The 103,915-nt window shown below is 39.2% G+C and overlaps 2 protein-coding genes across 7 annotated transcripts; one reads left to right on the forward strand and one right to left on the reverse strand.

Moving 5' to 3' along the window:
* The first annotated feature begins 31,425 nt into the window (after positions 1–31,425).
* On the forward strand, positions 31,426–50,635 carry ELF5 (E74 like ETS transcription factor 5). 6 transcript variants are annotated; one of them, XM_026099981.2, is made up of 8 exons: positions 31,426–31,553; positions 35,595–35,721; positions 42,077–42,118; positions 42,220–42,310; positions 44,597–44,647; positions 46,378–46,457; positions 47,411–47,606; positions 48,196–50,635. In XM_026099981.2, exons 2-8 carry the CDS (start codon positions 35,598–35,600, stop codon positions 48,290–48,292), a joined length of 681 nt encoding a protein of 226 aa, XP_025955766.1. In that variant the 5' UTR covers positions 31,426–31,553; positions 35,595–35,597; the 3' UTR covers positions 48,293–50,635. The 6 variants fall into 6 exon arrangements, with proteins under 6 accessions (XP_025955766.1, XP_025955762.1, XP_025955765.1 ...); XM_064512801.1 differs by adding an exon at positions 33,345–33,505 and having other exon boundaries at positions 31,446–31,553; positions 42,077–42,310; positions 46,311–46,457; XM_026099977.2 differs by having other exon boundaries at positions 42,077–42,310; positions 46,311–46,457.
* A 14,838-nt stretch (positions 50,636–65,473) lies between these two features.
* Positions 65,474–82,626, reverse strand: CAT (catalase). The gene is made up of 13 exons (XM_026099954.2): positions 82,304–82,626; positions 79,614–79,785; positions 78,534–78,644; positions 77,132–77,262; positions 76,199–76,303; positions 75,004–75,129; positions 73,516–73,707; positions 72,499–72,651; positions 71,200–71,338; positions 69,818–69,948; positions 69,119–69,226; positions 68,368–68,454; positions 65,474–67,907 (listed from the first exon to the last, which is right to left on the reverse strand). Exons 1-13 carry the CDS (start codon positions 82,367–82,369, stop codon positions 67,845–67,847), a joined length of 1,584 nt encoding a protein of 527 aa, XP_025955739.1. The 5' UTR covers positions 82,370–82,626; the 3' UTR covers positions 65,474–67,844.
* Positions 82,627–103,915: the final 21,289 nt, after the last annotated feature.

Here is a 103,915-nt window from a genome sequence, read left to right on the forward strand (position 1 = left end):
ACTCAGAAAATGCATGAAAATATCTAAAAATATAACATGTAGGAAGGTTTTGAAGCTTATTTAATTTGTATGCATAAAATACAAGTGCTGAATAGTGTTATACAGTGACTACTCAGCAGTCTATGTCAACCAAATCTGCCATCTCTGTTACCTTTTGGCTCCACGGCTCATCATAACTTTTCCTCCCAACAGGCACTGACAAGCACCCTCGGTGCTAGACTTACCAAGCACAGGGAATGAATTGTCCTTCAACATCCAGAGATACTATTAATTATTAATCAAGGACCATTGTCAGTGTAGGGGAAACATTTCATACGTGTTATTTATGCTGAACTTGATTTCTAGACAAATAGTGGATCTCAGACTCAAGGAATGTCACCTTTGTACCTGTCATCTACACTAACACTGTTTATATTAAAATCTGAGTTGCTTTTGTTCCCATAGATAGGATATTTCTTAACTGAAGTGTTGTTTGGGAAGATCCCATAGTTTTTCATCCCAGTTATAGTTAAGTTCCATAGCTGATCACCCTAATTCTCTCCCACCAAAGAAAGTTGTCCTGGAGGAAGAAGGAAGACCTTAAATTTCCATCTTGGAGAGTAGTATCATCTTGGAGTTACAACACCAAGGGTTAAGGATGTCACTGAAAACAGCGAGGCAACTGCTTGGAGTTTTCACAAGTAGGTCAAGTATCTGCAAGATTTCTCTAAGCACTCACATCACCGAGTCTAAGTATTTGCATACCAGTTCATCTCTTGGGTGAGTATTTATACTAGAGCTTTCATCATCAAAATAATGTCTTATCATCATATCAGCATGACTGATCAGTCCAGAGCAGGACAACAGGAAAAAGCTAAGAAGCAAGCAAAGAATGAGAAAGCAATAAAGACAGCACTTCCCTTCCCTTCCCTGAAAGGACATCTTCAACAGTGAACCCACCTCTTAGGTCATTCCACTGAATTCAGCAGGGGAGATTAAAGAATCACACTGAAATTCATCTCATCCACATGCTGCAGAAGCACTAGGGGAGGCTGTTACCAGTGGATCTCAACATAGCTAGGGAAGTCAGACTTTTCCTACTTCTAGGAAGGATATCAGCAAAAGCGGCACATATTTGGTTCAAATATGGTACTTAGACTGGTGTGCCATGTTCTGTTTGTGTGCCTGCAAGCCTTTTGTCTCAGCTTCCAAGGGCAGAGACAGCTATGGCTGCTAAGACCCAGCATACTTCCAGACAGACAAAAAAGCGCATTGTACCAACAGGTCTGGGCAAGGTGAGGCTACCCTGGCCAGCATACCAGTATGCATTATTTAGTAGTGTGCTATTTTCAAAGGCAAGGTGCCACACAGGGTGGTGGCTCCTTACATTTTCTGCCCTGCCTGGCCAGCTATGCTGCCCCTATGTTCCCGATTATGCTTATTGACACTTACATGTGGTTCAGCACAGAGAGGATTTACAGGTGACTTTAGGAGACAGGCAGACCTTTGCCTCTCTGCATCCCTAGAGCCACAAAATTAACATGATTTTGGTCCCCACACAGTTCTAGGTGACAGAGGAAACATGAAAACCTCTGTAATTAGGAGCTAGGAGCCCATGTTCACAGTATGGTAGAAGTGTCAGTTCAGATTCCCAGAATTAATTTAATTATAACCATCAAGCATTGAGGAAATTATCTGAATCTGTCTAGATTCTTAAATTGGTGTCTGTTACTGTAATGTCTGACACCTGATGAAAACAGAGAACAAATGTATGGTAATTTCTACTTTTCCATTAATATTAATCTCTGTTTCATTTGTTAAATTCCAGTGGAATATCAAAAGGCAAGTGTAAGAAGTTGATATGTAGGTTAGACATACCAAGCAATCAGAGAACTCAGTGTATGATGTTTCTGCCATCATTCAGCTGCAGCAAAATCAGAAGTTTGCTGTAAAAGAATACACTTTCTATAAAAACATCAGTAGAGAAGCGACAAGGAGCAGGTCAGATTTTATTTCCAAGCCATGTTTGATGTTACAGGCAAGCATCACCTATTACTAAGTAGCCCATTACTTACGCTTGCAAGACCTTGCCATTATTTCTTTACAATTTGCGAAATTTTAGCCTGTAGCTGTTTGGCTATTTTGAAATTTTCCATGATGGGCATTTGCTTTGCAACAGCACTTTTGAGAATTTTCATCCATAATGGTTTACATTATTCCAAAAATTTAAAAAGACAGAGAAAATGATACTGTTCTTCGCAGTCATAGTAGAAAGAATTCCTACCTTTTCTTTGGAAAGTTTGGGAGCACTCATGTTTGAAGCTAGGACTTACAACAACTGGCCATTGAATTAAGAATGTGCTGTTTACCATTCCTGTAAAATCCATCCAGATTTAGCCAGCTTAAAACTCTTTGACAATCAGAGTCTACATCATGAGCTCCATGATGAAGAGCTGCGTTCCCTGACATTTCCTTGTGCACTGGGCATTCCCCACTTCCCAGCTTCCCAGGGCTTTCCTAGCAGCTAAGGAAGGCTAATCCTGCCTGGGTCCAGCCTCCTAAAAGGGTTAAATCTCCAGTGATACCCCCACTAGGTCCAGTTGTTACTCTCAATGCAACTGGCAGAGGTCTATACCGGGTATCTAAAGGTTTCATTCTCGGGCTTAACCCATAGCATGCCCAGGCTGAAACATCTGTCTTTGCAGTTCATTTTTTTAAAACCTAGAAACCATACACAAGAAACAGAATTAGAAAAACCTTATGAACATTAAGTCAAGATAGGAAGTACCATATTTAAAACACAGACAAGACGGTACTCATTCGAAGAAAAGCCAGCTAACATTATGCATACAGGGAGCAGCCCTAAGCTGTATTTGCTGCACATGAATCAAACTTGCTCTGAAAACTTGTATCCATTTCCTCATGAGTTTTCTTATAGTGTTCATCCCCATGGTATTTGAGGTATTATAGTAACAAATTTATTTATAATGCAAATAAACATTTAATATATATATATTAGAGTATTACATTATATTAATGCATTAACACTAATACTACAGTATTAGCACAAAAACATTTATTTATCTTTATGCTGCCCTGGTGAAGTGAGAAGGTAGTAATTTATTATCCCTATTTTACATGGGGAATCCTCAAAAGATCAAGGTAAAGGTGTTTAATAATCCTAGCTATCCATTCTGAGATGCCTAAGAACCATGTATTTAAAGTACTTAGTATTCAACAGTTATATAAAGTACTCAAAGCCCAGCTCCCATTCACTTCCATTCCAGGTCTTAGCGCTTGGCAGTTCTGTAAATCAGACCCCCTTTCTCCCAGAAAAGGAGGGAAAATTAGATTTTTTTTCAGTGTGAACAAGCAGTGACCTCAGTCTAGAAGACAGCTCAAACATTTTGTCTGAGTTTTTCCAAGCATATATAATCTAAAGCAGAAACCCAGCACAGCTCTGATGCTTACCATATAGCAAAATTATAAGTAAAGTTAGTAACGACAAGGAGCTGGGCAATGCTTACAACGGAGTATCAGCTTTGCATCTGATTCTATATTTTTATATAGGTTCGATTTCTAAATCTGTATAGCAAGGTATGTTAATATTTCTTCGGCTTCCTCATGTGCCCCCCAAGTTGTCAGCCAGACCCTACCCTGCTCTAAGGTGGAACCAGTGAACTGGAACTAGGCGCACTGTTGTCATTTACACCTCCTTAAAGTCCAGCCTTTTGTCCCATTTTGTATACTGTCTGATGAGCAGGAGCAGAAGTCCTGCAAACTGTTTTCTGCTACCAAATCCAGGTATGCCTGGACAGGAATACTGAACATCCTGACGAACAAAGGGTTAAAAAAGAGCCCCCTCAAATTCCTCCACCAGTAAAGCCAACAACTGTCCAGAAGTACCATCAAGGCACCGCTTTTCCTGTCCCTCAGTGTGGAGGAGCCCCAGTCTCAATCCTTTTGTGTTCTTTCCACACATCGCAGCTCGAGAGATGGACATTTGCTCAGAAACTACACAGCTGTTTCTCTTATCATTTGCAGTCCAAAGGTAAAGACACGGCAGCACCCAGCATGCATGTGTTATTTTAAGCAGTTGCAGAAGAAATATGCAAAAAGCTTTGCAAGGGTCACTGCAAAACTCTCTATGCTCTGAGCGAAAGATTACAGAGCAAAAACCATAAAAACTTGTAACTAGAAACAGAGTGGGGATAGGGTAAAAACCAAACAAAACTATAAACAACAAGCTAAGTTTTCCATGGAGAAGATAAGGGTAACAAAGAGCTAAAATGAACAAACAGAGCAAATATGAATAGCTTACACAAGCATTGAAGGAAAAATGCAAATCCTAGAGAGAATACAGGCTTATTATTAATTATGTGTTTGTTTCGATCTTCTCAGTGTGCAGGTCAAACCAACTCAACGTAACAGCGCAGTGGCATTCAGCCACTCCTTTGTGCGAGAGCTCCCATTGTTGCTCACCCTGGTGGGAGTGAACTGGTATGAGAAATGGGTAGAGAGACATTAAAATAACTAAATAAGGTCTGTGGCAAAGAAAAAGGTATATAGCACTGAGCAGACCATCAAGTACAGTGCTGTATCAGTTTTCCTTTGTGTCTCATTTGGGAGAAAAAACAGGACCAATTTGTAAAAAATTATTTGTAAGACCAAAGGGCCAAGTTTCCCACCCATATGAACTGATGCAGTTCCATGGACTTCTGTGGGGTTTTGACAATCCAACAGCATTTGTGAATATAGTTGCATATATTGCCTGTTCAGGAGTCAAAAAAGTCATCTTTCTCTACTTATTCGTATAAATAGTTTCCTTCTTTTCAGTGGTGTTTACTTTTCTAAGAAATATTGGAAATAGGTTTGGAAGGCTGTATCCATCAAAGGGGATGAGGAAGTGTTGAATGACTGCTCCATCATTAAAGCCCAAATAGTGTTTAATACGGGCTTTAATGATTATAGAATGATCTCTTAGAGAAAAAGCTTCATAACTTTATGCAGTACTAGATGGTAAGAAACAATCTTGGTTTGAATGAGCAGGGCAAAATGACCTAATGGGTCTTTTCTATCTGTTGTGGTTTGATTCTCCTACAAAATACTGTGATTCTGTCAGGAAAATTATTTTTGCAAATCAAAACCTTTGATTTTAAGAACAAAAAAAAACTATCACTGAATGCAAGCACGAAGCAATGCACAAGGATAAACAGAAGAGCACAAATAAGGCAAGATAAAGCTTTAGCAGGGCTCAAATACTTTTTTCGCATTCATAACCCAGGATATAGTAAAATCACAGGGGCCAGAAGGGGCACATCCATTGCTAGGAGTGTTGCACCTCTCTCTCCCCAGATCTGGTGAATATAGCAGGATGTCTGTGCTAGGACCATGAGCAAATACAAATCCTTGTTTAGTCCTCAGGTGCCACTGATTTCATAGAGATAGCATTCAGAGCACAACTCCAGGTGGTGCAACATGGGGACATGTTGTTATTGAGCTACAAAGATGTGAAAAGGTGGGGATATGCGCTGTTGGTTGGCTTGTCCAGGCACATGGACAAGCATTCAAATTGATTCCTGCATCTAGGTCCTCACCAATGACTCTGGATCGCAGTATTTCAGAATGGGATCTTATATATGGCAAACAATGTCTGTTAGGAAACCTAGTAATGGGTAAGTGCATCCTAGCTGCAGAATTCAGATTCTAACCGTGGTTCTTAACAAATGAAACTTTTCCTAATTTAAGGGTATTGGATTCCCTAGAAGCTTGCTGGGCTCTTTACAAATCTTAGGGAATCTAAACGGTTTGAACATTCTCAAAATTAAAGGATATTCAGAGAAGATTATATGATTTGAGATAATCTCTGACAAAGGCCTACAAGAAGCATATGTAGTTTCTTTTATACTCTGGAAAAGCAGGAAATTAAAAAGTAAAAACAACAGTCTACCCAAAGATCAGTTACATGTTAAAAGAACAGCTCAAAGGGCCTATAAAATGGGAATGAAAAAGGATAAAGGGGCAGTTATGTGAAAACATGAATTTTCACACTGTAATCTGCTACTTTTCAATGCAGTCACTCTTGTAATCCTTGTGAGCTGACGAAATAAAATAGATGAGGAGTAAAGGACATCCCTGGACATAAAACACCCATGTCCAGACTTAGAGCAAAAGCAGTTCAAGGACAGAATAGCCCAGCACAGGTTCCCACCGAGTCTATGTAGAGACTCAGCTGGAGGTGCAGGGTCTGACCATGAGTTACGGACTTGGTTAGTTATGAGAAATTTATGACACCAGCACTGCTCTCCTGAATTGTCCAGCTAGTAATATACCCAACAGAGACCCACGGAAGCCTGAATATGTGGGTGACCAAGTTCTTCAGTATGAACTTCTCACTCTTCTTGACATTGAAAAGTAGTAAGATTCTGTACGAGTGCACTTTCATGCACATCTGCATGCATGTGGGTGAGCATTTCATGACTGAATGACTGTGGAAGGGATAAAGTAAGAAACTCATTATGCATTTGTCTGTCTTCATGCATAAATGTGAGCTGACTGCATTCAAATGGGTACATTCATGTATTTGGGAAGGGCCATTAAAGAGGCCTCCAAGATTTTAAGCATTTAGAGCCAGGGAGTGGACGCATCTGCCGCAAGGCAAAGCTGGAATAGTTTCACGGAAGTGAATGAAGGGGTCTAAGAAGTGCATGGGTACAAAGGACACTAAAAACCCAATCCTTCATGTTCAAGTTGGCCTTAGGAATCCTGCCAGAACAGATCTTTTAGGCACATCCCAAAGCAAGCAGCTACCAGCAAGACAGCACGAAGTATGAACAGTTCATAGAATTATCCTCCATCTTTGTCAGTATGAGATGATTTCCTTTGCCGGCATCTGAGCAGGGGAGTGAGGGTTAACCCTTGAACACAGCTATAGCAGGCAAACCTTTCCAAACCAGTTTATCCCAACTCTAATATCTACACAATGCTCAGTGCCCGTGAGATGCAAATATCAGGTTTATGATTAACTGTGTTAAAATTCCATGGAACTGCGAGCACTTTTATTTGTTTGTATAATGAAATTGAAACAATGCACCCTTTCCTTACAACACTTCAACTTTACTAGAAGTTAAAAGGAATTGCTAAACTTTCAGTAGAGATATGTGCCATATTATTATATGCCCCAAGAATTTCCTTCACCTCCATTAGTGGGACATACCATTACATTATCTGCCAGGTTTTGTGCATGCTCAATGCATGCGTGACCAGGGCAAATATTGTTCTACTGGAGATGGAGGATAAACTAAGCAAATGTTTTACACTGACCTCAGAGAAACTCTGCTGGTTACTATCACAAATACAAAACTTGACTATTCTAAACTATGGGTTTCTGAGCAATACACACATGAGCCTGGAGAGGCAAGGGTTATTCTTCTGGGCTCTGCCACAGGCTTTGGGCAGTTTGTGTCTCTCAGTCTCAGTTTTCACCTGGTCATAGCATCTAGTCTATGCTGCTAATGGAATAACTCTTCTTGAAATGATGGAATGCTACAAAGATAAATGCATTTCTCCTTATGAGACATCAGTTTTCAAGGGACATGTCTTGCAATGAAGACTCTCAGTAAGTATGGCCCCAATAAATGAAGATCTTGCATATACCAGGCTAGTATCCTAGTGCTAACTGTGCTGATTAAATTTGAGGGACCAAAAAGTTTAGGCTTTGTCCTTATGGTTCTGTTGCATTCACCTTTGAGATGGGCTGCCCATGTCTCATAGCTATAATACTAGTCAAAAGCCTTTTTCTCTGCAAAGATTTCATTTCACCAATCCTTACATTTCTCGGGTCATTATGACACAAGCTGTGATCCCAGTTGAAAGTACAGGCACATCCTTTTTGTCAGCAGAAAGGGGCAGTTCTATTCAGGGATACAGCTTTTTGATCAGTGAGCACTGAAGAGCTGCATTTGCCTTTTACCAACCAGGTTGTTAAATCCTGGAAAGCAACCATGTGAACAGAATCCCAGCTACTGCGGTGAGGCACTGGCATGAAGCTGGCACTTCATCATCTCTGTACAGGGTTACTATGTAACATCACATTACCCAGAATTAATTACTTGATTTATTTAAAAAGAAAAACCTTCTCCCAGGTTTCTCCCATGCCCTTTCCGAAATGGCTCTTAGCAGCTGGCATGTTGAATCTGTGGGAGGAAAGAATGAGAAAAATTGGAGTGACTTTAATAGCACTTATTCTCATTCTGTGGCTTACAAACTAGACTCAGTGACCCACAGCAACACAGCCCTGAATTTCAAAGGAGTGAGTCTCTCCTCCAGCTGCTCTCTGTTCTTCTAATGAGCCAGCAAAAGCCTCATAGCTGCAGTTGTGATCTTCAGGAAACACCATTGCTGGTCTCATGCCCTGTGGCCAATCCTTCTACTTGCATGCAGTTTCCACAGAAGAATGCTACAAGCTTTTGTTCAGAAATAATTCTGTCTAAGTGCTAGGCCATATTAATAGGCAGCAATGCCTGCTGGAATCACCCTGTTGGCAGGAGTTGATCCCACCAAAAGAGTAAGGCAAGCCTGCTGATGAAGCAGGCAGGTGGCCCCACTATGCACCCACACACATTGCAGAAATGCCTCTCCAGAGCTCACCTGAAAGAAGCACCTAAGGAGCAGCCACATCCCGAGGAAAGGATACACCTGGTCTTTATGGCGATTTCTGTATTAGGCCATTGCACCGTTGCTACTAAAATGAATTGGCTATTCTGTTATTACTACCAATTACATCATTTCATTATTGGTCATGATGATCTAATCAAAATGGTGACTGGCACACATGCTCACCTCCAAGGACTCTGACACTGAGTATGGACAGAAAGTGCACAATAGGCAGAGTCTTGGAACACAAAACAGCTAGCACAGGAAATTGTATTAATATGCCAAGGACTTAAAAAACTATTTTTCTATGCATTAGAAAATAAAACAAAACAGTGAGTTTCTACTCATGGAATGTATAGGAATGGGTACAGTCACTTTCCATATTTCTTTTCTAACACCATAAATTTGGGTGCATCTGTTTCATAGGATAATTCAGGTTGAAAGTGACCTCAGGAGGTCTCCAGTCCAACCTCCTGCTCAAACCAAGGCCAGCTAAGAGGTCAGACTAGGTTGCTACAGGCTTTAGGGCTTTATTTGTCCACCTAAATCAGTTGCTTGCCCAATCAGGTGTACCTATTCCATGAATTGTAACTACCTTATCAAGACGAGTTTTAAGTGTTCCCACTTGCACCGCTTCCTTTGGAAGACTATTCAACTATGTATCACAATTTGGCAAGAAGCTTATCCCAGCCATCAAGTTCAGTTTTGCCCTCCTCATGTTCAGTCATATGCTCCAGTTTTAACCCGCTATTATCTTCCTCTTGCCATGCTCCTTGGGGCTACTTTCATCTTCCAAACTATACAACATCATATGTCCCATTCACATCTCCAGTAATGCTAGATGTAGAGACACTGAGGCACCTTGAAATTCACTGCCCACTAGGGTAAAAATTAAAGAGCACAGCCACCTGTTTCTGTACAATCTTGTATAGTGAAAAAATAACAGAAGTAAATTCCTCCGAAAACATGGTTAATGACATGTGAGTAGAATCGTTATTAAGTATCACCTTTAGCATTTTTCTCCATACAATATAGTTGTGTGGAGCCAGGACAGGTAAGTCGTGGCATTTTCATACACGGATTCAACAGTCACTGCAAGAAATGAGGGAAAAATAGACGATACTAGAACTTGCAGGCATGTCAGTAGTCTTACCATTCCAAGTAATCATCGTCTTAACACAGTAACATATGAGCTTAAAGGGGGTTTCTAACAATTGTGGATTTTCCAGACTAATTTTGAATGAAATTCTTCAAGAAACATGTTTTATTTACAGAAATAAGTAGTACAGGATATCTGGTTTGCAAGTTCTTAGTCAGGAGCTTAGTTTTTCTATTTACAATTACCTAGCTCACATTGAATTATTTATATTATTATGAAAACCATGAAAATGATGTAGACATAGACAGTAGCAATCATCTATTATGCATGATTTGATAATTATGAATCTTTTTTGAAATGCAAGGTGAAAACCATGATCTATGTATAAAGCAAATACGGACACAAATTTTTAAAACACCATCCAGGTCAGATTTTAGTCATTTAGAACTGCAAGATTCTATGACTATGCGCATATATATACATACACACATAATATGCATATGCATATTATATATATCATGTTGATAGCCATTACTATTCAGATAAATGTCAATTTGCAACATCTGGAAGTGAATTAAAGCTTGAAACCACACCATGCTCTTGTGTAGAGATTCCAGAGCTGACAGGAAGCTTTGGCCTGATATAAAGTTTTTCAGGAGGAAGATATTTGTTCTGCACTTCTGACAAGGTGCATTCTAATACTGAGACTAGCAGATCTGAAAATTCAACTTCATTGCTTTTTTTAATACTTATATTCACAGTCATGGATTTCATATCCTGATAGAGATTAGGACTTGAGGAAGAAGTCAGAAGAGTACAGTAATACCATGATGATATTCAGTTCAGCCCTGTGGTTGGCTGAACTTTAAGTGCTGCATTTTGCTATTTTAAACCAGCTCCTCCTAATTAATATCAAAAGGTGTCATTGCAAATAGCTACATCACCTAGTATTTTTCAAATTCTTTCAGCCAAAAATTTTATAGACAATGACCTCCTCGGACAGAACTGTGCAAATAACAAATCTCTTATAAGAAAGGACAGTAGATCATGACTGTGGTGACTCACTCACTGCATAGAGGACAGAAAATGAAAGGGTTAGTCCTTGAATAAGAACTGACTGAGATCTGAGTGAGACCAGTTACTGAGATAATTAGCCGATGGATGTGGGATGAAAGCCATAGTCTTTCCATTTACACATTAATGAACCAGAAGATCAAAGACCTTGGCTAGGCCTATAACCACAACTGCAACATTGGCTTGCTATGCAATAATGAACTCATTATTAGCTGCTTTCATAAATTACCTGTGGTAGATGATTTTATTTTTAATATTCTACATTAAGCATAAAAACAACTACAATGTTATTTTAGACTATTTTAATTGCTAAGCATGCACTTTTGCATAATGACAGTATTCATCCCTTCAGCTGATTGCTGCTGCTAACTCTGCCCTTCCCTTGGAAGTTTCTTGACAGGTGACAAACCTTCTTATAATTCATGGGAGAAAGGGGAAAGGAATGACCAAAAGACCAATGTGGAATGCAAGTGAGATGCATCAGCTAAGAAAAATCTGAAAAACTATCTCCAAGTGAAGAAAAACAGATCAACATGCTAGTATTTCACAAGCCCAGGAAAGTAAATATTCTGATACTTAACTTCATGCTATCATTTTGTGCCAGTATATTTCTGCCTTTTATCATATTAGGTAAAGATATGCTTGAAATGATGATTGCAGAGCTGACATTTAGCTTGGATGGTCACGAATTTAAGACCGTGGAATTGGTCTTGGGAAATCTGGACTGCATTTCTGTTTCTGCCATAGGTTTTTTGCAAGACCGTAGGCAAGTTATATGATGTCTATGTTTCTGGTCCAGATTTGCAAAAAAACACAGTATCAATTCATACAAATATTGGGAGAATAAGTCTATACATGTTTGTAACCTGTATTTGAAAAAAGTTTATAAATATACATCTGATTGAAACTTTCAGATAAAATCCAGGCAGTCCATGAAGGAAGTTATGAATCAACAGTAAGACATGGTATGGAGGAAAGCTCTGTCACAAATGGGCATGTTAGTTTGTGGGCATGCTAGTATATGCCCTCTTTTAAACGGCATAGAAAAAGAAGGTATTTTATCTGTTGGCAAGATTTCTGATGCAAAGGAGATAAAAATCAAATTTGTTTATGACCTGCTCTGAAGATCTAACATTGCTAGTGAGAAGTTTAAACTTAGGAAATTGATCCACCAGTTGCTACAGCAACACAAAGCAATTATTCACCACTCTGGGACATAGGGTAAGCCTGACATATTGATTTCCTCCCCCCCTCTAAATTTTTTGCTCAATGATTTACCTTTGAGAGGATGACCCTATGATTCATAGCTCAGATGAAAGTATGGGTGAGTGGACTCTCCACATCGAACAGTTTATTCAGGGAGGCTTGCCTCTTTTTGCTTGGAAATTATCCACAAACTAACATTTTTCCAGGTGCTTCCTTATTTTGAACTACTCTGCAAAGTTCTGTCAACCCCCACATTTCTCACCAAGTATTCAAAGCTTTTGTTTCCAGCATGGCTATTCATAATGTCTTATTCATCCTGTGACCTCAGTAACATGTTACTGTTGTTTTTCTCCCTAACTGAATGACTTGACAACCCACAAAGATCTCCCAAGAGGGCTGCACGAACACTTCCACTGAAAGTACTCCTGCATGTCAGAGCACGTCACTGCAGAGGTGCAGCTGGATGGATGTTTATGGCTTGTCTCTATTTCACAGACTATAGCAAACAACATGTCAAGCCAAATGCAAAGACCAGCAAGTACAGTCCAGGGGTGTTATTAAAACTTATATTCCCCAAGCTCTTTGAATCACTCTTCCAGGTTCCCTCGAGAAAGACACACAGAGAAAAACTCATCATTGCTTTGCTAATATTCAGTACCTATGCAGTAGAGTTTTGTTGGCTCTTCTTATGCCCTAGAGAGAAAAAAGGGATGAGACAGAACTTCAACTAGATGTGTTTCCCCAGGAAATGCTCACAGGCCTCTGGAAAGGGTGCATCAGCCACAGCAGCTACAACAGCTCAGTGGGTCCCGAGGGGCAGCGTCATTGCCAGCCCTGGTGCTGCAAAGTGCCTCCAACTCCCCACTCCACCCTTGAAAATCTTTCCGGAGGACTTTAGCGACAGCAGAGAACTTGGCCTAGATGTAATGTCCTTTTTTGTAATTAAACAGAGCATTTACCATAATGTCTATGGTAAGAAAAGAGCCTGCTAACACCCAGTCCTAGTGATCTAAATGCAAAGGGCAAAGTCAGCAGACATTAGCCCAGCAATCAATACCATTCTGAATAGGCACTGCCCCTGGCATGAAGCCATCTGAGCTGCTGTAGCTGGAGGCTATCTGCAGACTACATTCTTGTTTTGTCATCTTCATTCTATTATGAAAGTCTAAGAATCAGCAAAAGCAGTTTCTCTTGGTAACTTCTGGCCCATCAACTATCACTAGTGCTATTGCTAAAACTCAAAGGTCCAAACAGGCTGCTCCAGGCACAGCAAAGGAGCTGCCCTTCCTCTCCCTCTGGCTGGCCAGCAGGATGAAGCAGGATCTCAAGCAGGATCCCAGACCCGATCGTCACTTTTGCTTTTGCCTGCCAACAGCTGACATCAGTAACAGGAAAGCTATTCATTCCTTTGGTCTCAATAGAAAGGATTAGAACAGCTTGCTATCATGTTGAGTGCAAGCTTATCTGCACGCACCTGGAATTGAAATGTCTAAGGAAGGGCAGCACAGTACCAAACTGTTTGCCTCTCTTGATGAGACAAAAGCACTGTTTGCAGGATTAATTGTCCTGAGCTCATACTGCACAAGCAGTTTATATTTTTCATATCATGAGCAAGCATTTCTTGCAGCCCTGCCTTCCCATCCTCACCAGAATTATGATTGTTTCCAAATTATTTTTCACATTCTAAGGTAGTGTTCGGTCACCTCCCAAAAATCATTTCCAGCGAGGGGTGAACCGCGCAGCTCTGAATGGGAAAGAAGGAATTCATTTAGCCCAAGTATTCTGAAGGCTTTTCTCTTAGCTAGTGGACCGGATGAGAGCTTAAACACTTCTAAGAATTTTCCTTCTCCTAGATACACATCCTAAATTTAAGGGAGGTGGAGAGTCCACTCCTACAGCTTGGTTCTAAAACAACGGCAAAAGGTAGGAAAAGACTGAACTGAACTTGACCTCTGAACTTATTTGCTCTATGCCTGTGCCTAGTCTCCAGACAAGTGACAAACTCAGCTATATGTACATATAGATATATAGGTATGGTTATGTATTCATCATTCACTATAGTTATTTTTAGGTTTTGATGGCTCAAGTCCTTCTAATCCATACTAACAAGCAGATCTTGACCCGTCTGTCATTAACTCTTGAAGTATTTGGCGCAAACATGTCCAATGGCTTTAGCACTATAAACATGGCAGTAGGAGTATATTTTTGCTCCTTTTTTCTTCAGCTATTTGCCCATAAAGACTATAGTGTTTAGGCATTTGAATAATCAAGAAGCCCAGACTTCAAAACTGATAATGTGATCTGATGCATCACTAAGTAAAACTTCAGAGGTTATTAAACTCAGGATAGCTCCTGAGATCCATGCAGTTGGTCACCATTCCTGCACATGGACAATCTGTGAAAGAGCTTTTTATGGGACTCAACTGCTTGTCAGTGAGAAAAGTAAACAGCAAGAAGAGCTATAACTAAATTAAATATCCATAATGGCACATAAGTGAATATAAACATGAAAAATAAGTCTGAAAAATCAAAGATTGAAATTAAAATTAAAACTAATTAAAGTTAAAATCTGAAAATTCAAAACAGGTGGAAAGAAAAGGAAGAAGTAAAATAGAGTTTTAACTCAACCTTACAGTAAAACGCCTAACTGCTTTCAGATGGTGCTTGAAACATAGATGAAGGGAATTACATGAATTGGCAGTCCCCAAAAGGAGGGGATAGAACTCAATAGTTAGGAGCCTTAAAATCATTACAGTCATTTGGTCTTGCAGAGATTTTCATTCAGCCTTTTTTCCCCTTTTAAAATCTCCTTTTGTTACAAACCCCCAAAAAACCTCACTGTGCAATTGCAAGCTAAAGCCCAGGCATACCTATTCAACATTGCCACTGACTCACTGCGCGCCTTGGGCAAGTGTCTACCTTATTTTATGAAGAGGTGAAAGGGGGAGTGATAATTCCCAGTCTCATAAAACACGATGAAAATACCTAGCTCTGTAGCTACAACCACTCACCTCCTTGCCAGCCTTGCCATACCAGCAGCACAAAGCCCATAAGCCCTGTAAAAAAGCATCATTCTTCCCCCACCATCTCTTTATATCAGATGTTTGAACGCACCGACTGGGATAATCACGGAGCCATTTGGCAGGTGCATCTGCTTAACACCACCAGTAACATAACACTACAGGGGGTGGAAGGCAGGGCAAGGCTAAATATGGGGAAGGAAGAAAGAGGAAGAAACTTATCGTAAAATATACGCTTAGCTATTTCATGTTTTTTTTAAAAAAGCCAGATCTCTGGAATAGGACTGGGTGAGGGCTCCAGCGAGGTGAGAGCAGGCTGCGGGTGCTCACAGCCCCGTGGCCAGGGTGAGGGCTCCAGCAAGGTGAGAGCAGGCTGCGGGCGCTCACAGCCCCGTGGCCAGCTGAAGGAGGCGGCTGCAGATGGCTCCCCAGCCTCATTGAGCCGGCAGCGTCTCTGGTGCACCGGGAGCTTGTCAGCTCCCTGGGACATCCCTTGCAGATCAGCACCTTTACAGGCATTAGCAGTGTCACTCCATACACCTAAAATGACTGAGAGAGACCATGTCACAGAGGTCATGGGACAATGTGTTACATTTTTATCTTGTAGCGATAGCAATGCCTTTCTCGCTTCCTTCCCCGTCTGTCTTTTTGGCACTAGATAGCAGTGGGAGTTACTGCAGCAGCAGTGGTGAGCCGCTCTGGATGAGCCAAAGCGCCCTGGCTCTGGCCGAGGCAAGGTCAAAGCCTGCCCTCGGCAGGAGCGGACAATGCAGGTAGCCCAGCAGCAAGGAGAACGTGAGAGGCGCTCCAGAAATCACAGGAAGCAGGCAATGTAAAATCAGACGCACTTCCTGTTTGACTCAGCTGTTGCTTTGAATTTGGCACACCATCCACTTGTTTACAGTGATACCGACCCAGTCTGGAGAAATCAATATGCAATTTCCAAAGAGTTAATGCATTCCATCACAGGTCATAGTCCCGTGATTATGCATTATGACCTCTAACAGTCGTGCTCCGTTTGGTGTGTGGAAATGCTCGGAGGATATCTTGTTTCTTGGTTCACTTGTCTCAGACGGTGCCGTAATGGTGAATATGTACAGTGATAACAAAGCACTGGGATGTATTGACACATTCAGTTGCAATATCGCAGTTTCGCAATGAAGCATAAGGTTTTGAAGAACTTCCAAACATCCTGTAGGCCAGTCATACATGATTGCAGGTCGGACCCAGGAAAGCAAGGCTAGCCAAGAGCAGTCATCTAGTGCAATGCATCCCCACTGACTGCGGTGTGGGAAGAAATAAATAAAGAGGCAGAGAGGGACAATAGATCTGGCTAGGTATTAATGGATTGGAATTAAACAACAGCTTCAGGATAAGGGAAGGAGCACCATCTGGTGGAGGAGAAGCCAAAATTCAAAGCAATGATTCTGATCTTTTTTCCAGCTGCTGTCTTACAAAGAATGAAAACAGAGTCACTGAAGTCTCTCGCTCCCATCACACACTCAGCAGACCCCTGACATCTGCATACTCTTCACAGAAGAACAGATCTGGCTACTGTGGCATACTTCATCTGTATCGTACAAATGAAAAAATGGTTCAGGACTCCGGGAAAGCTTGGAGTTTAAGGATGATTTTGATTTAAATACCCAGGCATAATCAGGCCCAGGTATGCCTTAAAAAAAATCAGGGTTTTATTTTAATTCCAAACATCCAAATGATCTGGACTCAACCTGTTGCAATTCTATACCAGCTTGTACACATTCGGTGTTTCCTCTCAGAAACATAACCTCGAGAATCTATCTTCACATGGTTTTTAGTATTTTCCCTCTTCCCAGTCAGAGGAGGAGTCCCCTATCTTCATTTGATAAAGCACTGAATTTCAGCTGCTTGCTGATTGAGCATTCACTTGACATTCTTCTGTCAAATTAAGTTAAAATTGTCCAAAAGGTTCAAAAGATACAAGGAGGCAGACAGGAAAGACACGCATGCACTTACACATGCACAGGCCTTCTTAGGAAACCAGGCTGAAAAGATAAGAAGCCAAATGTGTGTTAGCTCATCTGACTGTTTTGCAACAAATGGATCTCGAGCCTAGCATTTGTACAGTATTTATGCAGCAACAACAACAGAACCAAAGAAAAATGCCAAGGATCTGAGCCTACTTGGCATACAATTAATTTTTCAGAATTAGGAAGAATTAAGTGCAACATTCAGCAGAATTAAGTACACCAGCTGATGAGTTATGATTCAGGTCCAAAGTCAATCCCAGTGATTCTACCATTAGGAAATGAGAAAACATCTAGCAATATACTGGTTTGGTATTGGGTCAACAAGTATCATTTCATGCTTCTACAGTAGGAAAGGTCCAGGGGACACCTGAACACAAAGAGACTCCAAAATCAGCAGCTTTGGAATTATATTAGAGGCAGACTGTGCTGAATCTTTAAGTTGTTTCCTCAAGGAGGGTCACAGGTTCTTTTCCTCACACTGATTTTAATAGCATTCAGTTGTCTTGCACTAATGGAGCATCTAAGAAGTTAGTACGATGTTAGGTACTTTAGTGGGAGATGACTGTCAAGTTTGTGTAAAGTAGTTTCTTCCAAGCTATGTTATTTTTCTTCACTTTGCTAAAGAAATAAGTGCAAGGTATCAGGGAGAAAATAGATAAGAGCATTGGATCATACAGCCCTTCCATAGCACTTGCAGGGAGAGGATTAATGCTCTTTCAGGAATAGTGGAATGTCACATAGACAATATATAGGCAAATACAGAGTTTATGATGCTTGTCTTTGATAGAATGACTACTGCTGCTATTCACTATTGGATTTGCTGTTAAATATTAAGGATATCCAACACTGGATATAAAAAATCACATCTATTTGTAAGTACAGTCACCAAAAGTGCATCAACAACCATGAGACACATAAATACCTGTTTGTCCAAGCTATCTACCTCACTGTCTCGCCTGCGCTGTTTACCATGCTGGGAACCACTTACACAATACTAGCAATTGCACAAGGAAACAAACATCAATTTTGCTTGTGCGCATGCACATGTGTCTGAGTGTGTTCACAGTTCTGAAAACAGACATCTGCATTCTTTTAAAACCTGCCCTCTGATTCATTCTAGGAATGCTTCTTTTACACTTGTATATACTTTCATTATAAACTCAAGACCTCTGCCTGTTTTTAACTGGTTGAACATGCAAATCACAGTCCAATAGATGGAGCAGTCTCTTAAATCAGGTGTCAGTCCAGGTGAGGACTTCCTTTGCTGTGAGAAACTGTGTATCCATCCTGCTATTGTAAAGTAGCTTTGAGCTTCACCCACACAAGTCAAGGAGAGTTCCTCACTGTCTGAGTTGACCAAGAATGCCATTTCCAGTAATATTTCGTCAAAGTCAATATATTCCCACAAAATATTTCAATTTTTGACAAGAGGGAATTTTCTGGTGGAAAAAATGCTGCACCAGCAGATTCCTCACCAGCCTTGCATGCGAGTTCTTATCAGAAAACACAATGACTAGTATCTAAAAAAAAATCTCCTAACCTCCGCCTAGCGACTTCGATCTTGCCTCTCAACAAGGAGCTATAAAGAGGTGATTTAGCCCATGAGCTACATTCCACACTAACAGCTGCTGCCTGCTTGGGAAGGTAGCATAAAGGGCCCCTAAAACTGTCTGCGTAGCCTCCGCTGTGTCCACCAAGCAGTAACTGCATATTCTATGTGCATTTCCAGGAGGACTGTTGATCTCAGGCCTGGACCCACCACTAACAGCAATAAGAATTCGACTTGCTCTGGATGAATCTGTTCTATCTAAGCACCAACTGCAAGTGGACCAATTAGTTTCCTTGGCACAAAAAACCAAGCATACGAGAGAAGATATTTCACTGTAAAATCCATACCTGATAGAAATTATGGACACAAAGCAGCCCATACCATTTGCCCAGGGACCAGGGAAGGGACAAAAAAAAACAGTACAGGCATCTGAGGGTCTCAGAGACTGTCTTTGCAGGGCTGCTGCTTCCCGCAGGCAGGAGGGGAGCTCAGCTGGTGAAAGATGCTCTGGCATCCATTCCACAAGAGAAGCAGCAACTGTTACCTGATGCTAAAATGACCAAGAGCTACATTTATGTACTTGTCTTGCTCTTTGACACATCGTTGTGCGTTCCAGACATGCACGTGTTCTTCCAGAGTCTTTTTTTCTTGTAATTTGGTTGGTTGTTTTCATGGAAACAGAACTTAAACAAGCAACCACCTTTTTCCACCCTAAAGTCATATGAAAAGGCTTCAGAAGTTAGAGATCAACTAGGTTTCAGTTTAAAACTAAAAAAACTGTGAGATTTGTATGTAACCATCTTATGGTCTAGAAGAGTGCTGACTACTTTTTGGCTGCATGCTTTATCCTCTGCCTGAAGTGAGTTTGAGACATATAATTCCTTCCTTGATCATGCTGTTATTCTTCTATTTTGTTTTGCCTTGTTTTTTTTCCAAGTGAGCTAATAAGAGTGATGATTGCAAAACCAACCTATGTATGCAACCTATTGCATGCAGCTGATTTATGCCAGTTGTAACTGATTGATACTGATGTGTACTTACGAGCCAATATACACATTGCAGGTAGAGATTTAATGAAGCATATTCAAACTTTGAAAAACATCCAGCAGCTGCTAGAGCTCTATAACACACAGCAACAGCTTGAATGAGCAGAAAGTTTTGTCATTGGTAAGTCTCCTCCACGTTTTATCCTTGTCCTATAGGTGACCCTAAACTGCATTTATTTAACCCACGTGAGCAAATTGTGTTCTCCAGGCCTGATTTCTGCTGAGGCTTTTCAACATATTCTCCTCTAAAAATTGCAGCATATGGATGGCTATTGTATTCACTTCAGAAACAACATTGCAATGATAGATGAATCATTTATATGCTACCCACCCTCTATACTTAATCATGCATGTATCTTAAGGGATTTGATTTATCTTAAAGGAAATCACACTCTAAAATTTACTTCATCAGGTGCCTACGTGAACAAGGACTGCAGTCAGCTTAAGCACAGAAGAGTTCTTCCAAACAAAAAGCATGCATACAAATAAAAAGACTGTTCCTGTCTGAAAACCAAATGGCCTACTAAAATAATATGCTGGAGATTCCCCCCAAAAGATAAAGTTTACATGAAAAAAGAAATAGCACAAAGAATAATATGAACTATTATGGATGGACCTACTATGGATGAGTGGTCCTTGTGGCTATAAAGCTTACATTCTCAGTCATTGCAAAAGCACTGCTTGATAACTACCATATCCTTATCCCACAAGCTGTGTTTAACTTATAGAAAGGCTAATGTTGTTCTAATGCAGACTCTGAGATGTCCCAAAAGAAAAACTGAAGCTTTGAAAAGGACATAGTAAACCCCAGCAGGAAAGGTGAGCACAGACGAGGTATTTAGCACACTTGAAGAAGAGCAGTTCCCTATTCCTCCCTACGCCTGTCCTCCCAGAGAACCTCACTTGCCGCTCCTCCCTCACAGAAATGTACAGAGACAGATTACAAGCAAGTGTTCTCAACGCGTGACAACTGATTGCTATCTGACTTGGCCTTGGTACAGCCTGAGCATGTTAAGACCCAACAGTATTTCAATGCTGCAAATGGGACTTGGATGCGAAGCAAGGACATGCCTTCTAAGCTTCTGTGCTAAAAGTTGGCCTGGGAGAGCTCTTTAAACAGGCATAATGGAAAACTAGTAAGAGTGGTAATAGGAGGTGTATACCATGTTATATTCCCAGCTGAGGTCCACCTAAGAAGAATAACACAGCAATGGTTACAGAAGCTCACATGAGATTTGTTAGCTCCCAGTTCAGCTCCCTGGCTCGCCAGCTGACCTTTGACTGCCATTTATCTATCCAGGAAAGTTGAGGTGAATCAGCTAAGTGTGTGAAGTTAATGTGCATATGCTAAAGCATGTTAAACCTCCAACTCAGTGCTCTCATGCAGGAGAAATGTAGCCTTAAATTGCTGTAGCTTAATCCTTGGGAGTGATTAAGATGATGGTATCTAACTTTCCTCTTAGCAAGGACAATCCATCCTATCCTAGCTTTTAATCTGTCTTCCATTATATTTTTGGAGAGCTGTAGTCACACAGTCTTGCACTGTGATCCGTTCAGATCTCTTAAGCAAGGCCAGGTCAAATTTGATGACTAATTGGATACGAGACCGCCAAAAGTGTGATTGCTGTTGGCAGGCATTGACCCAGCCAGTGGAACAGCCTTGTCCCAGTGCCAGGGCATGACAGCAGAGGATGTTGTGCCGCTCTCATTTTTTATGTGAATGAAAAATGTATATCATTTGTAATAGTTAAAGTTTGAGCAACACTTTTTACAAGAGTGATGGTGTTCCTGGTATTCTGGCCACTTTCCAGTCTAAATCCATGCTGTCTGAAATAGTATGGCTATGGACTATATAAGGAAGCTGAGGGACCCTCTCCACTGGCAGTTTTAAGAACAGCTTGGATAAAAAATTGTCAGGCACTAAGTAGATATTGATTCTGCCTCAGGGCAGAATGGATTGGATCAGTGATTCCTAGTATTTTTAGGCGAGTCTTGCTATGTCTCCTATCACTTCTTCCTCTGTCTCCTCATTTCTAAGCTCTTATGCTTCTACACCTGTCCTTCTTCACAGACCCTGCTCCCTTGCCTGTCTTCCTCTTCCCCTTGACCAGAAACACCGCCCTCAGGCTCCATCTTAATGTTCATATGCCTTTTTAGTGAGGAATGCTTCACCAGTTGGGAACTACTGGGCTAAATGGATTTGCTGAGATCCTCCTCTGTACTAAAACACTGTGATCACCAGTCTTCACTTCTCATCCTAATCCTGTGTACAGTTATGTGTGCTAGAAAATATTTGCTATATTTCACAGAGCACCTAGATATGTCTAAAGAAAGCAATGCCTTAAATATATCACTTTAAAGCTGCAAGATATTTTGACAGGGAAGAAACTACAGAAAGAGAAAAAAGGTGTTGATCAATTATTAAACAATAAAAACTTATTTGAAACAGTTTTACAAGGAAAAAATGGTAGAATACGTTCCTGTTGTATTGCTGTAGGATAAAGAACAAATGAACGAGCATGGCTGAGCCTCCAGTGAGCACAGGACAAATTATGAAAAAGATATCTAATGATTTTTTCAAAGAACAACAGAAAAATCTTAATGAAACAGAAAGGTCATTTTTTAAAACACGTATAAAGTCAAAATACACTGCCTAACTCCTGAGCTGAGGCAAGAACTAGCTCCATTGCTGCTTTTGCAAAATCCTGAGCAGCACCTTTCAAGCAGGCTTCCCTGTTTGCAGTGGTCTGGCCATAAAGCCGCTTTCCCACCATCCCGTTGTGAATCAGAGCATGTAAAAGCAGCACATGTTAACGCTCCCTCTGACCCATTTCCTATCACACACACAAAACTTTGCAACATGCCCACTCCTGCAGTCCTTCCTCCATCACTCATATGCCCTAACATTTACGTTTTTTCCACCAAGATCCCTGAGATCCTAAACTCAAAGGTAAATATGGACCTGTAATGAAGAAAGAAAAACTCAAATGGCCTCCCCCACCCCCCCGCCTACCAGTGCCACTTCACTGTCCAGGTCATGCACTTACACATTTATTCTTTTGTGATGTGTGAAGGGTTAAAGATTGTTCTTCATGCACAACAATGTGCCATTTATTTGCTAATCCTTCATTCTTAATTCCTGAACTGCCAAAAGCATTGTTTGAGCCAACAGCGCTGGCAGCATTAAGCTTTCTTTTCTGCGCAAAGTGCCTGAGAAACAGCAGACACAGAAGTTTCCATTTTTTTCTGGAACCCACCTCATTAAGGGTTGGTTTCATTTGGCTGCCGGGCTGACAGCTTGCAAGGTCATTTAAAGGAGGAATACAACATACTAAAACACTAAAACAGATGTAAGTGATCCTTCCAAATACTGATGGACACACACTGCACTTCTGTACAGTGGGACATACCACTACTCCTATTTTCAGGTGACTAAACAGAAGCAAAAAGGTTAAATGGCTTTATTTCTCTAACAACATACACGGAAAGGCAAAAAGTCAAGCATAGATGGTCTTGTTCCCAGGCACTTTCTTTGGTCCCTGTCTGCACTTTGAGCTTTCTGCAGCCTGAAGGAACTCAGGGTACCATTACTCTTTTCCTGACCATATGCTCCGGAAAAATTTCAATCAGGATTACTGAACAATTTGCTCTCTTATTTTGCATCACTGAAGGTGGCAATAATTTTGTAGATACTCCTCTGGTTACTTGATTAGTTCCATTCATATCTATGTCTCCAAGACAGCACAGGGTTTTGCATGATATAACCATTCTCTTAATCAGGTTTTCCAACTAAGGATGTCACATGTATTTCCTTTCTCTGATTCTTGTGCCTCTGGTCATACACATCTCAAGAGTTAGATTAGCATCCAGAGAAAAGCATAACAGAGACAAGGCAATTTGTGCTTCTTATACATTGACACAGAGGAAAGAAAGATATTTAGCCAGCTGGAACTGTGCACAGCTCTGTGGTCAAGAGGTGCCCACCTTTCCAGTAACTAAAATATGTGTGCTATCTTTGCACGCAGTGGCAAAGGCATGCACAGGTGTGCTGCAATACAGAGGTTACTTTCCTGTGCCTCTGAATTTCAAGGATTAAGAAACAAGCTCAAACACTTTTCGAAGTTTCATCTTTCACTGAATCCCTTAATCCCTCCAAGTTTGGCACCATTTCTCACCAATTTGTTTATATATTAATCTAAAGTTTCTCACTTGAGAACTGTATTGACCTTCTGTTTAAACTCAAGGCTGAGTGAGTGATGGTGCAGCTGGGAGTTTTGTTACAACTTTTCCAGCTGCTTCTCACGGTTTGGGGGGGAGCAGGGAGGACGTTTAGAAGCACTGTGTGCAGTCGGTCACATCCATGCCGGCTGATTTAGCTCTTGTAGGTTGCGACATGGGTCTGAACGCTCGTGAGCTAACAGACGAAGCAGTCACAGACAGTGAGGGAATCTAACTCCGGTGCAAATGCCTGAACAAATGTCATAGATCCCTTTGGATTAGATGACCCTTGCATTTTGAATAGATGCTAGTTAGGACTGTTAATATAAGCAAGCATTTGTACAGTGCTAGCTAAGGGCCAGATCTCATGTTTTACCTGTTTCAGCAAAAGCTTGGATTTTTGCTTCACTACAGGCACAACACAGAAAGCTGACTTCCTCAAATAGCACGGCGGTGCGAGGAGGAGGCAGAGCTCAAACCACACCAGTGAGCAACAAGCAGCTGTGTCCCTGGCCCTCTCTTAGTACCCCTCAAGCTGCACAGGGGAGTTGGTGGCTGGCTACACACACCGTCACGCATTTGCCCGGTTTGACAGAAAGGCTGGTGCCCTCCTCACCAGCTGCTCTGACCTGCAGCCCCACACCCCAACATCATGCCTGGCGCGCACCTCACTCTGGCAGTCCTCCGCTGGGACGCGAGCCCACTGCCATGCGCTGTGCCCTCAGCAAGGCTATGCCAGCCTGCCCTTAGGCCTGGCCCTGGACAGGTCATCAGGAAGTAGTGAAAGATGGGAAAACCAGCTGCCTCCATGTCCCATGTGCCCACGATGTTGTGTGGAACCCACCAAGCAGGGACTACAGCCTGCTTTGCCTGACTTTCGAATACAGCAGTGGATGTGACTCTCCCATGTACTGTTTCCTTCCCTTTACCTGGCTCCTGATGTTGCAGCCAGAAGATCTAACTTCTTTTTGTCTTGCTTTTTCCTCCTTCATGTTTCCTCTCTCCCTGTGTTATTGGTCCTCAGGATGGAGGGATCTTCCTCAACAGGGAAGAAAGGCTCTGTTTTGGACCGCTGTGCTTGGGGGCAATAACAGCAAGTTAGGACTTGAGCCCTGCGAGCAGGCCCTGTTTCTTCAGTGATGAGTCATGCAAAACTAGATTGAAAACCTATAGAGGAAAGAAAGGTCCAGCTTCCTTGATGCTATGTTGTAGGATATTAAGTGTTTGAAGACGTATATTCAGAATATGTATTCATCCCTAAAAGAAAATGTGTCTTTACAGCAGGGCTGGCTGTAGGATTTGCTGCTATAGGTTATCACCAAGGCAAATGAGGCAGCTGGATTTCAACAACCACAGCTGCATGAGTAACCACCACACTGCAAAGAAAGACAGCAGTAAGGGTATTTGGACCTCATGGCATCAGTTGTGACTGACTCCAAAGCTATAACTTGGGAGAGTCAAGAGAAGGATTTTTTTCCCAACTCTCAGAATTGCCTGGGTGCTTTTTGCAGGGTTTCCCCTTCCCAGGATATATTTACTGACCTTCCTTCTGCTCTGTTCTGGCTTGCTAGATTCTGGATAAGAGATGCCAATCTGCACTGGGCTGTGCTTTGTATCAAGGTAGATCGTGTACAGCCTGTACTTGCCTGTAAAGACTAAAAAAAACAATTGTCATCATATAGCACTTTGCACCAAGAAATTTCACAGAGTGACTACCATAAAAACACATAGTAGCCATGCTGCCATACCAGCAGCCTATGCCAAAAATAAGAGAACTCAGACTCACAGATTTTTCTCAAAAGATGCCAAAAATCTTCATTTTTGCTGGTTTTATTTTCCAACAACCCAAATGCCAAGTTCCGAGCACACTCCTTAGCCTCACCAGGACCCAAAGAGTCGCCCTTCCTCACCCATGGCACTGGAGGCACCCAAATCCATTGATGCCTTCAGAACTTGTCTACCAGAGTGGGCTGCAGCCAAGCCTCCCTTTCAATCCTGTAGTGCCAGGACTAGAGCACTCATTCAGGATGCAGGATTTGTCATTCAAATTCTTCCTCTGCCTAAGTACCCCACATCTGTTATTGCTTAAGAGATGGCCATGCCGTAGCGCCCTACAGTCCTGTTCTTTTAATCAGTCTAATTGAGGGGATTTCACTCTGCATGGACTAATTCATTAAGCTGTAACAACTTTCTGAGCCAGAGGGTGATGGAAGATTGTTTTATAGCCCTACCATTAGGGCACTAACCTTAAATAAAGGGGAGACCTGAAGCTTACAAGCTACAGATTCTACAAGGCATTAGGAGAGTTATAACTTTATTCAGACTTATCTAAGGCACCATTTTCATGAATGAAGCCCTTCCAGGCTCCTAGGGGTAGGAAAGTAAAATTGGCTCCATCTTAAAAATGTTTAAATGTGTTGTCCAAGGACACAGACAAATTTGTTAAATGGAGAAACGTAGTAGCTGAGGACTGTGCATATCCTCAAAACAACCTTCCTTATATTCCCCCAGTTTTCAGATTGGGAGATGAAAAAATTATCAAGGGGGACGGATTGAGAAAGAGTACCAAATGCATACAGGTGATGGCTCCCAGGTCAGAATAAATTTGAGGTCCTCAGGTGGTATTACTTTCAGACAAGTTTAGATTCCAGTTTAGTCTACTGTGTAGACTTCTACACGTAAGTTGACCATCTAAACTTCTGAGAGAAACAGGCACTTTCATTTTGCCTTGTAGACATTTTATGGGCCTTGCTAATTAACAGATGAATGGTATTTTAAAAGGGCAATCATTTTTATAGCACCTAATTGATCTCTGCTACTGTTTTCTAACCCCTACACTGTCTCAGATTGATCCGCACAATTGTTTCCTAATCCCTCAGCGCTGAAGACTGTAGGGGAATTCCCATCATATTTTGAAGGTCCAAGACACACCCTGGATTCTTCTTCTCTTCAAAAAAAAAAAAAAAAGAAGACTCTGTAAGCATTTCGTCCCTCATTTCTGTGGACCCGAAAAAAAATGACTTACTCTATCTGACATTGCTTAGCAGGGATATGGTTACATTTCGTTGTTCACTGGAGCAGCTGCTCACTCAAAGCATCTGAAACTGGCAGGTGGCTAGTTAGAAAAAGAATAGAGACGAAAAGTAGAACAGTCTGACCATCTTTGATTGCAGCCTGAAAGACCCATGGGAAGTTCATGGCCTGCCTCCATTCTCTCAAGCAAGAGAGGCCAACAGGCAAGAGAGAAAGTAAACGGTTCACCCTTAATATGACAAACCCCATTGCTTGAGTTAAAAAGTGCACAAAGCTTTTTTTGCACCCAACAAAGTGAATCCAACAAAGCAGCCCTTACTGTAGGTAAGTCTAAGACAAGTAGCTGGACTGGCTTGAGAGCTGATGTTTCAGTTCTGATCTGGCTCCAGCTATAAATGCAAGCAGCTATTGCCAGATCCAAGCGCTGCCTCATCTTCATTAAGGCTCCAGTCAGACTTTGTTTTTCTCAATATTTTTTCCTGCCATCTGTTTTGATTCTAATGTTGAAAACATTTTTCAATGACTTCTCATGAAAGTCTTTCAGAGCAAAAATGTGCAGCACGGGAATCTTTAATATATGATGATCATCCCAGATAATGCCAGGGAGATCATTTGTGCTTCCGTCATTCTCCGACCCCACCCTGTTTGGTAGAAAGGATCTCTAGGATACAAGGGAATGACATGTCAGAAGAGATGCTGGGAACCTGTGGTATGCTGCAGCCTTGTTTAAACATGTTATTAATTGTATTATCAGTAAAGGGCTTGCCTGTGTTTAGTCAGTAGCACTGTCTCTATTTGGGATTAAACAGAAAAGAATATGCAAATCAGTAGCTTTTCAGGAAATCTGAAAACTTGTAGGAGCTCAGCAGATGCCAGAAAGCCCACCAAGAAGCCTGGATAACTATTTATGTTGTTGGTCAATGCTGAGCACCATGCTTGCTATCAGAAGTGAGATAGTCCACTTGGGCATGTCTGCATATGCTCTGATCACGTTTTGGCTGCAGTGCTGCAGAAGGTAGACACACTGAACTACTGTCAGGTTCACTAACCAGCAGATCACTGCAGGAAGATATTGAGGCTTGCAGTGGGTTTAGAAATGCAGGAATATGAGAAACAGCTTTTAAATTCTGGTTTCTCTGTTGGTCAGATATACAAGGTCTGGCACCTGAGAACTGAGAACTAGCTCCTGAGGGGAACCTGTGCTTTCTTTTGCACAGGACAGCTTCACTGGTGGTCACAGGGTTTGTGCCATCCCAGCACCAGCTCCCACTCGCTGCGGAAGAGCCTCCGGGAGGCCCTGGCTGTCACTCTGAATTTTCCTCCCCACCAGCTGCCATGGATCAATTTCACACAGAGTCTTCTCAAGCGTCAAGCTCTGTGCCAGCCCAGGTGCTCAAGAAATCCAAAACAGAACCACATCACAGTAATATCTCAGTCTACTTAAACACCTTGATTTTTGGAGAATTTATATTTACCCTTACTACAAACTGCAGGGTGAAACTCCTGATGGAGGCCCACGAGGGTGGATGCACACTCAAAAAGGCAGTGATGGAATATTTATTTAATGTATTCCACGCATGTCACCACACTTCCAGATTTCTCTTTTTCATACAATTCTTCATAAGCATGACAGGATTTGAGGGAAATTTCTGTGAAAGAGAGAAAGGTTTAATTAATACGGTCCAGCATTTGGTTAGGATGTCCTTTTCCATTAAATATATTCCAAATAGACTTCCCAGAAACTTCCACATATTCTGGAGAAGGTGTCATGATTCTCGTTTGGAGGATCTGTATGTGCAGAGATGAAGATGTGATACAGTGCATGCATCACATCCTCCGTTATGACAGCGCAGCTGACCCTGAGTTGCTCGATTTTGGTCAGTTCAGAGTGGAGGAAATTGAGTTAATCAGGTTTTCTGCTGCTGTGGCTGAAAGAAAAAAAACTGGACATATTTACAGTGCATATTATCACCCTTGTTTCACCATCACACTTTCCAGCCCATATAATATAAGTCAAAGTCTCTTTGGAGTCACTCAGATGATTGCCAGAGATAAAAAATAATAATGGGCCATAAACTGAGGGAATATCAGATGAACACAGTTTAATAGACTGTGAACAAAGTTCATTTTCACTAGTCAAAATAAGAGATGCATTTGAATCAGAAACATCTCGCAGTGGAAATCTTCAGTGTCCACTTGCACTCGTCAGCAACACTTCTCTGATCAGTCTGCAAAGCTCTGTGAGTGGCACTTACGTTAAAAACTGTGAAAGGAAGACGGTGTCATGGGCTAATCCAAAAACAGCTTCTTCCTACTTCTCTCAAGAGTGCAGTGAGTCTCATTTAAACCTGCAAAATCTTCATTCACGCACAGAGCACCAAGGCTCAGGCAGCTCAGTGCAAGACAAGGTACCTGGCGTGCACTGGTGCTGCCTCGTGAATTCTGAGCTGCAGGAACATGTCCACAATGCTCTATCAAAAGAGAAGTCTCTTTCTATCTCCTTGAGAATTGAGAATTTTTAAAATATTGGGTTCAGTAGGAGACAAAGGGGAGGGAAATAGAACAACCTCTTTTGTGACTCATTTCTTACGGCTGTACCAATCACACTGTGTTTACATAGCCTTTCAGATCCATTCTGTTATTTGCTACAGTGACTTGCGTTCCTTATTTACAGTTATTGACATTTACAAGGGTACCAACAACCTCCTGTCAGGATGAGCTCTCTCTCCAAGTCTTTATTCTGCCTTATCAATGCAAAATTCACATTACAGGAAACCAGACTGTTGCTCTGGGTGAAGTGACTAGCTATTGCACAAACGTATTTGTAGGCTGCTTGTTTGGCTCTTTCCTATAAGCGTTTGGCCTGACACACCTGGCTGACTGGCTTTCCAAAGAGGTCTTGCAATAGCGCTGTCACAGCTTGTATGTGTTCTCCCTACTGGAAGAAGCACACTGTAGCACGCTGCCATTCTGAGTTCAGAAGAGAGAGGGGAGAGAAAAAGACAGAAGGAAGACAAGCAGAGAAGGAAATGAAAAAGAAATAAGGGGGAAAGAGAGAGAATATAGTCAGTAGAAGAATGGTGGGAAGAGAAAATAATGAAAACAGAAAGAGGGAAAGAATAGAGAAGGGAAAGGTGGGAAAGAGAAGCTGACCAGGAGGACAGAGGGGTGACCTAGGGCTAAGGCTCTGCCACATGGCAGCCCTCAGACCAAGCCTCAGCCCTGTTTGTCAGACACCTTGTGCAACCGAAGGCAAGTCTCCTGGTGCAAGGCGCTGCTCTGAAATGGCTAGCCAGGACACTGCACCTGGGTGGCCCACTGCCTCTTTGGCAGTATGTCTTGGCATGGCCCGCACTGGGCTGGGAGATATAATGTGATACTCCTTCTGAGTCACTTCGCCCTGTATTCACACCATGCAACAGCACTCCTTGACCTCACAGTAAGACACACACGCTGAAGAGAAGCACAACAAAGCTCGTGAGACATTCTGACACCATGGTAATGGGCCAAAGAAATGCCTTCACTGGAAGCAGAGAGAGGAAAAGCATTAAAAGAAAAGCAAAAGACTAAACCAAAGGGACCCTGCAAGCTTTTGCCTCTGTATTTGCCTCATTTAATGTCCTCCCCCCCACACCCCCCGAATGACAATTCCAATTGGGGAACTTCTGAAGACCAGAAAATCTTAATACAAAGCACATCTAAAACTTATAAAAGCTATGGTATTTTCAGTATTAGAAACAGTATCTCCCAAGACAACCTTATGTGCCTACATCTTTAACTCTTGCTATTTGTACAGACATCGTCAAGAGCGTACTAATTAAAGTGGAGCTCTGCAGCACAAAAATATTTTGATCCAGGTTGGTCAAAGTTCTTCCTGATTTATATTAAGAACAACTGTCCTTGCTTTTGCCAGTTCATTCTCTCCACTGTCAGTGTCTCTGTGTTGCTTCTAATAGCACCAAGCATCCTCCTCATGAAAATTCAAATCACTTTACAGTCATTCAAGTCCTAAAGGCAGCAACATCTAGGCTAGAGCCCAGCAGGTATTTTGGGGGATCTCAGAGGCACCACATCCTGCTGGACAGAGATGTAGCTTGACACCAGACGAGCACCGTCCTTTCTCTAACGCTGTCAGTGGTTTGCTGGTGACTTTAAGCAAGTCACCTTTCTGCATCCTGGTCTTTGCCAGAGGTGAACGGTGAGAATGCCACTTTCCTGGGCTTGAGAGCCCTGAACAAAATGTGATAGCCCTTCTTACACACCAAGGTCATGAAGGAAAAAGAGTCTCCATAGTTCAAGTGCTTAAAGATACCGCGTTTGTTTAATGTGGCCCAACAGACACGCTTACATAAATGAACACTTTTTAGAGGAGGAGAAAAAAATAATAAGGGATAAAGGTAAACTTTCTGCACTTGAGAATGTTTCTCCCCCATTCCCTGGGCTATGTTATTCTATATATTATCACTGTCATCAAAAGGGGTGTGTATAAGAACTTGAAAAACCAAACGGACCTGTCTGTAAGCTGTTCCCTATATCGCAGTCCTGCAGGTGGCTTCATTTCCAAAGTGCCGGGCTGCGCTGCTGTTAAAGCCTCCTGCTTCCCCTTGCTCCCACGACCTACTTCTGGACTTCACTGCTGCAACAAGAGTAAGCGCCTACCAGCACGTAAGCTCCATTTCTTTATTGAAGTCCCTATTTTTAAAAGAGCTGTAGGCTGCCAAAGTGGTTTTGCTGTGAAGATTTATCAGGCACCCAACTGATGTACTGCCTGCCATTCTCATTTGTGCATCACCAGTTTTCTCAGTTTTAAACAATTGACTTTGGTTTAATGAATTAGTGGAGGAGACATGCACAAACCTCAACAAATACATTTTAATAGGAGAATGTTTGTAATGTGACAGCTAATTAATTGCTTCTTCCAGCACGGCAGCAGCTCAGGTAAAGCCAATACTGTAAAGCTCTCCTGTTGTTTAAACAAGTGCCTGCCTCTTCCCCTTTCTTTCTCCCCAAAGTGTATTTAAGCAGATATGCATGTGTGTACATAAGCAGCACTAGCTAATAGTGAAAAAATATTTGAGGTGACCCAAACCAATATGCTGTTTGTATAGAATATTTGAAAAGAGACTACTTCTGCTAATGATATTAAAAATTAACATGATTTTCTGGAACATACATAGCTCTATGTGGGAGGAACAATATAAACTGTATACAGATAAACAGGATTTTTCCTTCCCAAACGGCTTTTATTGCCTGCCACAGTATGTAGCTCAACCCTTTAACGGGAAGGCTGGCAGCCCTGCCCCATGCCTGAGAGCAGGTATAGCAGGAGCTGAGGCTGCCTTTCCACTACACAAAATTAGTTTCCCAGCTTAGAAAAATAAGTTTTGCTCACAGTAAACTACAAGATCAAATATGTGCCTAGTCTCAAACCTTTCCCAGATCTGATGGGTTTGGCTCTGTTTCCGACCCTGCACTGCTTGTAGCAGAGTTCATACATCTTTTATATATCTTCCCGGGTGTCATTTCACCTTGAGCAAATCTATTTTCAGCCTTGGAAAAATCATTATGAAAATTCACAAACAAGGCACTAAATCTAGCAATCTGTCATTACCGTTCTACTAGCAATGATGCAAATACTACTAGCTTTGTAATTTTCTAGCTTAATCTTACCCAGATGGAGACATAATTATAATCTTTCAAGGTAGTATATTCTTTTATCTAAGCAGTAACTATTTCCAAATGATTTTTTCACTACCCTAAAAAAAGTCAACTGAGAAATGATTTGTACTGCAAAGAGAACGTGTTGCACTCATCTTCCTCTCTGTTTTTCGTTTGAATTTCTAGCAAAAATTACCTCTTAAAACTTGTGAAACTGTCAGATAGGAATTATTTTCTGCTGCCAGACAGTAGAAGTAAACAGTGGAATTCTGTTTCCTCTGTCTCCTCTGATGGGAAATTCTTACTGACCTGAGTAGGACTAGGATTTCATCCCAGATATTTCTCTGTGTTAAATTTTATATATGGAGAGGCAGGTACAGAGAGGTCCCAGATTTCTTCATTTTTAAGCATGAAAGATGCTCAGAACAGTTCTTTTTTAGCAATCAGTCTTAAAACCGTGCACTGCCATTATCTTGGGAGTGATTCTACTCATTTCTTCAAATGGCAATTGGCTTTTGGGGGTTATTTCTGTCTACTGAGCTGGTACCAGCGTACACTCACCATGGGCGGCGGCTCACTGCAGTGCTGCAGGAGCAGGGGGGTACACTGGCTGCAGAGGGTACTGCTGGGAAGATCATTGCCACCGCACACATGCTGCAGGCCTCTGCCTTTTTCAGAGGTGCTAAAGTGGGATCATCTGCTCCACAGAGGCAGTGTCCTGTCGTTATAGAAGTGGGTTGTCAGAGGCTCCTATTTCCCCCTGACTTCTTCACTGCTCTTTTGTGAGTTTCTACTCAGGTCTTCTGCGTGTCTCTGTCCTGCCACCCTCTGGTGATTAATGAGTGGTGAAATTCTTCTGTTGAAGTTCATGAAAAAATTCTCAGAGATTTCAAGAGAGCCAAAACTGCATCCAGATGTTTTTCCTTTGTGGGAAACAATTATTTTCTTTTGCATAGGTGGTAAGCATGAATAGTTCTCAATTTCCTTATTTCTCTGAGAGACTTGGGACAATACACTTACGTTGTGGTAGAGAATGTTTGACTTATTTCTACCTGACACAGTGAATTTCAGAACTTCTGTATACAGTAAGCCAGCAACATCTCATTTAAGTACTGGAATTATGTATCAAAGCAATTAGAGAAAAAAATAAATAAGCATTTTGGACTTATTTACATTTGTATTACATTCTGCAGCAACTCAAAACTGATAAAAATGCCAATGTTTTTGACTTTCTAAATTGTTTGTGAATAGACATGACATTAGGTACCTTTTTCTGTGTGGGCCACTAAGCTGAAGGAATAAAAATATCCTATTGAGATCAACACAGATTCTAATATTAAATTCTGTAATCCTCCTATATCTGAGACAGGATTTGGTAGATTAATACGGATCACTTCATACGAATTTTTTGAAATTCTGAATCACTCACAGAAGGTTTGGTGCTCATCCAAAAGCACAATTATACCTATATACATGCATACAGTATTTCACACTAAATCCTTCAGGAGCAATGCAGAAAGAATAGACTCTTTGAATACCTTGGCTAAATGATGAATGGTTTATGTTCTCATTTGTTGCATTCATAATGATATGATTGAGTGGAAATATGATGCTTTCGAAATACTTACCTTGCCCTACACGTGACTTCCAGTATGTCACAGGATTTCAGGAACAACCCAAGTGTTTCCACATCCCCCACATCATCATTGCCTCATCTAGACCAAGATCGGAGTTTTCTTTCAAATCTGTAGTTTATCCATGAAAACTTTTGAATCCTTCACATTGTTTTAGTATATGCAGGTATTTGGGCAATTTTTCACCTTAAAATACTTAATATTGGACTAAACATACCTCTTATAGATCTTAAGACCATATTATCCTATTAGCTAGCTCAAGTTTCTTTCTGCTAGAAATTGCCCAAGCTGCAATTGGTTATGAAAAGCAGAAGTAGCTTAGGTCTGAAGACGAGCCAAAACCGGCTTTAGCAGTTTTGTCTGAAGTCTGAAAGGCAAGAGCCAAAGTCAGGTCCATTGAGTTTGTATTTACGCATTCACAGCAGTTAGTCCAAGAAATGATTCCTGTCTCTCCCAAACAGGAAAGCAGAAGTGAACTAGAACCCAAAGAACTCTGGGTTTTAAATTCCACTTAATTTTTTCCTTCAAGTCTGCTAAACCATTGTCATTTCTACTAAACTGCATATGGGAGGTTGAGGGTAGGGCATTGTGAGTCTTAGCTAAATAGACCTCTGAAGTGCTTGTGTGTGCAGATGTGTGTGCAAGCATGTGATACATGCATAGAGCTAATGGACTGATAATTCTCTTTTTCTGTACCGACTTTAGTTTATCTCAAATACCATGTTTTCTTCTACCTCTCTTCTCCTTTACTGTAGTATCACCTCTTCTCAAGTACTTTCTTCTTCAGTCATCTCACTTTTGGTGAAATAGTTTCCCAGTTTTTCTCATGAATTCTCAGTTTCTAATCTCTTTTGCAAATGCATTTTTCACTCAGACTTTGTCCAGTTCCCTCCACTCTGGACTGGCTGATGTCTGTGGCCAGTGTCTTATGGATATGGTGAGCACCCTTATGGTGAGGATGATGTTTTCTCATATGTTTGTTTGGGGACTTGATCAAAAAATTTTACCAGTGATCTCATTAAACCATAATGTTAACTCCAACCACATGTTTCTAAGCAGTTCATGAATGAGTTTATGCCCAATATCATGCCTGTTCACAAACAATTTAGAAAGTCAAAACAGTGGCAGTCGCTGCAGAATGTAATAAAAAATCCTCACTTATTTTTATATGAATAAATTGCATTATCAAATCCCTATGAACATGTCATTCCAACCATTTTTACTTCATGTCTATGTATGGATCTTGATCAGATGCATTCTTGCTGAATTTGTTAGTCCCTTCACTGCAGTTTTCAGGATCATCATTAACTTCAGCTGAAGTTTAAGTGACTGTAGGCAGTAGTACATCACAGATCTATAACTTAGGTTCTCAATATTATCCTCTCATCTTCAAATAATGTGTTAATATTTTAAGGCAATGCTGGATTCAGCAACCCACAGCACATTTCTATCAAACACAATGGTCTGTGATCCCCTGATGTCTTGGACAGAGTTATTTGGGACAACTGAAGATGATTATTCCAGCTTTGATCATCAGACAGGTATGTAGATAGACTGAAAAGAACGTGCAATGTCAAAATCTCAAGGCTGATCTGAATTTAATTTAGTTATAGACTAATCACATAGCAAAAAGCCTATAGATTCAGAGCCTGCAGCTGACTTCACTGATATAGTCATCTTTTATTCTAGTCTTACTGACATTTTCAAACATATAACCAGACATGCAAGATAAAGGTGCACAGGTAGAGCAGTATCAACTAGTGGATTTAGCTGTTTGCATTTAGGTCATAATTTCCCCTCATTTGGCAAGGTGATACACATAATTCAAGTAGGAACTCCCAGATGACAGTGTGGTTCAGTAAGAGGGGCAGGACAACTAGGGCCTCAGGCTCTCAACTCCTTTTGTTTATCCCATCATTTGTCACTTAAATCACTCCCACCTTATGGAACTGTAGATATACAATGGAAAAGTAATTTAATTCAGTAGGTATAGAGTTCCTTAAATGCCTCCTTTGTAACGAACGTCAATGACCAGACAAATACACAGTTAGCTGGAGAGAATTAGGATTCTGAAAGCCACCAGAGAACTCTGTGGCTGTAGGGGTGCATCAGTTCCGCACACAGCAGCAGTTCCCCGGCGGAGAATATACCGACATTAAGTGTGCAATTCTCTAACTGTACATGTGGAAACCCCAAACTTCACAGGGCCTGTTGCCAGGCCAGGTCCCTGTTCAGGAATTTCAGTAAGCATTTCTCATTAGAAATCTTTTCCCTTCAAAACAGTTGGCTTGAATTCCTAAGCAGTCCAGGTATTCTTCTTCTCTGCACTCAGACTGAACCATTCAGCAGGCTCTAAAAAGAAATGTAGCATAATCCACTGATACCATCGAGCCAGACTTGCAGTGAGAACTGGGCAAAATTTACATTTTCATGCAACATTTTTCTCCTACAAAGCTATTTTTGTTCCTTCAAATGAGAACACTGTTGGTCTTATGGAAAAGACCTCTCCTGCCAACACACAGTTTGAGTAATAAGGAACAGAACTTTCCACACGGCTTCTACTGTGCTAATCCACGACCATCAAGGACTTAGTGTTTTGTTTCTATCTTGCTAAGTTTGTTCATTCAATGTTTTCTGTGACATAAGAGGCAGAATATAAAGCTGTTTTTTCAGCTAAATGGCTGTCATTAAAACCCTGCAGGAATTGAATTTTCATTTCAAAAAATTCTATTGCTTTAGTATCAGTTTTCATTCCATCTTAGAATGAAATTCTAAATTTCATTCAAAATTACAGAAATCATAGAAAGTATTCTGTTTCAAATTTTAAAAGCGTATTTTCAAATATCTATTGTGATTCAATTTAAAGTTAATTTTGGATCAGTCAGAATAATTCTTCCAATTATGCCTTGACTTTTATTATAGATTTCCTTGTTACTTAACCTTCCTTCACCTTTTTAAATAATTGAAATAATCTCAAGGGGAGTTCTGATATCAGCAGAGCAGCATTTGCCAAAGGCAAAGCAGTCCATCCCAGGCATTTTGACAATTCCTAGCATTCTTACAGTCTGTTTGTTGTTAACAGTATACGGTCTGTGACTCAACAGTTGTGCAGCTCTGAATTCATCCAGCACAACAGCAGTGCAGCATGTATACCCTGGCAATTACCTCAACTCAAACTCCACTTGTAACTGAGTGCAAAGCTTCACGAGCTCTCCTTCCACAGCAGTGCAGGAATACATTTAACACGTTTAGAACACATAAATAAAATTATTACTGCAGTGCCATCAGCATTGCTTAAGTAGTCCTAGAAGTAACTAATTTACTCTGAAGCCAGGGAAAAATGTAGGTCAGTAAAATAACATTCAACCTATGCTTTCTTCGGGTCAGTATAATAAGCTTAAAGATAGTGATTCCTATGTTTTTTGAAAGCCTGTTCTGTACTTGCTAGAAATGAAGTATAAGCTTAAGTTTAAACTTACTACCTCTTCAGATGAAAAAGGAATGACAAGGCTGTCTAGAACAAGACAGAAAAAGGTCACTGATATCCAGGCTACTGCAGGACTCAGCTCCTGCCAGCCTGCCAGAACTGTGCTAGGAAGGGCCCTAGTATTTTTATGTAAAAGCCTGAGGCGAGTTTCTAAAGCATTTTCTCTAAAAATGAGAAATTGTTCCTTTAAACTCAATCAGAGGCAGAACACTGGCTTAGAAGGACCTTTGGTCTGGGACAGTACAGTCATTCTCAAGTTCCGATGAGAAGAACAACAGGGTTAGTCTGCCTTTATGGTTTCCATGTAAAATGGGAATAATTTCCATAATTCTCCATTTCCAAAATGAAAAATGTCTTATGGTCATGTTGCTGTTTTTATTTTCTGGCAATCAGAATGTATCAGGCTTTATATTTTTGGAGCATCTTTGTTTTCTCATACAAATTGGAAGAAGTAAAAAAAAAGTGACACTAGAACTATTGTGTCATTTTCATTTCCCATCTTCATTTTCCAGCGCTGGATGAAAAAGAGAAAAACACTAAAAAAATACAGAAAATGTATGGAAATCCTGGCTCCAAGAATTAAAACACTATGCTTAAATGAAATATAGCCTTTTCGACTGACAAAAATGTGGGCCACAATATGTAGGAATGATCTGTCTGCCCTATACTAGAACTGGGTTATATATAAGCAGACTCTGAGGTGTCCATACAGTTTTGTTACGGCTGATAGCAGTATTTGTTAGCACATATACTACATCAGCTTGCCTGCATATGCCATGCAGAAATCAGTGCATCCTGGGAAAATCCAGACAGCTACCTTTTACTTGGCCTGTGTTCCTGAACCTGCTTGACACTTAGTGACTGCCACAGCTTTCCTTGTCACCACTGCTGCATCCACTGCTAGTCAGCAGTCTCATTTTAGCAATGCAACCTTAGCTATGGGACATAAATCAAGCCTATGGATTGAAACAATCTGCACAGCCTGGAAAACGAAGTCAACAAATGGCATTCCCTGAGGGCTGGACACTGGCCAGCATATGAGGGTTAAAATACTCAGGCTTAAGAAGAGGTGTGATGGGATAGTCAATGCAACTGAAAAGAAGGTGGAAATCACCTTAAAGTAGTGCAAAGGGCAATGAAATAGTTTGAATTCTGTGCTCTCCTCTCCACCCAGAGCTGCCCACCATCCTCCTTCCAGGTGACCTCCTTGTCTGCCCTCAAGCTGTAGTTTCAGGCACACTTCTGGCATGTTCCTGCCACTGAGGGATTTATCTGCTGCCACTTTACCTTACAGGGTAGCTTTTCCTCTTATGTTTTTTGTACAGTGGTACAAAATTCTACCTGGACCTTTCTTTTTCCCTGAAACAAAACCTGAAAATCTTTCACAGAGCCTCTGTCTTACAGACGATCTTTTCTTCCAGCAGAATATCCCAAGTGGCATAATATTTTGGTCATATTCATCACCTGGGAGATGGGAAAGCTCTCCTGAAAGCTGAACTCTGGTATAAGAAATGAAAGGCAAGAGCCTACGCATATGCCAGGCCTTGGTGTCTGCACCTTTTGAATACTCATTATATATACATCAGCACTTTATGGGGCCCTGGAATACTCCAAAAAATTATGATCCTTTCCAAAGCCAAAGCAAACAGGGAAACTAGTCCAGAAGAGAGCAGTTGCATGAAAGAAACTTGCTGTGGCATTTATATTGCCAGCCAGCTGATATTTATCACAGTCAAGTCAAAGTTTCAGGACCAATGGCCAAAGTATTTCAAAGTTATTCATTGTACCTGTGGAATGGCAGAATAAATAGCTCTGCTGGTCTCTCATGTTGCCTTAAGATAGAGAAAAACAGCAATGAAACACTCTTCCAGAGAGAATAATAAAGTTGTGACCTTGTCACTCAGCGGCATAGTGCACACGAATGCAGCAAAAGGGTCTGGGCTCGCTCAGTGCAGCAGCACGGGAGACACAGGGCTGGATTCATGCCTGCCCCAGTAGGAAGGCCCCTCTGCCCGTAAATCTGTCCAGCTGAGGATGTGGGTGATGCTCCAGTTTTCCTAAGAGGGTTGGAGGCTGCTGGCACAGGCTGAAAAAATAAGTATGTCTGGTCCAGAAAGAGATCGATTCAGCCTTCCGCTTTTCTTGAGCAGTCTCTAAAGTTGGGATTCCTGTAGAGCTCATGCCTAGTTTTAGAGCTCTTTTTTTCCTGGCAGAAGCCCTGTGAGCCTGGTGCTTCCAGCACTCCCATTCTCCCGCAAGGAAGCCTGCAGACTCTGACACAGCCAGGTGTGTGCAGTTCGCACGGCTCAAGAAGCCGATCCAAAGTCAAGCTCATCCGATTTCCCTTTTAAATAAGGAGTTGAATAAAATCTCAGATTCAAATATCCTCAAGCTATGGGACCCAAAAGCCAGACCCAGATCTTCTGCCCACCTCTTTAGTTTTCTAGGATGTCACAGTAGCTTCTCAGGGTTTAAAACACAGCATTCAGTATTACATTAATTCTGTATGTGCATACAGATCAAGACATTTATAGCACGGGAATGATTCATGAAAGCAACCACAAATTTCCCTGTAAACTTTTAGAACTTATAATTAGAAGTATTAATTATTTTGAGAAGCCCATGCAAGATGCAGGATGCAAGATGCAGGATGCAAGATCCATATTTCAGTTATTCTGTCACAATTTGAAACCTTTGAATTAATTTTACTGTGGAAACTCATCCAGCCTATTTGCATCATTTTGTACACTGAACTGGCTGTCTAGACAAATGACAGGTACAATTCACTTTGCTTGCAGTGCCATCATAACCTATTTTGAATTACAATTTCATATCAACAGTGCCTAAAATCAAATGTCCAAGATTCATTTGAAAATGAAATAATAAATAATGCATGACTAGACTAAGAAATTGTGAAATATAAGTCAAATATTATGCTGTGAGATGCAAAAATAAACTATTTCTGGTTTCTTTATGCTAGCCTCATTCACATGGTATTTGATTGCCTTTCCATTGCTATTTACTGTTCTGTAACTGGGGCCACTCCAGGGATATAATGAGTAATACAGGCAAAATATTCAAAAATCAATCTAGAATCCCTAAAGTTATTAAAGCAATAATCATTCAAGGCTAGGATTTCTGTAGCTGCTTAAGAGTCTCATCTGAGAGAAATTACCAGCCTTCCTTAAGAACTTTAAAGTAAAAGAAGCAAATTGTGTAATGAATTATGAAACTAATGAGTACAAGAGGCAGACTTGCGTTCTGTTTTCTCCAAGCTTGATCTGGATGGATACAGAAATGTCTTGGCATTGGCTATAATTCTTCCAATCACCCAAAAAATGTAAGCTGCACAACACAAAGACATCTGACAGGAGATGACTGCAAGATTGGACCTTTGCATGTATGTAATAGTCTAGTTTACAGAGAGAAAAAACAGATTTTTACAGAGCGTGCCCATCACTATATGCCCAACTAGCTTCAATAGTACAGTCTTTTGATTCTAAAGAAAAAAGTCTTTGAATCACAGACTATGTTTATTAGCTGCAGCATATAGATTTATCATTCCACGCATAGATTTTACAGCAGAAATAGTTAAAATATATTTTTCTAGAAAACTTTTAAAAATGTATATTACAATTATATACACATTTCTGCACATTTTCCTCATAACTGCATTGCTGAGGAGAGAAGCCTGTTAAAAAAATTGGTGTTTAATGGTGAAACAGTTTTAGGTTATAATTTCCTGACAGTTTTACTCAGAAACCTTTTTACTTTTCCTCTTATCTATCAGAAATGTTTCCCGAATGATAAGAGTGTTAGGAGTAATATATTTTTCAGTTTCTAACCTAATAAAAAATATCCCCCATTACAACATTAACAATATTACTTTAGATGAGAAAGGCGAAAGAATCTGCTGGAATTATAATAAAAATAAATTTAAAAATGAATAGCATTTACCCATGCGCTACAGAGTGTTGCTAGGTGTCACTGAATGACCCCTGTATAGCACTTTAACACATAACTCTCAGGGTTATTTCAGTTTAGGAACCCATGACTCATTGTTATCAGTGTTCTAAGTTCTCACAAACTGTGTACTCTGCCCTTTTTTCTTCTTCCTGGATTATCAGTTTGAGGTGTGCATTGTCTTTTCCTGTATGTGCAAGCAGTTTTGCTTGATACGATGTCTGACGCAGTAATTACTAACGGTATTTGGAATATAAAACGCTGTGACTATAGTAGACAGCAAAATGCAAGAAGCAGGGCTTGATGTCTTCTAAAGGAATAAGGAAGGAAGCTGGCAATCAGCATAAGGAAGAGGGATTAATTTTGCTTGAAACATGCTTATTCAACTGAAGCGTACAATGAATTTTGCATGGCAATGTTCCTCTTTCTTGTCAAATATACTGCAGATTCTGATCCTTTCTGGACATCCATTCACCCAGAATACTGGAGTAAGCACAATGTCTGTGAATGGTTACAGTTTTGCTGTGACCAATACAAACTAGATGCCAACTGCATTTCCTTTTCCCACTTTAATATCAACGGCTTACAGCTGTGCAACATGACGCAAGAGGAGTTCCTAGATGCTGCAGGCACTTGTGGCCAATACCTGTATTTCATCTTACAGAATATCAGGATGCACGGTTAGTGTTCCAGAAATCAAATGCAAAACAAAAAGCATTGCATTTTTGTGTGAATTTCATGCTAGCGGAAAAATGTGGGATTTGCAGCTGCAAGCACTGAAGGCAGGCAAAATACAGAGAGCGCCTAGATACTGCACTGAGGAGCACACAGGAATGCGGCAGGCAAAGACAGGGTCAAGGAGGCTTTGGGCCTCCCAGCCACAGGCAGGCCAGGCTCAGCTCTGTGAGCCACACAACCCACCAGGACTACTCTTTCTTTGGCCTTTCTACTCAAACCTGTCAACTTGCACAATCCAGGGGAGGCTTATATCCAGACTCTTACATAGTTATTTTTTAACTCAAAAAACCTGAAGTTTGCTCTGCTTCTCAGAAAGCGAGCAAGAAGTTTTGTACAATGGGGTTATTATCAGTGCAGCACAATGATACTCCTGAATGCAAACAACTTTACTATTTTCAACCTTGTCTGGGAAGATTTATTACTATTTAAAGGAATTTAGGTTCAAAAAACTTCTAAGCTATTGATGGTTTTGTCTAAATGAAACAGAAGTAATATTTCTGCTACAGATAGCCTTTTTCTATGTTCATTACTTGCCACAGCTTAATAGCATATATGCCAAACTAGGGTAATTCCCCTGGGGTCCGTTGTGATGATATGAAAAAGAGAGTTTCCATTAAGCAGGGAAATTCAGGTCATTTCCCCATACCCTAACAGATGAAAAATTGAGGAGCATTTTAGCTGCTTGAAGCCCTCAATGACTGAAGCCTGCTCTAGTTTGGAGGAGTATTTGAACAAACTGGAGTTGCCATAGGGTTGCTGGAAAAGGAGGAATGGCGTAAGCATGCCGGTGCTCCCTCACTGCTCACGCAGATCCTGGAGAACCACAGGCAGCTGGCACTGCCAACAGCTCCTGATCGCCAGCAGCCACTGGGTCACCACACGCAAGAGCTCCACTGTCCCTTGCCTCCACCTACCTCCAGACTGCCCTGTGGTGAGCGGAAGACATTCACACACGGGATGGGGGGTGAGGGGCAGAGACAAGCAAGGGAGAAAGTAGCAGCAGAGGGTGACACAGGGACACAACAGATGTGGGGGGAGAAAACTGGAAACAGGGCAGTGCAGAAGGAAATCCTGGACAGTTCTTATCAAAGTGAATTAGGGTTGTGCAGTGATGTCTCTAGGACAGGCAAAACTGGGAGAGGTGAGCAAGATTAGAGACAGCCAAAAGAACAAAATGACCCTGCATTTTACGTTGGCAACCACTGTCCTTTAGGACTGACAGCCATCTCCATCTTCCACCCACCGTTCATGCATCATGTCAGACAAGTCATCCAGAAGAAGATTATTAGATGCAGGAGATAAAGACATTATTAAAGGAATTAAAGAATACAGAGCCAGGGGGAAATGGCCCATTAAAAAAATTAACCTTTTGTTTTCAGTGCAGAGATTGGGCAGTTGGCAGTAAATGAAATATGATAGACATACCAGTCCACCCTATGCATTGCATAAGGCAATGGTCCTCTGAGAAGGGCAATATGTGGTCCATTAATGCAAGACTGTACCATAACGTACTTAAGCAAAGGGCCAAATTATGGCTGCACATGCAGGTTTAATTCCATCATTTTTCCAATTGTGTGTGCTGGACTCTGCAACATGAATTAAGGTCCTTGAATGTAGATTTGTTTGTGCAATGCATTTAATTGCACGCTGTGAATGTAATGACCCCTCTACAAAGGTGACACTGTCCTACCGATGCAGACAAATTCCAGCCCTGTGAACATCTGATATCCAGCAAGAGGGATAATCTTTAGTTGGGGGAAGGAGGCAGGGACGACTGCAGGAATAGTTTTAGAGGAGATAAGGGACTGAATGAGGAAGGACTAATCTAAGTAGAAGGAAGTGGAGAAAATGCAATAGACATGACAGCAAAAACAAAATGCAAAGGGACCAGAGGGAAAGGAAACTTGGTACACATGAAACAAGTAAGCTTGGGAGATGTGAGCAGAGAACACAGGCTTGAATGAGGAGTGAGAAAAAAATATAAAAATAAAAATAAATAGATGCAGTCAGAGCAGTGGAAGGGATAAATCATTTTAGTAACAGATAAATTGAAAACTGGTTTCATGGTTCTATATTCTGTATTCCATAACTTTTGTTTTGAGCTGTATTCACAAAGAGAATATGGAATATGGAATAGGGCAGAACTTTACTTTAAATTTCAGTTGTGAAGTCATTTCGCAGCTTGTGAAGAAAAGAACTGAACACTGGGTTATGTTTTTCCCCTATAGGCATCTCCTTTTTTACTGGTGCTGGAGAAACAAAGCCATCTATCAAGAACTGTAAGTAAACTTGTTTGTACACAATAAGCTCCATTCAACAGGAGACACACAGCGTATACAAAGATTAGCAATATTCAGCAGTTCAAGAGATTTCTACAAATGAAAAAATTCCAGGCCATTTGCGTCCACTCTGATGCTTTTACTGAAATCCCTGCAGTATGCAGGGATTATCATAAAGATGCATAAAGAAACAAAGATTACCAGAGATCCCATTTCTGAATTGGTATTTGGAAGGGAAGCAGGATCCCTAGAGCCTTGAAGTTTCACTGAGGAGCAAAGCACTGAGCAGAGCAAAGCTTGTTCTTTAGTGCAGAGACTCCCAGAGAGTAGAAACATGGCTTAATTCCCATGAGAATACTTCGAATTTTTGAGGGAGGTGGTACAGCTAGTGGGCTACCACACAGTTACAGCTACAGACCCTATACTATCCTAAACAAAAAGGCAGCTGAGCTGGCTGTTTATCTGCTAAGGAGGGATATGGATAAGCTAGAAAGAAATCAGCTGTCTGACTACCTCTAAGTGCAATCAGAATATTCTGTAATCAGTTCTGACTATCACCAGCTCTAATAATCTAATAACTCTCAACCAGTTCTGTGAAATTAGTGTTTCTGGCTAGATTTACTAGCGTTCCACAACAGGATTTAGGCAATGTAGGATACTCCCTTGGTCAAATCCTTCAGTTGGTAAAGGAATACTGAACAAATTCATTGACATGACAGACTCCTGCCCAAAGAAGCAGTTAAAAAAAGCATATTCCAGGGTAGTGTCTTACTGCTGGTTGGAGATGTGGCAGTGCCTCTCTTTGAAACTCTGGCTGATGCTCTTTTGGGCCAGCAGCTGGCTCTGTATATGCTATGAAACTTTCATAACTAAAAGCATGATCCCTTCAGCATCAGGTATCTTTGCATGTTCTTAAATAGCTTGCTTCCACCTGTTAGTGCTTATTATGGTCTGAGACATGCATCAAAATAAATTCCTGGAGGTCAGCTCTTAAAAGCATAAACACAATGGCATATAACAATGTAAAACTGTGGCCCATCTTCACTAAAGTTCTGCCACTTTGCTATTTTTAGCCTACTACTATTTATCCAGTGAAGTAAATATGTGGGTCTTCACTGCTTAACCCTCTCACAGGATTGCACCTTTCTCACTAAGTGTGTACTAAGCAGATAACATTTCTTGTAGGGGGTAGACCTCATATTAGTGTTGTTAGCAGACTCTGATAACACTTCCAGTTGTGATCATTCAATGTCCTCTTCTTTGCACCTCTTCTTTTGCTCTTTGCACCACCACAGTATTGAGACAAACACTTTTGAAATGTCATTTCTGCAAGGACACTGTCAAATCTCACCATCATCTACTGAGGCAGTGCTTTGGCCTCTGAACCACTGCACAGCACTAAGCCAAGAAATCTTCAGACTGCGCATCACAGAGGGGTCTACCACATCCATACACACCACGCTCCAAATTCCATAAGCCCACAGAATCCAAATATTTTTAACACAACATTGACAAAAATGTCATGTGTTTTATTGTGCTGCAAGCGTACAATCGTGTGTTAATTATTTACTTGGGTTTACCTTTGTGCTAGAGCTTTATTAAAGAGATAAAGTTAGTAGCTCACATACCCACTTTGACTTAATGTTGCATGGCATTTGAATAGGTGACCTTTTGACCAAGTTGCCACCAGACTCAGGAGTATCTCCTTCACTTCTCACGTTATTCTGCAGTTCAGTGCCAGCCAGTGATAAGGCATGCATGAAGGCAGGTGGCATCAACAGCCAGGAATGTCACAGTCATGGTAGAACAAGTAAGTACATTTCAGAAACTCAGAACTGGAGCTAAGAAGATTACACAGGCCACGTCGCTCTAAATTTCCAGATCCATGTGATTATCAAAAGAAACTTTAATGACACCACAAATAAGGAAATTTCACTGAGGTTTGGCTTTTAAGTGCTGCCAGCTCTTTTGATTTTATCATGAAACTTGAGGTACCTGCAGTTTTTCTTAAAGCCACATTACTTTTTTAACAGTGCTTCTAGCCACTTTAGTTCCAGAAAACATAAGCTGAAAAGAAGCTAAAAACAGAAAACAAATAAGAAACATCAGATATTGTTACAATTTTCATTATTCTTAAATTTATCTCAGGACATCAGTGGTTATGATTTTTAAATGCTTGAGGTCAGTGTTGTGATTCACCATTTGCTGAATCCCCAGCACCTCACACATGGCACATCTGAGGCTTAGCAAGTCTCTGAACTGAGCTGAGGCAATAGAGAGAAGCATCTAACAATGCTGGGAAATAGGCACTGCAATTCCTCATACTATTGTATCATTTTCAGTCTTTCCAATGTTTGTTACAATCTTTCATTCAAAACATTTTAAAGGAACTTGAAAATTACTATAAAAACTTCAAGTTAGATAGCCTGTGGAAGTTTTTGTTGATCAGTAGAACTGACCCTGTGAATGAGATAACGTAAACTTTGCAAGACTTTAAAATTCAGTAGTTTCTGGAGCAAAAAGCAGATTCTAGCATCCTCTATGTTTGCAAAGTCCTGATTTATTTTTTTCCTGGAGCAGGTAATTTGAGTCCATTTATATAGCAGCAATGCACTGAAACGTTGAAAGTTAAATTAAAATAATGCAATCAGTTAATGAGGCTGACTACCTGGTGACAAAATGTACTGTAAGTATAATTTTGCCATAGTACTTTGGCGTGAATAAGAAAAAGTCTGTTTAATAGTTGTCTTCTTCCTGTTCAAGACCTGCAGAGTTCTCATTTGTGGGAATTTGTAAGAGATCTTCTCCTTTCTCCTGAAGAAAACAATGGCATTCTCGAATGGGAGGACAGGGGACAAGGCATTTTTCGGGTTGTTAAATCAGAAGCTCTGGCAAAGATGTGGGGACAAAGGAAGAAAAATGACAGAATGACATATGAAAAATTGAGCAGAGCTCTCCGGTGAGTTAACAGGTGGAAATGTCCCTCATTTCAAGGGATTTGTATCTCAGCATCTATTTCTTACAGTTATCCTGAAAATTCAGGTCGGGAGTTCTTTGCTATTTTCTTCCAGTTTATTCCTACAGGTCATGAGATAGACCCTGGTCTCGTTTGTTCCCAAGTAAGACCTTCAGGCTCAATACCAAGTGGTGCAGAGCTGTAACTCTAGTGAAAGCAACAAAGCTATCCCAGCGTACCTCAGCGGACAATTTGTACTACTACTCTTGCAAAACGACTCCATTTTTTTTCCCCTTCCTCTAGCAGTAACACTAGCAGCTCCTTCTGATTTGTGGTAATCTTAGAGGAAAAAAAATAACCAGCCAAAGAGAACATCCCTACGTCTTTCTGAAACAGTGAAAGACATACTCCAAAGGCCCTGGTGAAAGTTTAAAGCTTTAAAGCCACAACAGTAATTTAACAGAAAGAAGGGCAGTCTCTGACTGGAAATAACTCATGTGTTGTTTTCCTACCATGAAGTCCACATAAAGAATCCTTGCAACATGAGTTCTACTACTACATTCTTCTTCTTTTTTTTTCTTTTTAAATGCAGATACTATTATAAAACTGGAATTTTGGAAAGAGTGGACAAAAGACTGGTGTACAAGTTTGGAAAGAATGCCCATGGATGGCAGCAGAACAAGATATGAACTGCCCGATGCTTCAGCCTCAGCACAAAACATGCCGCAGACCGAGTAGTCCAGCTGCAATGGACACTTACGAGCGAGTTTTTCCTCGCCTTCACTGCTCTCTGCCAGTCTAGACCACACCATTGCAGCCTGCTCCAAGAGACAGGCTTGAGCAACAAAAAAAAATAGCACTTGAATTTTGGGGTTGTCTCCTCCTCTGTGCTTTCTGCCAAGCCCCATGTCTAAGTAAGCCTTTAGGAATATCATTGCTGCTGCTCAAGAGATTAAGACTAATAGTCATATCTAAAACCTCTCTCTCTCTCTCTGCCAGTATGATCACTGACCAGTTTGAAATAGCTTCTCATTTCACTGTCATTTAAAAAAGATTATGTGGAGACGTTTTTCCCAATTAGGTTTTTATATTTTTGAAGACTATAAAAAAGTATATTTTTCCTGTGATTAGAAAACTACTTTTCTGATCCATTCTACTCCAGACCATTACATTTCTCAGACATGCTAGAACCCACTGTGCTGTCCAAAATGAACAATTTGGTCCCCTATGCTGGCCTGCATTTAATATGCCTAGTCAGCCTAGTTATACAGAAATAAAACTCTATTCTGAATTATTTATCAGGCAATTACCTCATTTAGCTACTAACCTCATCTATGCAATGATATTAATACATACATACTAGGTATATTAGTTTCTGGCATCTAAAAGGAGTTAACTGCAATTATTCATCATTGCTCTTTGCGCTATATTGGTGCGTTGTGATTAATCACATGATATCAGTTTGTTATTTGGCAGAATGAATATATATTTTATTACACAGAATTCTGAGGGCAAATATTCACTCTTGTGAAATCCAAGTTCGTTTTCTACAAATTCTTATGCATGGAAGTTTGAATTTGCCTTCTACTAACCTTCATGAAGGTGAATTCAAGTCACTTTTGCATTCAGAAGCAGCAGTTCTGAAAAGGGTACAAGCATTTGCTGAAGCAGATTAATTTTGAAATGCAAATGAATATTTGTGGAGAGGTTTTTATATACAAACATTGGCTCAATTCTTCGAAGCAGCCTATGACATACAGTTGTACATATATTATTAAAATTAATGTGTGGTAAGTGCCCTCACTGCTTCATACATCAATCTTACAGTAAGTAAATTGGTTAGAATGAAAGGTGGTGTACAAGTGTTCAAGTGTGGTTTTTGAAAGCCCTATAGCTGTTCTGCAGTTTTAAGAAAATTGCTTCTCCCACATAACAAATTTAAGCAACAATTGTAAATCCATCAACCATTTTAGATCTACCTCAAGCAGCATTCAGAGTGTCCCAGCGGGGCCTTGGTCTTGCTTTCCAATGGACAGCTCTGCAGCACATTGTTCCATGTAATCTCAGTTCAGTGTTGAGCTCCTTTCTTCCCCAACCCTAAAAGTCTACATCTTGCAACTCAAAAAATTATGGCAGTGTTTGCAATAGCAATTGTATTTTCTAGCAAGTGCTTGTTTTAAAAATTGAGATGATCAAACTAAGTACTGCTGCTGCAATCCCATTTTAGGTTGGTACCATACTACACAGGATCAGTAAGCAATGGCCAGGACAAAGGATGGCTGCTACTGACTTTAGAAGCTAGAGATCCATGTCCCGGCTATATCTCTAACCCACCAAAAATTGCAAAAGTGAGATTAGAGATGATTATCCCCCAGGTTTGTTCTAAAGGTTAGGCATATCTGTTTGGAAGGACTCCTCTTACTCCTGTTTTTCAAACATTTCTTTGTTTTTATCTGCCTAACAGCTACAGACATTCTGGCTGGGGGATAAACTCTTTAGGGATGGGAATATGGTATAAAGGGCAGACTGTGAATAATGTTCTGAAGTGTATTGCAGCTGCCTATTTCCTATCAATGGATAATGACTTTGCTGAAAGAAGAAAAAAAAAAATCACAGCCAAAACAAGGGCACTAAATCCCACATAACAAGCCACGTGGCTGAGAGATGAACACTTTCAAATTATATTTTGCTACCTAAATTGCACAAATTTTAGATACAGTACTAATACTCAGTTTGGGCTACAGTCAGACCTCCAAAAATTTTGGAAACTAGCAGCAATCACCTTCTATTTCCTAGTCTGACAATGTTCAGTCATCATCACTGACAAAATCCACCTAGGTGACCCTCATTTAACCAAACCTGTGCCAAGTCAAAAAGAAATCTGCAAACCAAGAAGCCCTAAAGTACAGATATGTAGATTTACTGTAAATGTGTTTTCAAAATGTGAATGACTAAGTATCTATTTTTGGATTTGTATAGTTTCCAGCCAATTGCAATCTGTAAACAATGTGAATGAAATATTTAATATGCAAGACGTGGCTTTGGTTCATTCGTGTTTTCCTAACTTATATTACAGGAACCCAGAGCAACTTTGCACTTTCATAAACAAACGTCTATGAGCCAAAGATAGAAATGCTTCTACAGACCTTCCTTTGGTGCTTTTCTTCTGCAAGTACTTGATTCAAAGAGAAAAGCTACACTGAGAGATCATAGTTAACAATGTATATAGATTATGAAGCATTGTTTGTAATAGTCTCTTTATGCAGTACACTAGGGCATGACTCTTGCAGTTAACACATCTCCGGGTTATCAGTTCTGTAAAACGTAGAAGGAGGATGTAAGTGATTCAAAACCAATCTTACAAACTGCTTATTCAAAAACTTAATATAATTGGCTCTTGTTTTTATTGTAAAAAAGAAAGTACAGAAGACATTCCCATAAAAGATAACTCTATTCAGAACAGTTTTCCGCAGGAAAAAATTGGATCCTTCATCTTAATCTTCTCCCTGAGTGGCCATCTAGACAGACTGGGTGCTCAGGATCACAAAGGGCAGGGTCTCTCCGAGGTTACAGCAACTGCATCATTGAATGCTGGTAGCTCAAAAGGTAGTAGAACAAAAAGTACTGTGTAAGTGCTTCTTTCTTCAGTTAGTGAACAAACATGATTAAGCCAGCACAAAGTTATTTCAGATATTGTTAACTGAGCACACACCATAAACCAGTATGGAAGGGAGTGGTTTGTTTGAGCAGTTCAGAAGTATCCGATAAAAATCTGAAAGAGTTTTAAAAAGGGTCAACTAGTGTAAATTGTTATAGTGCTGTGACTCTAATGGAGCTAGGATAATTTATTCCAACCAGATTCACACAAGATTTCAGCCCGGCACAGAGGTTGCTCAGCTATTCCCCTGTGCTCATGAATGTAGCGTACAAACAGCAAAGCAATTTAATACGATTCTCCCAAAGCAGACACTGCTTTTATTTCTAAAACTAAAGCACTGCAGAAAATTTTACAGCTTCATTGCTCATATGCTGTGTTCCTATGCACTGAAGTCCACACAAAACAGAAAAAAGATTCTAAATGTCTGCGACTGTGGAAACTGTTTCCTTGTTAACGTTAAAAGCGCCAGTTCAAGTGACCATTTTTCTAATCTCAAAGCAGATTGCAAAACATGTTTTACTCAGGAAGAATTAAATTTAGCTTCATTACATTGTACTAAGGCTCTCAAACAAAAGATATCATGCTTTTTACATACTGATGCCCACAAACTACTATTCTAAGCTGCTAGAAAGCACCGAGATCTATAGGTGAGGCACAAGCACTGGACAGGATTACAATTCTTTCATAAAGCATGTAGTTCTGCACCAAAGCCTTTTCATTGTTTGGTATTCTCTCTCACAAAGAAGCATCTAAGCCAAATCACAACTTTTAAGGAAAAGTCCTGGCTATACTGTGTAACAATGCACAATCTGATACTCTCTAGTAAGGTCTGGGTTCAACCCTCATTTTGCGAGGTTTGATGCAAAAGTTGAACCCAGATGCCAGAAAAGTGCCTTAGTCCATTTCAGCACTTCAAATAAAAACAGACATACGCTTTACTAATTGGAGCAAGGATTTCAAGCTGATTGTCTATGCCTTTGTGTTATGTCTACAGGAGTGTGATTTTGTCTTTAGGAATGACTGATCCACATGCTTCTAGCCCAGTGGAAATTTGGAGGCCAAGGACTATGGTATGCAACAGCTTAGCAAGGCTCCTAAATGATGTTTAAATATTAAATATGAACATTTAGCTAAATCACAGGAATTGATGCAAATCCAAATGGGGTGGCTGTGCAATGAGCCCCAGCACTGACCAGTGCTGACAGGGAAGAACCTCAGCTCTCACAGCCTGCCTGTCGTCCCGCTCTGGCAAATCTTAACAAAATACAGCCCTGCCCCAGGTTATTGGTCTGCTACTTTCTGTTACAAATTTAAGTACAGGCATTGTATATTACTGCTTCAAACTTGAAAAAAAAAAAAACTGTTTAGATTTCTACTCTATTAGTAATGTCTTTGAAGATTTACTCAAAGACAGCAATTTTGAGCACTCTGATCTTGAACAGTACACTTTGAAAGGTTAGCCCAATCTCTTGCAGACACAAGCTGCAAAACGTGCACGTGTTCTAATTGCATCATAAAATAAAGTGAATTCATCTCTAAACTAAGTTACAGGAAAAGAATTAGGAAGGATTATTTTTAAAAGACATTTCTTAATACTTATTCCACACTACACTAGTCCTCATTAAATACAAAGTAAAATCCTATCAGGGACATTATTCCCTTTCTTTTGATTTAATTTTAGGAAGCGAGGCTATAACCTAATTACAGCCTTTGTGAATATGCATGGTCACCGCCTAGAATACTAAACTGTTAAAATCAAGTCTTTTCAAGCAAGATTTAGTTTGGACCGAATATTGAAGTTAGAGTGACAATCTCACACTGCCAAGTACTAATTTCCAAGTACTAATTTCTTCTTATCTAAAGAAAACATTATAATTACTAAAGGGAAAAGTCTCAGAATAAGACAGGTTTTTTACCCAGTAAAATCCTGTGAAAGAGGGAAAATACCCCCTCTAGGGGCACCCTTAGGCAGCCTCTACAGCACTTTTTATCCTAAAGAGCTTGAATACAAGTCTGGCAAATAGGACAGAAGTTTTCACCTGAAATGGTAAAGCACCAGAATAGACAGGAATTTCATTTCTCAGCTCCAAATAGTGCCTTGGCCATTCTTCCATCCCAAGCCCTCTATGCTATATGCCAGATCCAATAAAGGAGAGGGGTGGCCAGCATCATAGCAGCCCAGCTGACCAGATAACGGAACCACAGGTAGTTTCAATTCTTGGTTTTCTTTAAGACTTTGAGGTCCATACCTTGGTCTTCAGCAAATTGAATGGACTTTTGCACAAGTATTTGCAATGAGGAAAGAAGATGAAAACCTGCCCATACAACTATTTCTCCACAGGATAAGTTTTCTTACACTGAACTCCACACTGCTGCCATTGAATATTTCCAAGACTAAACGCACTCAGCTCCCCTTGCCACCAGCACTGTACCCATAACCTGTGGCAGCTTTTGAAAGGTCAGTAGTAATCACGGCTTCCATGCTCTTCACCCATGTGGCTCTTTGTCAGAAGATGCTTATAGCATGAAGTCCAACCTTTCCATGTATTCTCTCACCCATGGGAAAGTGGCAACACAAAAGAGCGGTGAGAGGCTTACCAGTACAGAACAGCATCCACATCATGCCTTCAAACACGCAGCTTCTACAGATTTCAGAGGCCTCCATGCACTTCAACACATTTCCAGATGTGTGAAGAGGCTATTTCCATCCACATTTGTAAAAAATGAGAAAGTGGTTTACTTCTGTAACATTCTGCAACCCATAACGTACAGCTCCCAGGCTACATCTACGAGCAAGGTGTGGTGTGATAACCAGCATGACATCAGAAATGAAGAAGCCTTCTTTCCACAAAACTGAAACTAGGTAGAATAACTATATTTTGGGTTATTTTTCATTGTGCTGATCATTCCTTGCATTGAAAGGATACAGGCATCCATTTTATTCTCAATTTATACTGGTATTCTAGTGAGATCATTTTTTCACAAAAGCACAGTTCCTCTTTTCATAACCTAAACAGCTATTCAAAAATTAGCTGATGATCTGCAATACTGGAATACTCCAGCAGAGGCTACACTTGAGCTAAAGTAGACATGTGCCACGCACAGCTTGGGTCTCTACCAAAAACCCAAAACCTTGAAGGATCATAGAATTTCCACACATGCTCCTACTATAGAGCTTGAAATTAATTCTTTTTTCAGTTTGCAAGATTTTTACACACTGTGACTAAAATGTAATGAAAGGAGAGGAGATTAAAGTAATCTATGTTAAAAGGTAGGGAAACCTTTTCACGTGTCATTTCTGAAAACAGCTTTTTCTTATAAATAAGGCCTCACAAGTTGTTTAGCATTCTTTGCTTTTACTCCAGCAAAGTTCCTCTAAACAGCTCATGACAGTTCAATCTTTAAACATCTAGGAGAAAGCTTGTAACATTACTTGCATGTTTTTCAGCAGTTAAACTGTTTCCACCCATAGCACACGACTTGAAAGTTTTTATAAATGGGAAGGGTTTAGACAAACTCACAGACTAAATGAGATGGTGCTGGCAAAAAGAACCCTCCAGGGTCTATAGTCAATCAAAATGTAGCTGAAAATGCTTTTTATCATCAATGATAATATACCAAATTAATTCAGAAATTTTACACATTTTTACAAGAGGAGTAATTTTATATACATCTATTTTCAAGAACTCTTACTGTTTTAAAATTTAGGAGTCCAGTGCAGTCCATATAGTAGGGATATGTAGCATATAATGTTCTTACTGAGTAAGATTTTTGCAAGGGAAAGCACAAAGAAAGAAGTTAAAATGCTGGGAAGAACAGGAGGTTGCACTCTAAACATGGCAAAAAGCAATCAGAAGCTCACAGTCAAACTGTGTATTACAGGGAAGCGCACTGAAATAGAACAGGTGTTACCTGTGGTATTCTTGGGATGTCATGAAACAGTGATGTTACAGAAGCTGGTGGAAACAAATTATAATTGGGCAAGTTTATTTTGCCTGATTCAGCTGCCCTTGGATATTGCAGGCATGCATATTAATAAAAAAAACACACTATCACCTTTGGAGCCCGTACAAGGAAGGTTGAGAACACAAAGGATAGAAACTCCATAATAAAAACAATCAAACAGCATCCTCAGTTTTTGCAAGTGCAGTTTTTCATGCTTTAACCTTATGTTACTATAAGCAAGATCTTTGGCCTGAGGGATTGATAACACCAGTGGAGAAGAACATGGGAAAGTTGTTCCAGCCATGATAGTCCTCAGAATATACACATGGAATAGGTCTTTAAGACCCCACCTTAACTGATAAAATTTGATTTTACTTTAAATTACAGGTATCAGTGGTGAATGCACATTCAGAAGGTTACTTCAAAAGGCCCTTGCTCTCACAGATGATCTCTCATGGATGCTATTAATCAGATGTTTTCAGTTCTTGCCTGAACCAGACACTACATTGCTGACTGTAGCACAGCAGGAGTTTGCTGTCATAGGCAATACCTTTAAAGACATCTACCAACATTTTAGATGTTATATTATCCAGACTAGGAGGGACAGAATTATTCTTCTCTGTAATAGTGTGTCAGATTAAGTACATTACCATAATATATAAGTATACCAGCTTGAATGCAAACCTTTTCTAAATTTTAATATATTTGTTTCTTGGGTCTACATATTTTTCAAATATATGAAACATGGGCCCTTCTGATATGCGGAGGGAACCGAGAAGATAGCTGCCTCCAGACCAATTTTAGAACAGGGCTTTTCTTGGTCCATACCCTTAACCCCCTGGATTTTCACTGTGAGAAGAACAGAATGCTGTAAGTGTTGGTCTCATACTAGCTACATGACTTGGAACTCTTAGTAAAAATTATTACCAAAAAGCTTCTCTTTGATACCTGTTTGATCTTTATATTACACAACCAAAAGTCACTGTCTATGAAACAGCACAAAATGGAGTAGAATAGCTAGTAATTCTAGACTGCTTCTGTTCTGGAACTAGTATAATTCACTCACACACATAGGGAAGAAATATCTGTGTTTACATTCCATGCATAATCCCTAGCAGCATATTTTAAACATTTCAACATTTGGATCTTGGATGCATGCATTGGCTCCTCTCTCTGGTAGTACATGACACCAGTTCTGAAAAGGTAATATATATATAGGCAGCTGATGCTTAGACAATTATCTGTATTGACATATGAGAAGACTGCACTACCTATCACAAATGGGTTTTAGTCCATGGTGACTTATATCACGCTATCTCTACAGTCATAATAGCACCACTGATGAAAAATGACAATTCTACAGCTACCTTGGCATTTTGTATGTTTAACAATCTTATGATTGCCAACAGAACATATTTTGTTGTTTAGCCTTTAATTGCAATTACTTCAATAAAAAGTTCTGTGAAAAGTGTTCCACTGTTGATATTTAATAATGTTTAATTCTTGAACAAACAAATTAAATGCAGAAATTAAATGTCTCAAATAATGTGGAATTTCTGTTCTCAACCTTTTCAGTACCCAAGCACTATCTCTTTTGTTATTTCCACATAAAAATGGGAATAATTTTCACAGAGGAGAGATTAAAATTAGGCTGCTTGACCCATCTTAAGAGAGTTCAGGAAGCCAATTCACAATGACTTGCAAAATCTGTGAGCTTGTAGTGTTTTTAAAAACAAACCATTTTTGTTTAAGTACTTAATTAATGATTAAAAGACTCTGCTGCCTACTGTTACTCAGTAATCGCAGTCTCTCTAGGCTCCCTCTTTAGGGAGTGGAAAAAGATGTTGTATTTATAAACAATACAGCTGTTTCCTAGTGGTGGCAATAATTTGGCATCCAGATGTACGTACTAAGTCTGGCCAATCTGTGCTGTCTCTACAAAAGAGGAAGAAAAATCTCTAAACCATAGACCACTAGTTTTCCTAACCAACTCAGACAGCTAGATCTGAGGACTTTTTGACTAAACGTAGTCAAACGGATTTTATTACTTCCTGTTGCATGGGACTTTATTTTGCACTTCTGGAGCTCACACATGCTGTATAGGTATAGGAAGTCACATCATGTTTGCAAGCATTCCAGGAAGTTTTGGAGGGTAGTAAGCTTCCTCATCTCTCTGTGAGGCTTACATGCCAGTGTGATGAGAATGGATGATAAAAGAGCTACTGTCCTTCAGAAACCATAATGGTTTCTCACTGTGGAAGAAGATTGGAGAACAGTGACTTTTTTTTTTTTTTTTTTTTTTTTAATGTACTGCTTTGAATAGACAGATTAGGAGAGAATAGTTGTCAACAGATGTTAAGCAGACAGAAGATGGAGCAGAAAAAGTCAGAAAAGCTCTGGAAATGAAACTGAGAATTTGGGTCATATAAAATAACATGGGAAAGGTGGAACAAGAAAGCAGGAAACAGAATAGAGTTGGATAGCTGTTTATGCAAGTTTGGCCATGTGAACTTGTCATGATTCAGAGATTCTCTTGCTCAGAAATACATCCTGGCTACTTTTTAAATTTGTGTGACACAAGGTTGAGTACCAGCCATTTGATCTTGAGCACTAGCCACGTAGTAAAAGTGAACCAAAAAAAAAAAAAAAGATCTGAATGCAGGGTTTGACGGACACCCTGACTCAGGGTGTCATCATAAAACTTAGGGCACTTTAAAGACTTCAAGAATGAACTGAATTGTTTGAGTGGACACAGGTACTGGCTCTGCCAGCCACAAGGTGAGCCACAGAAAGAGGATAACTGAGGTACTTTGAATCATCCTCTAGAACAGCCAATATCTTTCCTTTAATGTGTAAGGAAGAGTATTCTTTGTCTAAAATTAGCCATTGTGAATATATTCTCAGACCCTGAAATAAAAGACTAACTAATATTTGCAAAGGGGACTTGGGGAATACAAAAAAATTAATTTGAGTAGCAGCAATTAAGACCACTCTTGTAATTAAAGTGAAGAGGTTAAAAAAAATGAAGATCTCGCCTGGCAACAAGAAAGATATAAATAAGTCTCTGATTAGATAATGAATGGACTTTCGCATTGTTTGTGCAATGTTTACCTGAATTACATGCTTTAGACCGAGCCACACTCAGCACTGACTTCTACTTACAACCCTTTAACCTGGTACCGTCAGCCAGAACATCTCAAAGATTTGCTATTGGTCCAACTATTCCCTGCCCTGGAAAATGTGCAATAATGTTTAAAGGTTAACAGCACAAAGTACAGCCAGAATCATGAAAGTAAAAGAAGTGATTCCTGAAAACTGTGTGGGAGAAATTTAAGGTGTAACCAAGACTCAGAATGCTGTCACTCTTTTCAGTTATTCACAAACACATTACCCATACACCCATAGCTAAAAAGGTACAATATAACATTAGTATTCCTATGTAAGTCACTGTCATTACTTTAAGTAGTCTTTTAAAATAATTTCTTCTACATGAGAGGCCTGATTTAAGAACAGCATTTGATTTTGAACCTTTGACATCATTGGGCTTCTAGTACAATTTGCCATCAGGACCCCGTAAGTCAAAACACAGCAGAATAGAGCTGCAACTGCTTTCATGAGCGGAGGACCCATCTGACTATACAGAACAGCGCGTGAATGAGGAAAGGCATGCAAGAAGGTTGAGCAAGAGTGATATGAAGGGCTGTGGATAAATGAGGAGTAAAGCCTAAGCAATATGGATCCATGCCAGAGCAAACACAAGGAATCGCTCGCCTTTCTTCAGCTATCATCTACCGATCTTATCGGTATTTTCAAATGGTAGGTGGCATAAGTCTGGATGAAAGGCTGCCTGTATTACCTCAGCAAAACAACAGGCTGATGAGACTTTACAAAGAATATAATCACTGTGAGGCCCAAAGAAGTAAACATGTACAAATTACAATTATGCAACCCAACAGAAGAGTATAAAAAAAAGACTCATTTATGTAATGAGGTTATAGTACATGAAAACAGAGTGGAAGTAAAATTAGCACCACTAGACTATCTTCTCTAAATGTGGTTTCTGTAGAATGATGGAAATAATACTGAGAGAACATTCAAGTAACCTATTCTAAAATATAACCTCTATGCCTTCAACTGTGAAATGCAAATTTTATTGGTTTTCAATGGTCATATCTTGAACATTGAAAGTCCAGGACAGACAGTTTCCACTAGTAATGATATTGAACATATGTTTGAATTTAAAGTAAAGCATTTTTTCCTACAAATGCCCTCTCAAAAGGGGCATGTATGATTCAAGAAGTATCACTCTGTATGACAAATTTCATTTTACATACGGCACATCAGGTTAAGAGCTAAATATTAAGTAGATTTAATAAGCACATTCAGATTAGTCATCTTTATTATTTACTATTCAGCATTGTAACAAAACACTTAAATCTTTAAACAAAAACCTGTATGTATTAAAATGTTGACAGATCTTAGCCAAACTTTTTAAAGCATATTCACACTGTTATTTCATAAAGCTGCGGAAACCATTCCTTATCTTGCATTCTTCATAAACTTGTATATATATGCCTATCAGATGCATACCCTCACTGAAAAACATGCAACTTGTTTTAAAACTAAAGAAAGAATGAACAGCATTTAGAAAAGAAATGAGTGTTGAAAGCATCTTTTACTGCACACATGCAAAAAGTAAAGATGGATAAATGGCTAAAAGTTTCTTCGTTCTCTCTTTTCTGTCAAGACCATTGTCAAGAACCTGTGGACAACATGAGAGCCAGGATTATATAGAGTTATGCAACTACATAGTTCAATCTCCTTAATATGTGCCAATTTTGATTTTTCCCTTATCTCAAGCTATGCAAAAGTAACATCAGACTTCTCACCTTACTTCACTGGGTTTAGCAGAAAGAGTATGGGAAAAATGCAAATGAGGCAAAATATATTAAGCTTCTGTTAAAGATTACTCCTTTAGGCAGAGCAAGTATTGTGCAATTTAAAGCAGCACTGGTTCAGCTAGCTTGTTTGCCAGAGTCTAGCATCTGCTGCTTGAGCAAAGCAGATGTGGAACAGGTCATACAGACCTCCTCTCAAGGCAGAGGGTTAGTCATGCTGTATTTGGGCTGACATTCATGAACGCAGTATATCATAAACAAAAGATGTTTGATCAAACAGGCAATTGCTGTGTGTATTTTCTTTTGATCTATAATGACAATGGTAGAGAAAATAAATGTTTAACCGAGTTCTTTCATAAAAGTGAAGGGAAATGAAAAAGAAGGCTGGATGTGATCCAGGAGAGTGAAGTACTTGCAACGTACTGAGTAACACAAGCTTAAGGCAAAGTAAAAGACTTGGTGTTTGAGTTCAGGCCTACAGGTGGTCTCCTTCTGGTAGACATCCCCTCACTCTTTCACAATTTTGCACACACTAGTACAGCCCAAATATAGAAAATGAGATACAGAACTCAGTTTCCCTCTTCTTCACACAATTTCAGTGGTACTTCTGGACAGCCACTACCCTACTAAAATCTGTGACTGAAATAAAGACTTCATGCAAGAAAACTTGCACAGCTACCAGCCTAATTGAACAGAGGCAGGGAAGGCTGCCTTAAGGCATTTCAGATTTTCATTCCGATTTGAGAGTGTTGCAACTGCAACTTACTCTATAAACAGCGTCTTCCACAATTCTTATTCCTCAATTCCTCAACTATTAATCATGTAACAGTATCAGACCTCCCTGATATAGCTATTTTGCTCTGGTCACAAGGATTTAAAAATATTTTATTTTTTCTAGAAAAATGCACAAATATTGGTTTACTAAGCTTTAGTACGTGACCTGAAAATAAATTTCTGCATGACTCCTGAGGGCCTGTTTACTTTCAGAATGCAACCCAGTGAGATTTTCAGCTGCACTAAGGTTGAAATTTGACTTTGGGTAGAACCTCACGATAATAAAGTTTAAGCTTCTACCATGCTATTAAGCCATATACCCTCTACACAGCAACCCAGGCTGTATAAGCAACATCATTGCCAGTGAACTGAGTATCAAGCTATTTCACTTGCTACCATGTTTATGCCACTGTCCCATTGTTTAGCCTTGATCAGCTTTTCCGAACTATGTAAACTCATGTAACCTTTTACATATGGTTAAGAGAGACATCCCCACAACTGTGGATGATCTCCCACCCAAGTTGTGTTGAGAACAACATCCTGAACAAGAAGAGGGCCTCAGTCCTTCTGATATGTTGTGAGGTTTTTCTCCTACTAGGATCCTACCTCCAGAGGTTAAGGTGCTTTTTTTACTTCTAAAGGAGAAGAGAGAGAAGGAAGTGAAAAAGATCCACAATTTTCAGCAGGAGAAGTATCGATGTCACTGGTAGGTGACTTACCTAAGAACTTTCTAATAAAAGTTACTGTAAGCCAACTGAACTAATATTCAAAAGATACATACTGATTCACAGCAATGTGTATCTTAACTTTTTGAATTATGGATTTGAGAGAACCAGCATGCATGAATACATCAAACAGTAAGTAAAGTCAAAAGTTCAGTAATCACAGACATAAGTATGATGTTCTGGGTAAAACACGTCTACTAGCTGTGCACTGAAACAAAATGTTCATTCAGCTGGCTTTAAAAGCACGTATTTGACCAGACAACTTCCGCATCAGCTAAAACAGTTGTCATAAGAAAAATACACCAATATCTTCTTTATGAGATAGCAGACAAAGGAAGCGTGATGCATTCTTTGCAGGAACCTTACACAACTATTTGTGACATGGTGGTACAGCACAGATCATAAAAACCTTTAGGTCTGATTCTCGGTCAAGACCCTAGCGGAAATGTAGCAGTTATTGAGAGACAAACCACAAATTTGGCAAATTTGCCTTAATTTCATTTATAATCAGTCAAGATAGAGCCTTGGTTCTCTTTCCAATTCTGCCTAAAACAGCCTCTGAGTCAAGTCCAGGCTATGCTCAAATCCAACTTTGCATGTCATGACATAGATCAACTGCACACAATCAAGAGCTCAAACAGAGACTCAGATTGACTTCTGGAATATTGCCTGGGAGGAAAGGTCAAGCTTTACCATGAATTGCATATCTACTACATGTAATCTAGTATCAACAGAGATAAAAAACATGCAGTGCATCACTTGATTGAACCACTTCTGCAATATTGGTTTGAAGCATAAGACCCTATAACAAGCAAAGCTCAAATGCAGAAAGGTTTGACTTGAGGCTAGGGTATTACCGCCTTTTAAAACGTGTAGAGTTCTGGCACATAAGTCTACTTAATGAGTTGTTCTGACTTTCATACTGTACAACGAAACTCTGGACCATGACATGTGCGTGCATGTTTATCCAAATGAGCCTCCTCAGTGCCTGGTTGTTCAGTACTGAGAAATATAGTCACGGGCCATCTATTTTCTTTCTTTCCCCCAGATAGCAAGAAGAAAGGGAAGGCGACAAGACAGAAAGAAGTCCACAGGCAAAGTGAGGACCCTGAATAAACTGAAAAGAAGGGATAGATAGCTCTTGAAGGTAAAATTCTCTTGCATTAAATAGTTTTGAATGTTTAACAGAAAACACTGAAAGTATTGCTTTCACCTTTCCAAAATGATGGTAGTTACCTTTTATAAATGTTGATTAAAAGCCCAATAAAATCTCAGGGGAGTAGAAAAGAAAAGAAAGAAAAAACAAACCACTGTGCCAGCATCTTTTCCTTTCAGTATGCAGGCTACCTAAGCAGGCTAAAACACTCTGTAGTGACAACATGAACACATTTCTCATGACTAAGTGTTTGGCTATTGTGTGAAATTCTCATCTGTGATGCTAAAAGATAGTTCTTAACGCAGCTGAAAATAAGTTTTGTAAGAAGGCCCAAACTACCAGCACAGCCTCAAGCTACACGTCTTTGAGGAAAATCTTCCTCATGACAAACCTTCAGATTAAGTCACTTAAGGTCTCAAAACTAACATTAACCACGAAACTTCACACTTACCCTAGAACTGTAGTGAACTGTAAAACAGGTAGGCACCTTGAAGTCCATCTCTAGTGTACATTCGCTATACTGTGTGTGTTGCTGATCCACGTTTATTAGCATCAGGAACTGCTGCCCATAACTTTAAACCTAGTAAGAAAGTAGAGACATTTCCTCATATTCTCTCTCATCCAGTTAAATAACTTGTAGATAAAATGCAAGTTTCAAAAGAAAGATTGGTGGAGCCCCAACTCAAAATATACTTGAGCATTCACATGTAAAACGTGGGTTCAAGTATTCTCAGGCATAAGACAGGCTTGAGCCTTCACATACCACAATCTCCTCATTTTGTGTTATTGGGTGAGGAAAGATTCTTGCTTTACATCATTCTGTGAGAAAAATGTGACTCGCGTGTCTGCCTCTCAGAGTTCATTCCCCTCCAAGATCAAGAACAGGGGTAGAACATCTACTCTTTAGTAGACCAAGTGACTCCTACCCTACCTAACACGATTGATTTTATGGATGCTGGTCAAGGACACCTACACACTGCTTAGTAGACTATTTCCAACTATGGTTTTCGCCAGACAGTGAGCTGGCTGGATTCAGGAAAGTAATTTAGGGCTTAGTTACCTCTTTAGGTAGACTGGAAAAAATACCAGATCCAAACCTCACCCTTCTCTGAAGAAGATGTAGTAATTCCACAGACTCGCTCATCTCCTGCTACAGCCCATTTAAATGCATACACACTGAATTACTGGAATCTGGTATGTTCTGTAGCTATTCAAGTCCAAAGGTTCTGGAAGAGAAGGTGGGGGGGGAGACATTAACCTAGGAATAAACAGGAAGGACCCGTAAAGAGAGATACTCCTAGAGCAGCTGTTGAGCATTTTCCAAAACATAAGTTTCAAATTCATTCCTAATACCACTGTTACAGATGTGTATCTATCTTAAAAAGATAGTAAGAAGCTGAACAATCCTTCTTAACGCATAGCTGACATATCATAAGCATAGCATATCATAGCAGCCACATAAGAGTATTTGATTTGACTTGAGCAGAATACAATCTGCATACACAAGTGAGATTATGCCATGTCACAAACAGCATTTTTATTCTCAGAGTAAATATCTGTAACATGGATTTATCTTGTTTATTTGAACAAATAATATTACTGTTCTTCCAGTGTGGCCTAAACCTGTCTTTTGCAGCATAGTTTTACTTTGTAATGCCCGTCACAGTCACTTTAGAGCACAGAACAGAGGTTAGGCTTTTAAGCAAAACCATGCTGAAATTGCGAGTTTTCAAAGTAAAGGTAGCTGCATTTTACATGTCTTTTCAGTATTACTGCATAAGATGTTTCCTCACTCATCCTCATCATCTATTGCTTGACTCTCCATTCTAAGTGCCACCACCGAAACCTTAGCCCAAGCTCTACTCTAAACTAGCACAATTTACTAGTAATAATAGTTCTCCCAGTGGCTTTTACCTGGCTATGCCACAGCTCCTTGCATACGAAGCAGAAAGTAGTGATTTAGAAAAAACGTAAGCGACTGCAATTTAAGAAAAGCAGTTTATAAACAGAGTTAAACTGAACTAAACATCTATGTAATACAGACAGTAGAATAATCTCTGTACTGACAGCCTTTTAAAAGGCTATGTGGTATCTTTGGGACATATTTCAAGTGTTTAACAACATAGGTAAAGTTGAAAATAAAACTACTAAAACTAACTCTGCTTCCTTAGAATTTAAGTGAACTTTGACGAAAAACTGGATGGCCTCAACGGCCTCACGACAATTCTATAAATCCAACTGAACATTTTAGATGAAAAATAACAAAAGGTTCTTCAAGAAACAGAGGCTTAAGCGAGGCATAATCAACAACAGCCACAGTAGAGTGGGACGGCAATTTTTTCCCATTCATGCAGTGCACACAATCACAGGCACTGTTTTACTATGGATCTGAGCAGCCTTCCTTTTTCCAAAGGCTTAACACATTACTGACAGAGGAGCCTAACAAGTAATTTGACAAATCTCAGCTGAGCAGAATTTAATCCTTGGCCCCTAGGCATGAATTCCAAGTGTCAACTTCAAGACAACTTCAAGACCAAGGCCTTTCTTAGCAGTCAAGGCCTGTGCAGTCCAAATAACTACTTTCTGAAATGGTATCTATTTCCACAAAACTTGAACAGCTTTTGCACAAAGCTGAAGGTATGAATCATCTAGATTGAATAATCTCTTTGAAAACACATGCTCACAAGAACAAAACAGACGATATGCAACCAGGAGATTTTTAAATTCAGTTCTTTATTTCAGAAATATAAACAAGACAATATCTAGCAGAAACCACCAAAATTAAAGATCAAGTCTGGCTTATTCTCTTCCAAGAGTTATTAGGATTCTATGTTCCAGCAAGAAGTATTCCTACCCATTTATGTGGCTTTCAGCTGATCCTACTAGCCTGATCAGGTAAAAATTTACTGAATCACACAGTAAAACAGACTATCATTTTATATTATTTTACTGCATCTATCACATGGCCCATCAATTTTTCACAACAGGTTAAAATATAAATGAGTTCAAGCAAGAGTAGCTTTCTACAATGCTTCCACTTAACGAAACAACACTTAATACCAACTCTTCTTTATCTGCCATCACTTCTTGGAAAGCCAATTCACACTTACAGAAAAAAAAAACAAAAACAAAAAACACACACACCACAACACAGGAAGTATTCCTATTCAAAATTCAGTTCAAGGACACACAAATGTTCCCAATATTGAGAAGCTGCTATGATTTGAGAAATTTGTATAACATTTGGTTGAGTTGAGAACTAGTAGCTGAGCTCTGAAACTCTTTGCATCATCATTCATGCTTCTTGCAATCCAAATGGTAATGAGGCATTATCAGCAGGCAAATAAGAAAAGCAAATACATCAAACTAGACGTGACGCTGTGGAACTGGCATCTGGACTAATTACACATTTACAGTGATCTTTCTTTGGCAATGGAAGAGGACAAAATAGCAGAGAGAACAGTCATTAAAACTGGCCAGGACTTGAGATGTGGCAATTGCCTGGTCCTGCCGAGTGCACTTCAAAGACATTTTTGTCTGTTCTGACTAACTTCAGCATGCAACGGGTATGATAGGTTTTTATCCAAAACTCAAACAATCAGCTTGAACATGATTACCCCATAACAGAATAATCCTTCCCAAATAACTACCTAAGAAAAAAAATCAAGGTGGGATTTTAGCACTTATAAATCAGTAATTTAAGCCTTGCTTTTGTTGTACCCTTTTACAGTAAAGCATTCAGATGCTCATGATGTGCTTTTAGTCCAACATTGTATATATTCAACCAATATAACTCCAGAAATTCCATAATGGTCATTCAATTCTTGCTCTAAGTTCTCAAGTATAAACACTTTCTTTTCATCTCAGTTTCTAAGAGCTAATTGGCAATTATACTTAAAGACTGAAGATAATACTACTACACTAAAGAAACTCTTTTGGATCTAAGTGGTAACAGGGAACACTTTTCAGTCCAAAGGGTTCCAAATCCTTTTGCACTGATGAACTAAATTGCAAACACTAGACAACAGTAATATTCATAAAATCAGAGGGCTTTTATATATGCCTATATAAACACACACCATTTCAGTGAAAGAGTGATTTTTTTTGAAAAGAAAAACAGCTCCGGCTTGAATAATAAATAGCAACATAAGATTATGCCAGTAAAATAACAGGATTTCAAAAACTGTAGGGAATAGTTTTAAAGCTGCCTGAGCTTGAATTTAGCCAAAATAAAAATGTTTATCCTGAGATTAGTTTCTCAGATATTTGAAAAATTAATATTTTCCATTCAAATTCTTATAGACTAGGAAGGACAATTTTTTTCCTCTCCTCTAAAGACTCTTAAGATGTAATCAGTTTTGCTGTGAAGCATATGGAGTTAGAAAAATATTCTTTCTTATCTCACTCACGACAGTTATATCCAACCCAGAACTAGTAAATATGCAAAGCTTCACTATCCTAAAATAGGTGTTAGGAATAAAATCAATATATATTGAGATTAAACTTTTTAGTTAGCTTCATTGTTACATAAGGAACTAGAAATACACAATATTTTAAGCAAACTATTGCACATGTATTGTTTTCCTTTGAATTTCATTTTTATCTTCCAGAAGTAATGTCTAAAAATACAAAATGTCAATTCTATTTTATTAGAAATAATGAGCAACATCAATTTATTAACATGAACATGGGCCGTAATGATAATCATAGTATCAGTATAGGAATTCTATTCTGTAATGTAACCAGAAAAGTCTTGCAATGAAAAAACAAACAAAAAAGCAGTATTTTGATTAAACTTATGCTTGCTTCTAGAAGTGAAGACTATTTTTAATTATAGGTTTCCTTAAAAACATGTTTCCTTAACAAACATTAGAGCACTAGTGTTGAAAGGCACTAGGGTTGTTAGTTTGAGTTACTTTCCATTTCCCATACCAGTATAGGCACTTGAAAACTCAATAAATCAAGCCTGTAAAACACTTGTATATTTGTGTGGAAATCTGCTACATTCATTAATGTCTTCAGCAGGGTGTCCTGCAGTTATGTGGATGCAAAATTCAAGAACAGAATAAGTCTCTGTAGCACAGTTTACAAGTTGGATCTTTCTTTGGCAGACACAGATGTGGATTGTGTGTATGTCCTAATTACATCCTAAAAATGAAGCAAGAGAAATATTCAGAACAAGTTCCATTAAATCTAGTTTAGCGAACTTCATTGCTTTAAGGTACACAATTTTTTTTTTTTGATTTTATTATTGCACATAGCAAACACTGAAATCAGAGAAAAATTGCTAAGATGTTTCATTACCATTAAAGGAAACAGGCAACCATATAGTCTGAATAATCAACCTGACCATACTGCCTAGCATTTATAGTTATCTTCCAGAACCATTAAAAAACCAACTAAACTGAAATCACTGTAAATCATTAGTTAATCAGCACTTAATTTAAATGTCGTCAGAGTGATGTTCCCTGTTTTACAATTCTACATGCACTGACTTTCCCAGGTAAACCAAATTTGACTCAAGACAGAGTCCTCACTTCAGTGGATATACAAAAGAAGCTAAAATATTCAGCCAGTCAAAATATAACTACAGAAATAATTAGCATACCTTTTTCCCAGCTTCAGCATTGTATTTGTCCAGTAGTGCCTGAATACGGGCACCATAGTCAGGATGAACATCAGTAAAGTTTTTCACCTAAACAGAAAGACAAGCAGAACAAGAGAGGCAACAAGAATTTTATTCTTCTGCTTTAGATGTATTCTTCATCATCTTTCCTACTCCATGACCTGCAAGCAATGCATATCATAAGGAAGAAAAGGAGAATGATAATACTTTTCCCCAAATTAACAGTTTAATTCTGACCATCCAGAAAGGAGCTATGAGCATTTTCCACTCAAATTTTTTATTATGTCACATACAAGTCACATTATGTCACTCTTTCCCAATTAAAGAAAGTACCACTAGTAGAAAGAGATCCAATCTCTCTCTGACCTTCACCTCCTCCTCCTTGTTTAGGCCAAAAACATTATACTGGTAGTCATTTCATTTTTGAAACAGCAAGGTCACGATATCATGATATCCTTGATGGTCAACATTCACCCTGTTCTTCCCATCAGGGAGAAAAGTCATTTTTTTATTTTACATGTTACTTATATGACATGAATATTTATGCATATTTACATAGTATGTTCTGTACTCATAACTCCTACATAAAAAGAAAGATCATGCAACTGTCTTCCCAAGAAGAATTCCTGATCTTTCATTCCATCAGCATACTGCTATTTTGACAAAACATTAACAGATTGCAAGAAAACCTGGAAAAAAAAGTAAAGGCTAAAACAGTGAAAAGGCCACTTACAGCTCTCTTCTGAATGAAAAGTTGAGCATCCTTAAGATGATCGGCAATATTTTTACACAGTCTTTGGCGTTCATCCTCCGTCAGTACTTTGGTATAGAATACTTGCACCTTATGATTGGAAACAAAATTTTATTTTGCAATTCTAAAAAGCCAGTGATTCCACCACCAGCTGCTAATAACAGTTAACAGATTTTCAGAATTCATTATTATTGAAAAAGAATAGCTTTCACTTACTAGTCAGACAACACTTAAAACAAAACAAAAAAAAACCCACACAACTCAAAAGGCTATCAGTTTGTGTATTTGGCAAGCCTGCTAGCAACCCTTTTCATTTCTAGTTTGGAAGTCAGTGTTGCTTATCATTACTCAATCAAAACAAACAGATGTGCTGTAGGGCTCCAACTGAGCAATTTAGGAACTGATTGTGATGGCATTACGCACATATTCTGGTTTGGATATCTGGAGAAACCAATTAGAGGAAGACTGAAAAATCACTACTTCTAAATACCAGTGCTCAGAATATGGACAGCAAAGGCTTGTGAGGATTCACTGTCTTGTCAACAAACATTCAATTATCCATGAAATGAAGCTGCACAGAGATCTCCCATCATCTCATGAGAGCTGAGCTTAAGATCATCTAGACAGCTTATAAACTTATCTTCTGAAGTGAGCAATGTAAAGCCTTTTCATACATCATACCTGAGACACATTATCTTCATTTGCACTATTGAAGCGTTGCACATCACCTGAAACAGACATGCGGCTCTCCTTCACGTTGGGCTGATCTTCTGGACCAGTAAAACTATTTGGATAATAGTTTGGGGCACCACCTGAAAAAGAAAACAAAATCCTAGAGAGCTGGCATTTGAATTAATTTACAAGACAGAAAAGTATGTTTTGCCCAAAAGAACCTAAATCAATTAGCCAATTATGATTCACTCTATCAAAAAAGTTATCGGCATTTTTCTGTCAACATACAGCTCAGCAGCAAGAGTTTGTTATGGCCTCCAGCCACCCTTTAACAGGGCTGGTCAAAAAGAAAGTTTCAAGAACTTTTGAGGAAAAAGGTTATTAAGGAGGTAAGGTCACTTTCACAATACCATTGCTCAGCCAATATTAATAGAGAAAGTCAGGGAAGTCATTCAAGTTTTAGCCCAAGATGTTTCAAAGTTCTTGTTTTTCAAGTATTTCAAACAGGCAGAGAAAGATACCTTGTCAATGAGTATTGTATTAAGAACATAGGAAAAAAAGTAGGAATGAGTGGTCACTTTTCATACGAAGAAAAATTAATTGGGTAGGCACTCCTCAAGGATCTGTGTGTGTACCTGTACTATTCAACATATTCAGAAAGTCAGCTGAAAAGGTAGCAAACAGTAAGCTGACAGTTTACCTTCCATAAACTTTATTTAACCTAGTCAAAATCAAAGCTGGCTATTTGCAGTGACAGCATGACCTCATGCTACTAAAAAGTTGAATGAAAATTGCATTTCTGAACAAAATTTTAATTTGCAATGTAAACCACATGGCTAGGGAAATACATGTACTTTATATAGGCACAATCAGGGGCTCTAGAATACATTAGTACGAATCACGAAAGAGATCTTGAGCTGACTTGGATAGTGTAAAGTAAGTTAAGTCACTGTTCACCAGCAATCAGAAAGTAAAGATTATTAGGAATGTCAGATAGACAACGTTAGGGCACTCTGCAGAAAAGAGCATATGGTGGATTTGCAAAAGTGCAGTTCTGGTCAACTAATCTCAAAAAGGATCTAATAACTTAAGAAGAGGTACTAAATGGTTGACAAAGATGATCAGAAGTACAGAACAGTTTTCATATAAAAGGAAAGAAACAGACTAGGAAGTCTTAAGCTCAGAAAACAGAGCATAATGAGTTGGGGAAAAAGTCACAAGTAATACCTAAAGACTGAAGAGAAAAAAGTAACATTTCTTACAGGGTAAGAAATTAGTAACATCCAATAAAGCTATTCTTCCAACAATTATCTCCCCTGCAAACAAACAAAAATGATCTGCAGTATATGCATAAATATCAACATTATATTTAAAAGCATTTTCATTAATACCTTGGTTGTCAGACACACACATTGGTCCATCCCTCTGATAATTGGCCACACGAGTTCTGAAGGGACAATTCACAGGAATTTGTAGATAGTTAGGTCCCAGACGGTGTCTATGAGTGTCAGGATATGCAAAAAGACGACCCTGAAATATTTGTCATAAATATTAATTGCTGCTTGCTGAGAGACATCACTTAAGTAGCATATCAAAGTTCAAAGCAAAACACCTTAAGAAGTAAAAGGGAAGAGACAGTTGTTCCTTTGCATGTATTTTTTGACACACTTCAAATAACGTCCAACAAGAGCCTGAGGAAACACTCAGGCTTTAGACAACTTTGTTGGAAATATCAGTGAAGAACAGCATGTTGTGTTACATTTGTGCAGCCTGACCTTTCCTACCATTTACAAACAAGACCTACTCCAGAATTCCAGGACTACTGTGAAGCAAGGAAACGGTTACACACGCAGAGATGAAAACAGCCATAGTAGCACCGAGTATTGCCAAGGAATATCAGTATTCTCCTGTTTATTTTCAATCCTAGATCTAAAAATAGATTAAATCTGATTTAATAATCAGATACGTAAATACATACATTAACTGTTTGCTGAACTGAATCTGAAGCAATTGTTCTAGAGACATCTGGATACCAAGACAGACTGACTGACTACCACCATCTGGCTTGTGGGAGTGAAGAGAGGCAATACAGAAGAACTGCATGATGGTTAAAGTATTTATCCACTTAAAAGCATTAAAATACTTTGGTGCTTCAAAGGATACCCACAGTACCAACTTGTTTATAACCTAAAAAAGCACAATATGGAAACATCCACAACAGTGCAGCTAGCAGAATCCACTGCGTACAGTCTTACTAGTCTACTTCTACCTGTAAAAAGTCTGCAGTATTACTGAAGTCCTCCTCTTATCTCCATAAAGGAGTCTACAACCACTCTAACACATATGGCAAAACTGAAAAAAAAACAAAAAATACTACAGCCTTGCTACAGTTTTATCCAGTGCTTCTTGTCAGTCAGGAGTAGATTTCGCATCGATTTTGACAGTAGTCACAGATTCCATCTATATTTTAGATTTTCTATTTCCTCAGTTCTTTCCCATTCTCTTTATATTTAAAAGTTGGATGGGCATGTCAACAAATGGTTATCATTAAAAAACAACCAAAAAACAGTTGCTTTCTGTCAGGCTATTTTACTACTATTCTACAAACAGTGATATGAATGCTTTCACAAACAGCAGAAGAAATGTAAACTTCTGTCTGTCTAAGAAGTATCACATGCATTTTAGTTTACCTGCAGCATTTTGTCAGGGCTAGGTTCAATACCAGGTGGCATGTTGCTAGGATCAAATGCCATTTGTTCTACCTCTGCAAAGTAATTGACAGGATTCCTGTTTAAGACAAGCTTTCCCACAGGGATGAGAGGGTAGTCACCATGAGGCCAAATCTGTAAGACATAACACACGTACATAAAAAAAAACCCACACGAAAACACACCAAACTTATTTTACCATTATGTAACTTTAAAAAAAGCTAAAGCTGCCTAAAAATTCCTGATTGAGAAAAAAAAATGACACTTTAAGAAGCCTTTCACAATTCATACAGAGTATTCATGCAATTTATTTCATCATCACAGCATAATCTCAGCACTTGAATCTTTAAATGAAATAGCCACAGGCACTTGAAAAACTGCCTAAGAATGCAATGTTGTAGGTGGAACTGGCAGCATGAGCTGTTTTCAGCTACTTCAGAATACAGGCAGCTTAACTAGCCTCTTCTTTGCCATCTTAGCCTGAACTTTCAAGTCCAGAAAACAGTTAGCCACTTTTGCGGGAACAAGATGGGGGAGGGAAGGGACAAGCTTATGTGAGTATCTTCCAACAGACCTGGATTCATATTTCACTGAGGAAGAGTGACATAAGATTTCATATAATGCCACAGAACAGGCTCTCTTCTGCAGCTTTCTAGATTAAATAACTGAGGGAAAAGGGTATTCAAAATTCTAATGAAGGTTTAATCCACTAAGTTTTTGTCCGGTATGTTTCGCAAGCACAATTTCATCTCCAAGGTTTGACTCATCCTGACCAAACAACAAGCAATACACTTAAAGGAGGAGGGAGGAATAAAAAGGAAGGACAAACTTTTCTCTGTTAAGGCATTAGATTGAAACTTAGGAAAACAGTGTTATGTTATGCATCTTATTGCCCTTTCTTATGTATGGATGAGCTCAGTTCTGGCATTTCCTACATTTTGAATTCATGACCTTTCTTAAAGAAGCTGAAATTGAGTATTGATAATGCATCAGAAATACCTTAGTTAAATCAAAAGGATTAAATGGAAACTTCTCTGCTTCCTCAAATGTCATAACTTGAATGTAAAAAGACCAGGATGGATAGTCTCCCTTGGCAATGGCATTGTAGAGATCACGTATTCCATAATCAGGATCAGCAGAAGCCAGTCTTCCTGCTTCTTCAACAGAAAGGTTTTTGATGCCCTGATCAGTCTAAGTACAGTAAGAACAATAACACCAGTTACAATATACATAAAGTATTACAGAAATCACTGATAAGAGATGCGTATTAACAAGACTGAGGATCTAGAAGTGTGACTGCCCACCTTCCATTCTCCAATAATTCGAGTTCAGAATAATAGTACATTCAACAGCTGCCTTCCGAGTTAAAATATATATATAAATATACATATATATATAAATACATATATATATATAAATACATTATATATATATAAATACATATATATTCTCCGATAGAAGGGAAATAAATGTCATGTTATATCACAACATAAAACATTCAAAAGGAAATTACGGTCCCTGCAGCACATGAAGTGAAGAAGAGGTTTCCTCTCATTAAGGTAAGGGGTACTCCTTAAGTGTCCCAACCTCCCACCTCTTCATACAGAGCACATGCTGGCACCAAGTAAAAACAAGGTGGCAGCCCTTACTACTGAAAGTTCTGGATCCTACACAAACCTCAATTTTTTTCTTTTCCTGTGTCATCTTTAATGCTATCAAAAAAATCTCATTTTCATAAGCTTTGGGCAACTCGAAGGCTTAAAGCTCCTATACGATCCCTGCTGGTTTAACATGATGTTTTCTGAAGCCTTTCTTTCAGAGGTATATGTCCAGGCTCCACCAGCTGAAGTCTGAAGAGGTAAGAAGGTGCACTGTCCCTAAAATTTTGAAGGGAGTTTTTCCACCAGCTGAGATGTGCTGGACTAAGACTGCCTTCCAACAAAAGCATGAGTGTTTTGTGAGCTTCAGTGTCACAGAGCTCCCAGAACCAGAGAATTTCTATATACCATATATGTATAATATATATACATACATATATATAAAAAAAAAAGGGGGGGGAACAAAAACAGAGCCAGACTGAAAGAACTTTTAGCTGAAGAAGCACCTGTTGAATCTGAACTACAGTATAGCCATGAACATAAAACAGGAATGTATCAGATACTAAATAAAACATTTAAAACACAGAGCTCACCACACAAGCCCACCAAGTTCTCCAAGTAAAAACCAACAGCCCAAAAAAGAGTTTCTCATAGCTCAGTAAATACCTACCATGTCAGAGCAAGAACAATGAGATCCTTTGTATTTGTTAAAGGCATGCAACTGATACGAAAAAATACACACACCTCTTAAATTAAGACTGTGAACTAACCAGTCTTTTCAAAGTCAGACTTAACAAGTTACAAAACTTTCTCAGATAGTTTTTATTTAGACTTTTTTTTAAATCCAGTATGATGTATATATCCAATAGGTAAATGCAAAAATCAGTACCTTCGCATGGAATTTGCAGTAAACTGCTTTTCCACTAGCATTAACCAGTTTAAATGTATGTGATCCATATCCATTCATATGGCGATATCCATCAGGGATACCACGGTCACTGAACAAGAAAGACACCTAAAGAGAAGGATCCAACAATATTAATACAATCTCCAGTTCAAGGATAAAAGTGACCATTCAAGACAAAGTACATTTATTAAATTAATCTGTATCACCGAAAGTGATATTAATGTTATCACTTCCTAGAGGAATTTCTAGTTTGAAAATTTTCTAACACTTTCAATGAACTAAGACATCTTAGACACTGCACATACAATAAGCACGTGAATTAAACTTATGTAAAGCATTATGTCCCTGTGAAGTATTCAGTGAAGCGCAAGACATTAACCCAGGGATAATGTTATGATTTTTCCCCATAAGCACAGAACAGATAGGCATGGATAAGCTAAGTTACAGATAAAAATATGACGGGTTTTTCAGGTTAAAGACAAAACCTGAAAATTAAAATCCCAAACAACCAGTTGCTAACCAAACTCTTCAGGCAATAAACAAAGCTACTGAAAATGCTGCTTTTCTTTAGGTTTATGATCACACATAATACTTGCAATGCTTCTTTTTCCAATTAGCAATTATTGGCAAAGGCTCTGTGTAAGCACTTTAACAACAAAAAACCAAAAAACTATTTTTAATTTTACACTAGCTTGAAGGATTGGAATAAGTCAATAGAAAAATTAGAAGGCATTGTGCATTCTGGTCCTTTTTGCAGCTGAACTAATGTATTAAACAGTACACAGCTTTACATAAACTTAGATGTGACAGCATCACATTCCCAGTATTTTGCTCCTTAATATTAAGTATACACACACTGCTGTTAATCAGTATTTCCACTGCTTTATTATTAGAAAACTAAGAATACTCCCCCTTCATTCCTCTATAAAATGATTGTGGAAACAAAAGAATCCTACATATTTCAGATAGTCAATTAAAAAAAAAAAAAAAGTAAAACTAGAAATGTAGGTAACAGGCTTAGAAGCAATCATAGACCTTTGACCTTTACTGTTCCTAAAAGATTATGTGGATTTCTAGATGAAACATGAAACTTAGATAGTAAAAAACAAAAGCATGTGCATTCTTATAACTTATTGTTTTCTTAAGCACAGAAAATAAATTCAAGAAAGGATTTTACTTGATGCAAAGACTCAGGGCGAAGACTCCAGAAGTCCCACACCATATCTGGATCCTTCAAATGAGTTTGAGGGTTCCTCTTTTGGCTATGGATGAAGGATGGAAACTAATTTGTCCAGAAGTTTAAAAAAAGAAAAAAAAAATTAACTTCAGCAACACCTCCTGGGGTATACTGAGCAACCTCTGATACAATAGGACAAGATAGTTTTTTTAATACCCTTTAATCTACTGAAGGAACAAGCTGAAAGATGAGATACAAAGCAGTAAGACCACAAGCCTTCCATCATCGTCCACCTCCTGGAACCAAATTCAGTACTGTAATTTTACTGGTTTGACTGTGAAAGTGAAATATTTACACTTAGGATAACAGTCTGTCCAGAGCCAAAGAAAACTTTCAATTTCTGACAGGTGAAATGAGAAGTAAATCCTTCTGAATCTGGATATATGAAGTTAACTGAACAAGCAACTCTCAAATGAACACAGAGATATTCTACAATATCTATACAGTGCAACTCCACTCTAAAGAAAAGGCCCTCTACTAACACATACAAACTGCAGTCAAACTTGTACTAATAGAAAAAAAATTATCAGATTTCACAAAAAGAACTTACAAAAACTTTAAGTTAAAAAAGGCTAAGAATTAAACAAAGTCTAGAGTAAAAAAGGCTAATTCCAATACTAGTGAAACTTATCAGATCTGAAACAAAAATCTGAAGAATGAGGAGAATCAAGTTACTTGCACACTAGCACACATCACAGCAGAGTAGTTATTTGCAGTATGAAAAACACCACCACCACACACATTTGGAACATCTGCTGAATAACAGACTTAAAAAAAGCATGTCAAAGCAACAGTTTTTGCGAAGCAACAGACACATATGAATGAACTTTTGGACTCTTCCACAAATTATCCTCATCTTAGATGCTTACTCACCAACATTGTGTCCCGAATAAAGAAAATAGGAGTATTATTTCCCACAAGATCCCAATTGCCCTCCTCTGTATAGAATTTCATGGCAAAGCCTCGAGGATCACGAACTGTATCAGCTGACCCAGACTCTCCAGCTTGAAGAAACACATGAACATATACAAGCGTTAGGAAGCAAAGAAAAAGCCAATACATCCACTTCAACCAATTAAAAGCAGAATTTGCGTTATCACTAGCAGAGACAACACTGAATTATAAGGCTTTATAGACTAAAACACAGAAGGCAAAGCCTGCTAATTAACGTGTAATTCCCAATGTGAAAGCTCTCATTTGGAAGGTAGTTACATAAATAGCGTGCCTTAAAAAAAGGCAACTTACTATAGTAAGAGTTGCAACCCTTTAAATTCCATTTCTACTTTACCCAAAACAATTCTTCCAGTGAATAACTTTATACCAGAGGAAAAAGGCCTACCATAATACCTGAGCAAAAGTGTTCTGGAAGTATCCAGGAACAGCTAATGCTAACTGTCATGATGAAACAACTAGGACGCTCATTTTCTCATGGAAAAAAAAATTCTATGTACTATAAAATAGCTAGGAAGAAACATGTTCAAACAGAGCAGGGAAAGGAAAGGTAAAGAGATGCAACAGCCTGCTTTAGCATGCCATCCACACATTAAACTCAGCTGTATGTCTTTCCTATATAGGTATGTACCATGACCCCTTAAGTTTTGGTTACACAGGGAAACACCAGTTAGACTAAAAACTGCAGCTCCTTGAGCCACATGGAACTTTTTTTTTTTTAATTAATACTACTACTAGAAGTGAACCCTCATTAAGATTTCTTTGCTTTTAAATACAGATAGAGTGGTTTTAAAACATTTTTTCTAGGTACAAGGTATTGGTCATAACGTACGTTTCACCTAACATAATTTAAGATTTTGCCATTTAATGTATTCAGCTCTTTACAAAAAGAAAGAAGTCTTTTGGAACACACTGTTCTTCTTTGCCATTGTACTTTCTTTACAGCATGCATCACTAAAACATTCCTACAGGGTAAGGGATAACAGATCTTTAATTTTGAAGGGCACAGCTGCAGCATTCAAGCACTGATCATGGTCCATCCAAAAATAAAGCAGGCTTTCCTCAGAACCAAAAATAGCTCGGACGACCCTTTCTCACACATTCTGGAAGGGAAAACATCTATAGAGGGCTCTTGCACGAAGAAGCAGAAGCTGCTCAAAATTACTTAAGGTTTTGTAATTTAAATGAATTTCACAGAAGATGATTTACCTGGCAGGAAACATATCAAACTATCTTTAGTACAAGATAAATGTTCCACAAAGTAAACACTGATATCAATTATGGTACACATGTAAGAAGAGACAGAATAAGTTTAGAGCCTTACCAACAGTGGAGAATCTTATAGCAATTGGAGTTCTCTTTCCAATGTGTTCAAACACTTTTGCCTTACAGTATATGGTAATATCATGAGTCACTTCAAAATAGCCAAAGGCTCCTGTAAAAAAGTAATAAAAAAAAAAACCAAAACACACACGCACAACACCACACAGATCTAGATACTGCCCTTTCACTTATAGCACATCTGTTATTCCATTACGGTCAAACATAACTTTTAGTCAAAAGGAAACATGGAAATTCATGAATTTAAACACAATCTATGCATTAAAACATATCATAGTTAAGTAAATGTCCTTAAGTGAAAATTAACACAGAAAATTAACATCTTTAACTGATTGCCAACAGTTTCTGGAAGCAATAGACCTCACTGCTCAGAATAGTAACACACAGTGGCTTTTTGGAGGCTCTCCTGCCAAGAGTTTCCATGTTTATCTCAGACCAAGGCAAATACTTCTTCAATCCTGATCTGCACTGTATTGTTGGTCCATCTTTAAGCCAAATGAAGCAACAAAGTTCCTCCCATCCCCACAATGGAACCTTTCCCTTACACTCACATTACAACAAGATTTAGTCTCATATTTTCTCGTTGTAGAGCAATTATAACAAAATCAGAGATGCCAGTTCTATTCAACAGGGATCAACAGAAAATTTAAATTAAGTTCTGGGTTTTTTTTGGGGGGGGGTTGTTTTTTAATACTAGGTATCTCCTTGCTTTGGCAGATACAACAGATGATACAGGCAACAGAAAAACTTTTCAGTGAATTAAGTTTTGGCATTGACCATTGGCATAAAGATGAGACCGGTTTAAATTTTATCAAGAATGGCAATTTTATAGTGTATTAACCATTTACTAAGACTTGCTCAGTTAAAACATCAAAGGTTTTCATTGCTTAACTTCACATACTTTATCCACCAACCTTTGGATCAAAGATCCCAAAGGCAGTTCTTCTAAAGCAGGCCTTACTTATTCTCACTGTTGTTCATATATAGCTATCAATCTATCAGCTCTAGGGTTTTCTACAGCCTAACTCTCCACAGAGAAAAAGTAGGTGCTTTAAAAACACACCTGCTCCTTTTGCATGCACAACTCTTTCGGGAATCCTCTCTCTGTCAAAATGAGCCATCTCATCAGTGAAAACAACATCCTGAACAAGAAGAGGTCCACGTGGTCCTACTGTCAGGATATTAAGCTTATCCCCTATTGGGTTCCCAGAACCAGTGGTCAAGACATCTGGTTTCTGAAAGCAAAACACAGTGAATATTACAGAGATTAAAAACTGTATATCTTTAAGCCACACAATGTGCATACGTGTCACATGACGTACAAAAGTGTATATATAAAACCGGCATAGGTTTCTGGGTCTGCACAGGACTACAGCTGGGGCTACTAAAGAAGGGGAGTGAAAGTCATGTATAATATGAGAATACTACTTGTTAAGATGTTGTACCTCACTTGAAGAAAAATAGGAAGCAAGTAGCCTAAACCATAACTTAAGCTTCAGTACAGCCCTCTCTTAGTCTAGGTAATATTTAAAGCCTATGCAAGCGTGCCATTCAACAATTGGGGGGTGAGGGGGCAAGGAGGAGAAGAGAAAGAGAACTAAAGGAAGAGATATTACCAAGTAGTTGCTGGAAAGTAATGAGGAAGAAGAAAGGAGAGGAGGATTAAAAAGGTAATGTGGACACAGGGATGAAGTCAGCAAAGGAGTTAAAGACACACATCATAAAGACAAGAGGGTACCCATGACTGCTACGGAACCAAAAGAACTGGATTCCAGAGAATAACACAGGTAGGAGCACCTGCATAGTCATCATTCTAGGCTTGCAAACCACTGAAGGACTAGGATTAGGAGAAGCTCTAAGAAGTCCAAATTCCACTCATTCCACAAAAGTTATGTTAAACTAGAGCCTTGTTTATCCTGGAGTTCTGTATAAAGTTCTAGGTAACCCAGGAGGTTTAAGTACACACTGGTAGAACTATCATGCATATAAATACACCTACACCTTCTGCTTTACAAAACCCTTGCAAGAGCATGGTAAGGGACAGACTGGAAAGAAAAAGCATTTATCCTTTGTTTTTAAAAGGAGCTTTTAGTTCACCTACACTTATAAATACCTTCAGTGTGATTATCTCAAGGAGGGCAGGGGGAAAAAAGACTGCATAATGGTTTTAAACTATGTATACAGAGAAGAATAAAGGTTTGTAAAGGTGATAGAACCAATGCCAAATCAATATGCTTTACTGCTGTCTGAAAACTAGTCTTTCCTACAATGTTATCTCCTAAAACTAGTACAAACAAAGTAGCTACAAATCACAATTAGTTTTTGAAACTAAAGCCATCAAAAATTTAACAGAGTGGATGCACAGTATCTCCTGTGAGGTCTGTCAATCAGACCTGCTGAAAGGATCTTTATGTATGTTGACATTAGAAGCATAAACATTTTTTCAAGTTGTAGGATATATTCACTTTAGTTTCAGGATAATGCTTATGCAGGGCACACAAAATGAGTTTTATCAGTATACAGGGGAAAAAAAATACTAGTTTTAGGAAGAACTCTCATAGTACTTTCAGATTTAAATTTGTTTGATGGCTACATTTTCACACGGTTGGGAGCTGCAGACCATCAAAATCTTAAAAGATAACAACTTTCAAATCTGCAGGTTTATTTCATTGCAGCACTAAGGTCCTGGGACAGAAAGAGAAGGGAAACAAAGCCAAGAGAATTTCAGTCACAGCTGTTGTAAGCACTGTACATCAAAGTACACGAAGTACATGCTTCCAGGCATTACTGATACCTTGTACCTTATACAAGTCACTTTAAAATTCTAATAAGCCTTCCCTACTTTCTATCTTAAGGTCTCATGACTCTTCATGCAACACAGACTCTGGGTTGCCTTCCAATCTTCAAATCAATCTTAGCCTACCTATAAACACTGCTTTTAGCCCAGATTTCAGCTTTTCTGTAACAAAGTATTATTCAAAGCACGAAAATAAACACAGCATTATGAAACTCGCTAGAATGATACAATGGAAGTCCCAATTTGTGGCTCTATTGGTAAACTTCTTCTCAAATCACTGGGATGTAGTTTTCATACAATACCTTCCAGAATGGAGTGAACTAACTAAATAAATAAATACAAGCAGTGGGAACCAAGTCTTCCCTTAACTTGTGTTTTGCAAGATGGATGCTTAGCATAATCAGCAGAGAAAGTACTTCATTCCAAATACACATTCCTAGGAGACAACATATAGTAGGAACTGACTGAGCGATTTGAAGAAGAGGAAGAGAAATAAACTAATGCTGTATTTATATATATAAATGTATAAGTATGTTCAATTCCGCATGTTTCAAAGATCGAAATCATAAAAACACATATTCCACAGTATGACACTCATTAACCACGCTGGGATCTGGTAAACAAATTCCCACATGCCGGCTGAACGTGCCTTGTTTAACGTTATTCCCCAGTCACAGTTTCACTGGATGCCGCCGGTGCGAGAGCAAAACTGGGAACACCAACGCCGGACGTGAGACGGGGGAATAAAACCCCGAGACGCAGGGGACCCTCAGCCAGCTCCGCAGCCCCCGCTCGGGCGGGACGAGCCCGCCACCCGCGGGAAGGGGAGGCTGCGGCAGGGTTCCGGGCAGGGCTCCGCGCCGCCTCCCCGCGGGCTCCCGCCGGCTGCGCCCGTTACGGCCCCGCGGTCAGCGCCCCGGGCCGGGCGCCGGCGGCCGCGGGGCCCCGGCGAGTACCTGCGAGCCCCGCTGGCTCTGCCACTGCTTCAGCTGGTCCGAGGCGCTGTCCCGGCCGTCAGCCATTTTGCAGGCTCAGGAGACCCCCGGGCAGGAAGGCCGGGTGCAGAGAGAAGCGCAGGGCGGCTCGAGGCGCTACCAACGAGGAGACGAGACGGGACGGGACGGGACGGGACAGGGCGGCGCAGAGCGGGACGCGACGCGACGGGACGGGTCACCCGCAGCGCCCAGCTCCCGCGGCAGCGCTCCCAGCAAACACCCACAAAGTCGGCGGAGCCCTTGCACTACGCCTTCTCCCTCAGCGCTGCGCCCACCCCCCTGCTACCTCCTCGGCCAATAGCCCCGCGCCCAGGAGGCAACGCGAGCTCTGAGTGGACCAAAGAAACGTCAATCAGAAAAGCAGCGCCCGCTTCGCCCCCCCCCCCCCCCGGTCCAAGGGATCCCGTGACGCGCCGCGAGCAGGGGGCGCGAGGCGGTGGCGGTTGGAGCGCCCTGCCCTGCGGCCGGCCGCGACGAGATAAGGGCGAGCGGGAGCGCGGAGGGCTCCTCCTGCTGCCCTCTGGGCTGTGAAATGCTCCCTCATCGCTCAGATTTGAGCCTGTGTTATTAGCTATACGGAGACGCGTAGGTATCTTAGTTTTTGTCGTGTGTTTCGACTTTTGAAGCATCAGGGCCTTCTAAAGCTGCTAACTAGGGAGAAGTTATTCAGGAGTATAGGGAATTACAGGATGAGGACACCGTGAAAACAGCAATTACTTAAACAGCTTTAAAGGCAGGATTTGTTTCAGGAGAAAAAAATGTTTCAATTGTGCAATCAAAAGCTCCAGATGCCTGTTGGAGTTGGTTCTGTCCTCGTGTATCAGTGCTTAAAAGGAGACACAAGTGATACATTGAAGTTAGTCATAATCCATAGGCACCCAACAGTAAACAGTATTTCTTTGGAGGCCTGAGCTTGTAACTATAAAAAAAAAAAGACACACACACGCACCCACATTTTTGCCACAGTTGTGGACAAGAAAGCTCCCTGGGTTGTGTTTAAAAATGATGAGATAAATACAATTCTATTGTGCAACTGTAATTCTGTTCCTTAGAGCTCAGTCGTTCAGGGCTGAATTTTCTGTATTGTAGCCCATGTAGCCTTCTGTCCCTTTTAGTCTAATGTTAATAACACTGTGTGTGTTTTCCCCTGCTTTTGTGCTTGAAGGATGAACTAGTGAGGATAAAAGTGGTTAACAGGTGGTTATTTTTATTCCTGTTTCTCTTCCACCTCTAGTATGGATATTAAAATAGTTCCAGCTCTGTGTAGTTTCTTCAAAGGCAGAGCTGCTTTTTTGCAGCATGTTAACCTTATATGACTGTATTATGAGTTTCTCTTCACTCAAGTTTAGGATGTTCATGGTTGGTTATTATTTCAACATTATTGCCAGGATATTTTTTCCTCTGAAGAGTACAATTGAAGTCCAGGTGATGACTTTCAAAATATATGTCTAAACAAAGTCAGGGCAGTCAACAAAGGATATCACTGGCACAAAACCAAGTCATCATCAGGAAAGAAATTCAGTTTGCAACTGAATGTCATATAGTTTGAAAGGCGCCTTTATATATGCTTTGAAACTAAAGAGTAGTATAAACTAAGAATAATTCAGCATTTGCTTGTTTGGATGTATTTCCAAAGTCAGCACTTTTGATTAAATTTCATGTTTCTTTCTAGTAGTGAACATGAAAATGAAACAAGAATTCATACACAATAGAAGAGTGAGAGGTCAAGCTAAATAAAGTAAATAGTTTTCAGGGAAAACATTCTTCCAATTAAATGGAATGGTATTTGGAAGTCGTTATTGTTAGCATAGCATATTTGCTTGTTTTTTCTCTTACCTGACTTTTCACACTCTCCCATCCTGAGGCAAAACCCTTCAGCAATAGCAAGAATCTATCTTAAACTATTAGATTACATGACATTGCGCACTTGCAAGGTAGGTGAAGATCTCAATCTACCAATTATTCTGTGGATGTTTACTTCATGATTCATACTTCCATATGGGCTTCCTGAGACCCAGAAAGGTGGAAAAGACTGCCTAGACCAAAGACACTCTAGAAAATTAAATCATATATACCTTTCCTCCTATTAGCACCTCTCTAATGACATTGATTGGAGATAATCATAGAGGATAAATGACCTGTATAAATGAAATATATTAAGGGAATGTGTTTGCAAGGGTCCTGGTTTATACTGAGTCAGTAAGTTCCCCCCCCCCCCAATCATTCTTGATAAGAATCCCAGCATGGTTCTTTGCAGAATATATATTACAAAGATGAAACAGAACAGCTCTGTTCACCCACAGTCTGTCAGAAAGGAATCAAATGGGGAAAATACCTATGTGCAGGATTGTTTCTACAGTTTTTCTCTGAACAGATTCAAAGAAAAATCCAGCTCATACTATGTGTAGTTACATATAAGAGGTTAGAACTCCCAAGTACAGATCTGCATAGGGAATATCATTAATGGTATTCCTTTTTCTCCGATAAGGACAGCAAACTCCCTGTTTTCCGATTCAGCTACATCTGGGATGCTTTTGCTATCCCTAATTCTCATAGTCTTTTCATCCTCAACGTGGTACCCAATATCATAAGGAAAAGAAAGAAAGATCATCTGATGTTCCATATATATATGTATACACACACATTTATACTAACACTTCTGCATCTTCTGTGCAACCACTGATAATCGCCATGTACCAAACTTCCACTGTCAGAGCAGAGAAAAATCTTCACTCAGATCTCAGAAAGAACTCAGAAGAAACCTGGTAAAGTAAAAAAGTCAGGAGTAAATCCACAAAGATCTGAACAGTTTTGGTAAAGAGCAGGAAACCCTCTATAATATCAGCCTAAGAAAAAAGTATGCAAGCTTCCCAACAATGTTTTGACCCACTGCAAATTTTATTTTCAAGAGACTAAATCCCATTCTGCAACTAGGCTTGTAGGCCTCACCAGCAGCCATTTCTGAGAACACTTAAATACCATTTCAGATGACCACCAGTTTACTCATTTCAAACTTAGGTGGTGCTCTTCCATACAACATTTATGTTTTTAAGATGACTGCTTTATAAAAATAGTCCTCTCATAAGGAAAGACTGAATGACTAGTCCTATGGACTTAAAATAGGAGTGTAGATACATATTGGTAAAAAATCAAGGCATTGATTTTTTTGCTTAACCGGACTTTTTTATGGAGAGTTTTTATTTGCTTTGGCTTTAAACTTTAATATTTCCTGTCAACAAATGTGTTCAGATACAGTTGTTTGCTATTTACCCATTTCAAAATAAGAGTAGCTTAAAAAAATGCTTCTCTTTCATTTCCAGTAAGCCCTCCTTATTATAACTGTAATGCCGGAGGAAAGTATAAATGTGTGTTTTTATACATACAGATGTATAAAAAAGTGTATACAAATGAGAAGAAATTAAATATTGGCAAGGAAAATATGCAAAACATTCCAAGAGAGAGCAAGTAGTAACATTTATGTCCTGTATTTTCAAAAATTTGTTTGCGCTCTGGCTTCACTAAATCAAAGCAACTGGTTGATTAGAAAAGTCATATCCAAGACCAAGTTATGTGTGACAAAGATATGTGATTTTTCTCTCATCTAACCTTGCTGAAGAAATAAAGAATTTTTTACCTTTTCAGTGAAGAAAGCAGTGGATACTGATCTAAATTCCACAGATGCCTGGCTTTGGGTATGTTAGTTTATTTCCTTCTCCTCTCTTTCACTCTATTTTGATATTTGATTCCCGAGGCATCTTATTTGCGTGGGTAAACCTCTTGTTATATATGCATTAAGTAAACAAACTTCAAGCAATTCCAAATTAATCATCTTTCTTTACCTGGGGAGACTGGTTCTCTGTTGCTGCATGTCTTTCTGAGGCATAATCCAGACCACACTTCACTCTTAATCTTTTGTGAGATTAAAAGTCATGATACTTTGTATTTTGCTTTCTGTGTTTAAAGTGGGTTTAAACACAAACTATGTTAGGTCAATTTCTCACACACACACACGCACAATCACACTGTGTATAAAGTTTACTCATAATTCAGTCATTAACAGCCAAGTGAATGATCTAGAATTAGATGACTAAAAGGTCAAAAGTATCTGTTGCTTTGGTAATTAAGTTAGGTAAGCACCTAAAGCTTTCCTGCTACCTGTACTGAGCCATCTCGCCTGATTGTCTCAGTCCTACCTCCCGCTTGTGATCAAATGGGATTCACGAGCATTCCCGTCTTCTCTACAACATCTATTGAGTGGAACTGAGAGTACCTCTGCTACTTCGCCAGAGCGTTTACTTCAGCACAGAGCATGGTGGCCACACTCACTTTTGTTCTAAAAGGTCAGAAAAGAGGAGCACAAAACAGAGACTGCTCATTTTTGATGTAGCTAATTATTGGCTAGAACACTTATAGCAGGATTGGGAGACTTGATTTTTTCCCCTAAGGGGAAAAAATTTTCCATTAAGGAGATTCAAACTTACATCTCCCAGAGTATCCAAACCATCTATCTAGAGACAAAGTTTGGATATGTTTCTTATCTGTGCCACAAAGAACAAGGCCAGAAAGAGGCCCACATAATAAAAACACATGTGATATTAATGAGCTAAGTAACAGAAGACTGGTATTTTCCGTCATGAAATGAGTTTATCTACTGCATGTATTGCTATTATAAAACTATGTAAATGAAACTATTTTGGAGACTTTAAATAATAATTAGCCTTGTTATAAATATCCAGTAGTACTTCAGGAACCTCTACAATGATTTTCTACCCATCCTTCTGCTATTACACCTGGTGCAAGCATCAATGCACAGAAAAATTACTGGAAGAGGAACATATTCTACTCCTTAACTGTTCACTTAGGTGACAGTGAATTGAGGAGTAGGTATGGCAAGTACAGTTAGAAGAAAAAGGTTCCTATTAGATTTTAGAAAAACAGATGAGAGAAGCAATGTTAATAATGACAGAATAATGTCCACTGTAAAACAGTAGTCAGAAGTCATGTGATAATATTGTCAGTCCTGATTCCAAAGTGGCAATACACACCAAAAGCCATTTTATATGTCAAACTTGCAATTAGATAGACATGAAGTCCATGCTATTAAAGGCAAATCAACCAAGTGTCAACCTGCATCTGGGTGACAGGTACTGAGATGTTAAGCATTGTAAAAATGGTGAGAAAAAGAGATGGAATACGAGATAGGTAACAATAAACTGGGGATCTGTGTATATGCATTATAAGTTATGTCTGAAAACATTTAAGCTCCCATGCTTAAATTTATCATTCAGTAGCTTGCGTTATATGTTCTCTTTAAGTTTGTCTTTTCAGTCATCAGATCTAATGGACGGCATTGAAGTGATCAATTACTGTGAAAGACATAACATCTTCAGGAAAGGCAAGCTTTAAAGAGTGAGAGAATGATCTTAGTGACAGGTAAGAATCTAGGAAGCAAACGCCTGGCATTTATGGGAAACAGCATGCTTATGTTGGGCTGTCAGTTGACAGAATGAGATATTGAGATGTATAGCAGAGAGAAGAGGTAATGCAGACTTCTAAAAGAATATGTATATAAGAAAAGCAGGAAAAGGCAGACAGGAAACCTCTTTTTTTGTCATTTTCGGCTGTCCTCTACTGTAGTTATTAGGGCAAGTTCTTTGTTTAAATCACTAGAGAAGGAGACTAACCTAAGAGACAGAGGCGTCCTAGGATAATAGTTTATATGTTTTAGACTGCATATTTTTCTTCTTTTCTGCCTCTTTCAGTATCCATAGACTATACAGATTCCAGTGATTCTAGAGCAGCCATGTTTTCGAACTTCGATAGTGTACGTGGTTAGTAAATGTTGATGCATATACCAATCCTGGATTAAAATAAATTTCGCAGTATTTTTACCAAAAAGAATTTAATTCATCAATATTTATGTTTTATAAAAATTTTTTAGTTTTCCTAAAAGGTACTATTGATCATCATTATCAGGAAGCTGCATGTCATATTTACTACTGGAAAGAAAGCTGCAATATACTTCTTCAGGTAACTGAAACAGTTTGGAAGAACAGCGATAGAATAAAAAATGCAGCCCTTTTCAGGTGATAAGATATTCAAACATATTTAGCATTCTGGATATCTCAGTTTTATATTTTTATTCCTGAAAACTACATTAAAATTATTTGGCATCATATAAATACAGGGTTTTTTTGTTAATCTCTCAGGTTAGAGCACCAATAAGATAAGCTTATTAATGTTTTGTACATTTGTTCTCTGTATTATTAACAGCAGCGTATGAAGCATTTACCCAACAGCAGTTAACGAAGTCTATATTGTGAAATTTGATTTTGCCATTGATGTTTCAATTGGTATATGAAAAGATTTAAACTTAGACACAGTAATAATTTTACCTGTTAAAATCAGAAGCTCTTAAGTTTTTAAATGGGTCATCCAGCCAATGTGACTTACTCATGTGTGCTTTAAATTAGTCAAGTGCTTGACTGGCTTGCTGGATGCTTGTATGTGTAAACATAGATCCTTGATCCAAGAGATAACTTGATACAACAGATGCAATTTTATGTGATGTTCTAATTCTGTAGAAAGAGGAAGATTTTTTTGTACAAATAATAATACTATACCTGCTAATGAGTCAAAATAATAGAGTAGACCAAAACCAAAGAATGTCATAGCATTACATCAAGAATAAAACAAATGAGATATAAACCATGTAAGTGTTGAGAAATTCAGATAATTAGATATATGTAGCTGTAGTTCTTATAAAACTGAATAATATTAGCATATAATAATTAAAAATTGAAATATCATTCTACAAGCGTATGCATTTTGTTACAAAAATAGTTATACCATGGTATAAGCCTTATCTACCTACCTTTATTATATAGCTGAGAGTACTGCTGTACTAAAATGTATTTACATGTACACTATTACTTAATTAAATTCATTCTATTTGTTACTCAGCCAGTGAGCTCTTCTCAGTTCATGCAGATGTCATACCATGCAGATGAATGTAGCTAGAAGTTATGAACAAATAAGTTCTAGGTGAGCTAATTGCATACCTTTTAATTTCACAAAACAGTTATTGAGACCATGTAAGTGGCACCATCTAAAACTAGGCTTCAGGAGTTAAAACAAAATTGGAACATTATCATTAAATTCCACAGGAAAGTATTACCAGTTGGCACACAAAGGTATACTACTACTATCATGCAGCCAGCGAGCTAAGCCTGTCATTTTTCACATTTTTAACCACCTGGACCAATGTTACTTTTCTACATCTTTGTGAAATTTGAAAGACGAGAGAAAAAGGAAGGTGTGGTTGTCTAGTTAAGATGCTGGACTAACAATAATGAATCCTTTCTCAAATTTCTGTATACACTTTGGCAAGTCAGCTCAATATTACTCAGACTAACATGAGGACCTATGTTGATCCATAGGACATTAAAAAGTGGTCTATAAAATGACTGCAAAAGTCAAACCAACAAACCGCACTTGTGCATTCCTGTGTACGTAAGCAAGCAAATGAAATGGAGGAAATAAAAGTGGGTGTTCAATCTTTGGCCTAATTTGGTTGCTACGCTGCACAGAATGGTCAGATGACCCTCTCCCCCCCCCCCCCCCCAAATGTCAGTGGTTCTATAGAAAAGGTTGGGAAAAACTGACAACCTTTCTGTACTTATATTTGTTATTTTCCTGTGTCTCTTACTAATTTCAACACTAAGCTCTTCAGGGTAGTTTCCAATTAATAAGGTGTATTTATAGACCGGGATTCTATGAAAAAAATTGATTAAGCTGGTGCTTCTAGGTATCTTCACAGTGGCAGTCAACTTGTAGCTCCTAGTCTGCATTCTGCTCCATAGGATTTCATAAGCGGGTTATCTGCATTGCTATAATTCAGAAAGACTGTATTTTAGAATCCTAAATGAACTGTTTTTTCAAACCAATTGAATTTTCAGAAATTTAAAGGCAATTTAAAATGTTGGATGGCTGGTAGGTCTGGAAAATCAGGCTACCTATTTTATTGCCAGTGAAAATTAAATACCTGCTTTTGAAAATACATTGTTATGTCTATAGCTAAATGCTTCAATGTGGATCAGGACTGGTATACAGAGATTATTCGTACAATAAATTAATATGCCAATAAAATGAGTTAAACTGAAGCTGGTACTCACATGTATGAACAGAATTTGTATGCCTTCATATGTTATGTTCTATGATATGCAAGCACAAAAAAGAATAGTTCAATACTGTGCTGCAAAATGTTACTGTAATACTTCAGATTAAAACTTAGAATTTCATGCCTCAAGTGGGAAGGTGTGCCTGATACCTACTTTGTTAAAGGTCTACAAAATGTGAAGTGAATGAAAGAGATTGTATTTCTGCCTAATAGCATCAACAGTGGTATATCATCTGAGCATTCCATTTTGAAAGAAGAAGCCTATTAGTAGCATTTTGAGTGCATGACTGACAGCTGGGTTGCTAAGTAAGTAACCATAGTAATGACAAATGTAGGCCTGATTCATAGCTCAACTTTCAGTTAATTTTGGAACTAATTTCTGTCATGAATTATTTTAAATGTTTTTGACCATTTGTAATACTCAGTTTTTGGTAAAATTTGACATCTCATCATACATTGTTCTTGACAAGAGTGGTTTTTGAATTTCCCCATGAATATAGTATCACAGTTATGATTGGAAGAGACACCAGTGCAATCATATGCAGTGTATGGAGGAAAAAAAAAAACAAACCAGCTGGCTGAATGCCAATGAGCAAGCCAGATTTGCAGTAACCATTGCAAATATGAACACTAGGAAACAAGGAGGAAGGACAAAGGACAAAGAAGAAGGTATGTAGCATTTGTAAGACATGAAAAGAGAAAATGTGACCATCTTTGAGACCAATGGGCAAGGAGCTAGCAATTCTCCATATATAATCTAGTCACCAAGTCAAAATTTTTAACTCTGATGGATAGGAATTAGGCATCTAAATAACATTTAGGTATCTAAATAAAAGCCAGATTTTTTTTTCTTTAACAAGTAACCATTTGTGAAAGATGTAAATTTCTGCAATCTACCTCTGCCAGATCCATGAATGACTACTATATTGCATGTGATAAACGTAATAGGTATGTGTGATATTTCTATGCTAGAGTATCACTAGGCATTTTACATATATAATGATCTAGTGTGCTAACTTGATGAGTAGGTTTTCCATGGAATGACCTGGACGTAACTGTTGCAAATTCCCAATGCAAAGAGTACATGTGAGGATCCCATTACAAGTAGTATTAGTTTCTAAGTTTAACAAGTATATACTCCATTTGTAGTTTAAAATTTTTTATCTATCACCTTTTTGTCCTAAAAAGACAAAGACACTTAAAAATATTTCTTGAGAGCTAGCTGGTCACTGATTAATTTTCATTATCTCTAAATGAGCTGATTAATAGTTGCTGAACTTAATAAAGATTTTCTAAGATAATTTCAATGAATTGTGAAAGAAACACAATTTTTAAAAAATGATTTATCATAGAAAAAGAATTCTGGTTTTCTGCTTAGTTGTTCTGTTTAAGAGAGATAATAGCAATAGACCGAAGATTTGAGGGTTGCCCCTTGAAATGGTTGCAAATAGAACATGGGAATAATTAATCCTAGTGTACTAATTAGTATTGTTTGAATTGATAGGAGTTGTAGATTCTTGGTACATTTGAATGATTGACTGTTTTTATTAAGGCGTGAATATTTTAGGCATTGATTTTTTTCCCATTTTAAGTAGCTGTCATTCTCGATATATTTTACATCATAATAGGAGCTGAGGCTGGAATACTAGGAGAGTCTGTATACATCTACTTACATATCTTAATTTTGACAATAAGAAAGAATACAAAAAATTCCAGAATTCTTACAAGATTCAATGAAGTAAGGGGCACAGTCACAGTGAAATGCAGCAGTGTTAGTAGAATATTAGATACATATAAAATAGTGCTTCTAGCCTAGAATAATTGGTCTATCACAGTGCCTGCCATATAGCCAGTAGCTTGCTGATACCCTTTGCCCCCAGCTGTCTTGTGTAATAGCAGCATTTGTGTTGCTGTTCCAGTCATTCTGATAAAAGCAATTTTTCAAATTGACTAGTTACGTATCATTATAAGTTGCAAAGGTAGCCGTTATTTTGTTTAAGACTAACACAATTGCCAGGGCCTGCTTCTAATTTCTTCTGAAGTAGAATAAAAGGCCCTGGACAAGTCACTGGGTGTTTTAACTGCAGACGGATGGAAAACAAACAGAGCAAAGGTTTTTCTGTGTGTTTAGATGTGCTTGTCTTTAAAGCCAAAATTCTCTTCAGCAAATTTGACCTCAGTTTTCCAAGGTTTTCAGTTTATAAAAAATTAATTGCCTTAAAGGTTAAATTGAAATTATAGAAGCATCTAATACACTACAGAAAAAATACTGCCATAACTATAGTGGTCTTTACAGCATTTAGTTAGACATTTGGATAAATTTTAGGCATCCTAAAAGTGCTCAGTTTTGCTGCATATGGAGATCTATGTTTTAAAAATGCATGCCTGTTTTACAGAATTTGTCAGAAGGGAAAATAGTTATTTTGATAGATCAGCACAAGACTTGTTTTTTCATGATATCCAAGAAGCGGTGAGAGGTGTCTCAAAACTGTAGCAAATCATGGGTTGTTTTGTTTTTTTCTGGAAGCTGACAAGAAGTTACCAAGTTTATTATATTGATTATGTTTCTTTCTAGCTATTAATTCTTGCCTCCGCTGCTCCCTCCCCTTCCCTCTCCCCTAACTAGCCATTTACAAGAGGTTTACAAGTCAGTTACATTGCCAGGAAACTGGTAAAGAAGAATATAAGGATAAAAATGAAATGCAGATTAACTATTTTTTTTTATCACAATAATGACTAGAGAAAGATTTCCATTAAAAAAAAACAAAATAGAAATTTAAATTGTGCTACCTAATTCTGATAATGAAAGGATGGTTTCAAAAAAACATGAAAGCTTCAGCTCAGCTAAATAAACATCTATCTCATTCTAGCAAAAAGGCTATAATGTCACAAAATCAAACACTCAGAAATTAGGACAAGGCCAACACAGAGGATGCACATGCAATACCTATTCAGTACTTTGCATGTATTATAGAAGTGATTATATATGTATTATCATACAGGCATGTTATATGCATATGTACATATATATGTATTATAGCAGTCATTAACTGTATGAGAATGTCTCTCTCTCCCATTATATTGAAAACATGGGGAAGAAAATCTTGCTCCTGGCAGTTCTTATGCCTGGTGTCAGAGCAGAGTCTCCTGGAGGAGTTGCAATTGAAGCCCTGTTTAGTTACAGCGTCCCTCAGATTATGCATGTTCTTAACAGCCAGTCTGTGAGGACTGAATTTACCAAATACTGGCCTCTAGACATAGTCTGGAAACCAAGAGAGTTCCGAGGAACCTGTGTCAAAGAAACCAAAGGATTGATATTAAATGAAGTCTACTAAAAAGATTAACTATTTATTATAGCATATCAATTAAAATAATGCAGTACAAAAATTAAAAATACGTATGTAATATCCTATTTGTGGATTTAACAGAAGGAAGGATAATTTAATACTGAAAATGAATAAGATCTAAGATCATAAGAAACACTAATAGGTGGCCAGCATGCTAGTAGTAAATCTCATCCAAGTTTCAGATTGTAAACTGTAAAGAAACTGATTATTTCCCACCACGAGGTTCAACGACACAATGTGGTGAAAGTGAACTCAGTGCCAGAGGGACACCACATCAGGGGAGATCTGTTAATTTATTATCTAATCTTTAATGTTAGGTTCATGGATAGAATTATCACAAGTAGATTTATATACTTTTTCACACTGTCTCTGGACAGACTACATTTAATTTTTATTTTAATTTTCTCATGCTCAGTAATAGCACTAGCTATTATTGGTGAAAATTTCACCATTTCTACAGTATTTTACCTATTATCACCTATTTTCTTTCTTTTTTATCTTGGCATTTCTTTTTTGGCTTAACTTAAGCTAAACATAACTTACAGAGCATCAAACTTATAAGACATCCTAAAACCTTCTAAAAAATCTACAGTAATTTATTAGCATTCCTCTCCGGCTCTGTGTATACACATTCCCTATTTTAATTTGGTTTAGAAGCAGTTTTTGTTCTATTTGAAAAGCACAATTGGGTCTTGATCCATGACATGGGCTCCTAAATAATTTTGAGAGGAATACACATTTTTTTCTGAATATGTTGCCTTCATTTTTTTCAAAGCTTATAATCTAGCTGTATTTGATGAATTTTTACAGGTACAAGAAAGAGTACTACATGATACCAACTACGTAAATTAAGCCAGGTTTTGATCCCCACCCACTTTTGATTTACTGGCAGCCGAAACAACTCTTTTTCAATCGCTAGTTCTCAACAATTCAGTCCTCTGGTTATATTATCAGGCAGAGGAGGTTAACATTTTTCTTGGTTCTTTTGTTAGCATAGGTGGGGGGTGGGTGTTCTTTATTTGTTTTTACAGTGGGCTGATACCTCTTATGTTTGGTATTGCTGTTCTTACATTTTCTTGGAATCTGGAAATAGGTTTCAAGATAAAGAAGATTTAGGTATCTTTTTCTGCCTGTATGGCAGAGTCCAAAAGCTTTTTACCATATTCTTCCTTATTGATTTTTCTGCTCCTTTTTCTGTTTAGCTGTTACTGTGATTGTAACTAATACACCCTGTTTACAAAAGGCTACATTCTACTTAAAAGTTACAAGCATTCTGCTATGGATTGGTGATAGATCCAAGCCACTAAATTCTGACCTAGGCATGTACCTCCATGTTACCTCCATGTAAAGTATTTTAATGCATTTGAGCAAGCGTTGGTTTTTTTTCCGTGACCCAGTTCTAACACTACCAAATTACCCTATGACATCCACCCACTGTTCACCGTGCAGTCTCGTCATTTTTTCAACCTCTCATAAACCTCTGATTCATCATTTCATTGAGTACTGATGGATCCCATACCTCATAATCCTGTCATATGGCCCGCTCTTATTGAATCATACAGACTACTCTCATATTTTTGTTGGAGCTACTTACTGAAATGTGCTGTGCATAGGACATTATCCAGCACTGTGCTACTTCCATTACAGCTGACGTGTCACAGGTATGCCTTCTCAATGATGTGGGTGGAAAAAAAGGGAGATGGTAATTATCTACCCTTCATGTACAAACAGTATATGGTTTGTCCTGAGCAGCAATAACAAACTGGTCTGTATCAGTGGTCTCCTTGTTGGAAAAGTATTCCTGGGTTACGTGATATCAAGCAACCCTGTGTCATAATTGGAATTTGGTATATGATAAAATGACTAGTATTATGTTTATTAAGACTGATGTATTGACCAGGTGGATTCTTCAGCCAATAGTGCCAATTAACAACTCAGTTACATGTGCATGTATTAAACTGACGATGAGTTTTAGGACCTTATTAAGTGGTTGTTTCCCCACTGTGTTTTTTACATGATTTTATGTGTTGGGTTGGAAGTATGCATGCTCTTCTGCTGTAGCAAAAACACGGTGGTATACACGTTCAACATTTTCACAGCAAGAATAGTGGGATGGTAAATTACAGCTAATTTGCATAGAAACTGGGAAGAAGAATACTTGGAAAAGATCAACAATGCATTGCATAAGGTACTTTTTCACTGGCATATAACTTCAGGAAGTTTTCATTAATTAGTACACTCACTAGGGCAATAAGTGTCAAACTTTTTTGACATGGGCAGTATAATTCAGTGGTGATTCCTCTCTGAATACTAGTTACTGTGCTGGTAGGATGTTATATAAAGTAAAAATATTTTGCTGAAAGTGTCTTACAGATTCTTGGAGAGACAGAAGCATGACAAATTTTTTTTCAGTCTTAGCTCTGAAGTTTTCAAAATTATGAATTGGAGAGTTTGTCCACGCAAGAAGATGCAGAAACCATTAATTAATTAATTAATTAATTAATCTCTGGGTCCAAGGAATATATGTATGTGTGACTGAATATATCCCAATGTCTGCAACATTACATATTCAAATTTGTATTTCTTTGGCCATCTTTATGGACCTATCATTATTGTTATTTAGGCTATAAGAAGAACACCTGAAACTGAAACTTGTGAGGTTCTATTCTAGGTTTATGGGCAGGTAGGCAAGGTTTTCTAGTGAATACGGGAAATGGCTAGAATCTCTTGAGTTTATCAGAGAGCAGAAAATTATGGGTCGGCAAAGAAAAAGATAGGAAGTTGTTTGTGAAGAGGTAATTCTGCAGATTAAGATGTTGTTTTGTGGGTTTTTTTCCTTATTCTAGCATGTTTAACATTTTTTACTAATTATTTTGTTGTTGTTGTTGGAAATACTGATTCATTGCAGTTTTTTCACAGAAATGTCTTTGAACTGTTCTCTCCTACCTTTCTGATGAGTACTGTGGTAATTGTATTACAATTGTACATTGTACAAAAAAAATGTATAAAATTGTACAATTACACTGTAGTCTCTTATTTGTCCTTTATTGCTTTGCTGGCTCAATATGTTATTGACCAAAGCAGGACACTGAATAGTTAGTGATGAAACAGTTTCATGGAATATGGGAAGAACGAACTTCAAGTGCTAGATTCAGACTTAAACTAATTTAAATTAATTACTATTAATTTAAATAGTAAGACAGGCAGTGTGACAGCAGGGGCAGTGTTTAGGGGTCTATGCTTTGTAAAAGTAGGTAGCCATTACCAAAGAGGAAACAAGCACCACAAAAAGGAATGAGAGACCTTAACCTTGCTCCTCCTGGGCCCTGTTCAGCCACACTGCAGTTTTGATTATTGCCAGCCAAAAGCAGAGTGTGTGACTGCATTAAACACAGTAGGACGCATATATTTCCTGGCAAGGAATGACCCTGACAAGCATCCATACATGCCCATGTCTGTATATGCCACTTAGGAATCTTTTCTGTGCAGATCAGAAAATGTAGTGCTCCCTGGATTGCAAACCCCCTACCACCCATACATCCTCTGAAAACAACATTGACAACATGCTGGAATGTAGTTTATATAAGTTACATGACATCACCTTGGTGAAGCGATAGTCATCACACTTCTTCTCATTCCACGTCAATGCTTTGATGTGCCTTTCCTATCCACCCCCTTCCCAATGTTCCCAGTTCCGGAAGGCATCTTCCCATGGTCCTGTCACTCTCACACCCTCCGTAGTCCACACATGGCACTCTAGCAAAGATGAGAGGGATAAGACACGAGGCCTTACAGAATATACAGCATAAGGCAGGGCAGGCATTACTCACTTTTTAGTGTAGAGCCATCTCAGAACACGAACAGGGCAACTTAACACAAGTGTGTCTTCTCTCATTAACCTTCAACCCAGGATTTCTGTTTCTCACTGGACTATTGTGTGCACAGTGACGGATGTGCTCGCTCAGCACAGGGAATGCTGGTTTGCTCCTTTTATGGCAAGCATCCGAGGCAGCTGCACACCTAAGAGTAACCCACAGTGAGCACAGGAGGCCTGGTAGTACACTGTGGTCGACACACTTTGTTGTGCTGTGCACCAGCTACACAGCAGACAGGAAGGCATATTCCACTTCAAAGTGGGGTACCTGAAGCAGTACAACAGTTTTGATTCACTCCTCACTCAGGATAGGCTATAAAGATACAGCAGGGAAGTTTGATTACCAAACTGAACATCTTAAAATACACATCAGCTAGCTCTTCCTTACTCTTGCTCCATCTTCTTCTGTGTCTTACTTGCTTTTTCTTGCTTTTTCTTGCAGTTCTTTTTTACTGCTCAGGAACATGTTACTGCAGAGATGCCTAGGTCAGTAGGCATGACCATGAGGCATTGCCATCCTCATGAAGAGGCAGGACACCTTGTGATGGGCTACTTTGTCAGGTGCTCCTTTGGGAACGTGACCTACAAACAAGTGTGTTTTAAACCTCCTCCTCTTCTTATGCAAAATTGCAGGCTTTGTCTTTGCAAAACATGTGTGAGCAATAGCGCACTATACTGTGTTTGTCCTGCAAATATCTTGTGAACAAAAAGGGGTGCTACCTCTTCCAGAGTCTTTCTGCTAGGGATAGGGAAAGAAACCAGGTATGTCTAGTTTTATGAAAAGAAAGTCAGTGGCTTCATTATTGTGCAGTTCAGATGTTATGCTGGGCAATCCTGTAACTATTCTGAGCAGTTACTTACGCAAGGCATTGCACTCTTGTTGATCACTCTGTGAGGCAGGGCAACTTTCAGTGACAGTGCCACGTCATAGGACCTGATCTTTATGAAACTGTGCCACATGCAGCGCCTCATCAATGTTCACATGCACACCCATTACGTAAGGTGCATCAAATAGTAATTATTCACACAGCAGTGGTAAGCTGGTATTAATCTTTCCCCAGAGTATTCTTCTTTTTGCAGTGAATTGACTTAATGCACATTCGACAGAGATCCTGGAGCAATTTAAGCGTGACTAAGTAGCGTTGCTGTGGTATTTCCATACAACCAGTGGCAGGAGGGGGTGAGTTGGTAGATGTGACCACAAGTCAGGCAAGAGAGGGTCGGATACCAGCAAAGAAAGATGCTCAGAGTTCATGAGGGGTTAAACAGGATAAATCTAATAAAGGACTTACATTCCCACCTGCACGGGGAGCCCCATGAACTGCATGGAGGGGGTTGCCAATGGGAGGCTGCTGGAGGCATGGGTCGGACAAACAGGTCAGACGCCCAGGTGGGACTCAAGTCGTCATATCCTAAAGGCCCCTTAAATCTACTAGAACTATTTCCTTATCTCAGCTGTGCTAACCTTGAGTAGCTACTGTCCGGGAAGCAGCTAGACACTGTTGACAAAACAGAATATGCATGGCTGGCCCTGATGACAATTTGGTCAGTGTGTAGTTTCACACGCTGGGCCTGCTGTCATATACTCTGCCAGTCGCTGACTCCTGGCCAGATCTTCCACAGATGTTCTCACTACAATGGATTAGTGTAATACAGTGAAGCCTTTTGATCCTACAATGTATTTCCTGGGAAAATGAAGTTCTGACCAGGCCCAACCAGATGGGAGCAGAATTTGTGCACAAGACCAATGTAGATTGTAATTCCATTGTTATTTGACCCCAGCAACCCAGGAGAACTGATAAGATGGAGTGGTAGCCCTCAGGGTTGCTAAGAGCCTTGTAGAATGAGATCTTGTATCAGCTAGGAAGCTCTTGGTAGACTGATGTACATCAGCACAAAAATACTGTAGCTGTTGTCCTAAGATTCTGCATGTTTCCAGACGAGGTAGAAGACACTCTTAAGACCTGGCTTTTGCCCTTGCATTTCCCCTCATCATTTGTCTTGTGTCTACTTCTTTTCAGCAGTGTTTGCCGTTGTATCTAACCACTATTCTCAGCATGGCATGATATACGCTGGGGCTTTTATAGCATTTTATAGCAGTGTCAGAGAATGATACTTTATTTGGTTTCCTGATATAGTTAGAGTCTTTATATATATAATACAGAGTCTTTAACTATAATTGTCCATTTATATGGTTGTTCTTTCCACTGACTTCTTGATTTTAGTGGTTGTCTCTTGATAATGTTATTGTCACTAAAGTATTGCTGGCTAATAAAAGAGAGCTGAGGACGTGAACATCATTTCAGTATACATGTGTCAGGAAGTGTGACACACCTCCATTACAATCTATACATGTAATTTGTTCTATCAGATGTCTCACATGAGACCTGTTTATGTTAATATTACAGCCAGTGAATAAGTGTCATTTTGACATAAATATCATCCAAAAATGTGGGTACTCTGGTACACAGGACCATATTGGGTTTCCACATGTACATGGTATAGTAGTAGAAATGTGACAAGTGATGCCATGACCAGGTAACTGAGATTATTGCAAATGCCTCCAAGGAAGTCTTTTATACTGGTAGCTAATCATATAGGGACTTCCCAGTCCTGGTGGTGTATCAGAGCTAGATATGTAGGTGGCTATGGAAGTTTATCCTGGTCTACCTTTATAGATGGATGTTATAAATTAATAGCTGATAGATGCTTAAGAATATCATCATTATTTGCAGCTATTCTGGTAATACCTAATGACTGTAATCAGGTTCTAGTTGTTACAGCCCCACAAAAGAAATAAAATGCAAACATTGTACAGTCTTAATTAACAGCAAGAGCCAAAATGAGAAGAAAACAAGTGGTGGGAAAGCTAGGCCTCGGGGAGCTTCAGTACACCACTTGTCTTGAATAATGTCATGTGATGAAGCATTCCCTTCAGTTGATGTGATTTCAGATGGTATAATACGGTTCCCCCCATCAAAACTCCTTGGTAAGGGAGCAGTCAGCAGGGTCTGAGAAAGTCTGGTATTGTGCCAAGTTATCGTCCAGGATTTTAATGCACTTTCAAGTGCTAGTCACTCTAATTTTAAAAGCTTTTCCACCCTTTGTCATCACAATCATTTTACACTGTTATTCACATGACAAAAGGATGAAACATAGATCAATAGTTTTCATAGCTCCATAATTTCTCCTCTTCTAAAATAATCTACAGAAATCTTACCAAATAAGACAAATTATAACACTTCTTCTGTTCTTTGATACATTTGAAAGTAAAAAACTATTTTTCTATCCCTTTTGCTTTTCATACACTCAGAATTTGCAAAACACCCAATTTCTGGACAGAAAATTTCCATGTTTGTTGAGGGTGACTTTTTTAATTTTAAAGTAGTTAAACTCAGAAATTACCAATGAGATTGGTTTCTGAGTTTAACTACTTTAATTTTTTTTTCAAAACAAATATGGAATAAATGCATTATATATGAAACAGCTACTGAGGATGGAGACTATTTCTCACCTCTACAAATATAGGAAGCATCCTCGATATTACTATCATTCTTAGAAAGTATTTCCTTTGCAGATATCTTCACATGTAAAATGCATGCTGATTTTAAAAAGATTGAAAATTAAATTTAAAAAGGGTGTTTAAAGATGAGAGGATTCAGTAGCAGTATTAAAAATACTAGTGAAAAATGGAATTACAAACATAGGCAGAAGACCTGGCTTTGGAAAATTCATCTTCACCCAGATGAATGAGTGTGAAGCATAAGCAGGATTCACAGGTTCACAGAATTGTTGAGATTGGAAGGGACCTCTGGAGATCATCTAGTCCAATCCTCTTGCTCAAAGCAGGGTCAGCTAGAGAAGATTGGCCAGGACTGTGTCCAGTCAGGTTCTGAATATCTCCAAGGTGGACACTCAGCCTCTCTGGGCAACCTGTTCCAGTGTTTAATCAGCCTTACAGTAAAAAAGTTTCTTTTGTGTTTAAATGGCATTTTCTGTATTTCAGTTTGTGCCTATCTCTTGTTGTTCTTTCACTGGGCACCAATGAGAAGAGTCTGGCTCCATTTTTATTCCCTCCCATCAGGTTTTTATACACACTGATAAGATCTCTCCCTTTCCCCCCTGCACTGCCCTGCCCTCTCTTCTCCAGGCTAAACAGCCCCAGCTCTTTCAGCTTCTCCTCATATAACAGACACTCCAGTCTCTTTGTGGACCTTTGCCAGACTTGCTTAAGTTTGTCCATGTCTTTCCCATACTGTGGAGCCCAGCACTGGACACAGCACTCCAGATGTGGCCTCACCAGTGCTGAGTAGAGGGGAAAGATAACCTCCCTTGACCTGTTGGCAATGCTCTTCCTATTGCAGCCCAGGATGCTGTTGGCTGCCTTTGCCATGAGGGCACATTGCTGGCTGATGTTCATCCTGTCCACCACGGCCCCCAGGTCCTTCTCTGCAAAGCTGCTTTCCAGCTAGTCGGCCCCCAGTCTGTACTGCTGCATGGGGTTATTCCTCCCCAGGGGCAGGCTGTGGCGTTGCTCTTTCTTGAACTTCCTGAGATTCCTGTTTGCCGATTTCTCCAGCCTGTTAGGGTCCCTCAAATGGCAGCACAGACACCTGATGTATTAACCACTCCTCCCCGTTTTGTATCATCTGCAAACTTGCTGAAGGTGCACTCTGTCCCATCATCCAGGTCATCAATGAAAATCTTAAACAGCATTGGCCCCAGTATCAAACCCTGGGGTATACCACTAGAGACTGGCCTCCAGCTGGTCTTTGTGACACTGATCACAACCCTTTGAGCCTGGCAGCTCAGCCAGCTTTCAGTCCACCTCACTGTCTAGTTATTTAGCCCATACTTCATCCATTTTTCTATGACAAGGATGTTACGGGAGACAGTGTCAGAAGCCTTACTAAAGTCAAGATAAACAGCATAACTACTCTTTTCTCATCCACCAAGCTAGTCAGTTGATCATAGAAGGCTGTCAGGTTAGTCAGTCATGATTTCCCTTTCATAAATCAGTGCCTTCTACTCACAGTTGTCTTCTGTTCTTAATACGTTTGGAAATGGTTTCCAGGCTTATTTGCACCATCCCTTCTAAGGGGTCAAAGTGAGCCTGACCAGTCTGTAGTTGCCCAGATCCTCCTTCCTGAAGATGGGTGTGACATTTACTTTCTTCTAGTTGTCAGAAACCCCCCATGATCACCATGACTTTTCAAAGATAATCGAGAGTGGTCTTGCAATGACATCAGCCAGCTCCCTGAGCACTCATGGTTGCATCCTATCAGGATCCCATGGACTTGTGTATGGCCAGTTTATTTAAATGTTCCCTAATCTGATCTTCCTCTATCACAGATAAGTCTTCATTGCTCCAGACTTTTCCCTGGTCTGAGGGGCCTGGGATTCCTGAAGGCCAGTCTTAACAGTAAACTCAGGCGAGAAAGCATTTAGTGCCTTGGCCTTTTGCATGTCCTCTGTCACCAGGTCCCCTGCCTCATTCAGCAATGGGCTCCTTTTTCCTAATCTTTCTTTGGCTGCTGGTGTACTTGTAGAAGCCCTTCTTGTTGCCCTTCGCACCCCTTGACAGATTCAACTGCAGGTGGGCTTTGGCTTTCCTAACCCCGTCTCTGCACACTTGGACAGTGTCTCTGTGTTCCTTCTGGCTGATCAGACCCTGGTTTCAAGCAGGAGAGCATGGGCTTTGTGCTATAAGATGCTGGAGTACTGAAGAAAGTTTCCTCTGCAGATCTGATACCTATGCTAGGCTCAGGATCAAAATCATATCCCTGGAAAAAGTAAAAGGGAAAAGGGAGCTTCTGAAGTTCCATCTTTGGAGTTTGCATCTTTTCATCTTTCACTGCTGTGCCATAATGCAGCTAGTATTCCCTCTGGATTCATATGCTTTCTAAGCCATGCCCTTCATTAATAGCCTTTTACACAATAATATTAATTGAGGATTCCCTTCTGGGTTTCTTCCTATAAAAAATTCTCATAATAATAAATAAACTGAGGGAGAAAATACTATGTGATACTTTAATTACTTGACAATCTGAATTATCAATATTAAATAACATATGAAGGCTTATGTGGCTAAATTTACTCATGCATGCTGGTTGTTTTGAATGAATTCTGGAGGAACACAGTACAGCCAAAGCTGGCCATTGCTGGTCTACATA

This window comes from Dromaius novaehollandiae, chromosome 5, assembly GCF_036370855.1.
Source record: "Dromaius novaehollandiae isolate bDroNov1 chromosome 5, bDroNov1.hap1, whole genome shotgun sequence".
Classification (NCBI taxonomy): domain Eukaryota; kingdom Metazoa; phylum Chordata; class Aves; order Casuariiformes; family Dromaiidae; genus Dromaius; species Dromaius novaehollandiae.

Excerpts from the sequence above, each read along its gene's own strand:
- ELF5 (XM_026099977.2), top strand. The coding sequence starts at position 35,598 with ATGCTGGATTCAGCAACCCACAGCACATTTCTATCAAACACAATGGTC. Across the intron at positions 46,458-47,410 it reads TCACAGTCATGGTAGAACAA|ACCTGCAGAGTTCTCATTTG; the intron begins GTAAGTACATTT and ends TTCCTGTTCAAG. Across the intron at positions 47,607-48,195 it reads AAATTGAGCAGAGCTCTCCG|ATACTATTATAAAACTGGAA; the intron begins GTGAGTTAACAG and ends TTTTAAATGCAG.
- CAT (XM_026099954.2), bottom strand. The coding sequence starts at position 82,369 with ATGGCTGACGGCCGGGACAGCGCCTCGGACCAGCTGAAGCAGTGGCAG. Across the intron at positions 75,130-76,198 it reads GCCCTGAGTCTTTGCATCAA|GTGTCTTTCTTGTTCAGTGA; the intron begins GTAAAATCCTTT and ends CCTTCTCTTTAG. Across the intron at positions 68,455-69,118 it reads TTTTCATTCAGAAGAGAGCT|GTGAAAAACTTTACTGATGT; the intron begins GTAAGTGGCCTT and ends CTTTCTGTTTAG.